Source organism: Podarcis raffonei, chromosome 9 (genome assembly GCF_027172205.1).
Source record: "Podarcis raffonei isolate rPodRaf1 chromosome 9, rPodRaf1.pri, whole genome shotgun sequence".
Taxonomy (NCBI): Eukaryota; Metazoa; Chordata; class Lepidosauria; order Squamata; family Lacertidae; genus Podarcis; species Podarcis raffonei.
The window spans coordinates 33309411-33431306 of record NC_070610.1 but is presented as its reverse complement, the minus strand read 5'-3'; the positions used below and the strand labels follow the sequence as shown (position 1 = coordinate 33431306).

Below are 121896 nucleotides of genomic sequence, written 5' to 3'. Positions count from 1 at the left end.
CTGTCATCTGATCACATGACCTCCACAATAAATAAATAAATCCTAGGTGCTATGTAGTGCAGATCAACCATCTGACAACTCTGCAAGAGGCATCAGTGGGCTGGACTGGCTATGTCCTGCTGCCTACTTGGCTGCAGTCCAGACCAGCCTGGTCAGGCAGCGGGGATGGAATTCCCAGCAAAGCTGTGTGTGGTCTCAAACAACAGCAGCCACCATACCATATGCAGCGATGACCGCTTGGCGACCGCATCTGGAGGAAAGAGAGAGGAGGAAAAGTAAAACAGAGTGAAGGGAAAGCACTAAAAAGGGAAACAGTTCTGCAGAGCCACTGATCATGGGATGAGCTTGTTTACACAAGGTTTCTTTCCTGAGGGAGGGAGAGATGTAGCAGTGGCATTACCTTGCTGCACAAGCTCATGGGCTAGAAAGGCAATCTTGTGGGGGAAAAGAGGAGGGAGGAATCCTGAAATAAGAATGGACGTGGAGGCACCATAAGGTGGTTTCACTTGGAAGAATGGGGGAAATAAGTGGGCTTGAATCTGGTGAAAATGCTCCCAACAAGGGAGGGTAGGCCATGCATGTGTAGCATTTTTGGCAAAGTTGCTGAGCTTCTTTTAGTTTTGTTGAACTTTTTTGGCAAAACTGCAAGGAAAAAATGCCATTTTTGAGCTATTTTTATGGGAAATAGGCAACAATGGCACTGCCAACATACGTCCGGATTTTCCCAGACATTTTTGCCAATTTCCACACAGACACTGCTGTCGACTACAGTATTCCGTGTATGTCCGGGAAATTCCAGACGTATGTCAACCCTAAATTAAATCAATATCTCCCTACCCAATCAAACTATGATCTGGAAGAATGGTAAATCCTTTTGTAAGCATCTGGTGTCTACTGCATTATTAAGTCCCACCAGCGGTCACTCAAATCATAGGTTTGAAATCATAATTCGGTATATTACTTTGATAACATTTTGCTCACATTGATTCATATTATCTTTCCTAATAATTCATATTGTGCCATCAGTTCAAACAGGTTTGAATCAGTGGGAATGGGAACTGTGTAGTTCAGCAGAAATTTGTACACTCACTGCATATATGGGGGCAAACTTCTGTGAAACACCCCCCTCCCCATTCTTTGAACTTGAAAACACGGGCCTTGCATTATGCCATATGTGAGATGCGAGTTCACTACACTGATATGTATATTTTCACTGCCTGATTGTGTGAAGCAGATTCTGTCCCTGATGTGCCAGTAGGGTTTTGAGAGGAGCCTTCTTTCTCTTTGCAGTTCTGCAGAGCTCACAGACCCAAGAGGAATAACTCATCGCAGATCCAATGCCACAAACAGAACATTTCATCTCACTTCTGAGCACAGTGTTTCCAATGGAATAAATTCGCACAGCACTGAGTCATCAAGAGGTGAAGAAAAACAAGTGGAATGATTATCATTTTATTACACTGGTATACAGTCTTTCATTTATCCGAAGATATCAGGGTGGCTCATGGTATAAAAACACAATATATAAAATACAAAAGCATGTAATAAAACAATAACAAAGACCACAGAACAAATAAACACCCCCCCCAAAAAAACACATTTAAAAAGGGGTATAAGATGTTAACCAAAGGCCTGGTTGAATGTTTTCGTCTGGCTCCTAAAGGTGTATAATGAAGGCACCAGATGAACCTCCTTGGGGGAGAGCATTCCACAAATCTGATAGCACCTTAAAGGCTATAAAAAATAGGGCACAACCTTTCATGGAATAGGGTCCATTTCCTCAGATGCGTGGTATATTTATTACTATTTCATTTATCCACGCATTTTTAAAAGTTCCCTTTCCTGACCATGGTTGCCTCCCCAATAAAACCTCGCACCAGAAGAAAGAGGTGGGGGTTACAAATAGAAAAAAATGAGGCATGCAAGAAAAAGTGAGCGTAGACGAAAGGGGGGGGGGAAGCAAAATCCACCTTCCAAGGCCAGGCCGCCCGTGATACTGTTTGTGGGCTAAGCCTTTCCCCTCTCACCCGGCCCGTTGCCTTGGCAACCCGCCCGCCCCTACCGCTGCCGCGACGTCCATCACAAGAACGCCACGCCCCTCCATCGAGCAGCCAGCAATCCGCGCGAAGCGAAGGGGGCGGGCCCACCCAGTTGCCAGGGCAACGAGGTTGGCCTCCCGCCTGCGGCGGCGGCTTCTTTTCCTCCGCGTCCTCGCCGCGCTGCGCCTCTCTCGGAGCTGTCAGCGCGCGCGGAGTGCGCGCGCGTTGTTGTGCGTGCGCGGGCAAGTCCAGTAGCGCCCGCCAGCGCCTCGCCACGGGCAGGTAGGCAGCAGGAGGAGGAGGAGGACGGACAAGCGAGCGGAGCCGAGAGCGGGTTGGTGTGGCGAGGAGGGCAACCTGTAGCCCTTCATGCAAGCAGGTTGTCTGTGTCCCAGGTGGGAAGCGGGCGGGAAAGGGGCCTCGCTGACCTTTCCTAGGTGGGGAAGGAAGCTGAGGCGTGACATGGCTCTTGTCGTGCAGCCTGGGAGCCCTTGCAGCCACGTTGCGGGAGTCCTGCCTGTGCTCTGCTGGCCTGGCCGCCTTTCCCTTTGGGCTCTATTTATCTCGCAATTCGTACTTGGCTTGTGGCCCTGATTCCAACCCTTCACGCTCTTCTCTCCTGCTCATGATATTCATCTGTAGCTCTTGTGCTTCCTTTCGTTTTTAAGTACGTTTTCTGGCAAGCGTTTCGGATTAAGATGCTTGCTCCCCCCCCCCCATCCAAAAGGACAGGGTGTGTTTAACTTTTTCTTTTTAAAGGGGGGGGATTAGAATACTTTATAGTTCCATGTTTTGTGATCCGTGTGCACATGGGAAGTGGCTATTGCAAACAAGCATTTTTTTCAGGCAGTAATAATAGAAGCGTTTTGAATTTTGTTTTGTGTTTGTACAAGCAGGGTTTCTGACAGCGTGCCATCACTTTAAAAAAACAACAACTTGTTGCATGTAGATTTGAAGGAAAAGTGTATACAGTTTTTGGTATAAAAGGGCAGGCATAGTGCTGCAATGCTTTCCCTACTTTGTACTTGTCTACAACATTCAGAGGTGTAGCTGTGTTAGGTGGTGGTAGGAAAAACAAATTGTCTTAAAGGGTTGACTGTGGCATGGGCTTCCTTGGACTAGAGCCATCAGATGTAGGCTCCCATCCAGGAGACTACATACTGCAATAAATCTGTTAGTCTTTAAGATGTCGTATCTACAACATTCAGTGGTTGAAATGAGAGAGATGCTGAACAATAAATAGCAACAATAGAGTAAGGCAAGCACTCAAATAGATCACAGAACATTCAAGCAAACTTAAAGAATGCGATGTTGTAAGCCAAGTACTGTATTGAAGAGCCAACAACTATCCCCGCCCCCATTCAGTTGCAGGATGAAATGTGAAGTCAGTGTGAAGTGATCTCTCCATGGAACTGGGTTGTTTTAAAGACAAAAACATGGCGACATTGAAATTTTGTGCTTTTGAAAAGCTGAAAATCCATTGCTTGCTTAATGATGGCATTGGGGGTTGGCAATGTACCGGATCCCTTTGAATAACCCATTTGTCTAAGAGTGATATCTGCCCAGAGTGTCTGCTTGATTTCTTGGAGAATTAAAATGCAAAATGTTTAAACATGTGGCTTACAATGAGATAAGAAAAATAAATTGGAAAGTGGAAGAAGTATGTGCAGTGTGAGTAATGATTGCTTGTGTACAGATATACACATCCACAGGAGCTCCTGCTCCCCCACAACTGGCCCGGATGGCTCTGCTCATTCTTACCTTTCCTCCTCTATCAAACTGAACACTGGTTTCTTCTCTCTTCATCTCCTCCACTCCACCTCACTCCAATATTTTGGGCAGCTTTTGGCTAAAAAAATGGGTTTTAGGCATATGAGATATTCCTCTACTTATATGTAGATTTGGTGCCTTTTCTAAAAAGTCAGTTTATTCTTCTTTTTAAACTTGAAAGTGCTTGTTGTTGTTGTGTTGTGTTGTGTGTGTGTTTTAATAATAATCACAAGAGCCAGCCAAAGAGCATGCTGCTCAGCCAGCTTCTTGAAGAAGGACTCGTAGCTAAGGTCTATGAAAAAAGTACATCTTGCCCAAAAGGGGTGATTGTGGATCCCCAGTGAGTTCCCCACTCAAGCTATGTACATTGTGCATCAAGTGCCTTTGCAAAGGACCATTAAAAAATAACTTGTGGAAGTGCTAACTAGGAAGAGAGTTTACTTGTAGCCTCATGGTGAACTGCATTCTGACACTGCTTATAATCTGTTTAAAAACTGCCTCAGAAGTACAGGTGACTACCAGTCCACATGCTAAACTTTCATGCAGCACACTATGTGGTAATCCACAGAGTTAGAACTGATGTACTGTACTGTGTATGTGCAGCAGAACTGAATAATTCAGTCCAGGAAAAATAGTGCTACATTGGACTGTAGCTGAGGAAACATGCTCCAGTGTTCCCTTCCTTTAAATAAAAAGAGAGAGAAACTTCTTGCAGACCAACCCCCCCCCCCAGCACACCAGAGGGATATTCCGTTGGAACCCACTAGCCAACCATTTTATAAGATTGACTTCGTAAGAGTTAAGAAGCCTTTTTTGTTACTCAGCAATTATCCAGTGAGCCTTCCTGCTGTGTTTGGATTCCAGTTATATTAATTTCCCCTTCAACTGTTTGTTTCTCAGTTTTACTAAATAAACTTGGGAGAGAAGCAACAACAGAACAGAATTTTTATAGGAAGCAATAATGCTTTCCAGTGGGATACTTGGGGTGTCCTTGGGTTGGTTCTTGATGTTATTGGTGGTATGGTATTTTAGTTATAGCATGAAAGACAATGACTAGACTGAATGCCTGTAAAAAACCTAAACAGGAACGGTTATATTTACGTATTTCTATCCTTGAAACATCAGAGCTTCTTTGAAAACATTTTCACAAAACTCTCCTTCCTTTCAGCTATTGTTTATAAACTAGCCTTCTCCAACCTAGTGCTCTCCTGGTGGTTTGAACTACAACTCGCATCAGCTTCAACTAGGACAGTTGTGCCTCATGTTGGATTTCATGGCTCTAGTAGCCTAATTTTTGAACTTATGGGGAGGGTTTTTTCCCCTTCCCCCTGCCTTGTGTAGCATCTTGCTTTATTAAGAGATCTGGAGAGTACGAAAGCTTTCTATAATTTTGTGACATTTTGGTCAGTACCATAAAGGTATTACTGAAATAAAGTTTCAGTTAGCTTCATATGGGCCTAGACTTCTTTTAACTCCTTGTATAAGGTGCTAAAAGGATTTCTGTGGCAGCAGCTTCACCTTCAGATTCTGAAGTTCTGCTTACTCTGTTAAACACTTTTTCAGTTCTATCCCCTGGGCCATCATCGTTTATATACTTGTGAGTTCTCGCACCCTAGTCCCAGTGGACTGCTGCCACATAACACTTAACTTGTTAAGCAGATTAAGCAAAACATTTCCATAAGTATGGTATATGGTTGCAGGGGTGCCCAAACTTTTTTCAAAGAAGGCCAGGTTTTTTACAATTTTACCCCACAGTTGTTGAGTTGTTGTTTTTTTGGATTTCCCCCCGGTCATATACTGCCACGGGGGCCAGATTAAATCGAACAGAGGGCCGGATTAGGCCCCCGGAACGGACTTTGGACTAGGGGAAGTTTATGCATGCATCTTATGAAACCTGGACTTTAAAAAGGAACTTGTTTGAATGTTTAAAACTTGTGTATACTGTAATAATGTTACAGTTTATATGCAGGCCTGGATACAGGGTTTGATTCTGCAGAGTGCGTTGTGTTCTTATTGCCTTTTGGTATTAATTGGAGGCTATGTGGTTAGTGCCATGTAGAACCATAGACTTTTAAGCAAGGGTTTCTGGGGTCTGGACTGGCTCGGTCACCATGGTGACACTAATCACAGAATTAAGTAGCAATGCATTGGATGGGATTTGTGTTTATATCTCCTTTGAAGACTCCTGGGATTACTTTCAAAAGCTGGTCTAAATTTAGATCAAATCAAGAATATCCCCATTTATCTTTGTTATAAGTTTAATATTGTTCGGTTACGTTTTGTTTTAAATAAACGGCAATTTAAATTTCATTTCATATGTTTCATATTTCATATGTTGGAAAAAATGACCAAGACTTTCTTGTTGGAAGGGAGAAGGAATTGAGAAGTACTTGTATATTAAGCAGAAAGCCTGTGGTAGATCAATAAATATTGAAAGCATTAATAGAAATTCACTTTGATTTACTACTTCAGAGGAGCCATATCATGTATGTGGTGCTGTGGTCTAAACCACTGAACCTCTTGGACTTGCTGATTGGAAGGTCGGCAGTTCAAATCCATGTGGTGGGTTGAGCTCCCGTTGCTCTGTCCCAGCTTTTTCCAACCTAGCAGTTTGAAAGCATACCAGTGCAAGTAGGTAAATAGGTACCACTGTGGCAGGAAGCTATACGGCATTTCTGTGTGCTGTCACGGTGTTCCATTGCACCAGAAGCAGTTTAGTCATGCTGGCCACATTACCCAGAAAGTTGTCTGTGAACAAACGCCAGCTCCCTCGACCTGAAGCGAGATGAGTGCTTCAGTGCATAGTTGCCTTTGACTAGGCTTAACTGTCCAGGGGTCATTTACCTTTGTACCTTTTCATGTATGCACCTTATAAGGTTGACTGAGATTGAATTTGGGGTGAGGGTGGAGTTGCTCTTTTACAGTGCAATACTATGCATGTCTATTTAAAAGTGAGCCTCATAGAAATCAGGAGTATAGGATTGCAGCATAAGTAAGTTGCCCATCTTGCCTTCTTGGGCAAGGTTCTGTAGACTATCCAGGCACTCTTGGTGGAAACTGATTTTCTAGATCCATTTCAATCCGGGTTTAGACCCAGTTTTGGCATAGAAACTGCTTTGGTTGCCCTGTCTAATGACTTGTGTCAGGAGAGAGACGGGAAATGTGACCCTTATAATTCTCCTTCAACTCACAGGAGCTTTCAGTACCATCAGCCATGGTATCCTCCTGGAGCACCTGTCCGAGTTTGGGGTGGGTGGCACTGCCTTGCTGTGGCTAGACTTTTACAGAGGGTGATGCTTGGGGACTGCTCTTCGGGCCTGTGGAGTCTTCAATGTGGGGTTCCTCAGGGTTCAGTTTTATCCCCTATGCTGTTTAACATCTACATGAAACCGCCAAGTGGGGTCATCTGGAGCTTTGGAGTACCTTGTCAGCAATATGCTGATGACACACAGTTCTGCTTCCAGTCTTGGAATTAGTCTATTTTTTTCCCCCACTTTTAGTTGAGTGGACATTTGAAGGGAAGATTAAGTTTCCTTCTCACACCTGTCTGCTCTTTAAAAAAAATAAAAAATGCCACATACTTTCAAGAAAATATGTGGTTGAAAACATCACAATGATGCAAATTTCAAACAACTTATAGTTGCCTGCATGTCACCATTCCAAAATACAAGAAAAGAAATGCAGTGTTGGACATCCATTAGATCTTAGCTTGATCACTGGCCCCGATGTTACAAAGGTCTGACTGGCATCAACTGGAAGTTGGACATTTAGCGTCACCTATCCCATGCTCTGGAACACTATTCCAGCAAAGATTTGGCAGGGATCCTTGCTTTTAACTTTCAGGCATCTCTTCAAGACATTCTTTTCCCCCACAAACCTATGCAGCTGTTTTGTGTGCACGTGGGGGTGTCTCTCATCAGTCACCTTAATGATTATATGCGTTTTAAATTTCATTTCATTTTTAAAAATGTGTTTTAGCAGTGTACACCAGCTTGATATTTTATGATATGGTAATATGGAAATACTTCTATAAATAAATACAGTGGACGCTCGGGTTGCGAACGTGATCCATGTGGGATACACGTTCGCAACCTGCAGCGGCGCGTCTGCGCACGCACAGTTTGTGACTTGGTGCTTATGCGCAAAGTGTGATTTAGCGCTTCTGAAACCTGGAAGTAACCTGTTCTGGTACTTCCGGGTTTTGGCGGTCCGTAACCCGAAAAAATGCAACCTGAAGCGTCTGTAAACCGAGGTATGACTGTATGGGCCACTGGATTGATTGCACACAGGGGCGTCTTGCCCATAGAGGCAAGTGGCGCGGGACGCCGGGGTGCCAAGTTCAGGAGGGCTCCAGGGAAGAGGCAGAGGCTGGAAATGTCACCTCCCGACATCAGCTCGCTGCCCTCGCCTGCCTCCGCCATGCTGATCCAAAGCAGCACCCCGCCCAGAGCCTCTACCTGCCGTGGCCACTGTGGCACAGGCGCCAGGGAATAGGCGGAGGCTGGGTGTGGCGCCTCCGGGCACCAGATTGCCACCCTCGCTCGCCTCACTGAAGCAGCGCCGCGCCCGGAGCCTCCGCCTCTTCCCCGCCAGAGGAGCCGCCTTCCAGCCGCTGCCTGCCTCCTCCAGCCCCGCAAAGCTGCCGGCAGCACCATAAAAAGCTCGGCAACTCTGGAAAATGCGGGGGGTGGGGGCGCCAGAGGGATCTTTGCACCACGGCACCGGATATACTTAAGATTGCCCTGATTGCACAGTGTTGATTGAGATTTAATTCCCAACACACCTTCACTGCATTAGTGCTTAGGCTGCAGTCTTATGCAAACTAACTTGGGACGGGAGTGAATCCCATTGAACTAAGAGAAACAGTCTATGTTGTCTTCTATAGCCCAAAATATTAATAAACTTCAATATATTAATATAGTGATGGTTTTGTGTGTCCCCCCCATCCTAAATTGTTCTCCTTTCCTTGTTTGGATCTCATACCATATATGGATCTTATTTGAGCTTGAATCTTTTAAAAATGTCTTCTATGAAATAGTCATAGTCATACTTGCTTTTATAGATGAGTTGATTTCACAGAGCATTGGGCTCATCTCTGTGTAGTCTCAGAAATTTCCACACAGAATCCATACTGCCTTAGCATTATTCAAGGGCTTAGTTACCATATCCTACATTTCAAATATACAATGGCTTGGATGAGTTGTATTTCATATTGGTTTGATGAAGACGATTGGTATGATGGACAGCAAAGAGTAAGATCCTTTCTTTTCTAGAAATAACTGCTTTGTATTGAATCTCACTGAATCTTTCTACAGCGTATTGCCTGTTGTTTATAGCATTTATACTTCATACTGCAGTGCAGTGATTTAATCAGAAATCTTTATTTGATAGGTGAAATTAAAATTAACCATGAAATACATTGTTTTATAATAACAATTTGATGTTTGGAGCTAAAGGTAACCTGTCAGTTTGCAAACAGTGGAATCTGTCTGGGGTTCCGTGCTTAAAATACAATATACTGAAAAATGTTTATTTTACTGAATTGGAAGAAATTGATGCAATAGCTATGAAGGTGGGAAATAATTAAGAAGCAATTAATAGATATTAAGCCAGTTTTACTAAATGCAGCATTGAATTTTACTCAGTGTTTTTTGAAGACTGGTGTAGGCATTAACAGTATTTTCCTGTAAGAAACAGGGTTGCTATGGTGATCTTTGTATGATGTTTGGGGGGGGGGAATTTAAAGATATCGAACAACTGCTTCAGGAAATTATAATTTTTTATGGGTTTAAGAGAGAGTAGAGGGAGTGGAAACGTCTGAATTTTGGTGCACTGGCTGTAAGTTGCATGAAATACATCACAGTGCACAAATGCAGCTGCATAGATCCTCTTTGTTGTTATGATCAACATCTTGCAGCAGTGCAGTTTTTAAAATGGTACAGCAGGATAAAAAGATCAGTTCAATATTGTATTTTTAAAAAGTCATAGCAAGTTATAACTATGTCTAAAAGAAATAATATGAACAGAATTTATTAATTAAATATCTTTCATATCCTGCTTTTTCTGGGTAGAGCTCAAGGCTGTGTGCATACGGTTTCCACGCCATCTTCCATTCAGATACTTCTGAGACCCAGATCTGATTACATTCTGCAAGGTTGTAGCATCATGTGGCTTCAAACCTAAGAAGCTGAATGAACACAGTTTAGCACAAGAGAACAAAACAAAGGAAGATGCACTGACAATACAAACATACAAATATGCATGCCATAATTTGTGATGAGTCAGACAGATGGATCTTTTGTGAATAGTATGTATGTACACATGTACATGCATGCTGCAGCTGCATGTATATGCACTATGCATTACTCACATAGGAGTGACAGGGACATGACAGAGGGATGGAGTCTCTTTTCTTGTAACTTCTTATGTGCGTGGTTGTATTAAGGGTTGTCACCTGATTAAAGAAATAAGTATTTATGAAAACTGCAGATGATATTTTAGAAGAGCTATTTTACCTTGTGTGTGAGAGCTGGGTGGGTGCCTCCTTGAAGATGGCTCCCCCCTACACACAGCAGATAATAACATTGCTTGGCTAAAATGAATGCCCTGCAGAAATTGGTAAATGGCATTATATACGACATTTCAGTGTTTTCTCATTTGTGCACACATGAATTGTTGGAAACAGAAAGACAGCATGCATTGGATGTGACTGGCAATAAGTTGATTAATTAATTTATTTATATCCCCTTTTCCTCTCCAAGGAGTTCAAGGTGGCGTACATGGTTGTCCCACCACTGGCAGTCCTTGGAATCTCAAATTTCAGCAGTGCCTTGTGGAATGCCCAAATTTGGTACCCCCTGCCTCTCGCCTTCCATTCTAGATCATAGTTGTGGAACCCCTGAGGCTCCATGCCCAGTGTGACCAAACTGGTCGTGCTCCCCTAAAACTGCCTCTGCTCCCACTCTTCAACTGATCCCCACAACAACCCTGTGAAGTAGGTTAGGCTGAGAGGCAGTGGCTTGCCCAAGGGTACCCCTTGAGCTTAATGCTGAGTGGGGATTCGAACACTGGTCCCCCAGGTCCTACACCACACTGGCTCTCTTAGTTATACACAATGATAAGGTATTATTACAAAGTTAGAGCCAATACTGAGAACACAAGAGCTAGAACAGGAAGACTTCAGGAAAATGCACACTTGCATATTAACATGGTACCTCTTCGAGAGCTGTAGTTGCCAGGCTACTGACATTGCTGTGTCGTGTGTGTAGTGCTCCACCATGCTTGGACTGCTCTCCAGCATCTTTTAGTAGCAGTATTATTTCATTAACAACATCAGGATTTAATTTCCTCAGGCGTCAAGTAAAGCGGTTTCACATTATAGACAGAAAGAGGCTGCATATTTGGAATCTGCAGGGCTTTGGAACGGACATGGAAATCCTTAAATGGCTTGCAGAAAATGACATCTCTGTTAAGGTAGGGGTAACCGAGGCATCCAGCTTTCTCAAGCCAGCCCATTTTATTAAAAACATACTCATGTTCAAAGAGATCTAGAACAAATAGTCCTTCAGTTTTATCACTTTTCTATATTTAGAAACGAGGAAGGGCTTAAAATATTGCTCTTGATGTAGCTGGCTGGGAGAAAGGTCTCTCTCCCTTCCCCTTTGTTGTAGCTTTGGTAACCACAGACTAGTATTTTGTTTATGATGTAAAATACGAGTGTAGCAAAATGCTTTTGTGTCACCTGTGTCTTGAATAGCTGAGACTTATTTGGCAAGGCTGATTTTATATATTCCTACTCTTGAAGAGGTTTAACTTTTCTTTTTCTTAGAGTTGCTTTCAGTTTGTGGTGAATGTGCTTCTCTGTGACTGATTTAAATTACTGAGGAAGTCAGCTAGTTCTGGTTTGGATGCATAATGTTGACTAATGGTTCAAGTCTTTGCACAATTGATTTTAGAATACAGTGGTACCTCGAGTTATGTACTTAATTCATTCCAGAGGTCTGTTCTTAACCTGAAACTGTTCTTAACCTGAAGCACCACTTTAACTAATGGGGCCTCTCGCTGCTGCTGCGCCGCCGGAGCACAATTTCTGTTCTCATCCTGAAGCAAAGTTCTTAACCTGAGGTACTATTTCTGGGTTAGCAGAGTCTGTAACCTGAAGCGTATGTAACCTGAAGCGTATGTAACCCGAGGTATCACTGTATTACTGAGGTAGGAAAAAAAATTAAAATCCACATTGCAAGAATTTTTGGAATATTATCAGGTTTCCCAAAATGTGAGTTTTCCATGCAGAGCCTTCTGGCTTCTGAGGGTCAGAAACTACATCAAAATGGTGACTAGACAACTGGAGGAAAACTGCAATTGCTTGGTCCTCTTTGAAGCAATGCGGGTATGTCTGAAATCAGCTGAATAAGGCTGGTAGTGACAGCAAAGAAGTGGAATGGTAGAGCATCCCATTAGGTTTTCTAAGGAAGAGCAGTTTGCATGTAGGATGTTAGTAATGAGTTTTCATGCTATAGATAGGGATTCTAAAAAAGTGGCCGAAAGAAGATGGGGATTTCCATAAAATGCAAATTCAGAAATAATTACTCTTATTTAAATAGAAATAAGATACATCTCTTCATTGTGGCAGAAAACTATGACCTTTGCCTGCTGAGTCTCCTGTGCATGTGCTAACTCATGGGTAGGCAAACTAAGGCCCGGGGGCCAGATCCAGCCCAATTGCCTTCTAAATCCGGCCTGCAGACGGTCCGGGAATCAGTGTGTTTTTACATGAGTAGAAGGTGTGCTTTTATTTAAAATGCATCTCTGGGTTATTTGTGGGGAATAGGAATTCGTTCATCCCCCCCACAAAAAATATAGTCTGGCCCCCCACAAGGTCTGAGGGACAGTGGATCGGCCTGCTGCTAAAAAAGTTTGCTGACCCCTGAATCATGGGCAGTTTCAAGGGTTTATCTTTAAACTGGAACTGAATGGGAAGGCCCTTCAAACAGAGGACTGTCCTCTGTAAAGTAGGACCATCCTATCTATAGGTGGAAGCTGGGCTTAGATGCATAGTCGGGCATTTACCGGACTGTGTATATAGGGATAAAATAATGAATGCGCTTCCTTGTGTGAATGTGTCATTTTCCTGTCCACCTGTTTATTCAGCATCATGCTCTAACCAACTGAGCTAACCAAAAGTCTCATTTTTCTAAAGAAAGATCAGATAGATACTATGATCAAATAAATGCAGTACAGTCCAAGTTTTTTTGCAGTTCTCCATAGTGAGGGGGACCTCACTGGCCTCGGATTCCCAACATGTATGTTTTTCAGAATCCACCCTATTTGTTTTTAATACTACATTTTAAATAGTTGTTACCCACCTGCTGGTAAAAGACGGGTAATAAATTTAATAATAATACCAAAGAATAACACCTGTGCAAGTCCTAGATGCGCCTTCCTGCAAAGTGGCATTTTGGAGTGATGAAACTTGACTAGCCAGGTTCTGACAGCCTGAAATGTTCCATTATCAAGAAAGAAGCTGCTTCACTGGCTCAGTGATTATTGATCTGCCCAAAGCCAGGATGCAGTGCCTCTCCATCTTGGCATCCCTGCTGGGTAACAGGCAAGTGAGCGGCTGCTGCTGTATACTCATCCATCCTGCACTTTAAGCATAATTTGTTCATATCATCTTGGGATTTCCTTCAGGCTTTTCATTAAAAAAAAATCTTTCCCCTAGTCAATCATTTCTTCTTCAGGTGGCCAGAGCAGAGGAGTTATTTCATGCATTTAAATCCAGTTTTCTAAACAATTTCTATTTGTCCAAATTGAATAAACACACTTCAGTAGACTCTTACCCCGTGTACATTTAGTTCAGGCAGATGGAAAATGTCAGTACAGAAGGAAAACCATCTCTCTCTCTCCATCTTCCTCCCACTACTTCATTTGAAGCAGCCCAGACTCAGCAGCTCGTTTTCAGCATTTAGTATCTAAGAACCCAGACCATCAGTTAATGGATGTGAACAGTGCTATTTTTCTAGAAAAAGAGGTACCAGAATTCACCACGAACGCGTCCCTTGCTCTCTTATAATGGCAGTGGTTCCTACCTGAGAGGTGCTGGAAAAGAGTTCCTGTGAGTTCCTCCTGGAAAAAAAGCCCTAGGTGTGAGGTGGGGAAAGAGCTGGGTACAAATATATACATAGTTATCACAATGTTAATTTTAATGATGTAATCAGAAAATTAGACCAAATGTGCAAGTTTCAACAGAACTGTAATATGTATCGGAATTAATGAGTGAAGTTTGTATGAGAGCTGGCCTTTGCAGATTGCACCTATGCAAAGTCTCCATTCACCTGTCCCAAAGACCAATTAAAGAATCTGAGCTTATTTAATCACAAGGATATTTGCGTGGTTTTATTCAAGATTCTGTCTTCTTGCTTTACAGCTATGTTTTTCCTAGTTCTTCAGACTGCTCTACATCAAAGTGCTGAATAAAACATCACTTAAATTATTCTGTTTCTCTGTTTTCCAGGCAAAAATGGCACAGGTTAAGCAAGTGGGCTTATTAGCTGCTGGCTGTCAGCCATGGAATAAAGACGTCTGTGCTGCAAGTGGGGATAGATTTGCCTATTGTGCAACTCTTGCTATTTATATATATCAGGTGAGATGGATTTTTAGATTTCTCTGTGAATATTTTGCTTTCCTGCTACACAGTAATGTTTCTTAGTAAGTGTTGCCGCAGGATTAAACAGATGTTCATTTATTTATTTTAAAACAAAATCTAACTACATATAATATTCCTTTTTAGGGAAATTTTAAATTTTTATTCTGTTAGCGGTTCATTAGTTCAGGACCAGAGTAACCAAGCTAGAGTGACTTGGGAGTCTGGGGTACAGATACTGCATACTGCTCTCTATCAGAACTGTTATATATTTCAAAAGCTGTAACTTAGGCCAAAAAGTCATGTGTCTCGATGTAGCAAAGGGGTTGCATGTAAAACAGTAGCCCCGGATATAGGTGTCCATTTATGTCTGCTTCAACAGATAAATCTGACAAGTTTCACCGAGAACCTATGTGAACATTGCAACTACGGTACTCGCAGGGGTGGATTTCCGTAATCTTTTTTAAAATGGTGCCCTGTACAATTTCAAAATTTGGCATCCCCAAGTGGATGGTTTCAGTTATGGATCTTTTAATTTTGTGCCCCCTCAGCTCAGTGCCATGTGCGGGGGAACTGAGTGCTAGGTACACATCTCCAATCAGATGTGCATCCACAACCGCTCCATGCATGATTCCCAATCCCATTTTGTCCTCTTGAATTTCATTAATTTCCCCAGCCTGCTGTAGGACTCCCAAATTGTTCTTTAAACTCTCATGTTGTGGTTTTTTTTAAAAAAAAAGGTAGGCGCAAGAGCTGTTTAAGGAAAACTGTTACCTCTATGCATCAGGTTTCCATCTTGGATTTCCCTTCAAGCTGTTGCCTTCTCTTGCTGTCAAAACTGCAAAACATTGCATATGCCCACCAGATGTGCGTACATGTGCCCCCTTCTTAATCCAGGCTCATAGCTTTAAGAGATTCATTCTTTTTTGGGAAACATTTCTTCAGGAACCTAATATTTCTGTAGACATACTAGTAGTTTTATAATATATCTTCATGTGTACAATTAAAATGTGTGCTGTTTAAGGGCAGAAACCTGGGGCTGTATCCAGTGCTAGTCCTGCTCAGCAGACCCATTGCTGTTAACGGACGTAACTAACTCATATCAATTAATTTCAGTGGATCTATTCTGAGTAGAACTTAGTTGGCTACAACTCTTGGAACTTAAGGTAAGCCAGCTTAAGGAAGTCAATGAAAGGAAAGTTTCCCATTCCCCTCTCTCCCATGCAGCTCCTGTGCCCCCTGAAACAACTGTCTTGAGGGTTTGTGGGCCCTTTTAGACTCTTCTGGGATGGCGCTGCTGGGGCAAGGGAATATTGACAAGACGGGTATATCTCTGCCTGATTTGTGGTGATTTCCCCCCCTCCACTAGCCACCTTTACTTCTCCTGTGGTGTTAAAGGTCTCTCTCTCTCTCTCTCCCAACCCTTCCTTACATCCTTCTGAATAAGATTGTGGGATGCAACCTAGTGGCTCTTAAGCTTCTGTCATACTTAAAATGCATCTGTAATTTGTTTTCAATGTTTCTCAAAGTAGCAAGATGCACATACTGTATTTTGAAGTATATTTACATTTAATTTTAAATCTGTGTAACCTTTCAGCTGGATCATCGGTACAATGAGTTCAAACTGTGGGCAATTATGTCTGAGCACAAGAAGACCATCACAGCCGTTTCCTGGTGTCCCCATAACCACGACCTGTTTGCAAGTGCAAGCGCAGATAATTTAGTAATAATTTGGAATGTGGCTGAACAAAAAGTTACGGCAAAACTTGATGGTACAAAAGGTAAGCGAGAAATTTGAGTCTAATGACATTTATTAATAGCAAAATGAAGCCACCAAAGGCTGAATCCAGAAGTGCTGTTCTCTCAATTGAAGACAGCCAAGGCTCCCACAAGCAGAAGAATGTGTGTGTGTGTGTGTGTGTGTGTGTGCTTTTTACTGATTTTCCACTTTAGTTCCCTACACATGCAATCTGTGAAGTTTGGGGGATGGGGTGCATCTGGAATAGAATGGGAGGTGGTGCGGGCAGGGGAGAAGGAATTGGTGAGCATCACCTTGCCCCTCTTGACATGCGCACCATTTCAGTTCACAGGAGCCTAAGCATGGTCATGATAGTTTTGCTCGGATGACACAAAAAACAAATACAGTCAGTTTGAAACTACAAACCTCTCTTCTGTTATCCTACTATAGAAAAGAGGGAGATTGCTGCGGTGAAAACAGTTGGCTCTGCTTGACCATTACTATGAATTAGAGTAGAAAAGGCGCCAGTTAAGGTATTTTAATTTGGATTATGTGTATGTATATTTAAGGGTAGACCCTTAGCCAATTCCGCCGTTAATGCTTTGCCAGCAGTCTGCTTCAGGATGTTTCCTATGGAGGGAACAGATTACATTTGAATGGAAATTCTCTATGTTTTGTTCAGGAAGGATCCATAACCAAATAGCAGCTCTTCCTTTAAAAGAAAAATAAAAGCCATGTGACCTTTCCATTCCAGTGTAATAACTTCCTTATGTATTTCTCCAGAGAAATTCTTCCTTTGAAGAGGAAAAAAGTACATTAGAACCAGCACACATTCTCTTTGTGTTTTTAATCTCAAGGCTGAAATGTGTTCATAGAGTGAATGTTCAGGCTGAGAGATGAATGTTATTTGAGTTGCCTGTTTGTTTAAATTCAGTATCACACTATTGGAGATGTGGCACCAATTTTTTTTTAGATTCTTAGATTATGTTTTTATTTTTCAGGAATTCCTGCATCTCTTAGTTGGTGTTGGAATGCAGGTGATGCAGTTGCTTTTGTCTCCCATAGAGGACCCTTGTATATTTGGACAATTTCAGGACCCGACAGTGGTGTAACAGTACATAAAGACGCTCACAGTTTTTTGTCAGACATTTGCCTGTTTAGATGGCATCCCAAGAAAAAGGGGAAAGTAGTATTTGGACACACTGATGGAAGTCTTTCTATTTTTCAGCCAGGTAAGGGTCTATTTTATAACATATGCATGTTTTGATGCATGGTGAAGAAAACCATTGTTTTGAGAAAACTGGACACTTGTTTTTCACGGATTCTCTCTCTCTCCCCCCCCCCATTGCATTGCTAATGGAAGGGAGTGGAAATCTGAGTCTTGGGCAGCACAAGGTTGATTTTAGATTAACAAGGCATCATAATTTATTACTACATAATAAGCACGTTCTTGGAATACAGCTGCCTTGTTTGCAAATCACAGTAAGCCAAACTGTGTCTTCCTGGGACCATGCAAAGTGGGGAGGAACTTGGACTCATTTTGCTGCTACCAGGTCCTTTTAGTCTTGGCTACAGATCATGGTTATGGAGGGGAGAACTTAACTGCAGCTTTGTGCTCAGATGATACACAATCCCTGTGCTAAAAGGACCAGGGAAGAGGGAAGTAGGTGTGAGCATCAGTTCATAAGCCAGCATGTTTGCCGGGTACCAATATGCCATAGTTTGGTTCACCATGCAAACAAGGTCTGTAAAGGTTTGTTAATAACAGGCTAATAAAATAAAAATATATAATCATACATAGATGGGAATGACTAAGAATTCTGACCATAGGCGCTAACCCCTAGGGGCTGAGGGGTCTTTGCCCCCCCAATAAAATATTTGAAGGGGCTGCCCCCCCAAACTTGATGGGCATTGCCATTCAAATGGTGTGCATGCACCACATCATGTGATTGATTATGCAGGGCGGGACTTACCTGGGCCCCCTAACATTTTATTTAAGTTGGTACCCCTGATTCTGACATCCACTTTATACCAGTTGCTTGATACATTAGTTTCCCATGTGGAAGAAAAGGTAGATATGGTGCATCATGAGGTCATAAACTGGCAGTCAGTAAGCATGGCATGATATAACTTCTCAAAACAGAGATGTTTCTGGAGAGCGGCAGTCAGAACAAAAAGACTGATTGTCACTGCTTTGGATATATCTTTATATAGCTACAAGTGTAGGCATGTGGCTTCTATAGGTTTGCTTAGATGAATGAAGCCAGTCTCTGCAAGACCATATTCATTTTCATATTGCTATAGCAACTGCTGCAGTTCTGTGTCAGTTCTCATTTTCAGAAGGAGGGATCCTTTTGATTTGTTTTTCATTCTGTTCAGTGTTGGCAGTTTAGAACCAAGCTTGTCAGAGTAGAAATTCAATCTGCACTTGGATGCGTCACAGTAAAGAGAGCTATCACCAGCCATTTTGTTCAGATTTCTTATTTTTAGCCATTTGCCCCACCTTAGACCAATTTAGAAAAAGACACATGATAACATGAATTCATTAATGAGTTAATTTTTGCAGAGAAGGTTCTGGATGCAACAATTTTATTTTCAATTGCAGGTTTAAAAATACAAACGCACAGTCACATCTCACCTCCATGTACTAGAATTGTTGAGGCTAAAATTGGATGAACCAATCAGTTCTGTTCAGTATAAATTTTGAACATTTGTATGTTAGAATGCCTCTGTGTAATCTGCATCTTACAGGGAAGCAGAAGCATGCAGTTTCCTTTTTCTTCTTTATGATGGAATCAAAGCCTGCTGGTGTATTTTTGATGCCAGAGATATGCATGGGCTCAACTTCTACACACGCTAGCTCTGAGGAAAAATGGATGCTTACTTATAACTAAAAGATTAAAAACATCATGTTGAAGAGATGACCCTTAGTTTCTAATTTGTTAGAATGCATCCAGGCAATATTCGTAATATGTGTATCATACCACATTTGGGGTTCTCTTCCTAAGATCCTTCAGTTACCCCCAATCCAGAGCTCTGGATGAATCTCAAGATGTACATGAAACACTTTAAGCAGACTGCCTTGTTCACTTTCTTGCTTCATGAACATGACAGGATAGACATGAAAGTTTCTGTTGCTTCCATTGAAATGAATGGGGCATTTAGAGGCTGGGGGATGCTATCTGTGCATTAAAGTTCGTACACTTGCTTTCTTTTGCAAGGATGCCTGTCTCTAATGAAAGCTTTGAGAAGTTCAGGCAAGTGCATGCCATTCACAAGAAGCTGCTGCAGAATTGCATCTCTTGATACTGAAGTTGAATTTGAACCCTCAGTCTTTAACAAAGACATTAGTAGGAAATTACAGTGAATGGTCTTCTTTCTTACAAAGTGCTGTTTTGCCCTCCAGAAAAGCACTGAACACCTTCTGTGCTGTAATTTAAGGCTGAGTCATTATTGAGTAACTAGCACGATGCAACAATGGCTTTTAATTGTTAGCATTTAGCGTTTTACCCAGTGCATTCACTTTATTTTCAACTAATTAGCTCTCTCTAGCTACTAGTAACACAGTGGAGGCACACTGCAAAAAGAGTGCAGATGGTTAAAGAAATATGTGAAACTTAAAGATTGGTGTTCATTCAAATGTAAAAATAAATCTGCAGAAGTCATTCTGGTTTCCTGATCCCGTGCATGTGTGCTTGCCAATAAGTCCCACTGCATCTAGTAGAGCCTACCCCATTCTGAGGATCTCTGCCAGCAGTAGCCAGTATAATCCCTCCAAATAGGGCGTTTCAGAAGTGGAACTCTGCTAAGCAAATATTCATTGGAGTCTAAGCTACCCCACCAAGCCTCAAGTTGCAGTGGGAGGTTTGAGCCTTCCCTGGAATTGGCATAGCAATAAAAAACCCCCCACTGCTTTCCCAACCAATATGTGCAACAGGGTTGTGGATTCTGGCAGCAACTCTGCAGCTCCTTTAGGTCCTATTGCTATCCAGCTGGGGTTATGGTTGTACCCTAAGCCTATAAGAAACAATTCTATTCAAAGCTGCACAAAGGCCAAAACCAGAAAAGGCTAGTTTAGGTAAACGCCGCGATGAAGAGTTCTAATCAGGGAGAAGTGCAGTCTCCCAAAAGATTAAGCAGAATTGTTACAAAAGGTATGTGGAAAATTCACGACAGAAAAAACCCAACCCCGTGTAAAATTAGTTGAAGCAGCAAAAATGAAATCTAAAAACAAAGTTTTGCTTTCTCTTGTGTTCCACAGAAGAGGTAAGTTACTACAGAAAATGGTATTGGGGTGAAGCTGCTTGCTAAGATGGAGAATAGTGAAGAAACATGGAATAACATGAAAAGCTTTTCAACTCCCTACCATTCCAACCCCCTTTACTACTTGCTGATTGGTTCTACTCTTCTCCATCTCATTTGTTTAGAACAGAATTTTATTTATGAACTGGTAAATGGTAGGTCATGAGTCATACCACTTGAGTGTCCATCATAAAGCTTTCCTTTTTCTTGGGGCACCTGATGTGATCCTCGGGCCTTATCAGATGCATTCTGGACCAGAGGCATAGGAAATATCCAAACTTTTGACCTGGTCACCTTGGCAAAAATGTGTCTGTCTTTCCCCTCCTTTATCTATCCTCTCTTAATTCAGAATCCAGAGGTTCAGGCTAAGAAAAATCTCTGCCACTAAGACCGACATTCAGGCTTAAGCCATGAGCTAGTTTATTGACCAAGGTTTGTTCCATGGAACAATTGTTCGCATCATGGATGCAGCTTTACCCTTATCCCACCCCCCAAATCAGCTTTATTGGTCGAAAATCAACTTCAGTTAACAAGAACAATAGAAGCTTCCTGAGAATTGCACTGGCTTTGCCTTTCGTCGAGTAACCTGAAAACTCGTATCTGCTGAGAAGAATGCAAAGAAGCTCTAGTGTCACAGATTCATTCTAGGGCTCATTGACTCTGTTGGGAGCAATCATCACAGGCAGTTGCTGCATCCAGTAGCTTAGATCTGCATTTACTGAAAGTTTTCTACTTTCTGGACTTTTGTTCAGTATCTGGAAAGCTAACTCTTAACCTGCTTTTAAAATTGATACATCTTTTACTTTTCAAGGTTCTAAGAGTCAGAAACATGTTCTAAGGCCAGAATCACTTGAAGGTACAGATGAGGAAGATCCCGTTACTGCCCTGGAATGGGACCCTCTCTCTACAGATTATCTTCTTGTTGCAAATCTGCACAATGGAATTCGTCTAGTTGATTCAGAGTCTCTGTCCTGCATTACGGTCTTTAGTTTCCCTAGTGCAGCAGCATCTGTGCAGTGCTTAGCATGGGTTCCTAGTGCTCCTGGAATGTTTATCACTGGAGGTAAATAAATATTTTCACACATTGTTTTATGAAATAGCAAGATATGTAACACACAGGCACAATCCAGAGCCATGAATGCCAGTTGGTTATTTCCAGTTTACTTCAGTAGAATATGATTTAAATTGTGAGTTAGCTCAAGGTTGGGACAGAACATTTGAAGAGTGATAGAAATGGCAGCCAGCAGCATCACTGCCCTGAAAACATATGTAACTATCTCTGTCTTGGAAGCAAATTATGGAAAGGGGAAAAGAAGGTTCTGTGGGGGTTTGATCTAGTTTGGGTTAAATTGGGTGATGAGGGGAGAAAAGCTGGCTTTGGTAAAAACTATTCATAACAATGCCAGCACCACGTTCCTCTCCTATTCTCATCCTTGTTCATGGAACAGTTTTGTATCTGGTTTAGGAAAGTTAATTCTAAAAAAAAAAAAAAAAGGTGAAGGATGTGTATATGTGCATGTACATATGTACACTTATGTGCAGTGTGTGTATATATACCTCTTGAAAACTAGATAACTCACATGATACACAAGAAGAGGGAACAGACTGAAGGCTAACACACTTTCTTGGCGTGAAAGCACGCTCTGCTTGCTGGTGTGCATGCTGTAACCCTAGTTGGGAAACCAGGCTCACACACTGTGTGAAAATAGGTGAAGACCAATTCTATTTTTCCAGGAAAAGAGGTGCTAGAACTCACTGTGAATGCCTCTCTTGTTCTCTTATAATGGCAATGGCGTCTACCTGAAAGGTGCTAGAACTGAGTTCCGACAAGATCTGGCTGAAAAGCCCTGGTGAAGACAGACAACACTCATGAAACAGGACATGGGCTCTGTTTGTCATATTCTGTTTATGCTCCGGAGATGACTCGTGTTATGTTTATCTTGTCTACCAAGAAATATGTATGCATAAATATGTACAAAATATATTGCAGTTGTTAAATTTTTGAGTCATTGGACTAGATGGATAGAACTTTTTGAACTGATAATCAGAAAAGAAATGGGATTTTTCTCTTAATACAGATTCTCAAGTTGGTGTGTTGCGTGTCTGGAATGTGTCACGTACAACACCAATAGATAATTTTAAACTGAAGAAAACAGGTTTCCATGGTTTACATGTTCTTAGTTCTCCCCCAAAGAAAAAATGTAAGTATCTTAAAAAAAAAAAAAAATCAAGAAAAAATGTGCCTTTTCCATTTCCTAATTTTCCCTTTTCTGTTTGCACTTGTAAACTCTTTGCTGTTCAACACAATATAACATAACTATAAGCCACAGTGAATGACTTGTCAGGATTGAGCAGCATCCTACTTTGTGCTGCCCTGTTGCTCCTGCTTCGCTCCTTCTCTGGTACCAGCAGGAACAATAGGCCGTGAAGTGTTGACTTTTGGTTACTTCTGAATACAGGGTTATTGGTTGTTTCTTCCAAATAATTCACTGTCATGGAGCAAGTACAGACTGCCTAATCTTGGTAAACCATAGTTTATTGTTATGTGTGAACTGGGTCAATATAGGCTGTATAGTCTTCCAAAACACCATTTAAAACACACACGCACAATAGGAATTCCTCTTTAAAGATTATTGGAATACTTTAGAGAGTCTCATTTTATAATTCAAAATGCATGTCAGTAAGAAGATTTGAAAGCATGCTAGTTAAGGTGCCTCACAATGTGTTGAAAGCTCACTGATCCCTGAGTGCTCCATTTTGTCCTCCTGTTTTTCTCCCTTTCGCCCCCTCACCAACCTGCAATCCATTCTGTTTACCACCTTTTCTTTGTCTTAATTGCTGTAACACCCTTCACCAAAGGCAGTAATGTGATGAGTCTTCTGGCTGTTTAAGGGAGGGCTGCCATTTGAGAGAATCATACCAGGAGTGCCTTTCCTACCTGGGTCTCCTTTACCTGTGCAAAAACAGCATTCCATTTTGTTTCTACCAGGCTAAAAAGGTTTGGGAGTGGCATTAACACTTCTATTTTTTTGAATTTGCAAGAAGAGTATTGGGTCAGCTGAGAGTGAAACTAAAGGTGACATTAATTATGTGAATACAACTACCGTACAGTAATTTTTTACTGTACATTTTTTGTACACAACGTTTTTACTGTACATTTTTGCAGCACATTTTTTGTTACATAAATAGCAGCTGAGGGGAAACCTGAGCAACTTTGGAACCAAGGGGAGTTTAACTTTTTATCTCCTGACAAAATCATCCCTCAGAAGCTGCTGTTTGCATTTCAAGAGGAGTCACTTTCATGTGCTCCAAAGTGGTATATTCCAAGGGAATATGTGGATTTGTATTGAATTCTATTTCTCTGTGTTGCTGACATCTTCAAACCTGCTAATGTGCCTTCCTCTCCTAATTATTCCCACTGGCGCGATCTTGCATCATTTCACATCTCCTCTGTATTGTCAGCATTGGAAACAAAAGCTGATTGCATAACAAAGTCATAGAATCTGAGTCAATGTATTAAATGTGTACTTCTTACCTGCTAATGTGTTTGATTAGTACTAAATTTTCTGTTTTTCTTATAATAGTCTAGTGGTGCATATAGGCATATATTCTGATTTTAAGATAATACAATAGCTTATTGTTTAAACTAACTGGATAGCTGGTGTAGAGTAGTGGGCTATGAGCAGAAACTATGACTGAAGTGCTTGCCGATCGGAAGGTTGGCAGTTCAAATCCACACAACGGGGTGAGCTCCCATTTCTCCGTCCCAGCACCTGACAAACTAGCAGTTCAAAAGCATACCAACACAAGTAGATAAGTAGGTACCGCTGTGGCGAGAATATAAACGGCACTTCCATGCACTCTTGCACTTGACATGGTGTCCGTTGCACCAGAAGCAGTTTAGTCATGCTGGCTACATAACCTGGAAAGCTGTCTGCAGACAAACACCAGCTCCCTTGGCCTGAAGCAAGATGAGTGCCACATCCCATAGTCAAGTTTGGCTGAACAGAACCATCCAGGGGGTCCTTTACCTTATATGGAAAATGTTCTGCCTACTTAGAGAAAATGCTATAATTACTGTAATTATTGTTATTAATTAAATTTCTATACCACCCTTCATCTGAGGATCACGGTGATTTTTATAAACAAAAATAAAAATACAAAACATAGTAACAAACGAAAACAATACCCCCCCAACGGTTTAAAAGGCCATAGATTGTTTAATTAGTCAGAGGCCTGGGAGAAGAGGATTGTTTTCGCATGGTGCTTAAAGATATGTAGCGAAGGTGGCGGCCGAGCCTCCCCAGGGAGAACATTCCACAAGTGGGGGAGCCACCACAGAAAAGGCCCACACTCATGTTGCCACCCTCTCGTCCTCAGATGATGATTGAAGGGTCCAGGTTGGTTCATGGGGAGAGGTGGTCCTTGAGGCACTGCAAGTCTTGCTATTAAAATATAATTAGTATTATGATGCTATGTGAATTATCAGTTCCGCTTTCTGTGACTGAAATTAATACTGTTAGTAAAAAAGAACTTCTCACCAGCTGATTTTATGATATATTGTACTAAATCTCTCTGTGTCATATACTTCAGTAAGATAACACTTGTTTCTGAAGGAGACAGCTGGACTGAGAAACTAAAACATTTAAGGAAAAGAAAGTTTCTGGCTTCAAAGTACTGGAGAGTAAATTAGGAAATTCTCATACATAAGAAATTCTCAGATGTAAGAAATAAATCAGATAGGGGTTAATTGCCGCAATTTCCCAAGAAATGTAGTTCCCAGTAGCAAGTGGACAATACTTTGTTTTAAATGTAGCAGAACATAAAACTTATGCTAATATGTTTTATCTTTTTAATTCAGCATTTTCTTCACAGTCTCCTACCAAAAACCACCACATGTCATCTACAAGTGAGGCTGTTCCACCTCCAACTCTAACACAAAACCAAGCATTTTCTCTCCCTCCCGGGCATGCCGTCTGCTGCTTTATGGATGGTGGAGTGGGACTTTATGACATGGGAGCCAAGAAATGGGATTTTCTTAGAGATCTGGTATGTTTGCTTGTCTTTCCAGTCTTTGAACTCGGGGTCACTTAAGGTGTTTAAAATCTTCTTCAAGTGATGTGCCCTAACTGTTCCTGGGGATGTTTTCACATGGAGAATATTATATGTCATTGGGGCTGTCTATGGATAAAGACGTTTCTCCCAGCTGCAATTTCCAAGCTCAAGGTTTTCTACCAGCAAAAATCATGAGTATCTGAAGCATTCCCAAGGGGATATTGCTATGTCCATGTGTTCGTTCCTCTATCTGCACTTACCCTAGTGATAGAGGAATACCTTGTGGAGAATACTTTTTGAACATGTAAAGTAGCCCAAATAGAAATAATTAGTTTGTGTGCTAATAAATAGGCTCTTTGCTTCCTTCTTCTTTGAAGGGACTTGGAAAACTACAGTAGAAGTGTTATCCGGAAGCGGCATGCCAGATTGGATGGAGCCACTTTGCTAGATTCCCAGGATAATGGGGGGAGGAGGCAGCAGGAAGGTCAGCATGATTTAAACGCTGTGGCAGGAGTGCTAGATTAGCTCTGATGGTGTGTTTGCACTGCACCAACCTTCCCACTGCTTTGCCCTTTTCCTTCCTAGTAAGCAGCAGCGACCAGCCTGCCAGAAAGCTAGTGTAGCTTCTGCACCCAACCTGGCAAGCCTCTTCTGGTATCAAGCCTCTTCTCTTGTAACGGGGCTTTCTTTTGTTGCTCTAGGGTCATGTCGAAACCATCTTCGATTGTAAATTCAAGCCTGACAACCCTGACCTCCTAGCTACCGCATCCTTTGACGGAACAATAAAGGTGTGGGATATAAATACTTTAACTGCTGTCTACACTTCTCCTGGTAATGAAGGAGTCATATACTCCCTTTCATGGGCTCCAGGTGAGAATATTTTAACTTAGAAATAACTAAAGTTTCATATAGAAAAGAGAATGCTTCTTAGCTAAGATTGGTGGGTATCCAGAGTTATGTATATTTGGTAACTTCATGCCAAAAAAAGAAAAGAAAAAAGCACAGCTCAGAGCAAAAGAACTGCAAGGGCACTTCCATTTACAGAATGGGGCTTTTCCACTACAGCCTCCTGTGAGGAGCCCCCTCAAATGCCCTCTGATGTAGTGTGAGTCTTGTAACTGGGTTGGGAGCAGGAATATAGTACCTGGCACAAACCTCAGCTTTGTTTTTATGGTTTGGGGAAGTTTTTAAAAAGCAGATTTACAGACTTTGTCATTTCAAAACTACTTTTAGAGGTGTGTCAGCAGCGCCTGGTGAAATCTAAGAAGCTCAGAGGGGTACTGAATAAGATTTTTTTATTAGGAAAGAAGGCTTTAATCTCCCACTACATTTCTTTTCTGTGTCTGATAGAGTCATATTGAAAATGCAGAATAGCAAATCATTTAGACAACAGTGTGATTTTGAAATAAGCAAAATTATGTAGATGTTCTTAATCTGCACATTTCGTTTTGGTTGGAGAATTCAGTTCAGGCTAGTGCAAAATTTTGGTTACCTTGTAGAACTTAGATTTTTCTTTTAAGTGCAAAGTGTACGTGGTGCTATATATGAGTGAAGAAAAAAAATCAAATTGCAGCACTATTTTGTGCAGAAAGAGAAAATTGGTCAGAAATGGGCTTAGTCGGGGCAGTTTGTAAAGGAAAGGATCAAAAGAGCAAGTCGTGCCAATTGTAAACACTGTGAACTGGTTAAGTCATGGCAAATAGGAAGCAGCATGCTATCTCATTCTAAATGTGGAAACATACTAGGCATGTTCCATGAAGGGTAAAGAAGCTAAGGAATCTTTAGATGCATGTGAGGAAAAAGAAAATCGGAAGGGGAAAAAACCTGACTGCTTGAGAAAATAACAGTGAATGAGCAAAATGATTTGTGATTCTTTGGTAACATCAGAGGTAGAGCTGAAACTGAGTATTAGGTAAACAGAACAAAGAGATGCCTGCAGTGAAAATAAGCAGAACTTCGAGGAAGTTTTTATGGAAGAATATGAAAACAGGTGTTTAGAAGAGTCAAAGAGAAGGGAAGTTCAGGGAAGTTCTTTTATTACTTCGCTTGTTCTGAGCCCTTAATAGGTAATAGGAAAGGTAGGATAAATAAGAATATAGTTAACCTTCTATCTATCCCATGGACTCTTTCCTAAAGGAGACTTGAACTGCATAGCTGGTGGAACTTCCAGAAATGGTGGCTTCATCTGGGACGTCCCACGGGGCAAAATGATAACCCGTTTTAATGAGGTAATGTGAGTTTGGTTTTAAGTTCTTATAACTGAGGTAATAGCAGGAAGATAAACGATGTTTCTGTGCGCTCTGGCACTCGTCACAGTGTTCTTTTGCTGCAGAAGCGGTTTAGTCATGCTGGCCACATGACCCGGAATGCTGTCTGTGGACAAATGCCAGCTCCCTCGGCCTGAAAGTGAGATGAGCGCCGCAACCCTATAGTCGCCTTTGATTGGACTTAACCATCCAGGGGTCCTTTACCTTATAGCTCCCACTAATGCTTGTTTAAGGAAATGTTCAGTTAGTATGTGTACCCATAACCTGATCCTAAGAGCTATTAAACTTTAGCTGCAAAACTATAACAAAATTCTAGGCCAAAAGTGAAACTTTTGTGACTTATTTAGTCAATGGTGAAAAATACCCCTCCTCCAGCAATTTGGTGGGGAACACTTTAGAATAAAAGTGTCCACTTACCATTTAAAAAAATAAATGGAGCCAAAAAATCTTGGGGAATGAACAGACAGTAGTAAAAGTCACCATGGGGAAGGTTTGCTGGGTTCCCATCATGCACACCTTTCCCTGGGGAAATTTCAATCATCCTAAAAACGCTACTTTTCAGATAAAAATATTGTGTTTTCTGTGTATCCTCAGTGTTGCAAATTCAAGCGGTGGTGGTCTTTTGGAGTCTTACTTAAACATTTCAATAAGGAGTGAGATCGATGCCTAAGGGCATATAGAAATAGTCTTGGGGCCAGACTAGATGTGACACTAATTGTATGAATACTGGTTTTTATGTAAGTAGCAGTCATGAAGTGGCTTGAGCAGCCTTGGATCATAGGGGTTGAAGCGCTTATAACTGTGTTCCTGCCCTGGTGCCAGCAAAAATAATCTCTCACAAGCTGTTTTTTGTGTTTCAAGAGTACCTTCAATTGGCAGAAAGAGAAGTAGTTCAACTTCCCATCTCCCAAGACCTTTAAAACTTCTTCCTGGCTATTGTTTGCATAATGAAAACATGTGTTAATTGTATCCACACAATTCAAGTTGCATCTAGTTCCCTCATCGTCTGGAATTCAGAAAAGCACTAGTATTATGATTGTGCATCTAAATGCTTACTCTTGAGTTACTATTTTAAAAGGTGGCATTTTAGAGTTTGCAAACTGTTGTTTAAAATCTTTGAAGTTCAAAGATACTCTTTAACATGCTGTTGGGGAACTGATTAAGGTTGTATCTATTCATCTTCATTTGGCTATAACTCTCCAGTCTTCGCCTCAGTTCTTAAGACAGAAATTACTAGAATCCATTAGCTTTCTGTTTCATCCTCTTTATTATCATGAAGCACGCAAAAATATTACCTAAAAGAGGCCACACCCTGTCATTACAAAATGCCTCATGGGAACAGGGGTTATGCTTGCTTAAAGGCTGGTAGAAAATATTGATTACTCCTACTTGGAAAAGCGGGGGTGGGGAGTCATAAGAAAAGTATATAAATAAGAAAAAAAGGGGTGAATTATTTCTTATTGATAGGCATTTTACATTTTTTGAAGCATGGAAAGAGTGGAATCTTCTGCATTGCATGGAGTCATAAAGATTCCAAAAGGATAGCAACCTGCAGTGGAGATGGATTCTGGTGAGTGCTATTTTGAAGACAACTCTATGAAATTTATGTGACAAATAGCAAAGCATTATTTGATTTGACTACTACCTGGCAAATGTGAATTTTATCCTATCTACTGATATGGAGGTGCATGCTCCCGAAATCTAGTAGTGTGATTTCAGTCACTTGTCATTATTTTTAAACAAAAATGCTGATTATTTACAATCTCAGCACTGTAGTTTACCAGTGCTAAGTTTGTTTTGATTGCAGCTATAAGATCAGCCTTTGAATGTGGTTCAGAAAGCAGCAGACAAGAGGCTTCTCTCCAGTCTTAGTGCTGTGGAATCACACCATTGTGGCAGCAGCAGAGGCTTAACTCTGATCTTGTCACTTAGTCCTTAGATGGGAGATATCATATCTCTGCGGATGATGTCATATGATGTAAGGTAACTGACAGGAGGGCTTTGCTTGCCCAACATGGCCTTGCAGGCCAAAATTCAGAGGCCTTACAGCCTAATTAGGCCTATAGGCTGTAAGTTCTCCACTGATATATCACCACTGATATACATTGTGATGGTTTTAATTGATTTGATTTTCTGGCAAAATGTAAATAGATAGCAGGCATTGTCATAAAGTTGCATGTCCCAACAAAGGACAAATATGTGTTTTTTTAAAAATGTGGTTATAATGTGGAACTTTTCATAAATTCATAGTTTCCTGATGAACAGCCATACAGACCTAAAACATGTTCGATCACTCTGGAGGATTATTAAATTTATATAATTTTAACTCAGCTTTTGGGCTAGCCCCATTTGTTCTGTGTAGTTGCTGCTGTGACTCCCTTTCTGTGCTTCCATTTTTCCCCAAAGTGCCATGACAAACAAATAAAACCATGTAAATGCAAAATTATAAATCTCTGATTTCCATATTCAATTCATTCAGCATTATTCGGACCATTGATGGCAAAATTCTCCACAAGTACAAACATCCAGCTTCAGTTTTTGGCTGTGACTGGAGTCAGAACAACAAGTGAGTACTTTCATATAATTAACTTCATAGTGAATTATAAATGTTAGAATAAGCTTGTTTCAGAATTAATGTAGCTAGAATAATGTAATGGTTTTAGTGTTATCTAGCTCAGTAGGATCAAGTAAAAGGCAATATGTTCTGGATCAGGTCGGTCTAGAGCTGAGAATTTATATCCTTGAAAGACTTGGCAGTGTCAAATTCCAGTTTGATTTCTGCCAGTTATTGTACTGTGCATGTGCTGTAAAGTAGTCATGCTGTCACTCACTTTTTATGGGGCATCTACATAAAACCAATAACAACATTCTCCTATCATGTTTCCCCTGTCTAGCTGTTTTGTGTCCTGTCCCATGCACCTGAGTTCCAAAAAAAGACTTTTTAAAAAGTCAGTGAAATTGTTGCACAATTTCCTTGGGTGTTGATGGTCTATTGTGATGCTGTTCTGGCCAGCTGCCACATATCTACAGGCTGTAGCTGTTCCCTTGACTACTCTGCATATTTCCTTCTGTGTCTTCTCTCTAGGAATCAGGTCCATCACTTCAACCTTCCCTTCCCAAATTGTGTTGTCTTTATATCCACTCCCAGTCCTGGGTGCAGTAAGGGGGCGGCACTTGATTTCTCTGGTGCTGATTGTTAAAAGAAAAGAGATGCAACTAATTTGAAAACAGGATGGCTGCTACCATTAGATGTTTAAGATGTAATAATGCAAATGTAGTGAAAATGTAATAATGCAGGGCAAGTTTTCAAAACGTCTTGTTACATTTATGTGTGAACAGTGAAATTCTTGTGCCTTTTGTAGCTGATGACTGTACTGTATTTTGCAGAGATATGATAGCCACTGGATGTGAAGATAAAAATGTCCGTGTTTATTACCTAGCAACTAGCTCTGATCAGCCACTGAAAGTATTCAGTGGGCATACTGCCAAAGTGTTTCATGTAAGATGGTCTCCTCTGAGGGAAGGGATCCTCTGCAGCGGTTCTGATGATGGGTGAGCATATTTGGCTGAAATTGCGGTGGTGGGATTAGCAATGCAAAAAAATGGTTTTTGTCCATAACACAACTTTTCCCACTTGCACTCTAGCTGCCGTCCAGCCTGTTTCATTGACCTTAGCTTACCAGTGTACCAAAGTACAGAATGCACTCCACAATGCTGAGAGAGGGCACTTGAGAGCAACCGTGTCAAGACCCTGAGACCTCTCTGTTCCACAGCATGACAATGACAATGATAGAGTCGCCTGCTCTATCTACTGGAAACTCCCCCAGGGCATTCAGTAATCCATTGGATTCCATTAGCCTCCAAGCACAGATCTTCTTAATCTGCCCACCAGCCTGCAGGGTAGGATTAGAGCTGTAAATCCAAACTTCACAAGGAAATGATCTGACCCTTACAAGAGGGTGACAGCCATCACCACTCATCTCCAGACCCCAACTCCCTCCATCTGGGGCAGAAACCCAGTTGAGAGTGTGGCCTGCCATTTGTGTCGGACAACTTGAGACATCCCCATGGTCATCATGGAAATGCATGGAATCTCGAGTTTGAATGCTAGGGGCAGCCTCAGCATGGATATTCAATGCATATCAGAGTTCTCCTGGACTCTGTCATGGCTGCAAAAAAGTTGGGGTGTACCTCTTAACTGTATGAAAATACAAGCTGGGGGAAAGCTGAGTATCATTGAGGTCATTGGAGTAATTAGGCAGCAGTCTAGATTATCTGTGAGCAACTAGAAGAAAAGTAGAGAAATTAAAGTGGCAAACTGCACTTGCTAGTTAAAATATATATCACTTTTTAAATGCATCACATGTTGCCCATAGTGCAGTCTGCATGAACAGTATTATAGTGGTAGCTTCTGATTGGTTGTGTTATGCATCCTTTGCTATAACAGTTCTGTATCTTAGTTCATCAGCCAAATTAGGCCTCTCCAGCAGTGCAATTCTTTGTGTTTTCTAAAGTAAACAGTGCCCCTATCCTCACTGGTTTGGTTTCCTTTAAAATTGTTTAGTGCTCTGAACATAATCGCCATCCTAAGGCAGGCTACAGAAGTCTTTGGCTCCAATTCCATACACTCTTTATAGTGTTTGAATCCTGTTAAGATAAGAGGGACTTACTTTTGAGTTGATGTGCATAAGCTTGCAGTGTACAAATGCTGGTACCCTGGTCAAAAAAAAAGAGAGGAAAAGACCTGAAGATGATGGGGAAGCTGAAAAAGGAAATACTGTGATATGGAAGCGTCATATGCAGTTGTGACAATGTTACATTTGTGTGTGGATGGCAGCAAGAGTAAAACATGACAGTCTGCTGCAATGCTCGTTCCACTGATGAGGATGGAGTAAATAAACTTCCTTCCCAGTAAATCAGGAATTATTCACTGTGGAGAATCACTGCATTAGGACAACTCTCTTTCACACAGGTCTCTTAAATTTTATATATGCCATTAGTAAGGGAAAGTATGTGTGAATGACTGTTATGGTGTGAGCAATTCTTGTAGATGTTCTTCTGGTGTTATCTGGATTTTTTTAAGAAAGAGTTTTGTCTAGAGATGGTCAAGTGCTGCAATGAAACTATTTCACTTCTTTCTTAACAGCACTGTTCGAATATGGGATTATACACAAGATGCTTGTATAAATGTTCTTAGTGGGCATACAGCACCAGTACGGGGATTGCTGTGGAATACAGAAATACCTTACTTACTGATATCGGGCAGCTGGGATTATACAATCAAAGTGTGGGATACAAGAGAGGGAACCTGTCTGGACACAGTGTATGATCACGGTGCAGATGTCTATGGTAATATATTTTAATGTTTGACATTAATACATTTTCAGTAGTTTTTGTATGCTAAAAAATTGTCGTACAGTATTTTAAAACAAATTTGTTACAATGTATTTTAGGATTAACATGCCATCCTAGTCGTCCCTTCACTATGGCCTCTTGTTCACGAGATTCTACTGTGAGGCTTTGGTCTTTAACACCTCTAATAAATCCTCTCCAGATAAATATATTGGCAGACAGATCATGGGATGAGATTATCGGAAACACTGGTGAGTAAATATACACATATATGTGAGCTATAGACAGACAGACAGACAGACAGATAGATAGATGCATGCTGACTAGGAATATACAAAGCTATCCCTTTATTTCCACATTTTCCACTCATCCTCTCGCATGTTCACAGAAGGTTTGTAGAGAGTCTTGGATATTCTTGCTTTTCAAGTCAATTTTTGCACATACAGGAGTCTTATGTACCTACACACCCCCAGCTGAAATAGCAGTAATGGCAATTCATGTGCTTTACACCACCGGTTTGTTGCATGTACTTCCCATGTGCAAGTACACCGTTTCTGTATTGGTCACAATTCTGGATGCAGCACGATTTCTATGCCTTTTCTTGATGTACAAAAGCATAAAACAATTTGAGAAGTTGGATCTACAAGTGCAACTACACAGACCACCCTGGAGACTGACAGCTACAGGCTCAAAATTACTGATTTGCTTGCTTACATTCGTGCACATTAAACATTACCCATATATAGCTCTAGTTGTGTGTAGTTTCACATGACTGTGCATTGAGGTGTGCATCTCATTGAGCATCGTTTACTGACAGGCATCCCACATTCAGGGACGAATGCTAATGTGCATTCAACTTGTTATTTTATCCCTTTCCACCTGGCTTGTGGAAGCATTTGCCCAATGGATATGCCAGTTAGTTTCTCATCACATTGGAAGGTAAATAAGAGATATGGAGCATTCAGGACCATTGCCCACACCAGCAGAACACCGTATTTGGTAGTAATCACACTTGCTGGGTTTAATGTGGAATCCCTAGCTGCAATTTGCAGTGTGCCGGAGGCCAACAACTAGAAGAATTTTGACGTGCAAACGTCCGCCTGTGAGTGGACCTCAGAGTATAGCCATATATCCTCCTCATTGTCTTCTCTGTTTCTAACAAATATTTGTTTTTAATAGATCGTGCTGTTGAAGTAGGCGCTTCTCCCTTGCTATGTGGCAAAGTATCTAGGGATATTAAACAAGAAGTAGACAAATTGGCTGGTAATCCCCGAGGGAGAAAACTGAGGTGGTTTTCCGAATGTTTATCAGTAAGTATTAAATAGTAAAAAATTGTGTGCATGTAAGATGTAGCTATAGAACTTTAGTCTCAATGGATTAGATGCAAGGCTGCACTGTAATTATAATAAACCTTTCACAAAATGGTATGTTTACTGTATTATATATTACCAAATGCAATTTTTCACCTGTCTCATTTGTTACAAAAATAAAATAAACTTGATTTGTCATTTGGCACATTGATCTCACGTCTATTTAGGTGCACAATATAACATAAATTATGACTACCTATGGGAGTTGTTGGTGGGACGCGGGTGGTGCTGTGGGTAAAACCTCAGCGCCTAGGACTTGCCGATCGCATGGTCGGCGGTTCGAATCCCCGTAGCGGGGTGAGCTCCCATCGTTCGGTCTCAGCTCCTGCCCACCTAGCAGTTCGAAAGCACCCTTAAGTGCAAGTAGATAAATAGGTACCGCTTTATAGCGGGAAGGTAAACGGCGTTTCCGTGTGCTGCTCTGGTGCCGATTCACCAGAGCAGCTTCGCCACGCTGGCCACGTGACCTGGAAGTGTCTGCGGACAGCGCTGGCTCCCAGCCTCTAGAGTGAGATGAGCGCACAACCCTAGAGTCTGTCAAGACTGGCCCGTACGGGCAGGGGTACCTTTACCTTTATGGGAGTTGTAACATAATCAGTGTTCTTAGCAGGGCTGGGTTGAACAGGGTATGTAAGATTAATAAACCTTATCACCATCAATGTTTATTGCTTATATATAGTATTTCTAAGATGGAAAGTACTTCACAGTCTTCTACTCCCCTTAAAATTACCCAGTGTTCCCATTGTACAATTTGGAAACTACCAAGGCAACTGTGTGCTCATGGCCAGGGAGGGCTTGGCCAAGTAGAGACAGAATCCCACACTGAAGCAAGATTGGTTGGATGAAACTAGCTACTGCAGCTGCTTCCACAATTTCCTTTAATATAAGAGTGAAGGATAAATACTTTTGAAGAAAACTGAGAGCCCCTGAGTTCAGCTGTCACATGCTTTTCTCCTATTATAACGGAAGTAATTCTGTGGATCCATTGTCATGAAATGACTAGTGGTCTTAAGTTTTTTTTTTTTATAATATTTTTTATTAAACAATTTTTATATTAACACAAACAAAACATACAAAAACAAACAACAAACATTAACAGAACAAAAAACAAATACCATTTCATGTCCTAATTTCTTAAACCTTACTTCCTCGACTTCCTCTTGCTTCCCGTTTCTGTATTCCAAGTTCTTACAATTATTCAGCGAATCTTCCCTTATTTTACTATAAATTTATGTTAATCATCCTTATTCTCTCTGTCTTAACCATTACTAATAGTAACCATTTATTTTAAGCCCAACATCATTCTAACTGTCATTAATTTTATAGTATTTCTTTAAGTAATCCTTAAACTTCTTCCATTCCTCTTCCGCCGCTTCTCTTCCCTGGTCTCGGATTCTGCTCGTCATTTCTGCCAAACCCATGTAGTCCATCACCTTCATCTGCCATTCTTCCAGTGTGGGTAGATCCTGTGTCTTCCAGTACTTTGCAATAAGTATTCTAGCTGCTGTTGTAGCATACATAAAAAAAATTGTATCTGTCTTTAACACCCCCTGGCCGACAATACCCAAGAGAAAGGCCTCTGGTTTCTTGGGGAAAGTATATTTAAATACCTTTTTCAGTTCATTATAAATCATTTCCCAGAATGCCTTAATCTTCGGGCACGTCCACCAGAGGTGAAAGAATGTACCTTCCTTTTCTTTACATTTCCAACATTTATTATCAGGCAAATGGTAGATCTTTGCAAGCTTGACTGGGGTTATGTACCACCTATAAATCATTTTCATTATATTTTCTCTTAAGGCGTTACACGCCGTAAACTTCAACCCGGTGGTCCACAACTTTTCCCAATCAGCAAACATGATGTTATGACCAATGTCCTGAGCCCATTTAATCATACTTGATTTTACCATTTCATCTTGTGTATTCCATTTCAGCAGCAGATCATACATTTTTGACAAATTCTTAGTACTGGATTCTAACAGTTCAGTCTCTAATTTTGATTTTTCCACCTGGAAGCCTATTTTACTGTCTAATTTAAACACTTCATTTATTTGATGGTAATGTAACCAATCTCTCACCTTCCCTTTTAGTTTTTCAAAACTCTGCAATCTCAATTTGTCCCCTTCCTTTTCCAAGATTTCCCAATATCTTGGCCATTTCGATTCCATATTTAGCTTTTTAACTGCCTTAGCTTCCATTGGTGATAGCCATCTTGGAGTCTTATTTTCCAGCAAGTCCTTATATCTGACCCAGACATTTAATAGTGCTTTTCTGACAATATGATTTTTGAAACTTTTATGCGCTTTAACCTTGTCATACCACAAATATGCATGCCACCCAAAAATATTGTTAAATCCTTCCAAATCCAAAATGTCTGTGTTTTCAAGAAGCAGCCATTCTTTTAGCCAGCAGAAAGCTGCCGCTTCATAGTACAATTTAAAGTCTGGCAGGGCAAACCCCCCTCTTTCCTTTGAATCCATTAATATCTTGAATTTTATTCTGGGCTTCTTGCCCTGCCAGACAAATTTAGATATATCTTTCTGCCACTTCTTGAAACAATCCATTTTGTCCATAATTTGTAATGCTTGAAACAGAAACAACATTCTTGGCAATACATTCATTTTTATAACTGCAATTCGACCTAACAAGGAAAGCTTCAGATTTGACCAAATCTCCAGATCTTTTTTCACTTCTGTCCAAGTTTTTTCATAATTATCTTTGAATAAGTTCACATTCTTAGCTGTCATGTTCACACCCAGATATTTCACTTTTTTAACCACAGTCAACCCCGTCTCATTCTGAAACCTTTCTTTTTCAATCTGTGTTAAATTTTTCTCCAATACCTTAGTCTTTAACTTATTCAATTTAAATCCTGCCAATTGACCAAACTCTTGAATTATTTCCAAAACTCTTTTCGTGCTAGCTTCTGGCTCTTGCAATGTAAGTACTAGGTCATCTGCAAATGCTCTCAGTTTGTATTGTTTAGCTCCGACCTGAATCCCTTTAACCAACTGGTCCCTCCTGATCATATTAAGCAAAACCTCCAGGACCGATATAAAAAGTAATGGGGAGATAGGGCACCCCTGTCGTGTCCCTTTTTCAATCTTAAACTCTTCTGTTACCACATTATTTACAATTAATTTTGCTTTCTGTTCAGAATATATTGCACCTATACCATTTTCAAACCCTTGGCCTACCCCCATCCCCCGGAGGTTCTTCAACATGAAGCTCCAAGAAATATTGTCAAAGGCTTTCTCGGCGTCCACAAATATCAAAACAGCCTTAGTGTTTATGTTCACTTCCAACTTCTCCAAAATGTCAATTATATTCCTTACATTGTCCGACAAATGCCTTTTCGGGAGAAAGCCCGCCTGGTCTCCATGAATCTCCTCCATCAAAACTCTTTTCAGTCTCTTTGCTAAAACATCAGCAAAGATTTTGTAATCCACATTTAGTAAGGAGATGGGTCGGTAGTTCTTAAGTTGGGTCTTTTCAGTCTCTGTCTTTGGTATAAGTGTAATGTAGGCCTCTCTCCACGTATCGGGTGCCCTTCTCCCCTCCATGATCTCGTTGCAGACTTCCTTCAAAGGTTGTATAAGCCCTTCCTTCAAAACTTTGTAGTATTTGGAAGTCAATCCATCCGGTCCAGGTGATTTGCCCAACGTCATGTTTTGAATGGCATCTTCTATTTCCTGTGCTGATATCTCCTGGTTCAAAATTGTCTTACTTTCCTGGGAAATCTTTTTCAGCCCATTTTTCTCGAGGAATTGTTGTATGTCTTTATCTTTCTGTGGCCCTTGTGTATACAATTGTCTAAAGTAGCTCTGGAAACAGTTCCTAATTTCCACTGGGTTGCATATGTTCTTTCCATCCACTTCTAAATTTGTTACCGTGTTGAGTTTTTGTCTCTTCTTTATTTGCCAAGCCAGTAACTTGCCACATTTATCTGCAGATTCAAAGGTCTTTTGCCTCATTTGTTTAATTTTCCATTCTATTTCTTGATTCATCAGTTCCATATATTGTGTTTGATACAATTTAATTTCTCTTAAAATCTCTTGTGATTTTGGCTTCAGTCTTAATTTCCTTTCCCCTTCTTTTATCTTTTCCAAGATTTTCTCTTTCCTCTCATTTTGCTTTCTTTTCTTTAATGAATTTTGTTGTATCAAAAACCCTCTCATCACGGCTTTACTTGCGTCCCATACTATTCTTTTTTCTACTTTAGTCCTTAAGTTGATTTCAAAATAATCTTTCAAAGTTTTTTGGGCCTTCTTACAAATCTCCTCGTCTCTAAATAAGGTGTCATTCATTCTCCATCTGAAGGAACCAGTTGTTGTTTGCTTCATCACCATCTTAACTGCGTTATGGTCGGAGAAGGTTTTTGGGCAGATTTCCACTTTCTTTATGTTCGACGCCATACTGCTAGTCACCCAAATTTGGTCAATCCGTGTCCATGTCATTTTGGCTTCAGAAAAGAAGGTTCCCTCTCTTTCTAATGGGTGTTTTGTTCTCCAAATGTCAATCAAGTCCATATTGTCAGTCATTTCAAAAAAAGTTTTTGGTAGTCTTCCGTCTTTTGTGACTACCTGCCTTTGTGCTTTGTCCATATTTGTTGAAACTACTCCATTCATGTCTCCCATCATAATCAGTTTATAATCCATATAGTCCATTAAAGTCTCATGCAACTTCTTAAAAAATTCTGCTTTCCCTTCATTTGGTGCATATATCCCCACTATCAAAAATTTTTCTCCTTGAGATTGAATTTCAATTGCCAGATATCTTCCTTGATCATCTTTAAAAATTTGTTTCGGCTGCAAATTTTCCTTTACGTAGATCACCACTCCTCTTTTTTTTACTTTGTCTGAAGATATAAATTCTTGTCCCAATCTCTTATTTATTAACAGTTTTCTATGTGCTCTTGTCACGTGGGTCTCTTGTAAACAAATCAAGTCCAATTGGTCTTTCTTTAAAGCATGAAATATATTTTTCCTTTTTCGGGGGTTGTTTAGACCATTACAATTCCAAGTTAGAAGTTGCAAAGCCATGATGGGGTTATTTAGTTCCTCCTACAGCTCCCAATTGTTGTTCGTCCTTTGTCGGTGGTTCTGTGTCCGTATCTAGTCTTGAAGGATGTCCTTCTCCTGGATAGGTCTCTTTCTGTAGGTCTTCTTCGTGTTCTCCCAGGAACTTGTCTTTATCACTCACTGTTTTTATTCTTCTTTTCTTCCCCTTGTATTTAAAAGACAGGCCTTGGGGAAACTCCCACCTGAATAGTATGTAGTTCCTCTTCAGTAGTGTCACCAGATCCTTGTAAGGACCTCTTGCATCCAAGATACTTTTAGGGATATCTTTAAAGATCTCAATATGAAAATCCTCAATTCGAAGGGTTGTTTGGTAGTGCAGGTTAAAATGACTAGTGGTCTTAAGTTTATACAATGATGCTATGCTGTAAGTTAGTATGTGGTATGTATTATACCGATTTAGTACATTTAAGAGATCTAACACCTGTGTGGTAACACCTCACTTTCACCTGGATTCAATATTGGCTTGTTTAATTTTGAATTGACCTGTTTTTACTTTTGCACTGACTGACAAACATAATCACTTTCATTGCAGGTTTAATTCTGATATGGCTTAAACAACATTGTGTTCCATTTTTTTATTGTTCCAGCCCCCAGGAGGCAGTAAAAACTTATGGGATCTTGTTGCTGTAATAAAAGGCCAAGATGATAGCTTGCTTCCACAGAATTATTGCAAAGGAATAATGCACATGAAACATCTGGTTAGATTTAGAATGGTAAGTTAAATATGCAGGTTGATGAAATAGCTTTAGCTTCCTTTATTACAAAAGAAATAAGCTTTTGCTTATTTCATTTTGCTTCACAAGGCAAAATGATATTGTGGAAAAAGAAAATACATTCATTTCTTACCGTCTGTGGAATATGCACTTAAGAATAACCCCCTTGGGAGCAAGGGTTGCCTACATTGTCGTGTGAGGCACTTAATTTTTTCCTAACACTTGTGTTTCCTTGAGCCAGAGGATTGCTTTAGCCCAAAGAGGTGCAGACTTGCCTGCTGGTTTCGTTTGTTTAGTCTATATTCCTTCTCATAAGAATGAGTAGTTATAAATGGCATGTGAACCCTCAGTTCAAACAGATTTACAACCAGAATTCAGAATATAACAATTCAGTTTCCTTGTCTGTTCTTCTCATTTGGTTGTAAAGAATATGTATGTAAAGGTTTTTGTTTTTTTTTACCAATAGGAATTTCGAAAAGGAATTTATTCTGACAGTTTCCATTGAGAAATTGTTATGGGTTTAACCAATACGAGATTAAGTGCAATAAAATATTTTACAACAGCGAATACTCTTTAACACAGAAGTCACTGACCTTGTTTGGGGAAAGAGGTTGCCCACTTTGACCAGGCACATCCTCCTACCCTTTCTGCCTTACAGGTCACCAGAGCTGAAATATCTGTGTTGGGGAGATAAAGTGCAGCAGCATTTCTGCTCTGCTTTAACATCTCTGGAGATTGAGGCTGTACGTTTGGGCAATTTGTCAAGGCTTAACTCATGTTATAGGAGAAAACTTGATGGGATTTTTTTTTTCCATTTTCATCTTTCAGTCCAAAGCCCAAGAACTTACTACTGTGAAGATGTCTAAGTTTGGAGGAGGAATTGGTGCACCTAGCAAGGAAGAAAGGCTAAAAGAAGCAGCAGAGATACATCTAAGACTTGGGCAAATTCAGAGATACTGTGAACTTATGGTGGAACTTGGACAGGTAAACACTACATTATGATATGATAAAAGAGTTCAGTGTACACTTGAGAGGGGAGGGGAGGTGGCATTTTCTCCCACTTCCCTGAGTTTCAGACCAGATGCTCCAGACGGTCTGGAGTATATATATCAGGCATAGGGAAACTCGGCCCTCCAGATGTTTTGGGACTACAACTCCCATCATCCCTAGCTAATAGGACCTGTGGTCAGGGGTGATGGGAATTGTAGTCTCAAAAACATCTGGAGGGCTGAGTTTGCCTATGCCTGATATATATTCCTGCCAACTCATTGGTTTATATATTTAATGACACATGTGGACAAATGAAAGCACCCTGTGCGCTAGATATGCATGACAAAGGTTCAAATGCCTTCTGAAAGGTTGGTTTTGTTTTGAGTTAACGTTGCTGTAGTTACTACTGTGTATTTAAAATACAACATTCATGTATTTAAGAAGCATTTGTTGTAGCTAGTATTGTTATTATTTGTACCTCATAATAACTATAACAATGCTATTGCCATAGGACTAATGGTGCTGGATTTTATTTTTATTTTGTCAACCTTGCTGACACTTTTAATATACTGGCAAGTGTGTGTGTGTGTGTGTGAGAGAGAGAGAGAGAGAGAGAGAGAGAGCGCTGGCACACACACCTCATTCCCACAACCAAGCATATTGTAAAGTACTATAATTGCTTACATTAAATAAGGTCTATCAGATTCATATTTAGTATGCTGTTGATGTCTTCCATATAAAAATAACACATTACAAGAGAAATGCAGGATACCCAACCCACCCTATGGGGGTAAAGGCCTTGGGAAGGGGTTGCAAGGGAGAATTGATGGGCAGCCAGGAAGGATTAAGAATCCTTTCCTATTTGATGATTATCTCCTGCAAATGTCCTCCCTTCTCTCTCCTGCATTACTGTTAACCAGAAAATGTATTTTGAGAAAGCTGTGTATGAAAAAGTTACAGTACTTTCACCCTTTATGATCTCTGGAAAAAGTTACTTCAAAACGACTGTATTTTAAAACATGACTCTGTGAAGTAAACATCCAATTCTTCAGTGATTCTGTCGTGAAGGGTAACAAATGACGTACTGGCTTCTTAAGTGACCTCATTTTTTTCAGATAGTACTCATTTTTAAATAGAAATAGAAAGGGCTAATTTGTTAATGATGTCCGTATAAAGGGGAAAGAATTTGAAATGGAAACTGTTTTTCAAAAACCGTTGAATAATGCATGTTTCTTGTGTTGAGATGAAAATAATGACATATTCTGTGTTTTAGTGGGACAAAGCTCTCTCAGTTGCACCAGGGGTATCTATGAAATACTGGAAGAAATTAATGCAAAGGTAAGATGGGAATTCTAATTTAAGTCACCCTTTTGCATTATGAGGCATAGTCCTGAATCCAGCACAGAGTTTGGCATGTTTAAGTCCACTGATTCTTGTAGGCTTAAGGAAACTTAATTCTGTGTTGGATTCAGGAGTGACTATAGCATCACATGCTGCCTCCCTTGCCTTCCTCCAGAAATCCCCCCCCCCATTCTTCTGGCATCTTTAACCACAATTAAGTTGATTACCAGTGCTTTTCAACTTTGTTATAAACCTGGTGTTAGGGCTGAGCAATCAAATAAGTGGCCATATTTACAGAAATGATTCATAGTGGTAGAAACAAACCTATCTCTTCAAAAGATCTCTTCAAACTCATGTCCTGCTTGCCATAGACATCTGTTTTTATTTGCAAACCCTGGTTAGGAAGGAATCTGCAACAGTCATGTAAAAGTTGTATCTGGTGGTGCATTTTTCAATTAGTTATTTGAAACTATCCGTATAAGTGCTTGAGAGTGTAAGTTTTTGGAAACAGTGCTTTTGGGAAGAGTTTTGTGTATCTCAGAAGGATATATATAAATCTTGATGCCACATTGATGTTCTTTGAATGGATCTGATACTAAACATAACTTAAATGAACTTAATAACGGCAGTGCTTTCAATTTTGATTAGGAGAGCTGACCAGTTAATTCAGGAAGAAAATGATGATGTTATTCCATACTGTATAGCAACTGGTGATGTGAAGAAACTTGTCACATTTTTTACTTCAAGAGGCCAGCTTAAAGAAGCTCTGCTTGTTGCACAGGTACCAATGTACACGATAGTAAATAACTCTCTTAAGATGTAATATAACTTTTGCTATACACTGATACCTGTTGTGTTGTTATCTAAATCAACAAGAAAAACAAACTGAGTAGAAGGATTATGTTAGAACCAGGAAATTATTAAATAAAAGGAAGGGATAGTAAAGCTCTAGATTTTCCTGCTTCTGCAAAGAATAAGAATTTCCATCCCATTCCACAATTTACTCATATGCTGGTGACATTAAAGCTGGTGTTTATGATGCCTGCAATCCTGAGTTTTAAAAGCCTAGTAATGATAGACCTGTTTAGCCTACACTAGTGTCAGAATCCTATACCTGTGGATTGGTACCAGTGCCAGGTATTTTGTGCAATGGTGGCACTAATAGAGCTAGGGAACAGTTTCAGTGTATTGGAATAAAAATCAAACAAACAGACCTATATTAGCTACGAAACAAAGCTTGGCAGCTTTTGCTAAGAATATCATTCTGTTGTGGATAATAGAAGCTTATACATCCTAGTCAAAGTACTTGGAATTTTACTCTCCCACATTTACAACATAACAGGATAGCTCCCTGACTTGTAATAAATTTTCTACCATCAGTTTGAGATGTACCAATATGGTTTTTCCAGATGGTAGTTGGGCTGTTTTCTCCTACTGTGATATGAGTGTTCACATTTCATTGTTAACCCCTTTCTGCAAATATTACCAAGATGACAATGGTTTATGTTGCTTTTGATTGACTCTTTTTTTTTTTAACCGATTTTAGTCAGCATGTGAAGGAAATATGCAAACATCCCAGTGTTTAGAATCAAATGGAACAGCAGATTTGGAAGGAAACAGCATGGAAGATTACACTGAGTGAGTCACTGAGTGGTTACTTTTCATATGTTATCTTGGTTTTTTTGCCTGTCACAAAATTAATGTGGCATTTTAAATTGAGATTTGACAAACTTTTTTACTGAATTTGGTAAGCTATTGATTTGCCATATCTTTGTTGTCCCTTCTGAGATGGGGGACACATTTACGATTAAATTATGACTTACATGGTATGTGAACCAGGGCACTATATTCCAATAACCAGTGCTTTTTTCCCTTAAAAAATGTTTAGGGGGTACTCTCATTTTCCTACTCATATTGAAATACTGCCCCTCCATGAGGCCAAACTTCAATTGACAAAATGTTTAGGGGTATGCATCCCCCTGCGTCCCCCCAGAAAAGCACTGCCAATAACCAAAACTAATTTATGATTGGGCTGCCTCATGCTGTGGTGGTGCTGACCAAATTTTCAGATAGTAAAGGAGAAGGATGCACTAACAACATCTGGTAGATTTATCTAGTTTTAATTATTTAATCAAAGTTATTTCTATTTTTGTTTTTTCTAGACTCCTGCACAAAGTCAGTAAAGAATTGTCTGAGTGGTATTTTCAGGATGGCTGTGCGGTGCTAGCTGCTTGCTGCCATTTAGCTGTTGAGAACATTGAGGTAAAAGTATTTTCTGTTTACTCTATACCAAAATAGAAATGTGCAGAATAATTACTCTTTGTTTTGTACATTTGCATACATTCTAATAATTTTTTAAAAAACAATCCTGTTATACATAAATAAACTTGTTTTTTTTACATCATGTTGATCCAGTGGGCAGTGTGGAATAAAGACACATAGGAAAGATGCATGGTCAGCAATAACAAAGGGAACAAATAATTGAAAGAATTTTTAAAAGCCATTTCTATTAGCCGGATTCTGTTGCCACATCACTTTAGGAGATTTTTATGCTGCTGAGAGTCTGCTTTGTGCCTTTGTCTTATCCAGCCCTGAGTGTTACCATTACGGTGGTACCTCAGGTTGCATACGCTTCAGGTTACATACGCTTCAGGTTACAGACTCCGCTAACTCAGAAATAGTGCTTCAGGTTAAGAACTTTGCTTCAGGATGAGAACAGAAATCATGCAGCAGCGGCGTGGCAGCAGCAGGAGGCCCCATTAGCTAAAGTGGTGCTTCAGGTTAAGAACAGTTTCAGGTTAAGTACGGACCTCCGGAACGAATTAAGTACTTAACCTGAGGTACCACTGTACTTTCTAGTTAGCTTTTTACCATGTTCATTCCTTACAACATGCAATGCTACAAAGCAGGTGATGAAAATTCCTGCAAGGAGCAGCTGATAAAGTTGTGGGAATAACAGGCCTCAACCACTACTACTGTGGTGGAGAAAGTCCCTTTTCGAGATATGTTATTATGTACCAGCTATCAAGATATTAAAGCTGGTCCCAAGATGCCGTGGATACTTGCTGACCATTTCAGGAAACAGTAATTCCCAAGGGAGTTCCTACAATTGTCCCTAAAATGTAGATAGTGTTGATAGTTAAGAAACATCAGCTCCTAGTGGATAGCAATTTCTCCCCTGCCCATCGCTCCTTAGTCCATATCTAAGAGCCAAGCCTGCATCAAAGCCAGATTTCCAGTTTGCTAGGCCCAAATTCATAAGTAACTCTAAGCTTTGCCTCTTTCCAAAGTATTGATTTTCAAAAAGTCTTTTCCAATTGTGCTCTTCCCCTTGGGAAATGACACCTGTGAGAGTGGAAAGGCAGCACACACAGGCTAAAGATCCTATTCCCATTCTCCTTAACAATCTCTTAAAGGGAAACCCTTCATTAGTGGACAAATAACTATTCTGGCGGCCATTACCTTCCACTGTGGATAAACCCTCTGCAGGGATGGGGAAACATTCTAAAATGGCGTGTCCGGGTGAGAGGAGGTGCTGTGTTGGGCCACAACCGCCACTCACTGGCAAGACGGTGGGTGGCCATTGTGAGATCTTTAGATGCTTTTCATATTGGGAAGGTTGGATGAGTTACAGAAATTCCTGTTTATTCTAAATTTTCTAGAAGTTGGCAATAGCTTGGGGTGACGTGTCTCTTCTATTTAAAACAGTAATTCACTTTTAGCTGGTTTGCTTATAGACAAAATATTGCTTACAGTGATATAAAGTAAAGCAGGTCAAACCATGAATCTTGTTCATTAATGCATGTTTTTGTCACTCTTTAATGTAGCATTGGAAAGTAAACATTTTACAATGCTGGTCTCAATGAATCCTAAGTGTTTGTGATGCTTAATGATATGATTTTCTTATTGAGCAAGCTTGCCATGGCAAACCTGATTCGTGGAAATGAACTGGAATTGGCAGTCAGTGTGGGTACTGTCTTAGGAGAATGTGCAGCGCAAGCAACACAATATGCGCTAGAGTTACTAGCAAGAAAATGTATGACTATAACAACATGGTAAGAACTTCTTACTCCAAAGAATGTTTCACTCTAACAAAACTTGGACACTTTTATAGAACACCAGAGTCTCATATTTTGAAAACAGCAACAACAACTTTGAGGAACCTTTGGTTTTTTTTATCCATAAGAAACTATTAAAAAGTAAAACTCAACTACAGTAGCATATTATGAACAAACACCAATGTTCTTAGAGCAGAAAAATGTCATATAAATTAGCAAGAACAAGTCAATAGGTTTTCATTTGGCTAGTACCAAGTGCTTCCATATTGCAGGAGTAATAACTACCATATCAGTAGGCAGGGTAAATTTTTGAGACAGTTCTAGGATTTGTGCTCTGCTTGAGTGACTAAAGTGCACCAGGAGCATGCTTGTGTGTGTCCACATTTGTCTTTACCACCTTTGCGATTCCACCTTAGTTAGAATCAGTTCTTCTGAGTACCTTTTGAGCTTATTTTTTCAATCCACAAACATTAAAACTACATCTCACAGATTGAATGTTCCATGCATAAAATGGTCATATGACTAAGTTGCAGCAAGTAGAGATTGCTAGTGCACACACAATAATCTGACCCATGTGACTGATTTGACAGATAATCCACGAGAGAATAAATCTGCACATGTTGAAATGAGCCAAAAGGGTGGGGTGGGAATCGTCCCCTATAATGTGAAGAAATCCAGCATAGTTTGTTTCAAATTTTGGGGTAATGTTTTGCTTTTCTCCATTCATTTTGCTTTGCGTATCCAAGCAAAGTGTTATGGGATAACTATTAGCCTCATAATTTTGATAAGGGTTGGAAGAAAATAGTTACTTTGGATTGTGGTTTATGTCAGGAGTGTAATTTTAACAGAGCTCGTTTTTTTCTGTGACCAAATGATAGTGTCCAAAATCTGTTCTTAATTTCAAGAACACTTGTCTTGCATGTAGCTGCTAGACATAAGTGGATGAGAGAAATGTATTGGCAGTTGCCACTTTAGGGTAGGGGATGTGAAAAGGGACACCCCACCCCCGTCATCTAAGTTTAGCAATTGTTTAGTCTTCTCCAGCCATAACAAAGTCTTGGAGATTGCCTTTCTGTGCTCATTTATGTTTCTCAGCTCCTTGGCAAACAAATAAAATGAAAGAGGAAGGTGCAGAAATGTAGAGGCCCACAGTTGTTTTAAGGTATGTACAGGAGAGGCCAAAGGGAAACAAAATATAAACAAAAATCAGGTGGTGTTGCCCATGACCCACACTGCCCAAAATTCACTGCCCAAAATTAACTTTGGTAGGGACAGCAGTATGTGTTGCACTTGCTGTGATGACATGCTGTCACCTTCCTGAGTATAGCTGCATACTGAGATGGCTGTGGAGCTTATAGCTAAGCCTTTCTACTCCTTACAAAATCATATGCTTGTGGAATTCAATCATACAAATCAGAGTTTGTATGATTGGATTCCACAAGCACAATGAATTCACAATCCAACTTCTTGCAAGCACTCGCAGCTTTGCTTCCCATTTATGAGAACGTAAAGCTTTCAGCATATTGCCTTCCGAGTCAATATATCTTTTTTCTTTTGCATCTTGGGTGATAACCACTACTAGCCATACTCTCAGTAAATCCAATAAAATCAGTTGATTTGAGTTATTCAAGTTATTCTCAGTATTATATTTCCCATAGATTGTAAAATCTGAAATAAAATCATGACCAAGAAAATGAATATTGGAATTCATTATTGCCTAAAGCCTTGCTATTTGGGTAATGTTTTGTTTTGTTAACGGTAGGATTGTTTTTACATAAAAAGTCAAAAGATAGTTAACATGGGATACATAAAATTGCAGTTTGCATGTTGGATGTAGTAGAAGCAGAATAAGAATTTGGAGCTGTCTGTTCCTTTCCCTGCTTTTTTTTAAAAAATCCCAGCCTCTCACCATTTGTCCTGTGTGTGTTTAGTATATAAATGCTGTTTTTGTCTGTTACATTTTGAATATCTTTGTTTTAGCTTTCCATCACCTGGATACAGGTACTTTCTTTTCTCTAGAAGGACATTCTAATCTATCCTCTGCAAAGCATGACATTTCGGGTTAGACTGAAAAGAAAATCCTTCATCCTCTGCTGGCTTTTCTAATAGAACAAAATACTTTGCATGATAAGTAGAATAGACTGGCTGAAAAGAAACATAATGGGTTATTGATGAGAATTCAATGTGTAAGAACAAAAAGTAAGGGCATATCCTTAAGACATCTCTCTCCTCTCATGGGATTGTTCCATGCCTTCACGAAGCGGAACATTTGCAGTTCTGACAGTTTGATCCTGATACTAAACTAGCACATAAGAACTGAGGTTAGTGATTCAACAGCTGTGGTGTTTGAATACTTAATATTATGCCAGCATTGCAGCCGTGTTAATGGCAACACTGGAGATTGGCTCCAATATTTAGGTTTTCCTAAAACCTTTCTTTGGGCAACCGTTTCTTGAAAGTTGATGGCTGCCTTGCCAGCCAAGCAATAGAAGGATCATAATCTATCCTAAGTGAACATTTATTTGGGCATATGCAGATGTACAAATTGGTATACGTACTTGCCAACTATTTCTTGGAGTGCAGATGGCAAATAGCTTTCTGTAAAAGCACTCCTCCAGTACTTAAAATATAATCCCATGGGGAGCATTACTCAATAAACAAAGCAATTGCTAGTCATACACCTGAGGTTCTTCGTACATGCAAGGCTCTGGTATATGAAGATGCAGGATTTCCCCCTTGATAGTGTCATGGATAACACAATGTGCACATTCCCATTTTGTGTATGGAGGTTCCCTGATACAGAATGGTGAATGATGGATTCCTTTGGATTTTCATCATTCCTGACTATTGGCCATTCTGGCTAGGAGCTGGAGTCCAACAGCATCTGGGAGGCCACATGTTGCCCATCCCTTCATCGTGGTAACAACTTGTTAGGCTCATATACCATTGACTATATAATGCACACCATCTACAGTGAACTAAGACAACTTGATAGCAGCAATATTTCTGGAGTTGCAAGATGTATTTTCTAAGAGGTCACAGACTGCCTATAATCAGGGGTGCCCAAACTTTTTTCAAAGAGGGCCAGATTTCATGAAGTGTACATGCGTGAGGGCCGACCAGAGTTGTTGAGCTTTTTTTAGGATTTTAGCCCAGGACATATACTGCCATGGGAGCCAGATTAAATCGACTTTGGACATGCCTGGCCTATATGGTTGCTGAAAATGGAATAAACCTAGTAACTGTTTAATTTTTTTTTTATGATACTGAAAGATGTAGTTTTGATCTTGAATTTTTGATTTTTGTTGTTGTTCATAGAATTGTATTTTATGACTTCACCAAAGCATGTCAAATTACCTGAAGTGTTCATACATAGCTGTTTGCTATCCTAGGGATCTGAAAATGGTAATTTGATAGTGGCCCAAGCATGAGAGAAGGAGAGTGGAAGCTTCTGCTTTCACTTTAGAACAAACCACAGTTCTCTGTAATGACCAAACAGAAGCAGCAGTTTGTTCTAGTGGTCATTTGTTATGTTAATTGACTTTCGTCAGAACACACCACAGTTCCTCAAGCTCAATGCATTGTGAAACTGTGGTTTGCTGGAAAGTAGGAAGCTTTTTCACTTCCCCATCTTGACGCTTGCTGCTGGTCACCCAAATCATGGTTTAGGTGATAATCTGAGGCAGGACTGTGTACATCCGTTTTACAACTGCATTAAAGGCTCTTGAGCTCATTGTTAGTATGCAGTATCTTCTACATTACCACACTCTCTTCCAGAGCTGTCCGCTGCATAAAAGTAGCTTCACCTCACCTACAGTTTCACAGCCACTTAAGAGAGGAACGGGAGCAGAACAAGTAATCTTAATTTTGGCATTGCTCATTGCCACCTTTTTACATTGCTAAATAACTGTGGCATGTTTGTCTTTTCACAGGGATTTAGCAGCAGATCTTCTTATGATGATCCCCAATAATGAGCTACAGTTAGTAAAGCTTTGTGCTTTCTATCCTGGATGCACAGCAGAGATAAATGACCTACATGAAAAGGTACACTTAAGAGGTCAACTGTCTCTTAACCATTTATGTGAGTAGCAGAAGAAGTTTTATGTTAATTTGTTAATACCTAGATACATTTATTTTAGGATTCTTCCTATTAGAGTGCACTATAATCATAATCCTCTATGTTATTTATTACCTTTACTTTTTAAAAAAAATATTTGCTATCCAAGTCCTGTATGCACAGGAAGAAGCAGTCATTTCCTGTTGGACATACCAATAATTTTTCTTGTGGATGGCAATAGAAAGTATCTCTACAGATGAAGCTTAGTGTGCATAACTGAGCTGTTGATCTGTGGCCTTATTATAGTATTAAGGTATCTACATCAGCTTGAAAAGTAGGTTTACACAGAATACTCTTTTCTGATGGAAAGGATAATATAGATTTAGCTGTGTGTACAATGAGTGAAGTCCGGTTTTGTTCAGGTGTGATGCTGCAATGCAGAGGTGTCCCGCAGGACTTAACAGAGCCCTGTTTTCCTATCCCAGTGTAAGGATGTATATATGTGCAAGGGCATTATGGTGAATGAGAAGTCTGGACATACATCCCCTATGTATGCCATACAGATTACTTGTACTCTGGAGCATAAATAATGTGCCTAGTGCAAAGACAAGGGCCTCAGGATACACAAATTGCACACAGACTTTCCACTCCCTGTAATGTTCCTTTGCATTGCCTGGGAAAGAAACTGGTTTTAAGTTGTGGGGAGCATTTCATGTTGGACACTGCACCCATTCTTGTGCAAAACCCCAGCTTCCCGTACAAATATTGTCATAAATGTTGTTTTGTAAATGTTTTGTTTTTCAGTGCAGCCTACCAGATGTAGAAGAATGTATGCAGTTAGCAGAGACAGCTCAGGAGGAAGGAAATATATTTGAATCAATAAAGTATTATTTGTTAACTATAGAACCAGAAAAAGCACTTCCGATAGGCATTCATTATGTGAAAGGTAGGCTTCTTAAAGATTCAGAAAATCTAAAAGATTAATATTTGCTTGGTTTTTCCGTTCTTCAACACTTTAAACTTTTCTTCTCCTTTTGTGTTTGACAGAACAAATCAGTAGTTCAGAGTGGACCTTGGACTCAGTCTGTCCATTTCTTGATCTTCTAAGCTATATCCGGACAGAAAAGTTGTTACTTCATAAATGTAGTGAGTAAGTATGTTTTGTGAAAGTGGTGAAATTGAATCTGAGCTATTTCTATGGTTAGACTTTATTTACCCCTGTGCCCTCCATTGCCAGTACGTCTTAAATAGCCCCAGCACAACTAAGCTGAAGAGAAATAAAGTAAAACCAGAGCTGACCATTTTAAACAGATGAACATAGGACAATTTTAGATGAGTTCATGTATAATAATAAACAGATTCTGTTTTTTGTAGAAGTGCAGTTGACTTCTGCAGTGTTTTATTCTAGAGCATGTTGAGGTCAGATCTTCACCTCATTATAAAGAATACTTATGGTAAAAAATGCATTTTTCTGCAAGTACCTGGCTGTACCACCAATTACTGCCCTCATCACTGGTAGGGGCAGACTTTGGTAATACTTCCTAATGGGCTGCCCTGGGTGAGCCCAAAATTTGGCACCCCAAAATGGATCTTCTCAATTATGAATCTTCTAAATTCTGTGCCCCTGGGCCCTGTGCAAGGAGAACCCACCCACACTGCCCTAAATCCAGTGCTGTCACCGGGCCGCCAGGCTGTCCTTTCAGTGATGAGTAGGTGAACAGTTGCCAAGATCTGTTCCCATCTGCAGTGGCCACCCACCACTTTAATTTGCCCAAAATGTAATACCCTGGTTCTCATTCATAAGTGACATCTTCACTTGCCCAGTGCTAAACTGTTGCCCAATGAGGAAACTGATTTAAGTGGCAGCACCACTGGAGAAAAGTGTGTGAGAGAAGTGGAGGAGAAACGGTATGTGGAGGTATGGGGAGCAAAAGCCCCCTTAAGTTTGGAGCTAGCATTGCTTTTGCTGTTTTGTTTTGTTATTGTTTTATTATGTTTTAAACAGATGTTAATTTACTGCTTTGAAAGAGAGTATGGGTTTTATCCAGAGTTGTCCATGTGGATGTGGAACAGACTTCCACTTAAGCGGTGGGACTTCAACATCATCTCCTCTCCACTGCAGTTCTCCTGTGACCTCAGAATCTGCTCCAAATGATTTGGGGTGGTGGTGGCAGCTCTGGAGTAGATTTTGGGGCCACCTGAGGAAGGAGAGAAGGTCCCATTGCTCAATAGTAAACAAGTTTTATGTCTATGATCTTCTTTCATAACGACTGGGCAGAATAATGGAAGCACTTATTAATGTTCTTCTATTTTCAGATTTAGAAATGAGTTGTTAATATTGTGTGGTTACATTGGTGCATTACTGGCTATTAGAAGACAGTACACTAGCATTGTGCCAGCACTTTATGAATATACAAGGTAATTCTTTATTACATAATAGTTGCATCCATTGGGATTATGATGGATTTGATTGTTTCCTTTCCTCCAATGCTGTCAATTATTACTTATGATGTTCCTTGGCACTTGAATAGTGATTAATCCCTTTGAAATTGGCTTAGTCTTTGTAAAATCTAATTTCTCAGCTGCCTTGATTTACTTGGCATATAACATGGGAACCACAAATACTGTTTCAAAGGGACATTGGGATTTTCTAGTGTAATGTTCCAAATGGGTTTTATTTTGCAAATCGATACAAGGTAAAGAAATAAGAAATACTAATGAGAGATAGCTTCTATTTTTTTATAGCAAAGATGAACTAAACATGGATGTGGTAGCCTTAACAATTATTATTAGGTTTTTTTGGCATAGGTTATATGTAATACTTTAGGGGTTAGAGCAGGGGTCTGCAACGTTTTTTCAGGCCAGGCCGGTCCACTCCCCGGCAGACTTCTCGGTGGGCTGGAGCGTGTGTGCCCATGCATGCCCGTGCGTGCACTCAAGCTATTTCTGGGTTGGAAGAGTGCTGGAAATAGCGTGTGCGCATGCGCATGGGCACTCCTCCGTCCCGGAAGTGCACTGGAAATAGTGTGTACGCACGCGTGTAGGCGCTCCTCCGGGTGAGGAACGCGCATGCGCACACACTATTTCGGGCACTCTTTTGACCCAGAAGCCAGTTCCTGTGGCGAGAAAAAAAATGGCGCCATGAAAAAAAGAGCACAGAATCCCCACGCCTATCCATGGAATGGCCTTGGGCCGGTTCCAGGAAGCTCATGGGCCGGAACCGGCCCATGGGCCTTAGGTTGCCAACCTTTGGGTTAGAGTGTTACATCTGATGGAATGGGCCAGGGCTTGACAACACTAGCCAGGGCTAGTGTTCTCCAGGTGTTTTGGACTACAATTCCCATCATCCCTAGCCTACAGTAACGCCAGATGTATCTAGAGCACTACTTAGTTGTATTTTATTGGATTTATTTCAAAAATTGTGAATCTAGTATGTGGATAAGGAGCTTCAAGGAATGTAGCCTGCTGCATGTTTCTTCAATCTTTCCCTTCCTGCCTCCATAGCAGCTATAAGCAGGAAAGAGTTGATCAACTTGGTTTAGGAGGTAATTGCGTGCCCAGTCGCAGAGAACCTAGCTGCCATTATTGCCTCCTTGCAAGCATGGTGGTCTTGACTGCCTTGAAGGAGGTGGTTGTGAGACTGCTTTGAAAATCTCAGATTGTGCTAAATATAGCACAGTTGGTAGAGCATGAGACTCTTAATCTCAGGGTCATGGGTTCGAGCCCCATGTTGGTTTGGACTACATGGCCCTCATGGTCCCTTCCAATTCTATGATTGGCAAGTTGCAAATATACTTTTCTTGTGCTAAGTGTGGTGGTTACCATACAACCCAGACAATCCACATTAATTTCAGTCTGGCTTCACACCTGGGTTTTGCCCCCAAACTATCTTCATCTCTGATGACTGAGGAATGCCAAGATGGCAGATGGAGACCTTTCTAATTCTCCTGGACCTCTCAATGACTTTTGATATGATTGATCATGGCATCTTTCTAGACTGGCAATTGGGGGATAGTGCAGTTCAGTACTTGTGTTCTGTTCTGGACTGTCATTTCCAGCAGGACTTATGCTATGGTGTGCCACAGGGCTCCATTTTGTCCCTGTGCTGTACATGAAAATGCTGAGGGAGAATATCTGGAGAAATGGAGTGAGGGGTCATCACTATGCAGATGACAGCCAATTCTACTTCTCCTTTTCATCAGATTTTGATGAGGCTGTTGAGATGCTGAAATGATGTGTGGAATCAGTAAAGGACTGGATAAGGACCAAGAAGTTGAAATTTAGACAAGAAAGAGATTCTGCTGGTGGATGGTTCATCTGGTTTGGGAGATGCTATTCAGTGTGATTTGGGTTGCATTCTCCCTAAAGGATTAGGTTTGCAGCTTTTGGGTGCTTCTAGAACTGGACTTTAGAGGTCCAAATAGTTTCACTTGCTAAGGGAGGTGTGTCAGCTATCACCCCTCTGGATAAAGAGCCTGGACACAATCCAGTATTATATCTCAGTTAGACATTGTATGTGAGACTGTATGAGTCATTGTATGTGAGACTGTCTTTGAAAACAACTTGGAAACTTCAGGTAGTCCAAAATGATGCACCAAAATTACCAGGACTGGTTGATTGGAAGACATCTAGCCAGTTTTAAAACTATTAAGGATAATGGTCTGTTTCTGAGCAGAATGCAAAGTGCTGGCTGGGACTTACCTTTAAAGTACGTGCATGGCTTGAGAGCCCCAGGTACCTGGAACAGCCCTTTCTTTTATATGAACTTCCCTGGGTATTAAAATTTCCAAGGGCCTTTCTCCATGTCTCCTTGCCTTACTTCTGGAGGCGAGCAGAGATAGGGCCTCCTCTGTGGTAGCTTTAAACCTTCTCCAAGATATACTCACCTGGCCCCAGTCTGATTTTTTTTCCATACCATTTTTTTTATCTTATTTGCTCAGGCCTTTCAGTTTTGTTAGTTTTATCCTTTAAAAGCTGCTAGCTTTTAAATAAATTTCATTGGTTTTATTATTTGTGTCTTAAATTCTTGTGAGCTGCTCTGGAACTCTGTACAAAGGAGAGGAATATTGTATTAAATACCTGGAAGATTGACTTCCATGGTGGTCCTGTTTACAATTCAACCAGGCCATCAACAGCAGGTATTTTTCATAAAAGTCTCTGAGACTGAACTGATTTCAAGGATTTATAGAGGATATGAAACAAAAGGGTAGGCAGGTGATTCTTCACTCGCACTAAGGCCTGCTGATTGTGACATAATGTGTTTTTCAAGACTGGTGAAAGTAGTTATATCTTCCAAGTGCTCTCAAATGGAACTGGGGAGAGGGGCTGATGAGGCTTGTTCATTTGTTGTAATTTTTTGTGTTATATATATATATATATATATATATATATATATATATATATATATTTATATGAATGTTTCATTGTTGCCTGCCAGAAACCTTCCATATGGGGTGAGAAAGCAGTCTGTATAATTTGTATGCAGTTTTTAAATGTTTGTTCAGATTGCCCAATTGTATAGAGCTAGAATTTGTCATATGCTTTCAAAACTTGTTACATTGCATTCTTTTCCAGCCAGCTTTTAAAAAGACGGGAGGTGTGTGTACCCCTGAAAATTGAACAACTCTCTGAGGAACTAGATGCTTGGAGAGCTTGTACTCAATCACTAAACAAGTAGGTGTACAATGACCATAATAGAATTTTAGATGATTTGAATTTGTGATCTTTTGTCTTTTAGTAGAGGACAAATGTATCAGAAATTCTGTTAACTTTTAGATGCTTTTTTAAAATAAATAAAAATCTTGTTTGTATGTTTCAAGTCAAGAAAAGTATTGCAAATAATGATATATATTTCTCACACAGATCTGCTGATGAATTGCCCCCTACACCCCCATCTGAATTGCAACAAGAGATATATGCGACACTGACGTCTCGAATAAAAGAGGAACCTCTGAAAGTAACAATTGGACCAGATTACGTTACAGGCTCTAACCTTCCTAGTCATTCAGATGTTCACATCTCTTGCTTGACAGGATTAAGGATACAGGTATTTCTTAGTGGAGCTGGATTACATTTAGGAGAAGTTTGAAAGTATTAACTTCTGCCACAATTGCTCTCTCTCAAGAGTACTGTATTTTTTTAATGTGTAATATTTTGCTTCCCTCCCCCCATACTTCTTACATCCAACAGGGTCCAGTGTTTTTCCTTGAAGATGGAAAATCCACAATTTCACTCAACGATGCGTTAATGTGGGCAAAAGTGAACCCTTTCTCTCCACTGGGTACAGGAATACGGCTCAACCCATTCTAACAAAAGAGCATAAGAACTCACTTTTACTAAAAACAGCTAATATGCTGGTTGCTATCATTTTATATTTATTAGCTGGAGGATTTGAAGTTGAATCCCACTTGAAGGATAGTTTTATGTAAATTAAATTTTATATTAAATTTGATAATCCAAAGAGTCATGTATATCATTGGTAGCCATGGACTTTTGAGAATAGATTAAAATGTTGTTTCTGTGGACAAACATGTGAAGCATGTAGAAAAGTATCTGCACTCTATTAAGTTGCAAGGATAGCACAAATTGAAGCTCATAATTTGAAATGCATTCACATGTTATTTATGACATTTTGGAGCAGTATGGCTGCTTTTAGAACTAGCAGCTTATGATGGGAAGTATATGCTTCCTATTTTAGGTAAAGTTTGTGTATTTGTATCCTTGTGGTGGAAGCTAAGCACACATCCTACTGAATGCAACATGTTTGCCGTGCAATATCCTCTGAAACGAATGGAGCTTATGCAGCTCTTATAGAGGATGGATTGTATTCTAATAATCTAATAATTTATTCATGCGTAAATTAAATGGTTGTATAGTAAACACAGATTATTGTTTAGCAAGTATTTTGGAATACTTAGTTTTACACTTCAACTGGCATGAGAATCTTTTTTCTCTTATATTTTGTCAACACTTCTCTTTATTTTAAACGAGTAAGCATATTTCTAAAATTTATTTTCAAAGAAAAATTTGTAAGTAAACTACTTATTGGAATGTACCAAAATACATGATGTAAATTTTAAAGTATTTAATTCCTTTCATTCTAGTGATTGTAAAAATACTGTATTCAGAGGTCCAGATGCCTAAATAAATTGGTATTGTTTCATAAAAAGGGTTTATGCTACTGTTTGTCCTCTTGTTAAAAAACACAGTTATGGCAAAAAAAGAGGTGAGAAGTTCTACACCACATGTAAATTAAGTATGCATGTTGGCCTCACTGAATAAACTTTGTGGAGGAACCACTGTGGCTGTTCCTTCATAATACTAGACACAAGTCCTATGTTTGCAACCACCATTGTTTTTCTACAAAAATATCTTGTTTATGGCCAAAATAAATGTTTACTTGATTTCCAGATTGTGTTTTACAATCCTGCTACAGAGAAGGATCAGGCCAGATTCCTGGTTCAGATATTGTGGACATAGTTAAGTGTGTCCTATGTGATTCTGGAGATGTCTGGAGGTTGTGGCACTGGGAAGGTAGAAAGACATTTGATGAGGACAGGAGTTTTACGAAAAAGGGGTGGATTGGGGATGGGAAAGATTTCATTTACCCTGGACCAAATTGACTAAGAATATGAATTCTTTTGTTAAGGAATCACAATGGCTCAGCAGTACAGCACATACTTTGCATGCAGAAGGTACCAGGCCCAATCTCCAGGTAGGGCAGGGAGAGATACTGTCTGAAATCCTGGAGAGCTGCAGCAGCCAGTCACTGTAAACAATATTGAGTCAGTGGTCTCTTAACTTTGTATAAGGCAGCTTCCTGTGTTAATAAAACAAGAGTTTTATCTGAAGGCAGGGAATGAACGAGAGTACTTGAAATTTTCACTTGTTCCTACCAGGGAAGGGTACACTTTTCTACTAGGACCCAGGTTGCAACTCCAGTATCGTGAGGTGAACAAAGTGATGAATAAAATGTTGGCCAAGCTTGAATAAATTTATGGAACTAGATTTCCCTCTGTAGCTATTCTCCAGATTTTATGAAATTTTCTGGAGCCAATCAGTAACAATGTTAGAGCAGAACAAGCAGTGAGATGCTGTCCCAAAGCCCTGCTCTGGAACAGGAAGTATGTATTTCTGCAGTTAAACTAGAACTTTAAGAGTGTAAGAAATAAAAACTTGTGCTTGCTTGTGTGGCAGTTTCAAAAACTATCAGTCCCAAAATTTGTCTAGGCAAGGAAGATGGACAAAGCATCATAAAGAACTCGAGGCCAATGGAAGCCCGTGTTGGTGGTAGGATTTATAGGTCTAGAATATATGATCGTGAATGTCCAGTGCACAGACAATAATTCCATGTCTGGCTATAAATACAGATCAAGCAGCCAGAACTGTAAGAAGGTTAAAAGAGAAGTTAAGCTAAATGAAAGAGCCAATCCTTCAGTTCAAAACAGACAAGAACTTTCTATAGCCTGGTTTGGGTAATATACCAACTAGGGAAGTAAATAAACACAACAAAGATGAAAATGATTTCAATATAGAGACCGGTCACTTCTAGATAATCTATTTATTGCATATTCATCCTTATTTGTTCACAAGGTTAGACATTGTGTCACACAAACATTATCGTACACTGTCTAGTGCATTTCCCCATCGCTAAAGTCTGATTCTGGGGGCAAAGTTGGTCTGTTGTACAAGACCTCCCAACCAGCTTTAATTGTGCAACCTAAATTTGTAACCTAAATTTATTGGTTTGTGATGGAACCCTGCCTTAAGCTAGTGACTACCTGATTAAGAAAAACTGTCAGATGCATATGGTCATGTTATTAACACTACTATATTCAGTATGTTGTTTACAAAAAAATAGCTATAGCAGAACTCCTATCTTTCATGTTTGTTGAAATGTCTGAGCTTGTAGACTAAAGATATAACAGGTAATTCATGATTTTGCAATCAAAGAGGCCAGAAAAACCAAAGCTGTAAAGTGTGTGGGCACACACAGCTAACTCAACTGCTTGTTACCCCTCACCATCCGGGCCAGCCAGCTCAGAATAAACTCCAGTTTGTCAATGTCCTAAAAATGTGGAACCAAAGACTAAAAAAAATATCATCTTATTCACGTCAAGCTATAAAAGAATAGGTAGTATTTTGTCAAAACAATAGTTAAATTTTACTTTTTTTTTACTTCTGTCCTGTCCCAGCACTGAAGTTAGGAGCACCAACAGGTAGCAAAATGCATTATTTTTTCTTAATAATACATGCATATGAGATACATTTAGTTATCACTGTGTTGGACTGAATGGCCCTTCTGCAAATAGAGGCTTTTGGCAGAAGGGTTTGAGATCCAACAGAAGTTCTTACTGAAAAATGCAGGGAGGCTATTTCAACCAGTTTCCCCTTTCTGCTATTGGTCCCCATGCAACCTCTCATATTATTCAACAGAGTCTCTCAAACTCCTTAAAGAACCTTTTCAGCGGGCTGTAAGGGTGAGACAAACTCAGCAAAAAAGCAGTCTCTATGCCCTCACAGAGGGGTATCCCATGAAAAGGGTTTCTGCTCACAGAAATTCAGTATCCATATCAATAAACAGAAAATGTTTTCATTACTGAAGTCAGAAAGACCACAGAAGGAAACTTTTACATTAGAACAAAGTATAGGTGGTCTAAGGGGACACACCAAAGTTAGAGTGCAAAAAAATATGTTAAGTACTTAAAATGCTATTGGGAGAAATTCCTTACAGTTAGCGAGGTTGGCTGATTTTAACATTTCATTATGTATGGCATTACTTTCTACCAAGCTTTGCTCAAAAGCTTGCTCAGGATTATAGATTTCACCAAAATAAAACATTTTAGATTGTTTTATTTTTAATGCTAGGAAAAATGTTTGAAAATATAAACCCAGCTTGCCCTAATAATCATGTTTTATTAAACTTGCACCATTACCTATGAATACAAGGGTAGATACACCAGCATTAGAAGAAGTCACTTTTGAGAATCCAATAAAGTGTAAAAAGCATTGATAACCTGCTTTTCATGTAGCTTATATCTGTGCACCTACCAGCTTCCAAGTTTGTATTTACCTCAGTACAAATGCTTTATTGAGCATAGTAGTAAGGCACATGTTCTCCAATATGGCAGCAAAGATTTCATAAGACTTCTGTTGTGTTCAAAAAGAGCTCTCTCAAACTTCTCTAGTTACAATTCTTTAAGATGGTTTAAGGTGCCAGAATTTAATTCACATCTAAAGGGCATCTCAGCTTGTTTCACTTGGACGGTTTTGAAATGAACACCCGTTTTGCCTCTGATTTCTGTGGATGCTACACCTAAGCAGAAAAAAAGGTCAGTACTTTTACATCCCAACAAATGCAGTTACAAAACAAAGCACTTTTTAAGTGGCATCTTTTAAGAATCCTTTATAAGGCAGGCTTTATCAATCTAAGCTATTCTAAATCTGCTACTGGATCATCTCTGAACTTCACAAAGCTGGCACGATCACAGTTTATTTTTAATTAAATTGACATTGTTTATTAAACTAAGTTATTTTGCACTTCTTTTATCTCATCACGGTATGAAGATTTTCAGTAATTAATAGACACATTTATCTAAATTTCAACAACAGATTAAGACAGCCAATTAAGTATTTTAATTGGTTGAAAACTTCAGATCAGGGAATCCAATCTGGTGCCCTCTAGATGTTGTTGGACTCCAACTCTCATCAGCTCCAGCCAAAAGGGCGAGAGGTAGGGATGACTGGAGCTATATTCCAGCAATATCTGGAGGGCACTATATTGTGATCACCTTCTTGGATTTATATTTAATAGAGTATATTTGCAGGAAATAGATTTAGAATAGATTTATAACATGAAGCTTAATTTAAAAGAAACCAATAGCCTTCTCCACAATGAAGTTACATTAAAGAGGGAGGGTTATACATTTGAGCAACATAGACATTTGTTTAAACATGCAACCTGGTGTTAAGTTACATTTACTCAAAAGTCCCAATGATTTATTCTCAATTAAATGTTCATAAGATTGCCTTCATGAAAAAATTAATGTACATTTAAATTTGATCAATGGTAATGACATTCAAGTAGTAAGTGTGAGACTTTCAAAAGAGAAAAATAATGCTTACTTGGCACAGGAATAGATTTCTCCTTCTGAATCTTCACTGTACTCACGGAAGGAACTATCATGGAAGGACGACGAATGGCACGCTCCCCCAGCGTTTTTTTAATACCAAACCGTTCTTAAAAACAAAGCAATTTGTTGTGCAAGTACTGCGATTTACACATCACATTTTCAAGATCATTGTCTTTTCAACACGACTCAATACTGATGAAAGGTAAAACCATCCTTCATTAAGGATAAAGAACTACCACTAGAAGATTAATCTGTGTGTGCCACATCAGAATGTGTGGAATAATTTGACGGGGGAAAAGCTTCTATCCCTCAGTGTGGCAAGAAGTGTAGCTACACACTGGCAATATTTCGTATCCTACCTTTCCACTGAACAGTGCTCAAGGCAGCTAACAGAAAACAATGAAAAAACAATCCATTGAAGCAATCTAATACAATGCAATAATTATAAAGTAATAAAAAGGAAAGAAAATTTGCAGAAAGCAACCCAAGGGATGCAAAGAAATAATCAGGTAGCCAAAATTAAATACTCCCTCAATAAAAAGATCATTACAAGGCAGAAAAAATAAATCATAGATGGATCTAGAGTTCCTTAGCCTTCCACAGAGGAAGCCCTCTCTTGATGTACCCTGAATAAAGGCAAAACTTGCAGTTCATTATTCTTGCATGTAATACAGAGAAGACATTCAAGAAACATTTTGTCCTCCCAAGCTACTCACCTGGAACTTGCTCCCTCTCAAGCTGCCGTCGCTGCATATGCATATTGATAATGGCATTTACTTTTTTTCTGTTTTTTTGAATATTGGGCTCCACCATTATTTCTGTTAGCTTAATGTTGGTCTTAATAGCCCTTGAAGCAGTTGATCTCGCAACCATTGGTAATTTATCCTGATAATTACTGTCTGTAAAGTCAATCTCTTCATCCTGAATATGTTTTATCCTAATGGGAGAAATTATAATTATTTAGGTATTTGTGCTTGGAATGAAAAAAAAGTTTTGTGACCTCTGTGACAGTTTGAGGCCCTGTGCTGTTACAAGGTTGCAAGCCTATGTAACAGTAGTTTTTGGTGACAAATTCTGATGCAAGAGAAAGAGACTATCACTTTAAGGTTTTGTTAGACAGGCCTGGATCATGTGCATTCAGTCTGATAGTTTTGTGGAATTTCAGGCTCTGATTGACAGGAGGTACCAGTTCAGTGGGGAGTTAACTGTCAGTGAGAGAGACAATTGGGATTTGGACAGTTGTTGGATTGGGAGAGATAAAGGGGTTTTTGAGGAAAGATGGGACGCGGGTGGCGCTGTGGGTTAAACCACAGAGCCTAGGACTTGCTGATCAGAAGGTTGGCGGTTCGAATCCCCGCAACCGGGTGAGCTTCCGTTGCTCGGTCCCTGCTCCTGCCAACCTAGCAGTTCGAAAGCACCTCAAAGTGCAAGTAGATAAATAGGTACCGCTGGGGCGGGAAGGTAAACGGCGTTTCCGTGCGCTGCTCTGGTTCGCCAGAAGCGGCTTAGTCATGCTGGCCACGACCCGGAAGTTGTACGCCGGCTCCCTCGGCCAATAAAGCGAGATGAGCGCTGCAACCCTAGAGTCGGCCACGACTGGACCTAATGGTCAGAGGTTTCTTTACCTTTACCTATGAAGAATAAGACCAGAGAATAGCAGAGGGGAAAATTGAAGCCTTTATATTAAAACCCAGTGTGTGTTGTTAATACTTCTTTGGTGGAGATCAGGGAAAGGAAGTGGTGCCTGAGTTCATCTAAGAGGCCACCCTGTGTAATATCTTGTAAAGATATACTACAGTATATTATACATATGGATTAATGAGCTCACCTCCCTCCATTAAGGAGCTCCTGAGGAGGAGAAAAGAAAAAAAGGCAAAAGTTCAAGAAGCCTGTAAAAGGCATTTATGTTACAAAATGATCACACTGATATACCAATTTATGTTTATGACATGGGTTATTTTTTCATCATAAGGTATCTAATGATATCAAAATAAGCTATATTCCATTGATCATTGCTGGTATTCCGTTATCTTATACAGAATCTGTTTATAGCTTTATTTTATTTATAGGCAGGTACCAGGGCTTTCATATATTTTTAGCCTTACTTTTAAAAACACAGCATGTGCACTTTGAGGAATAAGGTATTTTAAATGCATTTTATTATTACAATTATATTATGCATCAAACCACCAACTAGAATTGCATTATATGTAGTTGTAAATGCTATTGAGGGCAATTGCCCCTTTTAATTTCCCCCTTTAGTAAGGAGGAATAAAGATTTTTGGGGGGAATTTATGTTCCACTAATTCTGAAAAAAGTCTAAGACTAGGACTATTTAATAGCTGTTTGATAGAAATAATAAGTTTGTTGATACCAAACCAGGTAGTACAGGTATCATCAATCTTTAGGCATCAACTTGCAACATTCAAATATAATGTTGTTCCAAATATAACTCACCGCCTGTTTGTCAGCATTGTATAAATGTCTTGTAGAAATATTTCTGCAGCTCCTGGTTTACAATGAATTGTTCCATCAATTAGCTCTCGGATGGGATGCAGATTTCTTTTTGCAAAGAACTTTAATAAAGGAGGAAGAATTTGTTTCAGATACATTAATTCATTTGAAATCTGCTCTTCTTGAAGGACATGAAAACTGTTTTTTATTCTTATCTGAAATACAATGTAGACTCCAAAATTTTAGCCTCACAGTTTGTATAACATAGTCATGGCAGGTATAAATATGCAAAGTTTCACTGGGGCCATAGCAAATAAAGAAGCATACATCAAAAGTATTTTCTATTTTAAAACCAGCACAAGTAGTTGTGCATTTGAAATACCATTATCATTGCATCTTAATATACATGTATGTACATAAGCATCATGCATACCAAAATAATTACAGATTAGGTTGCAATCTATCAGTTTACCTGGGAGTAAACCCCACTGAACTGAATGAGACTTGCATCTTAGACATGTATAGCACTGGACTATAAAAATGGGTGAGACAGTAAAGAAGTTCCCATCCTTTTCTCTTTAACATATATCTGAAATTCACTACTACATTAAATACCTTTCCAAGCTGTGACCAGTTGCTGAGTTTCACAGGTAGGGACGTGCCATTTTCAAAGGAACGCATTTGAATGTCTTCTGGGTAATACCAAGAGAATATCTCAGCAATGAGATAGCCATTTGAAAAATCCCTGCTCAAAATGTATAAATAAATACAAGTTCACTATTAGTTACATGCCTTAATTAAGAAGTGGCATTCCCTGGATGGGAAGCCTCTGTTTCATTACCAAATCAATTTTGGAGCTTTCAACCATTACAGTACTTTCTTGTGGAAAGAAAAAATCCCTACCCACTCCCCTTCTCATATCCATAATCAACAAAACAGCTGTAAGTTCCTCTGCCAGCTGTACAGGTTACATAAATAAAGAAGAAGGGAGAGGGAAGTCTTCCTGGAAACCAGAGAGAGGTTCTGCTGTAAGGAGTAAACAGCATTAAACAGAAATCAAGAGAATATATTCCTAAACTATCAATAGGTGAAGATACTGAATAAACATGTATTTCTGCAACATAGGATTTTTTTTTAAAAAAAAAACTTCTGTTGCTTGTGGCCAATGGAATTCCCAATAATAACCAAAAGAATCATATGTGACTTCACAACACTGAAATGCAGGCACAAGAATGTATAATATTACATCAGTGTATACACATTGTTCGCTTGTTAGTCTACATGGGGCTCTACGCACCAATCCTTCCCCCCTTCCGCACATTAACCCCTAGAGCTTCCCTTTTCAACCCCACATATCTACTAAGCTAGCTTTTCACCTTCGCAACCCCATGTCTGAAGTCAACACTATTTGGTCTGTAGGCCCACTTTGTGCCTGTTTTCACTGTCACTTTTATGCCCATGCTCTCTCCTTTTCTACAACCCCTCTTGCGCACAAAACATCGCCCTCTCACCTTAGCAACCGCTTTTGTACCCCCATTTTCACTGTCACCTTTTTCCTACTCTTATCTTTAAGATGAATTTAATCTTAAGAGCAAGCCTGTCAATTAGCTCACTCAGAAAAGGCTTAGTTCAGCTGATGGATGGGCATTTATTAATAAAGCACCTTCCAAATTACTGCACTGAATCTGGAACTTATTGAAGACAACACATGGTATCAGGAATGAAATACATTGTGGGAAGGTACTATGGAATATTTGAAGGCTCTTCATCCTTTATCGTTCTTACGTGACACAGAAGATGAATGGAAAAGTGGAAAGTTTAGAACAGACACCCCCCCCTTTCAGTTTGTCTTCTTGCTGTACTAAAACAATAGCAGAAGTTTGTATAAAGAAGAGGTGTTGGGACACTGAGGTGTTTTTTAAAACAGTTTTAACAAGGAGAAATAGCAGATGGGTACAACACAGAAGTTAACACCCAAAATTAACAGAGCCCTTCCGAAGTCCTTGCTGTACTCAAACCTTATTTTAACTGCCATGCTCCTTTCACCCAGTGTAACCCCTGCTAACACTATTCCAGAGCTTTTTAGACATGCATCATTTTGCTACACAGTAATTCAGTTTTACTAGCAAATAGGCAGTTAAACTAACCCCTTTCCAGCGTTGGAAGGAATGCAGGGAACGTATGTGTGTGACACACCGATACACTGCAGCCGACACACTTGTGTCGTGACAACAGTTAGGAAAGCTCTGCTCAACTCAAATCTATCATTGTTTAAAATGGTCTCTTTCGCTTTTTTCTTCCACCTCTGCTTTATTTAAGCCTCTGTGTTGTTTAAGGCCAGTTTTCCCGTGTCAACCCACCCTTGCTTTACTCAAACTTCTGTAAGTTTAAAACTGCCACTCTCCCCCTTTCACATCTCCCTTCTCACTGTAACCAAACTACTCCCTCTTCCATTCCTCAGCTGCCTCATGAGAGCTCTCAAATATTCCACAGTACAGTACTTTACTCAAACCTCTTATCATTGTTTAAAACTCCCAGTTCCCCCCTCCCCTTCGTTCAGTGTTTCTCCCTTCTCACTGTCATGCCATGCTCACTACTCTTGTGCAACCTGACTTCACTTTTGCTTGCTGCCTTTATGCAAATCCAGGATTGTGAAGCAGCCACTACAAATCCTCCAGTGGGGGCTGCCACCATGAAAGCCTTTCTTCCTAGGGAAATAAAGGTATCTTGTGGACCATAATTCTGGACTAAACTTCGCAAGCCCACAGGTTTAATTTTTAAGGAAACCTATTCTCAACGGATAAAGGGGAGGCTGGTGCTATCTTACCAGGCGTTGCCAGCAGTGATGACAACAGAACACAGGTGCTTCCCCCCCTCCCTAAAAGGGCCTCTCTCTCTAGCCCACCGGTTCGCCCAGCCTTCGGTCTGAAAACATTTGATGTACACATAGCAAAAACCCCTCCTTCTCCAATGCCGGCCTTTGCCACCCGACCCCTCCCCTCCCCCAGAGCCTCCCGTGTTTTCTAGCAAGAGCCCTCACGGCCGGTCTGGCCTTAAGGGGGATTCGTGTGAACAACGGGCTTCAGTTCAAGCTCCCTCAGAGCTCAGTCGCTTCTCGCGGGAGGGGAGGCGCCCACACGGGCAAGAGAGACGCAGCCGAGGGAGCCAAAAGCAAACCAGGCCCCTCCTTCCCGCTGACCCCGAGGCGCGTCTTCAGCCTCCGAGGCGCCCAGGTACGGCGGGAAGTGTCATGGCGGCCAACGTGTGGGAAGGGGGGCGGCCTCACCTACGGAAATGCGTAGGCGAGAAGCTGAGGTCGAGGCTCTGCAGCCAGCGCAGCACCGTCCGAGGCAGTCCCGCGCGCCTCGGGCTGGTGGAGTAGGACATGAGGAGCGGCAGCTTCCCTTTGCGAGCGCCTTCGAGCACCATAACGGCAGTTGCCACGGCAACCGTCGCCGCCGCTCTGGCCGGTTGTTTTTAAAAAGGAGCACTGCCGCTGCGCATGCGTCGGAACGCCTGGGCGCCGTGCTGTTTGTTGCTAGGAAACGCGCGTTCTGCGTCAGAGAAGGGGGGGGGGTTGTTTTGAAATCAACCAAATACACATACACACAAAAACAAAACAAAACCGCAGCGCACAAACAACACGCACATACAACCCAACGTTGGTGGTGAAAGACTTGGGATTCTGCTTTTAGAGAAGCTGTTATTCTACCAGAAGCTGTTACTCCAGTTCCTATAAGCCCAGTAGCCAACATGGCCTGTGGAATCAGAGACTTTACATATACCAGCAAGTTTTGGGGAATTTTTTTTTTGTATGCAGCCCTTCATCTGAACAGTGTAGTTCACAACATAAACATACAAAATGCAAACACTAACACATTGCGCCACTGAGGGCTAGTCTGTAATTTTAATATATGTGTTTATGTAAATACAAATCTCCTTTGACTGGAGTTTGTGCTGATTTGGGGGGAGGGGGGGCAGGCCTCCACAAGTAACAGAAAAAAGACAAAACAAGCACCACCAACTAATAAACGTTTAAATTATGAGTGATAACCTATTCAGGATTTCCTGATAGACATAGTTGCCTTGGTCCCAGGAAAGGGAAATTTTCTGTGCCAGATTTGCTGGTAAATGATCCCAAAATTTCCATGAAACTTAGTTCCAAGTGAGTTAAACTCATGGATTGCTGACTATGAACACACCAGAAACCTAAGGATGCTTGTTTATTTGCTTTGGCATTTGGTTGGTTGAAAATCCTGGTAACTTCCTAGTCGGTGTGCATACTTTTAAGATTGTATTGTATGTCCTAGCACATGGTGTTTTTGAAACTTGACAACAGCTTACATGCAAATCCTCGTAAGTATAACATTTATTACTTTCATAATAATAAAACCTCTAAAGAATATGTTAGTTCCACATTCAGATTGCTAGCATCTGTCCCCAGTGGATGCTATTTGTCAAGATTTTATGTCAATTTTACCACCATTGAGTTCCCCTCCCTCCTGATTTCTGCCTTACTGCCCCTTGTGTCTGAGATAACTCCTGGTACGGTACCAGTTTACTATCTTCCCCTCAAAATATCTCCTCAAAACCAGCTTCTTCAACTCTGAATAAATGATTGTGGGGATCCCCCTTAATTCTGGCTGACGGAGGCTTTGTATCTTTGCCTGAGCATGTGAAAATGAGCTGTAGCAGCCAATTAGAGAAGGTATCTCTAGTAAAATGTACTCAATAGCAGTTTCTAAAATGTCATGTTAGTATTAAAAGCAAAATTTGTATATTTATTTATTTTTTTTTATTAATTAATAGGAAGGGGGGAAACAGGTTTCCATGGTCTGTGTCATCTGACTGACATTTAGGAAGGCATTCAGAGTTTGTTTTGGCTTTTCCCCAAGTCTTTGTTGCAGAGAAAGAGTCCTCTTATCTTGCAATGCCTGAATATTGAACTGTGGTGTTTGTATTGTTTCCAAATTACCTCACCAGCTTAATATATCTGACGGCAAGATTATTATGTAGAATTTTGTTTTTTTACACTGGATGATAAACAACAGAGGGAGTTTATCACCGTTACTCATTAAGAGTAGCATAAAAATTATAGTACCTGCACACCCATTTTTAAATGGTAAATATACAAGCAAAAAAAATATGAGTTCTACTTTCATCCCACACTCACGTTCTGATTGCTTAGCAACAGATTGGGCTTTAAAAATAAGTGCCTAGTCTCATGTTTGCAAAATAATATTATTATTTTTTACAGTTAAATAATGAATGCCATCATTAGGTATAAGTCCTTCACTGCCCCTCAACAACACCCTATGTGTCTGTGAGAGAGGGAGAATTTACACAAAATGAGTTTTAAATACCAGTCAATGTGATGAAACTTGTGCTGGAGTAGAAAGATTTGTATATTAAATAGTTCATGGTACAGTGCCTCATGTAACCAACAGAAAAGAAAGGGAACTTAATTCATAGTAGGTGTTCCTTATGAAGTGCTTAAGCAGGGACAGCAGAAAAAAAGACACCTGTTTTATTGTCTTTCAATATGTATATATATTTATAGAGTGCATCTAACACCCCATTGTTCTAGATACACACAGAACAAGACACCTTGAACCAGAATATAACAAAACCAAATAATAATTCATCTGTGCCAGTGAACAAAAGATCTTAAACACATGTACAGGTCTTGAGCATTGCACAACACTCACTTACACAACATTCTGTGAGTGTTTTTGGATTACAGTACACCTTCATTGCCACTCCAGCCTCCAGTCCACTTAAAAGGCTGTTGCTCCTGACAACTGCAGCTCCCATCTTCTTCTTTAGCTTCATCCCCCCTCCTCCAATGAATGAAGAGTACAGCAGATTCTGAGAGAGCAACAGCATTTAAATGGACAAACTCCCTTAGCAATAATACACAGGGGGCTGGGAAATACTGTAACTGACAAAATAGCTGGATGACCCTGGAATCCCTGCATATTCCTGCACATCCGCTGTGTGATGAACAGTCCCCACAAAAGCCCCTAAAGAAAGGTAGTATTAAATGAAGTGGCTGATCAGTGAACACTACATTAAAGTGTACAGCAAATTTCAAGAGTATTAGCAAATTCTATTTTATTTAATTATATTAGCCCCTCTCCATCAGGTTGCTCAAGGAATCCCAAATATCACTGGATTATAATGTAGCTTCAGTTGTGAGATATATATTAGTAAGTAAATGTTGGTTTATGCCCTCCCTTCCCCATCTCAACAGTTTTTCACATGAAACATATAGTAAAATACTTGGCTGCTTTTTTTTCAAGTTTTGAAAAATTAGTCACTACTTTATCTATACTGCAGGAACTCTTTCAACATGGTTGGCAACTGGAGCTGCGGTATAAGATGCAACCTGGCTTTTCCTATGTAGTTTCGGATACGTAGCCGACACAGTTGGCAAAGAGAACATGGAGTAGCTGTAAGTAGATAAAAAGAAAAAGAAATTGTGGCAATTCACTACTTCAATAATTTGCAATGTGTTAATTATATTACAACCTACAATGGAAGCCTTTGGGAACCTGGTACCCTCCAGATATTTTAACTTAAATTTCTCAACAGCCCCAGGCTGGGGATGATGGGAGCTGCAATCCAAAAATCTGGAGGTCACCAGGTTGACAAAAGTTGTTCTATGGTATGCCCAAACTCACAGTTGACTAGCAAAACATTAAAAAAGATAAATATTTAATGTGTTACTACAAACCACGAGGGCACTGTTACTTGCTAGTAGACTCTAAGATAACTTCCCCTCTAAAAGCTGAGCCATTTTGCTTCTCTCCCGACTTGTTGAGACAATATGTCTGTGCTCTCTCTCTCTGTCATCTCTACTTCCTGCATAAATAAAGCCTTTGAACTCCAGAAACGGTAAGTGATCTTTCCAATCTAATTCCCCAAGCTCCTAACATATCTTACTTACAGAGGAGGTATTGAGGGTCTTTTGTTAAAACTGTATAAAAGAAGCTATGGTCAGCAGCCAAGTGCACCTCTCTAACCCCCGCAGCAGTTCTCAGTATATCAGCAGCTACTTGACTCAGAATGGGAGAGAACTTCAATTTGGTTCACATTTAAAGGCAAACCTTTCACAGGTGCCATAGGAGGTACTGGTGGGCACCTCCCACTTGCGGGTGCTACATTGGGAATGCCTGTCTTACATATGTGAAGATGTTTTATTATGGATGCAATTATTCAGGAGGAGCTTATCACTTTCCTCCTCATCCTTGATTAGAATGGAAATGCCCCCCCCCCCAATGCAGGTATATCTTTTCAATGGCTGTGGGGGTGGGATTTCTGTTCTAATAATGTTTTCCAAAATGGGGGATATCACTGTCCCTTCAAATTTATGACAATTAGTTTTATTCGGTTGTTGCTGTCATTTGCTCTGGTACTCACTGTTTCCAGAAATTATACATAGCTCTCCCCTAAAAGTGCCAAATCCAAATTTTCAAGTCATGGTTACTACTCTGATATAAACATATCCCCTTTACCTTCTTGTAGAAGCAATACTGTTTCCACCAGACTCCGTGGAGTAGCTACATCTACAGGTCGTTCAAATTCTGTATTTTTGGCATTTATGTCTGCCCCAAACTCAAGAAGTACATTTGCTATTTCAGCACTAGACTGCTTTGCAGCTGCATGTAGTGGAGTTTCCAAAAACTTTCCTTTCTGTACATTAGCACCTATAGATTTAGAACAGAAAAAATAGGAATATATATTAATTAATGAGGAATTTATATTAATTAAATCAAAGCCAAATCACAAGGTCTAAATTCTTGTTCTCAAAAATTAGATTCTTATTCTAAACACTGGAACCAAATACTTTATATAAAAGTATTGCTAAGGCTGTCAACAATGTTCTTAATTTTGTTGTATATTCCCTATATCTGTTAAGGATAATGGATTGTAGTATATACTTAGCTAGGGATGAGTAAAACCCTCCAGAAATTATTTGGGAGTAATCATGAAGATTAATGACTGGCAAAAGGTGCTCCAAGTAAGTAGCATAGCAGATAAATTTTGTGCTAACTGTGGTTTTGGAATTGTCTTCAAGTTTAGATCCTTGTATAACACATCACAGTAATCCAATACTGGCACAAATAATTCTGGATTATTTTGGACAGGCCATAGCTGGTGCACCAGCTTTAGCTGTCTAAAGCAGTCATAGGCAACCTCGGCCCTCCAGATGTTTTGGGATTACAATTCCCATCATCCCTGACCACTGGTCCTGTTAGCTAGGGATCATGGGAGTTGTAGTCCCAAAACATCTGGGGGGGCCGAGGTTGCTTATGCCTTGTCTAAAGGTGCTTTGTGCCACCAAGGCTATTTACATTTGCATAGAAAGCACCAGATCTAATAGCATTCTCATATTTTGAAACTAATGCTTCAGAAGGGAGTATGAGCCTACCCAGAACAAGCCAAACACCCTCACCAAGTCTTTGTCCTATCAGGACTGAATTTCAGTTTATTGGCAGTCATCCAATCCATTACCATTCCCAGGCACCCTTTCACATGAAATCAGATTATACGAAGTTGGCAGGGATATCAACTGCTTGAGACAATAGGCTATGGAATTAAAATGCTATTTTATTTGTGTTAAGAGAAAATTGTTTCCAAGGTTCAGTAAACAATAACATTACTCTAAACAGTGCTTAGTCCTCATTTTTTATAGTCTCTTCCGGTTTTATGCCCCAAATTGAAGACAAGTTGGCAATGACCTGGGAGTGGGTTACAAGAATAATTAAGAGTCTGGAAGACAAGGTGAGAACAGGGATACCACAGGTTTACTTTCAGCTATGTGATGTGGATGCTGATGTTGTCATCCTCTCATTATAAAAGATCAGTGTGACTTCTGAGATTTGCTGAAGATGTAACTCAATCTTTAAATGAATGCAAAGCTGAATTGTCATCATTTGAAATATCCTATATAGTTCATATAATGCAGTCTAGTTATGGATATTGTCTATTCCTATTCCTAGAGAATTTTAAATTAATTGGCTCTAGATTAACATCTTCATCTTAAAACCAGGTTGGTTAAAAGAAATACAATGTAAGTACGGTAAGTGAGAAGAAGGAGTAAATGACACTTAATGTAATTATTGTGGGTGCTTCATGATTTTGGCTAAACAAATTTTTACTAATCGTCTTGGTTCAGTTGGAATTCTATACATGACCCAAAATTATATGTATAATTTGACTCTGCTCTAGACCATAAGCATATCCTTGTGATGGACAAGGAAAGGCCCTGTCTGTGTATGAGTCAACAATAATTCCAGCACATGCTAGTCATAAGCAAGAGGTTGCGCCATGACCCAATTAATTCCAGAATCCAGGATCTAATCTAATGCAACATACCCTTAATTCAGCAAAAAAACAAAAACAAAAACCCACTGAGAATAAATGATTATCAGCTGGAAAGCATAACATGTCCTAATTAAATTAGCTAATCCTTTTGCCCATCTGGAGAAATCCAAGTCCATTCTCTTTTTTGCAAGGTGGAGGCACATTGTTAACAAACTGAGATCATTGCAGCCAGAATATTCCATTTACATATCTTAGGAATGTCAACGCTCACCCCCCCCCCCTTTTGTCAACAGGAAATGTAGCCTTGAATGGATGTCCTAAGAATTGTTCACTCATGTATTTTGCTACTAAACGGTAGTCAACAAGTCCAGGCCCTATGTGAAAACCTCCTTTTGCATTCAGGGTTTGGCAGTAATAATATTTCTCCCGCCCCCCCCCCTATTAACTGGGCGCACATGGCATCCCCCAACTTGTTCATTTTATTGGGAGGCTGCTCCACATCAATATTTTCTAAAATGCACTATTCCTGTCCTGGTATGTGGAAGTGTGCTGTTTCTTTCATTCATTTAGGCTTTAACTAGGTTGTGTCCTTACCTCTACCTGCTCCATGCTTCCTTGTCTCCAATCCATGTTTGTTAGTTTGTTTTTGGAATTAGTCAGGACCCTTTACAGAGAGGTACCAGCCACTATCTTACTAAAGGGGAATGTTTTGCTATCTTTAACAGGGTTCCTTCTTGTCATAACAAGAATTCCAGAAGCTGGAGCATTACCATCTTATTCCTTTCTCACTGGGACAGGTAACAACAACAATCTCAACCTTAGCACTCTTCTCTGTGACTTGTATTTCCTCCAGTCTATCTCCAACCTGGCTCTCATGAGACAAAAAAACTGCTATTTTACATATGCAGTTGTACCTTGGTTTTCAAACAGCTTAGTTCTCGAACGTTTTGGCTCCCGAACGCCGCAAACCCGGAAGTGACTGTTCCTGTTTGCAAACTATTTTTGGAAGCTGAATGTCTGACGGGGCTACTGCGGCTTCTGATTGGCTGCAAGAGCTTTCTGCAGCCAATCAGAAGGCACAATTTAGTTTTCAAACATTTTGTAATTCAAACAGATTTCCAGAATGGATTCCGTTTGAGTTCCAAGGTATGATTGTAACCTTTTCTAATCCCTGGGACATTCTCTTTCCGCATAGCAAGGCTGTGTCTTTAAACACTGTTAGATGAATCTCTATTCCTTTCCTTCTGTCTCTGTAACATCAATTAAGTAAATGTTCCAGGCAACATATGGCTGGGCTCACATGTTTATGCATTATTAACCTATTATTTTCTGTACTTTTCTGTAGTGGCATTTCAAGTCACAAAGCTGCTTTTGCTGCTATTTATTTGTTTTACATTGGCATGTTGTCATCTTTAAACCTTTGTTGTTTAGTCGTTTAGTCATGTCCGACTCTTTGTGACCCCATGGACCAGAGCACGCCAGGCACTTCTGTCCTCCACTGCCTTTACTCATTTTAAAATAAACCGTGGTGTGCCTATTGTTGGCTCCTCAGAGCAAGCAGACTAGGATGGTCCATACTAAATCCCTCAAATTTTACAAGGTTATAAAAGTCAATGTAATTCTGTCTATGCACACACAGTCATCTCCAATAATATCTCAAGATAGATGACCTCAAGATTATCCTTTTAGGAAAATGCATGTGTTAGGATATGTGTACATTTGAATGTTTACACTTGCACCCTAGCAGATAAGTTAGCAAAACAAGGTGGTCAGATCAAATGTACTAGTTCATTCATAGCAATACAATACACTATGCATTACAATGAAACTCTGGTCCAGTTTAAGAAGCAAAGTAAAAATATATTAATTAACCTTATGTACCTGAATGCAGAAGCTTGTGTACACATTGTTTCTGCTGTGAAATGCAAGCCACGTATAGAGGTGTTCCCAGGTGAGGAATATCTTGGTCAACATCTATGCCCCGAGAGATCAGCAGTTCTAGACAGTCACTATGACCTAGTGAAAAGAGAGTGCAATTCATCTCTCAAACTAAGAATTGGATTTATAATGCCTGATGTAGTTTTTGATTCATTCAGCTAGTCTCTTTTCTTACCTCTGCTAGCTGCTTCGTGAGTTGGAGAAGGGAGGCATGTCTCCCACTGAGCTTTGGCACCATACTCCAGTAGAAGCTCTACACAAGATGCACTTCCTCTTGAACATGCATTGAATAAGGGTGTCACTCCATCAATTGTTGTAGCATTCACCTAAAGTATTGGATATTGCTATGAGTAGAACTAAAATACTTGTTTACATATTATATTTCGGCTTTGGGAATATAGGTTGTCTCCCCCCGTCCTCCCCCTCTCAATCGATGAAAAATCAGGAGAATGAAAGAGCTGGCAACATGCAGATGATAAGAAAGGAACAGAGGTAGGAAACTTGTATACCACCTTGTAACGATGTTTAGTAAAAATTGCCATTGAAAGCATTGAATGCCATCTGAGAGTCTTCCAGCCACAATTTATAGTACATTGATATCAGTGCAAGGTCTACAGCAGGCTATTCTTATGTTCTTACATACAGAAGAAAATTATTTTATTTAGAAAATAATACTTGCATTTGCTCCTGCTTCAAGAAGAATTCTTGCACATCCTACATGATCTCCTAGGCATGCTTCATGTAGTGGAGTCACTTGATCAATGGTCAGAGCATTTACATTGTATCCCTAAACAGGAAAAGAACTAACAGCTGTAAGCCAGTTTGTCCAAGTGACAGAATATTATATGCAAAATATACTTTACTTAGCCAGCATAAGGTCTAAAATCAAAGGGTGAAATCTAATTGGTGCCCCCTCGTGCTCACAGAAGGGTTTTTGACCCAGCAGACACTTCCATTAGTAATTTTTACCACCTCCCACCCAGCTCTGGGGTTCAACAGCTCCTAATTTTGGGTGGATTCTGGGGTCTGCAAATATTGCCTCCCCTCTCCTTCCATTCGTAAAGCCCACCCAAAATATTTTTAAAGTTTTTAAATTGTTAATCCAAACAAATGTTTTAGAGAAAACAGTGTTATAAACTGACTGGAGTAGTTACAGTAACTTTCCTGGCTTGGGATGACTTGGGAAGCTGCAAGCTAAGAAGTTTAAAAAGTTCCCTCACTACTTTATACAGAGAGAAGGAAAGGAGAGGAAAAGATACTGTTCACTTTTTCCATTTTCTAGAATGCCTCTCCCTGATATATAGCTATAAAATGCTACAGTTAGGGCTGGTACTAGCTCCAAACCTGATTCCTAGGGCCTCTCCACCTAGTTTTTCATATTAGAAGATGCAGTTGTAAATACGGGAAGTTTTGATTTCCCAGGTCCTAATTTATACATTAAGGCATGCCTTCTTAGCTCATACAAGCTATTGGCAAGCCTCTTTTTCTGGCATATACCCCTACATGCGTAATCATGAAGGTGATTGTGGAATACAACCTAAATCCCACACAGATTAATCATTCATTTCAGTGGATATATTCTGAGTAGGACTAGCGGTAAATACCACCTGATATAGTTGGCACTCCATGTGGATTGATGGCATTAGGATCTATGTATATAAAAAGGGAAGGATTATTTCCACCTGCAATCTCAGCAGCTGGGAGATGTGGTTTATGCCTTGTTATACTTTGACCCATATGCTCATGCTAAATTAATTCTACTGGTGGATGAAGTGGGTTGATAGTGGGATTTATACATTAGAGCAGTTAATAAGATTGGATGGAGATTTTTTGTCATTTACAATTTTGCTGTTTAGCTATCTCTTACCTGCTAGTGCTGAATGTCAGTAATTTTCATATTAAAACACTGGATTGTAACAAAGAATGGGGGAGGGGAAACGTACTGTGATTGAAATACTTTAACGTTTTTACCTGTGCAATTAAAGTTTTCAGAGAAAGGAGGCGTCCCTGACTTGCTGCATCATGCAGTGGTGAGCGATCTGCCCAAGAACCTGTGAATAATAAATACCACCGTATAGTTTAAATTACAAAAATGGATATGTTTTAATTCATATAAAATAATAAACTGATGATCAATTTTACGTTTAGACTACCCCAACCCTACATAATTCCTATTTAAATATAAACCCCATACTTCAGTTTAAATATTAAATTAATTATTTTGTAAATGTAGAAAAAGATGATAAAGTAAAAAAAAAAATGACACAATCCCACCTGAAAATAGGGAACAGGATCTGGCCACTTCCTTCACCACCAACCCACAGGCCACTTTGACCATGATGCTGGGTGACCCAGCTTCAAAAGGAAAGAAATGGGAGTGCACTCCCAGAATGCAAAAGAAGATCCCTTCCAAAAGGCGCTTGCAATCAGCGCAACTCCTGTTGGGATCAGCTGCACTTGGGAGTTCTGGGGTTTGCAAACCCATTTTTGGCAGAGTTCTCAAGTGAGATATCCTGAGTGGAAGCAATCCTAGGGGTTTGCAATTGGTGCCAAATGTAAAAGGCACCAGATGCAAGCTTCACTTGCAAAGGAAGCTAAATCTAATTTCCCCCATCCCTAGCACACAGTTAATTGAGAACAAGTCTTATTGAGATCAATGGGACTTTATTGAGTGTTATCACATTAGAATGGAAATGCAAGTTGACTAGTCAGAAGGTGGCTTGAAATATCTATAATCCAGTGTTGCTTCCAGATGGAGAACTCTTTGCTCTGCCTTGCAGAAATAGTGCTTTGTTTTGCACTACTAGGATGCTGCAGAAAGTAAGCAATTTCAACAGCAAAATGTAGGGTCCACCTTAATATAGGACCCAAATATGGTATTCATATAATGATAACAAAAAAGTTGCCAAAAGTTAACATGAGAACTCTGGTGAGCCCCCATTGCATTGAACAGGTCTCTTCTGAGGTACATGGGTGTCCTGGTACAATTTATGAAAGTTATCCTAAATCCACCTTTAGTTTATGCTAGAAAAGCAATCAGCACTTTAAAAATCCTAATCAATATGTATATCCGACAATCACAAAGCAAGAAGAAAATGTTGCACTTCTTGCAACAAATTATTAGCGGCTGCTGTTTACAACCACACTGACGCATCCTCACTGCAGAGAATTCCTCTCTCTCTTGTGCCAATTTGTTTTACTGCCAAACTGAGCTGCCGCCCTAAGACTTTGTTGAGAGCTGCTGCACTGGGAAATGGTAGCAAGCATATAAAGTACCTTATTAACATCTCTCTAGCATTTTGAACTTTGGATAAGGAAAAGATCCCAGATGCTAACTTCACAGATTTTTTAAAAAAATCTGAATCCAGCATTGCAGTTCCAGTTCTACAAATCATATTTATCCTTATCTATGCTGCATCTACAGTACTATCTAATCCTGTGCCTCTTTTTACATGTGCTCACTTGTGCTATGCAGAAAAATGCCTGCACATTTCATTGCCGCAGTGACACGATTTTATTTTTCCCATGGTGCTGGAAAATAACCCAAGTCCTGCTTTGCACCAAGCATTCAGGGTATCTCTGCCCACTACTGTTCACATCAGGGTGTACATTACAACATTCCATGGGTGAAAATGGAAACACACTTCTGTACATGTTAACTTCACTATTTCTGTTTAAGAGGGTGTTTTGTCTTAAACTGGATCTAGTTCTTAAAGAACAGTGGAAGGAAATCAGTGGCCCCCCAAAGGTTATTGGAGTGCCTACTTCCAAAATTTCCAGACAGCATGATCAGTGATTAGGGCTGACGTCCTGCAACATGTTGAGAGCCACTGGTTCCCCACCCCTGTTATTATCTGTTCAGGTGGTTTGAAAGGAAGTAGTCCACTGGAGTTTTGCATCTCTGTGTATACATATGTATAAATGCACTAGTCAAGAAGCATCTCCCTCCCTCCAAGACAGCTAACTTCTAAAGATTATTATGGAAATGATAATGAAACCTGAAGTGCTCTTGAGCACACTAATAACATTTTTAAAAGCCACTCTCAAAGGGAAAAATAGGGTCATTGGGTTTCCTTCCTGGCTAAGTTGGAGTGTATGAAACTCAGCAACTTGTCTTGGCTGTTAGTGACTTTTTGTGATTGGTTCTACTGCAGACAGACTTGTAGATTGTAATAAGACTACTGGTATACACTATGTATATTTATTTTAGAGAATTGTTGCATGTTTTTTCAGTGACCTTCTGCTCTCATAGCTTTCCCATTTTTTGTAATGGAGATGGGATTGGGTACCCAGCTGTCTCAAATAAAAAATATACCTTTTAGAAAGGCAGTTGCAAAAATACTCTTTATTCAAAAACAATCTCCCTATGATTCTTTTCTCTCTGACTGAAGTGCAAACTACTTCAAGTTATATTTAGACTCTGCATTCCAAGCCAGCTGGTATCTAATTTACTGGAGTATACAGTTCTGTAATACTGCAGAGATAAGGCTAAGAATTATAACGAACAGTCAAGTACAAAGAATGATTTAGAAATGTATACAGTACCTAAATCTCCATCTCCCCATGGCATTTCCAGCCAATCGCAATTATAAATCCGGCTCATGTTAAACAAGGAAATAAAACTCTTCCTTTTGCTGCTGCCTATTAATACACTTCAGCCATTTTAGAAGGAGCTCTGCACTCATTATAATATGAACTTTCACCTGTAAAGCCTCTGCAGTAAACAGATATCCAAAGCCCTGAGTTTAGGAATAAGCCAGCTTTCGTTGCTCCATAGAAACACAGTACATGAAATAATTCATAGTTTAAATATAATAATGCATAGTTTAAATAAAGTATAATTGTTGTTTCATTTTATAATAGATAACGTGATGTAGAATTGGGTCTGGATTCAAATCAAAACATCCACTATAAATTGGTCAGGTGGTTTTCAGGAAGACCATTTCTTAGCTTCAGCTCAATAGGAAGAATTGTATTCTGCCTCACAGGATTGTTGTGGGAGCAAATGTCATAAAAGCTGCAAGTCATTTTACAAGTTAAACGTGTAATAAAAAAATATCATTTTCATTATGAATATGGATTGTTTCCAGTGGGTCTGAATCAAAAATCAAATGAAGCTTTGTCTAATAAAATTATGCCAAACATAGTCTATATGAGCTGTTTCCTGTCATATACATATATATTTATATATAATAAAAAGTTTATCTACATGACTCCTATATTTAAAGTTATAAGACAATTAGTTTTATGCACACATTTGGCAAAAGCAGGTATTGTAGAAGACCTAATACTATAGGGTTATATGGTTCTCTTTCATTAGCCATGCTAGAAGGGAAGCCCAACATGTAAGATCAGCTTTTATTTATTTTATTTATTTCATATTTATATGAAATTTATATAGTTTGATTGTAAAAAAATCTCAAAGTGGTTTACAAAAAAAACAATGAAAAAAATCAATAAGAAGAATTAACAACAATAAATCAATACTTTAGAAAGGTTAAAGTAACAATAAACTAAAAACAGATTAAAACCTGCAACAACTTTCTAAATAACTCGGTTGGCTCAACCAAACAAAAATATTTTTAGAGTGCCCTTCTCAAAGGTGCCTGCCTGATTTCAATAGGCATGGAGTTCCAAAGTGTAGGTGCTGCCACACTAAAAGATTGAGTTCTTACAAATGTGAAAATCGGCATTATGTGGCACTTGTAACAGTGCCAGTTCTGCTGATCGAAGCAGTCGAGTAGGTGTATATGGGATCTTGTCGGCAGAGACATTCCATCTCCAATTACACTGATACAAGATGGGATTTTGTAGGCATGGCCTGTTTACCCCCATGCTGCAGTTGTCCTCAGAAATGTGGGTGAATGATTGGCGGCCCAGCAGGAACTGTGTGAGGATGTTGATGCTTCCTTAAGGAAAAGGTGAGAGGGCTGCTAAGCTTAATGGACCCAGAAGTGATGGGTAAGGAATTTGTAAGGGAAGGCTATGGGGACAACAATACCTAAGATTTGAGAGAAACAGAAATAATTTTTCCTCGTTAGCAAGCATTTGCCCATATGCAGCAGGGAGAGCAGGGGCTGTATTAATTCAGTGGTAGAGTCCTTGCTTTGTGGACAGAAAGTCTCAAATTCAGTCCCTGGCATTTTCAGGCAGGACTGGGAAGGACTCCAGTCTGATACCCTGGAGAGCTACTGCCTTTGAGTGTATGTAGTAGACTATCTAGAACTAGATGGAAGACTGCAAGGCTGTTTCCTGTTCCCATACACCTTTCTCCCATTCAGGAGCCATGTTAAAGTTATTGCACAATGCTCATTATAATCTCAGCATGTGAAATTCTAATCAAAATGTCCAAAATTAAAGATATACCACATGTTTATGAATATCTCCTCTCAATTTCCTTTTCACCATGACAACAGACATGATCTAGCAAAGAGAAGTACTTTTAAAACCAATTTATTTCTGTTGGAGAGAGACAAGCACATGCTTGCCTTTTCCAACAAAATCAGTAGGAATTGGCGTCGTATATATCTTATACAGAGCTTTAAAAAGTACCCTTATTAGTTTGAAGGCGAAAGGAGCTTGAGAGATCTAGAAAATGTAAAATATATTGTACAAGATAATATAGTGCATAAAAGTGTACAGGTCTATTCAGAAGCCAGGCCTAATGGGACTTATTTCTAGAAACTGCAGCATTAATGTGCATTGCAAGTAATCAGATAAATAGCACCATTACTATTTTAATATTTATTATGTATGATTATAATAGATAATTGGTTCTATGAATATCCTAATGCTCACATACCAATCTTTCCACTGACACATGCCAATCCATTTAGGTTTTTTGGATCTGCCACCTTAACCATGAGCAATAAAGCCAAGCTCCACAGGATGTGACAGATCTGTAGTCATATCTCCCATTGTTTCTATTCTTAACTTAAATTACTGGCTGAAGGCTCGAATTTGAATTTGAGCAATGGTACTGAAGGAGTGATGCTTAAACTTTCTGCACAGTTTTCTCAACCTAAATTGCACCCCATTGAGTGGCTATTAGTTTTGTTGCAAAAGAAAAATGCAGGCACCTCTATCTGCCACCCTGTGAAGTTTTGGGAGATGTTTTTGATCAGGAAATCCAGACTAGGAGGATGATTGAGTCCTGTTTTCTCAACGCTGCTGCTCCAGGACATCAGCTAGTGTTTAAAGATTTGTTGGGAGATATGATGGCCATGAATCTCTGTCTCATGTATTTTGACCCACTGAAGTGGGCTGGTTAATGGATTTATACAGAAACAAACTTGTAATCTGTCTCCAATCAAATTCAAAGCTATAATAATGTTTTCTAAAGATTCAAATTCTACCCTTTAACAAAATGGCAGTTATATTAATAGCAAATGATATCTGCAACGCTCCTTGTTTAAACTGACAAGTTTTAAGTGACATACCTGTATCATTCCTCTTCCTCTGACTAGAAGTATTAGCTTGATCTACTCCGTGAAGCACTGAAAAGCTAAGTATGTTCAATTGAGATTTATTTACATTGGAGGGATTAAAGCATGTGTTTAAGTGAACAGTTTAAGTCGATGGTGCTTAAAAGTAATTTGTGTCATATAACCATATAAATGCTGTATGTTAGTACAGTCCCATGGACTGCAAGAAAATCAAACCTCTCCATTCTGAAGGAAATCAGCCCTGAGTGCTCACTGGAAGGACAGATCCTGAAGCTGGGGCTCCAATACTTTGGCCACCTCATGAGAAGAGAAGACTCCCTGGAAAAGACCCTGAGGTTGGGAAAGATGGAGGGCACAAGGAGAAGGGGACAACAGAGGACAAGATGGTTGGACAGTGTTCCCGAAGCTACCAACATGAGTTTGACTAAACTGCGGGAGGCAGTGGAAGGCAGAAGTGCCTGGCGTGCTCTGGTCCATGGGGTCACGAAGAGTCGGACACGACTAAATGACTAAACAACAACAACGTTAGTACAAACAGGTATAGAGGTTGGATCGACTTAAAAGGGCGTGGACTACTGAAAAGAGACCAAATTTTCAGCAAGAACGATGTTCATCTGTGCCTGCTGATACAACAGACTCACGGGGAAAGTGAATGGCATGGGAGGGTTAGGGGGAGGGGGAAAATATCACGAGAGAAAGGGTTAAATTGCCCCTTCTACAGTACTGCAGGGACGCGGGTGGCGCTGTGGTCTAAACCACTGAGCACTGGTGGAGGAAGAGGAGTGCGGGGGGGCACCCTGCCCCTGGCAGCGTGATCCCGGCAGGGTGCCATCGTGGCTGCCCCCCCACCCGTGCTGGGCGCCACGCCCCCGCAGGCAGTGCACCCAGCCCCCAGGACATGTGCCACGCCCCTACAGGCAGTGTGCCCCGCCCCCAGGATGCGCTCCAGCCCCGCCCCCGCCTGCTCTCCGACCCCCCGGTGCTGGAGCATGAAGCTCCACCACTTCCACTGAGCCTCTTGGGCTTGCCGATCAGAAGGTCGGCGGTTTGAATCCCCGGGACAGGGTGAGCTCCTGTTGCTCGGTCCCAGCTCCCGCCAACCTAGCAGTTCGAAAGCATGCCAAAAAAGAGGGGTGCAAGTAGATAAATAGGTACCGCTCCGGCGGGAAGGTAAATGGCATTTCCGTGCACTGCTCTGGTTTCAGTGTTCCATTGCGTCAGAAGCGGCTTAGTAATGCTGGCCACATGACCCAGAAAAACTATCTGCGGACAAACGCTGGCTCCCTCGGCCTGCGACTGGACTTAACTGTCAGGGGTCCTTTACCTTTTTCTTACAGTACTGCTGTTTAGGTCTATTTCCTACTCCTCCTACATAATTTCTTTCAAAAGGAGTCTAACACCAAGGTATTCCGACCGCATTCATATGTCACATGCTCTGATCCCACAGTCTATGTGGTTTGGATCAGGATTTTCTCCTGTGCACACAACTCCCTCCTCCTCTAACACATCCAGCCTAATGTAGCACATTCTAGCTTGTGAAAACAAGCTAGAATGTGCTACATTATTGATGTCTGAACCAGCAAACTAGAGGTGATTCCTCCAAACGAAGATTGTCAATTGTATTTTGCAAACTTGGCTTGGTGAGGAAATGGGAATGAAGCAGGCATGTTCTTCTTCCCAGTGCTCCAGACAACAACTGGAGGGTTGAAGTATGTGGTATCTGAAAGCAGCCACAGTGCATTACATACCAAAGGGTCTGCTCTGAGTGTGACTAACATTGGATTTTGCCTGGTGCCTTAAAATGATCATCTTAATATGAGTTTCAGATTATTAAACTCCAGAATGCAAAATGTTATTGAATCTGACCTTTTGAATCTGGTAATGCATAAACTACAAGAATTAGGCTTGTTTGTTTATTTTAAGCCTATATTATCTTACATAGATATCCTCTTATAGATAATATATCCCATCTGTTGGAAAAGGCTTGGCACTCACTGGATGTTTGTAGAGCACTAAAGGTGTATATTGCTAGGATAAAATACATAAACACCCTGTTTATATCTACGCAAGGGGAAAGTCTCATCCACTTTGCCTAGATGGATCAGAGTGTGTATCAATATGATACTTAAATTACCCCATCCAGTTAATTTAACATCCCATTCTACCACGTCTGCAGCAACCACAGCCGCCTTTTCTACAAATTGCTCCATTGTTAGAAAAATGTAGGGCAGCTACCTGGGCTTCTCCTAACACGTTCACGAGGCATTGCAAAATGGACTTATTTGCCTCTGTGGAGGCTGCCTTTGGCAGTTTTCCAACAGGCGTTTATGCCTTAATTTGCTGCAGTTGAGACCCGCTCCAATTGGGAAAGCTGCGGTATGTCCCAGCCTAGTGGCCTCATGATAAATAGTATGACTGGGACTTTCCTTTACCTGTGGATAGTAGTGCCACAAGTCGTGGGGGCATTGCAATGTTAGAGGATGGAAAGCTACCACTGGTGGTAAAAAGCAGAATGCACCCACTGGATCCAAAGACCCATAGATCCCTGATGTGCCTGATCCTAGGCTGGTGAATGGGGAAATTGTGAAGTTACCTGCTCCCCACATTCCACCATGGTTTGCACAATCTGATGGGGCTTCGGATGTGGTGATAGATCTGTCACAACATTCCTCCCTTCCCCTCAGACTCCAGGTAGGATTGTTCTGCCCAAGACTAGTAACACCTGGGGGCAGGGAAAATGGCATGGAGGAAATGGGTAAAAACCTTCTCCTGTGTGCCACAATCCAAATCTGAATCAGAGCCTCCATGACAGCTGTTTTTTTTAAAGGGGGGGATTCCAAGCCCAGAATTCTGGGTTGTGGTTAGTTAGCATCACATCTAGTTTGACCCTAAGCTGGAACCAAGTCTCGAATAAATGAATCTATATGTTTCAATAATGATTCCAAAGTGGAACCCAATCCAGAAATAAACTGATACTCAGGTGGAGGGGACCCAGGTTTATTGATTTTTGGTAGCATATAAATGACAGGAACTTATAACAAATTTCACAGCTCCTTTCATAGTTATTGTAAACTTATTTTGTATGCATCACAGTGCTTCTGAATGCAGGCACACACAGACAGATTATATAATATTAACTAATATCTGCAGTATTTGCATGTCACATGTAGTTCTTACAAGGTATCCTGCCTTGTTTACCTCCCCATGTATATTTACAATTTACATATAAGGTCGCTCCAGCCCTTCAGCTCTGTAAACAGTCCCTGGTACTTAGCAACACTGGCATTTGGTTTGCTGTATATTGAATGTGACTTCAACATCTGCAAAAGCATACCTCAGACAAAACATGCTGTAGCTAATTTCACACTAAAAGAAAACTAGATTAAAGCTGTGTCTATCTTTCTATTATCATACAATAACATTGAAATATTTAATTTAGGAAAACAGTCACGATATAAAATTGATGTTGCAAAAATGGTTCACATTAGAAAATTCTGGAGCCTCCATCGGCTTGTTGAAATGATTGCTGTACTGACCTTGACTGGTGAGAATACCCCAGCTAGCTTTTCGTTTCGCAGAACACTCCCCTATGCATTCTAGGCTTCTCTTTGAGAGATTCTGTTTAGTGCAGCTCCTCTGAACCGCAGTGTTTGTGGACATGATTTTAACGTTCTCTTCCCTCCTGCCAAAGCCTGCGTGTCATTAATGCAGATGCTCTTCCCTCTGGAATGTCCACAAAGTGCTAACTGCTCTCGGCCCTCCTTGTCATTTTCTCACAAGATGTCTGGTTGTACTTGCAGTAAAATAGCTGCTACACCATCCTGCAATATTTACTAGCAGGACGGGCAGCTAGAGTGAGGGAAGGAAAGGATTGCATTGGCATGTTCTATTTATAAAACAAGAAAGAATCAGCTTAGCTGCAGCCTGGGTCTGTTTACACGAGTTAAAATGGAAGAGGGTGTTTGATTCCTCCCCCTCGCTTACACTTGTCCTAGAAAGACAGACTTCCCTGGTTATGTTGGTTCTCCATTTGTAAAGGGGGGGGGGGAGGGCACAGTAGGGATCTGTCACCCAGAAATGTTTTGAAAGCAAGCATAATAACAATTGTAAAGCATTTTGCAAATTAATTTATAAAGCAATTTTTGGCCATTTTGCAATGGGCAGAGTATTTTCAAGTTTCTACTGCAAAACTGAAATATTAATATTGTAATGGGCAAGGTTCTTGAGCAGGTGATTGTAACAAGATCTAGGTGCTTTTGGAGGGAACAGATTTTCTAGATCCTTCAATCGGGGTTTCAGCCTGGTTTCGGCACAGAAACTGCTTTGGTCACCCTATATGGATAATCACTGCTGGGAGAGAGACATGGGAAATGTGTCCCTATTAATTTTTCTCGACCTCTCAGTGGCTTTTCATACCATTGACCATGTTATCCTTGTGGAGTTGCTGTCTGAGTTAGGGGTGAGTACCATCGCTTTGCGGTGGTTCTGGTCCTACTTGGATGGTTGTTTCCAGAGAGTGATGCTTGGGGAGTGCTCCTCAGCTCTGTGGAGCCTTCAATGTGGGGTTCCTCGGGGTTCAGTTTTATCCCCTATGCTCTTCAACATCTACATGAAACCGCTAAGTAAGCTTATCTCATGTGTTGGAGTATGTTGTCAGCAATATGCTGACACGTAGTTCTATTTCTCCTTTCCATCTGCAGGTGTAGCAGTGGATGTGCTAGACCTTTTCTTGCCTTGGTAATGGACTGGATGAAAGCCAACAAACTGAAGCTCAATTCACATAACACTGAGGCACTGTTAGTGGGCAGTTCCCTAGACTGGATGGAAAGGAGGTTGCATGCTCTAGAGGGGGTTACACTCCCTCTGAAGGAGTGAAGCTTAGGGGTACTCCTGGATCCTTTGCTGTCTTTCAAGGTTCAGGTGGCCTCAGTGGCACAGAGCTTAAGAAGGTGGCCCAGTTGTGACCCTATCTGAACTGGGGCAGCCTAATTTCTGTCATCTATGCTCTGGTAACCTCTAAGTTATAACGCATATACGTGGAGCTACCTCTGAAGATTCTTCAGAAACTTCAGCTGGTGCAGAATTTGGTGGTCAGGTTGCTGATTACTATTTTGGCCTTTTAAACGTGTTGGGGAGCGTTATTGGTTTGCTTTTATTTTTGTTTTATTATGTATTTCGTGTTCTTTTTTTGGGTTGTGAGCCACCCTGTGATCTTCAGATGAAGGGCAGTATACACATTTAATAAATAATATTAATAACAACATTGTGAGATATAATAATGTTGATGATTTTATTATTTATACTCTGCCCATCTGGCTGGGTTTCCCCAGCCACAATTTATGGGGGAAAGGACTAAGCATTAGTAACAGTTGTAAAGAGCTATTAAACTACCTTCTCGTGCGTTGACCCAAACAGGAGCATAAACTGTAAATGTTAGTAAACCAGAGCAAATACTCTTTTGGCATGGCACTAAATAACCCCCTTGTAGTGCTAGAAGAAAATCTTCATGAACAAGCAAACAGAAGAGACTAATCTGGGATAAAGTTACAACACAGATTAACCAGAGTAATGATCTTATTACAGTAGTGGTATCCCCAGTAAAAGAAGCTTACTTATCTTGTGGTCCTGTTTAACTAACTTAAGCTTTTCTAGGTGCCAATGCATTTATGATTCCGGCCATAAATGTTAGCAAATCTAGTGTTGTCTAAAGGATGGATTAATGTGGGGAGTGGGACACTTGCACCTGGGGGCCAAATCACATATCTTGAACCTTTACATCAGGCATAGGCAAACTTGCCCTCCAGATGTTTTGGGGACTACAACACCCATCATCCCTGACCACTGGTCCTTTTCGCTAGGGATGATGGGAGTTGTAGTCCCAAAACATCTGGCGGACCAAGTTTGCCTATGCCTGCTTTACATCTTCTCCCCTTTCTAGCCCCTCTCACAGCCCCCCTTTTCTCTGGCCTCATTCTCCTTGCTGCTTTTTTCAACCAGATTTTTTTTAATGGCGTATTTTTTTCATTCATTTTAAATTCTGCATACGTGTGCAGGAACATCCTTATTCTGGGAGACAGAAAAGCTGGAAGTATTTGATGCGAAAGGCATTCAAAAGGCCACTTACCTTTTCTGGTGGGTGGCATTTCAGCCAGGCATCGGGCTCCGCAGTGATCCGGCTGGGGGCAGAGATCGGCCCCCTCATTGTCACTGCCCAGCTATGTCGCCAGCGCTGGGTGGGGCTCTGCCCGGGGCAGCCCTGCTGACGAATCAGTGCTAGCTGTAGGCGTGACCACAGGAAATTTAAACCGCGGCACAGCCAGGGCCCATTCAAGTCATAGGACTCCCCCTATTGGTGCTTTACCTTTAGCTGGTCTCCCGGCAGATGGGCAGGAGTCAATATATAGTCTGGCTTCACCCATTGCCTAAGGCCAAACCGCTCACATCTATAACTGATAAAGTTGTGGCCTATTCAAACCCATAAACCAAAATCCACTTGTCTGTGTGTTTATTTATCCACTAGGGAACTGCGGGTCATGGGGCCTTGGCACGCAATCACTGATATGGCTCATGCCATACTTTTTAGACCACTCTCCTTCCCTGTTGTGAATGGTGGTGAGTGTCAGGTTGATTGTTTTACTACTCATTCGCTCTGGATTTTATTGGGGAGGGGGAGGATAAAAATGATGGACAGTAAAGGCCAGAAGGAACAACTGGGCTAGCCCATTCAGCTTCACTGAACCAGTCAACCTCTTGCCACATGCCTGCTCTCTGTCTTAGTTGGATGGTTTAGCAGATCCAGCCCCTATCTTAGCACACAGATCCTCAGACCTCCTACATGAATGAAAGGAGCCATCTCACATAACTACTGCTGAACAAAGCAGCAACAGTTACCAGATACAGACTATGGGGAAGGGTGTGTGTGTGTGTGTGTGTACATGTACATGTACATGTGAAAGAGAGATTATGGTCTGTCTGTGAGACAGAATGGATGAATGAGCATATATGAAAGGGAGGATGCAAACCTGCATGGGAAAAAGAAGGAAAGAGATCTGCTTTGCATAGATTTTGAGTTCTTTGCCATAATCTGAAAAAAGACCAGAAAGTATCTCAGCTTCTGTGTTTTCTAGAAGGCAATTAAATAATTTTTAATAATTTGTTGCATGCAAGTGCATTGTGGGTGAGGTTTAATGTGAACATTAGATTCATCTGCTTGAGTTATAAATGGAATTTTAGTTTTTCCTTTGTGACACCGTTGGAATCTGGATTGTGTAAGAATGATATGTGATGATGGCTTGATATCATGGATGAATGTAATGCTTGGTGGCAGGGAACAAGTAAACACATGGAACAGGTCTATACCTAGATTACACAGTGTTTTCACTTGTCTTCTGCCCATGAGTACAGGGCTCTACCCCAGCTACTGTCCTTTGAGACTGCCAGCAGGAATGTGACTTGCATATTGCCAAAAAGAGGAAATATATCACCTGAAAAAGGACAATAGTAAATATTTGCTTGTGTTTTTCATATGCTAATTTGTATTTAAAGATGCATATTCATAATTACTTAATATAATTTAAAAAGAAATACAATTCATTTCACTATAATGAGAAAGACTGACTAGGTGGCCTATCTGTTCAGTCTGCTGTCCAGGTGCTAATTGTTGATTGGGAACTTCAGGGTTCCTGCTTTCCCTTATGGTTATTTACTGTTAAACTGGTCTTGGACCAGAAAACCCTTCAAAGAGAGGACTGCCCTCTGTAAAGTATGGCGCATAGCTGCTTTACCTGTCAGGCTTTGCCCCTAGGACCCTCCCAGGTACTAAAACGTTGTCTTTCAGGAATTGGTGGCCCTAGACACTACACAGTGAGAAGGCCTTGACCCTCTATGCAGCATATGCAATAGAATCCATGCCTACAAAAATGCCCAGTGAGTCAGAGTAAGGAAGGGAGAAACCAGCCCTGTATGAATACTATATTAGGGATGCACATATTAAGAAAGAGATTTTATGGCTTTATCCATGAGTTCAAGATCTTGACAAGGGAAAGTCCACTTCAAATGGGGAAAGTGATAACCCCAACCATCTATATGAATGCAACTAACTCATTATACCTGAACAAATCTCTTTTTTAAAAGATATTTTTATTGAAATATTCAGTTATACATTTTTCACCATTAAATACCCACCATTATAATAATACATTCATTGACTTCTCTTCTTCTCCATGGTTCTTTTCTTTTCATGGTTAATTTTCCCATTATTACGCATATTCTATTACAACCATTACAACCATTTAATCCCATCCCCCTTTTCATATTACCTCATCTTTTTATACTGTTGAATTTACCTTAATCCTGCTAGCGTTTTCACTTGTTTACAATTATTTCCCAAATATTCTACCAAGATTTTCCATTGCTCTTTGTAGACTCGATCTTCTTGTTCTCTTATTCTGCTGGTTAGGTATGCTAACCCTGCTTATTCCATCATTTTAAGTTGCCATTCCTCCTTCTTAGGGACCTCTCCCACCCTCCATTTTTGGGCTAACAAAATCTGAGCTGCTGTAGTTGCATACATAATTTTTTTCCTCCTGACTTCTGGGAACCTCCATCTGCACCATTCCTAAAAGGAATGCTTCTGGGTTTGGGGGGATGTTATTTTAAACCATTTTTTCATCTCATTATACTATCTCAACAAATCTCTGCATATTAATCATTTGGTGGACATGTTTTTTAAGAAAAAAGCTCATGTAAAACCACAGTGCTCAACTGTTGACTACACAGCTTAAGAAAAATAAAATGCTAAATCCTGCTGTTTTTATGTGTTGGGTACCGTGTGCCATATTCCTTTCATGACCACTAGAGCTCTATTATACCTAGAAAGCTAGGATGTTCCTATATAGTTTTTATTAATAGAACTATGATCTATCTGGAATGTGAGCTGAGAAAACATCTTGTACTATTTTTCCTCGCCCAACAACTGTTGTTGAGTGACATTATCAGTTGCAATTGTTAAACAGGGTAGTAGGAAAACATTACTTATCATTCCTGACTGTATGAATGCCATCAACCTCTTCAGATAACACATCAAGAAATATGAGCTTCTATGGAATTTCCAGAGCTTATGGGGACAATTCATAGGTATGACTAATAAAGGAGATGAGTGATGTAGGTTGCAACCCTGTGTACCTGGGTATAAGTCTTATTGAACTCAATGAGGTTTACCTTACTTCTGAGGAAATCAACCTTGGCTTAGGAAGGGGGGGGGTCCCTGCCATTAACCCACAATTTCTAGTGTGGGTTTATGTCACAGTAATTATACGTTACTCAGAAGTAACCCCTGCTAAATTCCATGGGGATGGCTCCTTTGATACATTCACATAATGTTGTGGAGAGTCATCAGCCACTGTATTATGGGAGTTCTATCTCCACTCTGCACAAAAGGTATATATTTTGACATGCAGTAGTACATGGCCATTTTGAGCACGTTCAAAGCACATATGACCATGCACATGCGCACCGCTGCGAACTCGGAAGTGGCAGGAAAAGTGTGCGTAATAGGGTAGGCTTAAACACGCTCTGCCACCACGCATGATGATCTGGAATACAACCCCTGTGCAAATCAGGGATTGCCTATATATGCAGACACCCAACTTCCAGCCTAGGGAGTCATTCCAGGAAAATGCCCAGTGCAGAGGTTCCCCATGCATGTACTAGAAAGAGGAAAATAACATAAAACATTTCTCCCTACCACGCAAATCATAATATCTATAATCTTAATTGCAGCTGGAATGTTGTTTGGAAGAACTGCACTTAGATCCTTGCAACAATTCAATCAACTTAACCTCTTTTGTGTCCAAAGCAATATTGTAAGTATTGCCTAAAATAAGGATGATTCATTCTGTTGAGGGTGTATTTTGAACCACAAAGGAGACAGAAACCTTCAGAATAACCTGGGGGAAAATTCCTTCCTGATTTGATAATGCTGTTGGGAATGTATCTAACTTCTAGCCATTCATTTCTATCAAAGGAAATACTCTTAGCACTTTAACACATACCCATCCCATCTAATTTCCTAATGCTAGTTGTTGCTATATTTTATGTCTAGAATCTCTTCCAGTCGCTCCAAGCGAGTGTTTTTGGAATGATTCCCATGAAGACATGCATTAGAATTAGCCATTGTGTCAGCCATTCCCATAGGGTGGCACTGGAAAACGCTTTTCCATAAAACTAAACTTGGATGACCAGCTTCCATACAATATGTACTCTTAATAGGATGCATTTCAGAAGCACTCCATTGGAAGCAAACATGTGGCAATGTCACCTCAGAGAAAGAGAAAATACTCAATAACAGAGAAATGAAGTATAATATATCTCATTAAATAGTATCCCATCTGCATTCAGCTCAGTTTTAAAACAGTATGAGGCTTATGTTCTGGGTTGTTGTTTTTCTGATATCTTACTTATTTGATAATTACACTGTTTTATGATATACGACACCTTAAAATCTGTTATGATGAAGGGTGGTATAAAAATATTTTAAATAAATAAATGGGAAACTTTCTTCAAATCTCTAGCTGTCATTTCCTGTTAAGAGCATTTTTAAACATTTGATATTTAAATTGACTTATATTTACCTTAGTTTATATTGCAAACCTATTTTTAGTAGAACTACATTGCATTTAAATACATTGCATTAACAATATTTACACATGGAACAAATACAAGAGAGGCTCATGGATGTATTAGTGTCATGGATGGAGACATTCTGACCCCTGCATATAGTCATGAGGAAATACACCACATTGAAAATTAACTTCTTTCTTTAAACATAGTATTTGGGATCATGATAGCTGGGACAACAACCGGTGAGTTGGCATTAAACCATTCCCAATTGATAATTAAACATCACAAGCAGTTTGTAGGGAGGAGGCAGTTGCAGGCACTGGCAGAGGAAGAGGAGTGTGGGGGGAGCGCACCGCCCCCGGCAGCGTGATCCCGGTGGGGTGCCATAGTGGCTGCACCCCCCTCCTGCGCTGGGCGCCATGCCCCCAAAGGCGGTGTGCCACACCCCCAGGACGCATGCCATGCCCCTGGGATGCGCACCAGCCCCGCCCCACCTGCTCTCCGCCCCCTGGTGCCGGAGCATGAAGCTCCGCCACTGGTTGCAGGATTGTGTTAATAATTTGCTGGGTCAAGGGATGCCAAATGATTACTTCAGGCCTTGCCGCCAGATAAGAATCCTTCCTGGACTTGGACAATCCTTGGCACCAGCAACACCTCTGGCTCCTGCAATATCATGGGCAGAACTCGAAATCTTTAAACCTGGCTGCACCAAAGAATCAAGTGATCATAAATCTCATAATGTAAAATCCCGTACCCATTTGTTTAGAACTGATGGCCTCCTTTGACACACATACTTCTGGGATTTTGAGTATAAAGAACTCAAAGCTGACTAACAACACACAAAAGCTGCAGTGCAGCCTCCGCTTACTCATATAGACCACAATTGCATATTGCTTAGGAGTGAATTGCTGAATGCTGAGGCCTAAGAAAAGCGAGCTCTTTATATGCTTAGCTTGTGACATATATATACTTTTTTGAACACATTTACAAAAAATATCGCATCTTCATAATATAAATGCTTGAAATTTTATAAACCAGATGAAAAATGGATTCTACTACTATCTTCAAAAATATTAAGAATCAGGTTCCACTCTATGTTATAGTTTTGCATTAAAAGTTGGATAGTGTTATGGCACAAATAAGCTTGGTAAACAAGGAGCTGTAGTTACCCTATGCAAGCATTATGAATGTCAGCCAATACTTTATAGGCATTTTCCTTCCTCCATTTGATAAAAAGAGAACCATAGCAAACGAAGATTAATTTCACAATTTTAATTTACTAATTTACCATTTTACTCATGTTAGATTGAATCTGCTTTAAAAGTAATCATAAGACAACCTATAGCTCAGTTGGTAGAACATGAAACTTTTAATCTCAGGGTAATGGGTTTCAAGCCCCATGTTGAGCGACAGATTCCTGCATTGCAGGGGGCTGGACTAGATGACTCTCATGGCCCCTTCCAACTTTACAATTCTGATTCTATGAAATACTATTCAATGTGAAAATAAAGTGGGAAAATCTGGTCAGTAACAGGTTGCCTAAAGATTATGGAAAATTACAATTAGTTGGCTTAAAAGAAAATACTTTTTATAAGTTAGCAGTTCAATAACAAGAAATGACAAAGGTGATAAAGGAAACAAAAGCGTACCTTGTTCTTGAGGAAGTCCATAAAACTCAGCAGCTATTCTTGCTGCCTCTTTACGGTTCCCTTTTACAATATAGAAATGGCTGAGTATTGCGAGGCTGATTTTCACAAAAAGCTTAAAGCAGAAAAGTGAAAGTATCGTAAAGTAGACATTGGATAGTTGTTGGGCAAAAGGACGATTTTCCTCTACGACAGTCATTGCTGCACAAGAGGCTTTGTCAGTGTTTAGATACAGCTCCGAAATATGTCAGTAAGATAGTATGGCTCCAGCCAGACACTCCTAGGGAACAGCTGGTGCTGAGGAAAGAAAATATCAGCTGGTCATGATGCTTGCAGCTCAAAATATGGGGATTATTTATACTGTACATAGCACTGAGTTCACTTGAGCTCCTGCTAGTGTGATGGTATTTCAGCTGGAGAAGAACACATATAAACAGTTTCAAACACTTTGAATATGACACTCCATACTAAAACAGTAGCTTCGTTCCACAGCTCACATATCTATTGTGCATAATCACATCAGTTTTGCATCTGAAGAATAGTTGTCAAACAGTATGATTTACAACTTGTTCCTTGTTTTACTCCACAGTTTTAATCACCTGCTGTCAATCTAAAAGAAGATTGTCACCCTCCCTCAAAACGTGATAAACACACATACACAGTTTTGTTGGATCTTTTATTATAGCAATGTTCTTACATTTTCTCAACATATTTATTTTAAAAGGATGAGTTCTGTTTAATTAGAATGAAATCGAAAGGCAAGCCAGGAAAAAGGGCTTGGTGTGTTAACTAGGCTATGCCTAGGACAGATCCCTGAAAGGGAAGGAAGCTGATGCAATTTTGGAGACATTTGTCTATGCCTGTTATAATGAATGTTGTTTAACAATTTGGATGTATGTTTAAACACCAGTGGCTTTGCTTGAAATACCATTTAATATGAGCTTGTGCAGCTAAGGCTGTGTTTCAGATTTCTACTAATGGACACATTCTCAAATACTAATATGGTCTTGAAAGCAGAGGTGTCACCAAGTTCTTTGACACAAACGTATGATACAAATTTGTATATGCAGATGTGTGTGTATGTGTGTATATATGTGTGTGTGCGTGTGTGTGTGTGTGTGTGTGTGTGTGTGTGTGTGTATGTGTGTGTGTGTGCAAATTTAAGCAGACTTTCAAAGAGAAAGCTGCCCTGCAGGGAAATTGATTGTGTGTTTGTTTTTTGTTTTTTAAAGGGGATTGAGAAACTAAGGCGTGATGCAAAAGACTAGACTCTCTCCTCCACCAGGTCACCCCTGCTTAAAAGAAACATAGTCTTGTTTGCCTGATAGCTATTCCAACTTTCTAGGGTTTGAAGCTTTGGGGTTTAGACAGGATGGCCCTGGCAAGTATCTCCTTTGTTAGGGATATTACAGATAAATGGCCTAGGAAGTAACTGGAGAATCATTTGGATTCTGTGCAAGAAATAGCCAGCTTGTGAAGACAAACTATGGTTTGGGGGGAAACAGAGATACTGTACCCAATTTCTTGGACTCTGAATTAACAGCATTTTGTGGTGCTGGGTGTATCCTTAAAGATCTGATGTGGAAACAGTGAATTCTGATTGTCTGTTGGAATGTTTAAGCTGTACCTCCACCTACCTTCAACCTGTATATTTGTGTAAAAAAACACAAAAAATCCCACCCTCAAACATAAAATGCCAATAACCCTGCAGTGGCCTTCTAAATCTTGGTAAGTGCTGTGCTCCTACATCTCAGTGCTTGGAAAAGTGGAGTGTGCAACACTAATGTGAGCCTGTCCTCTTCAGTAGTGTGCGCAGAAGTAGTGTTGCTTGTTTAAAAGCTTTAGGAAATATAAATAATATTCCGTGTTTGAGTAATCTACAACCATTGACCCCTTTCATATCTCTTTCTCCAGGAATTGCAGCTAGGGTGAGCCACTTCAGAGCCGCAGAGGTGGGTGGCAACTTCAGTGCCTTTGTGATATCGCCAGCCAGTACACCAATCCATCTCTTATCTGACAGCTGTTTGCAGAATTCCATCCCAAAGCAGTAGCTGTGACAGGCATGCCGCTGCTGCCAGATCAAAAGGGGAAGTAACCAACACAGCTTACCTACATATGGTGAAGCAAAAGGCACTCTGAGATATGCAAGGTCACAGGGAGAACAAACGCAGGCTAATTATGCTACCCATTCTCAAAACATCCCACCTGGCCTGTTTACAACACTTGAGATTAACAGTGAGAAGTCAGGGAGAACGAAAGGGGGAAACAATCGTGCATGGAAAGGCTCTAGGCAGAAGGAAAAAACTGCCACATGAACTAGTCACGAGGCTAGAAATGTCTGGCAGCACAAAACAAACACAAAGCCCAGCACAGCTGCTGCTTGGTAACATGATTGGCAGTGCATGAGCAGGAAAAGGAGTGCATGAGCGGGAAAACGTTCTCCGAGACAGGGTCAGGGAAGAGCCAGCCTCCAGTGAAAGAGTCGCTACAGACTAAACAGCAGGTAAAAAGACCAGGGGGCTGTTGGAGATCCAACTTTTGGAGAGAGATCCAACTTTTGAGCTTATGAGGAAAGGCCACTAAATAATGTAGGAGAGGAGGCCTAATTTGTCTTGGCTTCTGATGGCCCTAGGGAGGAGACAGGCAGCATGATGACCTCAGGGGCAGTGGGCTCTCTACTTTTGCTCACTCAGGTAGGCCTCTCAAGGTGCACAGGTGGGTGGATGGTGCCATCAGGGTCTATGAGACAGTTGGCTAAGAATAAGGGGAGCATCAATGAAGCTTACGAAGATGTTTCCTAGCAGAGCTGGCCTATCAGAAAAGTGGGAGGAGTTATGTGGGATGCAAGATAGTAGACCAAAAGCTGGTTGGGCCATGCAGGAGCCAGGTGAATGGCTTCAGTGCCATTCAAAACCCTATACTTTTTCCTAGGGTATCCTGGATTCAAACTAGGGATGTCTTGTATGTGAAACATAAAAAAAAGCCCTGTTGCAACAAGCCATGCTCCTCCTACAGACCCTGTGTTTCTCCCTGATGCTTGTCTGATGCTGCTGGAGCTGAATGGCAAAGAAACTGATCTGTGATGTTTCAGCATGGGTTTGAGTCTTGGGTCCTTCCTCTCTTTTGCCCCTGACTTTCCTTTTTTGTTACCTTAGCAAAAGAAATGTTAAAAATGAAGACCAATTCTAACAGTTCATAATAAATCATGGCAAGTTAATAAATAAAATATTACTACAAAAAGAACACAAATAGTCCTAATTAAGAAACCAAGCCCACATAAATAAAATAGTAATAATAGGTGGTAAATAATCATTAAAGTTGTCAAGAAAAAAACACCAAATCCATAAACAATTACTTAAGGAAGTAAAACACATATTATTAAAAAAATTATACACAGCTCAGGATCATCGTAATTTGTGGAAGCTCTATGATCACATATTCTCTTAAACAGAAAGGTGAACATCTCATCTTCCACTATTTACTATTTCAAAAATTATTGCATACTACCTATTCAGATCTCTGCCTCTTTTGCCTGCCATGTTGTACCCATAAAATCCAGGGGATTTTGCTATCCTTGATGTAACTTCTCTTAAATGGGAGCTATTTCCCCTGCCTCTGCTTTTTGCATAAATAATCCTTACTGGTTGCTAATATGATATAGATGAGCCATTTCCCTGTATCTTTAGGAACCACATATTGCAGATTAGTTAGTAAAAATATTCTAGGATCTACAGTAATTGAATTCAGTGGAAATTTTAACTTCACCTCTTTGAAAAGTTCCTCCTCCAAACCAAATTACTTTGAAACTCTTAATTAAAACAAAACCCAAACCCGCTTGATTTGCAGCATGGGGAGTTGGTGTTTATAGCAAACAGATTTTGCACGGGCTTATTAAACTAGTTCCTGCTTTTCTTAGATCCTAGCCAGGATGTCAAAATATACTGAATTAAAACACACACTCCCCACGTGAGAGCTTTCAGGCACCCATAAGCCTTGTCACTTGAACAGCTTGTTAAGGGGCAAGGCACTGCATTGCATTTCCGTGTGTAGAAGCTTGACTTCCCTCCATACAGATCGGTTCATAGGTGGATTCGAAACAGGAGACAACCATAAGGGAGTTTAGACTGTTCCTTTGCCTGCAGACCGGATTTCCTGGCTATTTTTGACGCCTTGACTATTTACCTTCAGAGTGGTAGCAAGGCGGTTGCTCATAAGGCAGCAACAAGGGAGATGTTCCGGTTTTTTTCGGTGCAGTGATTTGGGAACAACGCGCGGCCTCCTCTAGAAGGAAGGACTAAGTTTAAGTTTCTCCAACGTCAAGTCTTCTTTGGGTTATTTTATTTTAAAGGGTTTTTTAAATGCCCTACAAAGTCCATTGCTCATTGCCCCCCTCCCTGAAGATGGGGTAGCTGAGAGCTATAGTGAGAGTTTACTATAGTCCATTCTCACGGTGCTGATTTGGACTCTCTTTATCACCTTGCCACAATTCATTCAACTTCGGAGTAGCTGCAAGTGAGTGGATTGTACCTGAAAGTGATTATATCATAATCCTGAGCAAACCTCACGATCTCCACAGTGCTTGCGGTGACTGAAGTTAATAATGACTTAAAATAACTCTCTAACAAAGGTTTGTTTAAAAAACCGATCCAGTCTTTTTTTAAACAAAAACAAAACAAAACACAGTCTTTATTAGCGAAATGAAACCTCACCAGCAAAGGTTTCCATCGCGGTACTACACAGAGGAGGCATGTCATCAAGATGCAGGCAGAACGATTACACTACAAACCAGGATATGTAGATAAGCTTATGTCGCTAATATGCATATAACTAGGACTTGCGATCTCTAAACGCACAAGCCCTATTGAGCTGACTTCTGGGTAGACATTCACCTTGCATGGCAAATGCCACGAAAGAGGCGCCCCAATACCACCCCCCACTCGGGCTCATAGCTGTCAACTTTTCCCTTTTCTTGCGAGGAATCCTATTTGGAATAAGGGAATTTCCCTTTAAAAAAAGGTAAACGTTGACAGCCATGCTCGGGCTGCAGCGGAGGCGAAGGTAGCCGCTTTCCTGCCCTCCCGCCCCCAAATGCCGCTGCTGCTGCCGCCGCCGCTATTCTCCGTTCACTCTCCCACGGACACGCCGTGAAGCTCCGACTATTCTATAGCCAGAAGCCATTCCATGCCAGAAGGTGGTTCCCTTACTATCACTCTAACCTTTTTTATCTCTCTTTTTTTCTTGCGGCGGGCGGGCGGAAGCGACTCTTCGAGGCCGATGAGACTTCCGGGCAGGCCGAGCTAAGGCGGAGGGAAGGAGGGAGGCGGGCAGGGAGGCAGGGACGCTGGCTGGGCTCCTCCTCGCGCGGGCGACTGGGCGGGCTCGGCTTTTCGGCGGCCGTTTCGGGCCTCCTTTCCCTTTCAGCCACGCAGCGCGGTGGTAGCGGCAGCGGCAGCAGCTCCCCCCCTCCTCCCGCGTCCGCTTCCCCGCCACCCGAGGCTCGCTCGCTGGTCCTGCCTGCGCGCTTGAGACGGCGGAGGCGGGTGGCGCGACCGGCCGGCAGGCAGGCGGGCAGGCGAAGAGGGCCGGAGCGAGCGTGCGTGTTTGTGTGTGTGTGGTGAAGGCCGGAGCGGCCGGCGGGGGAGATGAACACCGTCCTGACCCGCGCCAACTCTCTCTTCGCCTTCTCGCTGAGCGTGATGGCGGCGCTGACCTTCGGCTGCTTCATCACCACCGCCTTCAAAGAGCGCACGGTGCCCGTCAGCATCGCCGTCTCGCGGGTCATGCTGTGAGTGAGGGACGAGGGGAGGGTTGGGGGTCCTCTCTTCTTCTTCCTCCTCCTCCTCCTCCTCTTCCTTCTGGGGGCTGAGCCTCTTCGAAGTCTTTCGAGTAGTGGGCGGAAAAGGTTCTCCTCACCCCTTTCTCAGCAAGGATGTGGGGCGAGGAGATTGGGGTGCAGAAGGAGGCGAAGCCTGACTTGCTTCAAAGTATTCTCCCTTAACCCCCCCCCCCCAAAATCCTCCACCCCCCTTGTGGAGCATCTCTCATGTGCAAAACGTTAGTTTTGCAACGAGCCATCTCCCTTCGCTCCATTAATATTCACCTGTGGTCCTCGAAGTGATTTGGGGCGGGGGCATAACTTATCAGGATGTCTTTGTGTGCGCCCATGGCAGTGGCTGATGTGTTACCCCACCTCCCTGCAATTATTATTATTTCCCCACCACATCAGTCCCATGCCTGCTGCAAATAAGTCGCACAATGGAATGTTCGTGTTAAATGGGGTTGTCTTTGAAGACGGATAAAAGTGTTGTGTGTTATTGATCCTGCAATAATCGCCCGTTGTTCTCTGTGTTATCACCTAAGTTTGGATTCCCTTCTCTCTTTGTCGATTATGGGTCTCAGAACAGTAGACCTTTCCTTCCTGTTCTCTCATTTCCCCTTTGTGCGAGCCAATGAGCGAGCACCACGAACTCGCTGGTGCTGTAGTGTCCGCCCTCTGGCAGGCTCCCTCCAGGGTGTACATAGAAAGGCAACTCGGCTATTGGGTTTAGCACACGTCAGTGGCTGTTGCCCTGGCAGCATATTGCCAAGCATATGTCTGTTTCCATGCAGTTGGAGGTGGGGGGGGCAGTGTTGTTTTACAGCAAATTCCCGTGCTGTTCTGACAAACACAAGTCCTGCTCTCAGCATTGCTGACTGGTGTTGCTCTGAATGGTTTCATAGATTGCCGTGCATCATTTGTGGTGCTTGCATACTGATTTTATGTTCCTTAGTGCATTTGGAGCTAAGTAGGAACATCTCAGCTGAATGTGTTAAATTATGGGCTTCAAACATCATCCTCTATGCTGTTAAAATGTGCTAAATGTGACTGCTCTTGATGAATAAAAGCATGGCAGTGCATGGAGAATTAGATTTGTTCTGGTGTTCTCTCGTATTGTGCCTCTTGGCAGGAACATTAACATTAGTTGCCAAATGTCATCATCACATAATGGCTATGATAACTATAACTTGTAAGGTAAAGGAAATTAAATTATGTAGCCTATACATTATTGAAATCACAGGTGACATTCACTTGGCTCACTTTTGCCTAAATTTCTTGCCCAACTCCTAAGTTTCCTTCTGCTGCCCTGCATAATGTTGCACGCCACCCCAATGTCCGAGCAGTGTGAGTGTTCCAGGCTCTTACCTAGGGTTTGGTTTCCTCATTCCTAGGGACAGTAGAGAGTGACTGATGTCTTTAGGATGTATGGTTTATCTACACACACACACACACACCCTATGATGGAGGGACTCACAGCATTAACATCCCAGAAGGTCTTGCTTCTCCCATAGTCACAGCCTTGGATTCCAACAGAAATCAGGCTTGACTCTCACTCTCTGACTTCTGCTTGCTTCTAGCACAGCTCTCGCTCTCTCACTGTGGCTTTTGTCTTCTCACTACCAACCAGGTGAGGGAGGGGGTCCTCCCATTTGCCCTCTGGCACAAAGTAACTTCCTTATAACAAATAAGCTGGCCTTGCTACTTCAACAGTGGAATCCTCCAAACACAACCCTGTAAACATTTGTGTAGCCATAATACTTTATTTATGACTTACAGAACATTTGCACTCTCTAATGAAATATTTGTTTAAAACTTTTAATTTTTCCAAATTTTGGAGAATGTTTAGATATGCATGTTTAAAATATCCAAGTTAAGTTATTGGCTTGGATTCTAAGATAAGTCAACTTCAGGAAGTATATTTAAACTGTAATTATTGTTCATTCTACATTCTGTTACAAGGGACCAGCCTCAGCACTGCCTGTGTTTCCCATTTTTTCCCCACTGAATAAGAGTATCCTTTCTCTGAAGAAACTAATATTATCTTGTGCCAGCTGCAAAGAAGTTTGAATAATGTGTTTTTTGTGTGTGTTTTTAGGAAAAATGTAGAAGACTTCACTGGACCTGGAGAAAGAAGTGACCTTGGAATCATTACTTTTGACATTACTGCAGATATCCTTCATAAAAATTTGTAGAGCTTCAGAATAAATCCTGTTTTTAAGTACTGGTTACTAGAGGGTGAGAAAACAAAAAATCTATACATCTTTGAAGCTACTTCTAACAAAAGCTGGGAATGGAGAATACATTATACAAATATTAAAGGCTAGAATTTCTGGTTTATATTTGAGTGTTTTCTCAACTACAGCATTGTTATTAATGTCATAATGATACCTGATTCTTTAGCGTGGTGCTGATGTAACACACCTGATTACTTAACCATGGTTGAGTGGGCTACCAGCTTGCGCACTTCTCTTATCTCAGTGGTAAATTCCCCTTCCTTCCCTTTTAGCGCTATGGTGTTGCATTACTGAAGGTTGCCCAGTATTTGCAAACCAATTTATAAATCTGGTGTTAAATGATGGTTAAAGCTAACCATGGATACTCTGAACACAAATGTTTACATTAAAAAACAAAACAAAAACAGAAGGGGACCATGCCACAAAGTTATTCATGGAAAACAATACCACATTTTGTTAACCCTTATTTTCTTGCCCGTTATTTTTGCTTTGCTTTCTCTCTGTCACAACTCTCCCTGTTCTCTCTCCTCACCAAATTGTGTGTCCCCCCTCTTCCTCTCTTTTCACCCATATCCTTTCCCTCCAGTCTTGCTTTTTGCTCTGCTGCTGGTCCTACCCCCTCTCATTGCCTGGTTGAAACAGGACAGGCAAACTGGCACAAACTCAGCCATGCAGCCCTGAGTCCAGGAAGCAGCTGAGTGCCCACCCTTGCTATTTTCAGGCACCTGCAATCTGCAGGTGTTTCCATAAAGAGTGAAAACAGTGGACAAGTGTTTCAGTTAGAAGTTTCCCCAGGGAACTGCAATTTGCACACAGACCCTACGTTATGCAGGCCTGCCCTAAGTGTTTTCATTATCCCAGTGGGATTTCTTGTCTTGAAACTGCATACTCAGTGTCGTATCAGAAACTCCCTTCAGCTTCATCTGTAGTTTGCTATGTAGAATAAGAAACTGCTGTTTGGGTTATACAAGTCTGAAAACTGAACTAGTTGTACTAGTCATTGGATACTGGCCTAGAACTCTAGTAAATAAGAGACTTCGGCTTTGCTTCTTCAAAATCCCAAATTCCTCAGTCCTATAACTGGAATAAACAGGACTGGCATGCATATACAGTATTCTATTACCTGTTTAATACCAATATCTGATAGTATTGCTTTTATTGATTGTAAGCAGCATCTGAGGTAATGTGGAATAAAAATGTTTTAAAATAAGCAAAAATGGTTTATTTGAAACAATATGAATAATCCATTTCCTTTTGAAGATTTTTTTTTAAAATAAAATAAGAATTGGGACACATGGCAGAATGCAGGGGAGTTAAATAGATTTGGACATGTTGAGTGATCACCCCTTCCTTTCTGCCTCTTATTCCCCCAACAACCCTTCAACACAAAGATAAGAACCTGTAGCAGTTTTCTTTTTTTACAAAAGTAAAGCTGCTGGTCTTGATCTACAAAAATTAAAATGTCATGAATCCTCAGTTAATATGTTGTTTCTCACAGAGAAAAGCCTTAAGTTGAGAAATGCCTTCTGAAGAGAACATTTCTGCTTTAAAATGCTTGGATAGTTGATCTGCACTGAATGAGTGTTTTTGAAAATATTCAAAATTTGAAACAGTATATGTTCCTTAACGTTCACACATCTGCACAGTATATTTGACTGGAATGTGAAACAATTATTTCTGTATTTATCAGCAGAATATTCAACAAAGAACAATGTAAGTATACATTTTAAAGTGGTTAAATGAAAATGCATACTAATTATATAGTTATTTCTGTCGACTCACGAAGGGGGAGCAGGAAAAAACTTAAACATGTAGCAGAGTCCCCCCGCCCCCCCAAAAATAGACCAGAGGCAATTGTACTTCATTCAGCAGATCTTTTACTGCTACTGAGGCAAGTGAACATAATGATCACAAATCCAATACATTCAGGATTGGCACAGTTCATAAAAATCCAGTAGCAGCACTTAGAATAAAACTTGCAATACTTATAATAAGACTAAACCTTAACACTACAGTGGTACCTCGATTTTCGAACATCTCGGAAATTGAACGTTTCAGTTTTTGAACGCCGAAAACCCGGAAGTAACTGCTTCGGTTTTCAAACACGCCTTGGAAATTGAACAGGAAACGCGGCTTCCATTTTGAGTTTTCTGTAAGTAAATGCTTCCAGAAGTAAATGCTTCAGGTTTCAGAAGTCAAATGGTCTTCCAGAATGGATTAAGTTTGAAAACCGAGGTACCACTGTGTAGCATACAGAAACAAAACACTAGAACAAAGAGAGATAGAAAGCAAAAGTGAGTGAGAGCTAGGCTCCTTCTGGCCTGACTATCATAGTCAGCTTGACCTTGACAGAAAGGACAACAAAACCAGTTTAAACCAGCTGTACTCAGCTTCCCAGCAGAAATAACCCAAACAAATCTAATGTTTGGCAAAAGTTGGAAAGTTTTTCTATATTCTGAAAGTTTGCAGGTAATTGATATCTCCAGCTTAGATGCAGATCTGAAATCTGTTTCGCAAAGTTGTCTTTGTAGAAAGGGGAACACTTTGGTTTTCAAATGTTTAGTGTTGTAAAGTTCCCAGCACCTTCTAATGTCTGCTTCTACGAATGTACTCATGGCTGTTTTATCCTGATACAACAACTGTGCCACTGATGTTTGTAGAATATTTAAGTGGGCGCTACATTGAAATTGATATGTTACCACTCTTTAATTCCTCAGTCCTTGCCTAAAAAACTTCGAAAACATGCCTGTGTATTCATGATAGTGCTAGTTAAACATGGATGGAATAGTGATGCTCTGGCTTCTTGGATCATTGCACAATCTATAATTATCTGCTGCTTGTTATATTCGTCTGATTGTTTCATCAGTCTCTGGCCTGGTTCACGCATCATGCAAAACCATAGAAAACCAGCTACGGTCTAATGTGAATGAGGAGCTTGCTAGTGCACTCTACTGAAAAATTCTCACTTTGCTTCTCCCCTGTTATTGCTGCTGCAATGCCTCTAGGAAACAAGTCAGATTTTGACTTGTCATGATGGGCAAATCTGTGTTTGCAGTTTCTCTCAAAACAAACCATGAGCAGTACTCAAGCTCCTTGGCTTATTGCTTGTGGTGGAAGGGTGATCCATGAGCCCAGATTCATGTTATAACAAGGTGAATTGTCTTGTTTCCCAGCAGCGCAGCATGAGTGGTAGAAGAGGAGCAGAGCAAAACTTTTCAGCACACAAGTGCAAATGTATATTTACATTAAAGCATAGTTTGTTTCCATCTGTGGTTTAATGTGGTGTGATAACAGGGTCTCTGTAAACTGAAAGAAGGCAAACAGTGAAACATTGCCACAAATATTTTGTGATTCTTGCTAGAGAGATCCACCAAGTCCTCTGCAGAAAACATGTAAATAGGCTGGAAATACTGGTTTATTCCAATTTCCATTTATTTTAGTAACACCTTATGTGAGATTGGCATTTTGGGGAAGTGGGCTGCAGTTCTCAATCTCTCTGGTGCACAGTCATAGCTCTGAATTACTAGTCAGCTATGCACACATACAAATCTTGATAACAGTAACAAAGTCTGTTTTATTACATGTTAATTTTTCCAAAAGCAGTTCATTAACTGTTTACTTCTTTTTATCGTAATGCTACAATGTTTTTTCAGGAAGGATTTTTTTTGCCGATGCTTTACTATGTAGTTTACTTTTGAGCCTATAACGCTTACAATATCACTGAAAGAAAGCCCTCAAGCTCTGGGTGAATGGCTATCTCCATATTCAGCTTCCTTGATGAGAAATTTTTGCCATTTTCTATTCCTTTTAGTGATTAATGGCAACTTTAATTGCAGGCTTTGAACCAGGTTGTCCTCTGGGACAAAATTATTTTAAGAGGGGATAACCCAAAGCTGCTGTTGAAAGACATGAAATCAAAATACTTCTTCTTTGATGATGGAAATGGTCTCAAGTGAGTAAATTCCCTTCCTGTATTCATTTTGATTATGTATTTGTGATATGTATGCAGTGATACAGCTGAGAGAACTCGTCAGCAGAGAGAATGTTTACTTTCAGGAATGCGCTCACATTGTCATCTACGTTCTTTTAGTGGAATAACATAAACATTTTCTTATCACAGGCTTTCTATCAATATAACACATTTGCAAACAGCCATAGTTCACATAACTTACTGTATGCAAAATCCGAGTTCCCCTTGTGTCTTTTGCAGCCACATTTAATGTTGTGGTTGTGCCAGCTGGAAGCTGTCAAAACTTTGGAGTAGTCGCCTCATTACCTGCAAGCACAATCTAACCTACAGCAGCTAAACAGATGAAACGAATTAGCACGATGGGTGAGACAATGAGCAGGGTGGGGATGGGGAGCAAGATGCACAGGGAACAGTTATATTAGGAGAGGGTTTATATATAAGAAATGTTAGAAATGATGGAAGTAAAGCAGCAACCAGAAAGAGGGTTTACAAGGGCTCACAGAGTTTCTACTTTTTATAGTGCTTCTGTTTCTGGATTTAGGGTTCAATACATTAGTTTTCTCAAGTCCTATTGAGATCTGCAGCACTTCCAATGCTTAACAGTAATCTCTTTGAGGACACTTTCTGCAGATTAGCACATCTAGAGTTTGGTATGTTTTTAAGATGCAAAGTGTCATAAATATGATTGTCATAGTTTCTTGGTGAGAAAAATTGGTCCCTTGCATGTGGCCAATGGATTGTATGATAAATAAGATTAACGAATTCTTAATGCTGGCATACGTGGTCCTGCATGCTGCAGCATTTATTGCAATGTACACTGCTTGTAGTATTCAAATGATTCTACTAATACTGTGTTCAAATTGCAGGGGCAACAGAAACATCACATTGACTCTTTCATGGAATGTCGTACCAAATGCTGGCATCCTACCTCTTGTGACAGGAGCAGGACACATATCTGTTCCATTCCCAGATACTTATAAAACGGCAAAAAGCTATTAAATTATTATGCTGAACCTTGAGTAACATATTTTTATACTTGTACATTATAAATTTTATCGCTTTTTCGTCTCCCGCCCACCTCAATTCAAAGGTACTGTACTGAGTTTCTTTAGGTTTAGCTGAGATGGAAGGAAAATAATTTGTCTGGTTTGTTTTCAACTTTCAATTCAAAAAAATGAACTTGAAATCTCAAGGAAAGGTGAATAGTTGTTTTAAATTTTGGGCAAAAAGTTATTGTTCTGGTTATCAGGACAGGTAATACCTTTCTTACAAATAAAACTTTTTGAAACCAGAAACAGTTCATTTGGTTTGAATGTATTGAGAGTTCATATTTCCCCCCAGTCTTTCACATTTCCCTATAGGTAGGAGATGTTTGTCTTGAGATTTCAGATCCAAAGCTATGACGAAATTAAAAGACCTTAATAAAAGGTTCTCAGACAATATGTTCATTGCAAAATGTAAGCATATAATACAAAGTCCGTGAAACAATAGAATAAACCAGATATCAAAATAGAAGCATTTAAACACACAAAAGTCAAGAAATTGCAAACTCTTCAGTAGCAAGTACCTCTCAATCATTCAGCTGATGTATAAGAAGTAATTTCAGTATTCCAGCACTAGTTTTCAAGTAAAGAAAGATGATTATGAGAACTCAAAAGGAACTTAAGGAAAATATCTGAGGTTACCAGCTGCTGCTTACCGTATTTTTCGCCCTATAGGACGCACTTTTCCCCCTCCAAAAATGAAGGGGAAATGTGTGTGCGTCCTATGGGGCGAATGCAGGCTTTTGCTGAAGCCTGGAGAGCGAGAGGGGTCGGTGCGCACCGACCCCTCTCGCTCTCCAGGCTTCAGGAAGCTATCCCGCCGGGCTCCCTAGGCTTGCGGATAGCAGCCTGTTCTGGGGTCGGGGAAGCTCGGGCTTCCCCCGCCCCAACCCTGCGCCTGGGGGGGGGTTCCTTTATTTCCCCCCTCCAAAAAAAACTAGATGCGCCCTATGGGCCAGTGCGCCCTATGGGGCGAAAAATACGGTATATTGGCTTGTTGATAAAAAATTAATGTGACATTTCAGAAAACACTTCACGGTGTCTAGAAATAAAATGTTGAAGTATGTTATTTGGTTTATCTGGAATTATAGCAAACAGCTTACTGGTTTCAAATGAACACAACTTTCCTTTACCCATGGAGTCTTCTCGTGGAAGTAAACAAGCTTTTGGTACTTTTACCATCCTTATTGATAAATACCACATACTAGAATGTTAAGGTTTAACTTTAAGATGGATCATGCATTACTGTGCATGAGAGTACCTAGAAAGGTAAAAAGGCCTGACATTAGCACCACTATAGATTTTAACTATATGGTTTCATATATGGTGTTATTTCCTCATCAGTGAGACCATTCCATCTGCGGTACGTGAGCTTACGTGGAATGGCAATGAAGCTTGGGTTGGTATGGTTTTAGCAACCACATGGTAGTTCCTTAAGCTTGAATTGTTTTATTATCTCTGGGCCGCATCTGTAATCCTTCTAAGCAAAGGATTGTGAGAACCATCTTCTACACCCCCCAAAATGCCAGAACAAAACTACTAGAATCAATAGTTAGGACAGAAGTTTCTCAATGATTGATCGAGGTAGAAGACAAGACATCAGAGTTCCATAAAAATATTCTTCTAGCCTGTTCCTCTGTGTTTCTCTTCACTTTTTTGGACTTTCTAATTTTCTTCTTTAGCATAGTAAAATGAGGAGACCCTTTTATTAATATTAAATAGTGATTGTAGTGATTTGGTTGATAATCTGCTCACGGTAATACTGAGTGTACCATCTTAGAACAGTGCTAGTGGGTCATGGTAGTTCTTCATTGATATCAATTATAGATGCATGTACTTTCATTCTGATCTTACCGCTTTGGGGAATTATCCTGTAGTGCTGAAAATAGTAATTGTTCTCTGACCCTCTTGCCCACAACATGTGCTCTTTGCATAACGATAGAATTGCCATTACACTACTTACCCCAGCAACCTATTTTGTAGGAAACGTAAGTCTGGCTCTCAAGTTTTCAATGGCACAGGTACACTAATCTGTAGGCAGCATATCTTTACAAAAAAACAGTTGAGAGTATCAGCGTTTGGGACTTCTGTATTTTTGTGTCTCTAGTGGGTGTGTAGCCTGTGGCCCTTGGGCTCTTTGTCTGGGAGGGGGCGCCTTGGGGGGAGAAAAGGATGGTGAGATGAGCTGAAACAGATGGAGCAATGGGAGGAGGAAGAAGAAAATTCTGCAAGCAATCAGTTCAAACTTCTGGCAAGAGTGACCTATCCCCTGCTCTGGAGCCCAAGCTGTCTCCACACTATCCTGAGTTCAGGTAAGTGTTTTGAGAAAAAAAATGAGCCCCTGGCAAGAAACTGTTTTATAAAGCAGTTATTCATACAAGTCAATCTGATAAATCAGGAATGGCAGCTTTTGCAAAAAAACAAACAAACAAAAAAAAAACCTGCCCAGTAGTAGCCCATAATGATTCTGGAATGGATCATTAATGGCACAAGAGTAGCTGAAGTGAAAAAAGAACAAGTAGAGCATTATTCAGTGGAAAGCCCAAATGTCATGGTTATTTCTGCAGGGATCCTTTTTCTAGTATTCTAAAAACTGCAAAAAAAAAACCCAACAACAACAACTATTTGACAAGCGAAACTGCAAAGAAAAATTGGTTGCTCCACCAAGTATATCTATACAAATTGTATATTGTCATATAAAATGAAAGAATGATCTTGGTCACCCTTAACTTACATACGAAGCTGTCTTGTATCAAGTCGGGTCAATGTTCTCTTTAGATCAGTATTGTCTGCACCACATTAGAGCTGGTGCTCTTCAGATTTTTGGATGCTCTCCAGCCAAATGATGGTAGGAACTATAGTTTAAAGCACCTGGAGGACACTCGGTAAGAGAAGGCTAGCCTACATTTACTGGCAGTGGTTCTCCATCATTTTAGGCCAGGTGACTTCCTAGGCTTATCTGGAGATACTGGGAATTGAATGTGGGGCTCTTTGTACAGTGGTACCTCAGGTTACAGGCGCTTCAGGTTACAGACTCCGCTAACCCAGAAATAGTACCTTGGGTTAAGAACTTTGCTTCAGGATGAGAACAGAAATCACGCTGTGGTGGCACAGTGGCAGCGGGGGGCCCCATTAGTTAAAGTGATACCTCAGGTTAAGAACAGTTTCAGGTTATGAACAGACATCCAGAACGAATTAAGTTCTTAACCCGAGGTACCACTGTATATGTAAAGTATGCCATTTTGTTAGCAACTTAACGCAAATGTTTCAGTCATTTGTAAATTCCATGACAGATCTGGATCACTTCCGGAAGCAGAGTCACATCACCAGGAATTGTGGAGAGTATGCTTTAACATAAGGGGGTGTCTAGTATACCTATATAATTTCAAAATCTTTCTCTGCTACTTTAATTTTTCATTTCACTTTTAGTTTGTATACCACCTTTCTGTATTAGTTTACAAGCTGAAGAAAAGCACGAATGCACACCTTATAACAATCAGGTCCAATGCAAAAAACTTACAATAAAAACAACTTTAAAATAAACAACATATCAAATAAAGTAATATTCAATAATCCATTAGAATATAATAAAGGTAAAGGGACCCCTGACCATTAGGTCCAGTCGTGGCCGACTCTGGGGTTGCGACGCTCATCTCGCTTTACTGGCCGAGGGAGCCGGTGTACAGCTTCCAGGTCATGTGGCCAGCATGACTAAGCCGCTTCTGGCGAACCAGAGCAGCGCACGGAAATGCCGTTTACCTTCCCACCGGAGCGGTACCTATTTATCTACTTGCACTTTGACGAGCTTTCGAACTGCTAGGTGGGCAGGACCAGGGACCGAGCAACAGGAGCTCACCCCGTCGCGGGGATTCGAACCGCCGACCTTCTGATCGGCAAGTCCTAGGCTCTGTGGTTTAACCCACAGCACCACCTGCGTCCAGAATATAATAGAATATAGTAGTACACAATAAAATTAAATATTAGCAAATAACAAGCAGAAATTCATTCTTAACCATTTTAATAAATAGTTTCTAAGCTATAACCAATAAAAATAACAGTAAGTCACAGTGCATAAAATAACACAATACAAACTGAGAAGCAAAGACACACAACTGATATATATATATTTTTAAAGTATCCCTGAACTCCCTTTCTTCCCAGCTGTTTCTGCTGTTCCTAACGGCCTGGTCTGGGAAAGACTCCTAGGGCTGGAGGGAGGGGCAAGGCAGGTGAAAAAAGCCATTGCCTGATGGCCAGCACAAAGTCTCCCCTCAGACATCTTTTATGAAGACTTCTACGGCTAGAGGAAATATGGAAGAAATAAAAAATGCAGGTTGGTCCATTACATTAACTTGGGAGGGGGGGGGTGGGACAACAGTAGTGTAATATTAAGATCACCTTAAAAAATTGCAAAGTAGTGAAGAAGCTTTTGAGTTCACCAGAATTTTCTTGAAGCTAAATATGAAGCAATATGAAGGGGGTACGGTCAGGTTGAGAAGATTTTGTTGCATGCGGTGAGAAATCCCTGTTACAATTTATAATGGCATAAAAATTGAGCAGAGATGTTATATAGACATAGGAGCCTTTTGTCAATAGTGATGGTGTCCTAGAACTTGAGAAAGAAAACCAACAACCTAATACTGAACTTTGCCTACGGGAGAAAAAGTAAGCAATACCCAGTTGGCTGCCTATTGGGGCTTTGCCTTGTACACTACCTAATAATAATCTTCAACTTTGCAAATGTTAGATCTACCCTCTTATTCTTTTTCTTTGCTCTCTGGCTTAGAAAGGATCAGTGTGTTCTGACAACTGTTAGAAAAACATCCCAATAAGCCATGGTGTTACATTTTTGAAAGAAGTGCAGTAGTGGCTCATTTCTCCCCATTAGTCTTTGTAGCAACTGAAGACCATCTTTGCACTTACGACAGACCTACCTGACCCCTACTCTAATGCTATTATAAACTGCAAATTGGCTCTTTTATGAGGCCAAGCAATCTCCCCATCACCACTACCACCTGCCTGTTTGTGCTTAATATCCACTGTGCTTAAGGAAGCGCCATGTTTGTGGCGCTCAACTCCTTCCTTTAGACATCTGGTGGTAGTCTAGGATTCTAGACTAGGTGGGCTATTGGCCTGACCCTGCATGGCTCTCCTTATGTTACCATCCTGCCTGAAGAGGAGTGAAAGCTTGCTCACTACTCTGACATTTTACTTGTTCCAAATATAGGAGTTAAGTTTAAAACAAATGCATGTACATATACTGCTATTCAGCTTTAGGTGGCACTATTGCCTTATATTAAATGAGGCAAGTTGGCGGTGGTTGACTTATTTGGATTGTAAACCTCACCTGGCACATTCCCTTTCATCATGATTACAATGCATACATTTCAAAGGCTAAAGTGAAATGGTGTAAATCTGTGAGTATAGTTAAAAGCGTTTTATAGTCACACGGGCACCGAGTTTGTTCACAGATGTGTTTGTTTTATGCTCACCTCTTTCCAGTGAGTTTATGGCCTGTACTTGAACGAGCATTTATTTTCTTTACATGTGTATTCTAATTTGCACAGTTCTGGATGCTCACATATATCAGATCCACGAGATAGAATCCTTCACTAAAAAAAGACATTATAATGAAATGGTGTAGAACTTGGTTCGGATTTATGGCTGTCAGACTCTTTCTTTTTGAAAAGCAGCTTGATCCACTAGCTCATTGTCCTGCTAGCCGCACTCTGCAGTCCATAAACTGGCTTAGATTTTAACCCCAACTGTACAATCACTTGGAGTTAATGATAATTTTGCATGGGGCAATACAGCAGTCAACAAAAACTGCACCTGCCCCTCCCACCATTAATGCCTATCTACCAGATCCCACACCCATGGTCACACAGCTATCCTGGGAAATGAAATGAAATGAAACACAGGTCTCTCTAGATCAGTATAGTCTGCACTACACAACACCTGGTGCTCCTCAGGTTTTGGGCTGCTCTTATGTTGAGTCAGGCGATTGGACCATTTAGGTTTGTTTGTCTGCAGTGGCAGCAGTAGTCCAGAGTTTCAGACTGGAAAGTGGGTTCTGGGACATTTTGCCTGCTACATCCCTCATGGCAAATAAGGACTATGGAGGTTGCATATTGTCTCCCACCATCTCTTTCTTATATGTTGCAACTTGAAAAACCAGCTGGTGAATAAGTGTCCCACTAGGGCAGGGGAGGATGTTGTGAGCAGACAAAGGTGAATTTGGAACCTGGCACAGATGATCAGTTCCTGGTCTGAGCAGAAACCGTCCATACATTTATCTCAATGATAAAAGCATAGGAATCAACATTTCAGAGTCTGGGGACAAATCAATAAGGGCTGTACTAATTCATTTTCAACACTTTTGCATTTTTGTTGCATAGCGCTGTTTAAGTCAGTTGTAAAATTATATTAAAACAAATTATTTGTATAACTCTCACTTCTTTATCCGTGGGCACTGCTGTTTCCATCTCCCATCATTGGCAGGAAAGATCACATGGATCAACTGTCCACATAACTGGGGAGAGATTTTTTTTTAAGAATTCCATCTTAATTTCTGATATAGGTGAATGGAGAATCCTCAAACACTTCAAATCAACTAAAAGTGTGAAGAAAATTAAGTATTGCATTAAAAAATTGTTTGCTTAGTTTCCATAGCAGATTCCACTAGGTGTCAGCCCACGCCTCTTCAAAAGCTGTGTTACGTAGGTGCCCATTTTTATATTTGATTCCAGAAGACTTCATTTTAAGACCAAAGTGTAAAAATGCATTTACTTAAAAGTCCTACTGCGTTCAGTGGGATGTACTACTTAGTAAGAATCCAGTCTATCCTTTAATGTTTATAATCTCTAGTGCCTTGGAGGAGATATAAAATTACTCAGATAGCCACATATATGTATTTAGTGGGAAACGTGCCACAGTTCACTGTGCCCTTCCAACCATCTAATTAATGGCACTTTCACCCTCTGTAAATAACCACTCCCAGTATCCACCTTTGGTACTCACATGCTTTAGGAAGCATCAGCAACTACATGCATGTCAGAGTTCTGACTGGGATCAGAGACAGAAGTTCAGGATATGCAATAGGAATAACCCTGAAGACTTAGGGATCATTTGAATTTTACTGGAATTTACTGGCGGTTGCACAGTTATTAACTCATTTTTATTGATGACTTTTTTGGGGTACATTTCTAGCTTTGAGGATAATTTGATTAAAATTATACCTGTATTGCTAAATACATTGTTTAGATTTATAGTTCTCATCTTTCGGCAAGACAGACCAATGGTTTGATTTAGTGAAGGTAGCTTAGTATTTTAGGGAGGAGCCATAAGCTCAATGGCAGAGCTCATCTTCTACATTATAATTCCTGAAAATTTTATTAGCCCAATTTAAACAGGCTGCAAAGGATCCCTGCTTAACCTCTAGGTAGCTACTGCTATTTGGAGTGGACAGGACTGCACTAGATGGCTCAGTGGTCTTCCTTTGCATAAGCCATCTCCATGTGTTTCTATAAACTAAAGTGAAAACCAACACCTAACCTATTTTAATTTTTAAAAAAGTGCACTGCAGTGTGAGATAATTGCAATCCATTACTCAGTATATACAACCAACATCTTTTTAAGCCCTGATCTTTCCATCAGTGTGTTTCATTCATGTGAGCAAGGGAAACGGTGCAGGATAGGAAGCTGAGGAAAAACCAGAGGAAACAATAGCAGTGAGTCATATTTCAAGCTTATTTTGTAGATTCCCATTACAGCAGACCTTTTAATGTAAAGCAAAATCTGCCAGAATATTGAAGGGAAGCCAGAATTATTTTTAATTAGGTCTGTATCGCCCAGAACAAATTCTTCCTTTAGAAAGGGGCAAACCAGAGTTCCTGCCTTTATGCTGTACACTTGAGTTATTATAGTGATAAAACTTATTTCCCTGTACACTGGAGTCATTGAATGGCTCCTTTTTTCCTGAAGAGTCGTGATGTACTTCTTGCAGCCTTGCCATATAGTTTCCTAGGATCCTCTGTTCTCTCCAACTTCAGCGGAAGCTTAGATTTGTCAAGAGGCTCTTAGTCCCACACAGTACAGTTTTCTGATGTACCCCGCCCTCTGAGGACTAGTTTTTTCCAGGACCTAACCATTATAATGCAGAGGTCTTCAACTGAGAGCCACTACATCCACACCATGCATTTAAGCTTTTCCCATAGTATCCTGGGAACTGTAGCTTGTTACAGTAAGTGCACTGAGAGTTCTTAGACCTTTAATAAACCACAGTTTTCAGGATTCTTTGGGGGAAGCCATGACTTACAAAGTGGTATGAATGTTTTAAATGTATGGTGTGGTTTCTGATGCTGGATATCTACCAAGGTTTCTACTACAGTACAAACCACTGTTGGAAATCACAGCCAGTGATGCTTGAGGAATTCAGTCTTTGCACATTTCTAGTTTGAATTGACTTGATCTGCACCTACCAGATGAATGAAAGGATAGAACATGCATATCTTGAAAGTGAGCAGGTTTTAAATTATGTATTTTAATGCAAATTTATATGATTTTTTAAAAATCACATTTAATATGAAAGCCCGATAGATTGTGGGTGAATGTATGCAAAAGTGGCTTAGACTTAACACATCCCTATTACTTCCATAGGGAAGAACATTAATGAGTTTAATGTACCCTCCGAACTGTAGAATCACCAGGTCAAATCTGTTTCAGTTAGGCACCTTGTCCCAAATTTTATCAAACTGCTTGTCCAGTGCTCAGATTGGCTTTGGCTTTAGATTTTCTGTATTTATTCCTGATAAAGCAACAGTATGCCATAACAATGGCATGTTACACTGGCAGATTGTATTCTCTAGCTGGTTTGTATATAATCAGACCAACACAGATTCTTATTTGCTAAAACGTTTTCTTCAGAATATAAAATAATTCTGAAGTTGAGTCTTTATTTTTACCATTAGAATGAAAATGATGAGGAAACTAATTTGGCTCTGTACTGAAAAAGGAAAACGTATGTTCTGAAGAATTCACGTCTAATAAAAGTAATCTTATTTCGCTCTGCCTTCTCCCTTCATGTGGCTGTTGTTAAGATGGCTTCACAAAAGGCTTTTATCCTCCCTCAGTTTAAATTGCTGTGGATAAAGGAGGGTCCCTGTTGCTCAGTTATGTCCGCTATCGATCAACCTGGTTTCTTCAGCAATGGGGACACTCCCCTCTTATGCAAACATTTGTGTGCCGCTTTGAAGCTCTCCCAATAGTTGCCAAAAGGGAGTGCTTCTCAGAGTTGTGAATTTTAGCAAAATACTTGCTCTTTCAGATATGGCAAGTGCATTGCTTTTTTGTGGAAAATACAATAGATTGCAATATTAGATGTATTAATATTTCAGTGAAATGCTACTCAGAATCTTTTTGGACTTCTTTGGCCTTTGCAGTGGTACATTTGATTGATTGCTTAAATTTAAAACTGTGTACAGTTCATTTTGGAATATACAGCATATTTGTGCTCAGAAACAATTTGGTGATATACAGTATAGTCATGGCTAATATCAAAACATGATGATGTGTCATTATAACTTTCCCCCCATTTTTTGTCTTTTATTGGAATGTAACATGAAAATGTGTACTATTAGCTTTGTATTCCTAGCTATAGCAGATGCCCTATTAACCACCATAATCTACATATATTGTTCTGTTTTTTAAAATCTAGTAATGATACACAAATGCTATGGATTAATGGAACTATGTGAAGTGGGTTCAGTGATTCCCTAAGGGTAATATCTCCATAAATGATGCTTTAGCCTGATAGAGTAATGGCTGCTTGTTCTCTCAAACCACAGTTGGATTCTTGAAATATTTGTTCAGTTTAGGGATCCTAGTAACTTTGAGTTATGAGTTCCTGGGTCTCCAAAGGTTTAGTTTTCATCATCATAATTCATGTGATGGTTTTCACACGGAAAAGAATTAAGCATAAATTCTTATATGAGTGTTTGCTTGCATGTGCATATATCATAAATCTTTTCATGTCATCACTTACAAGGTGAAGGACTTTGGCAGCACTTAGACCACAGAAAGCCTCCATTCAAAATGGTTCCTTGTCCTTTCCAATATTTGCTCAGCATTGTGTAACCAGTCGTTTCCCACATTTTTCATACTCAAGGACTTTGCTTCTTCTACGTATACCTACACTGAGAATGCTCCAAAGGTACTGCATAAAGAACCAAGCCTTTTCAAAAACACACACCATGCTCCTCTGTACTGCCAAGTGAGACCTGTCTGCTTGCCCCTCTTTACCCAGGGACAATACATTGTTATGACATGGGGTGTGTGGCTTGAGTATCAATGGTTACAAGGGAGCAGGTTGTATGGCAGCCACTTCAGGTCAGGGCCAACATCCCTGGCTTTTTAGGCCAAAGGAAAGTGTGGGCATAGGAAGGCTAAATTGTATGTGAGCATGATGTATGAGATTATAGAACATGCATGCTGCTTACATGACACAGAAGGATTTTACATTTTCATGCTTTACAGTGCATGAGTGAATTGCAAGTGGCTCAACTCTTAAACTGAAGGTTCCTTGATATATGTGTGTGAGTGTATGTTTATAATGGGTGAAATCTGGATACCAGCATCTGGTTTTAACTGGTCTAGTAATCTCATTGGTATTAGTGTATATGATTTAGTAACATAAATCCCCCCCACCAATGCCTGAGATGCTGATAACTGCCAACATGCAATAAATATGATAATGCTCAGAAGTCTTTAGGGACATAAATGTCAAAGATATTTGGAGGCGGGAAGACTATGTGAGACTTTGTGTCCATGTGGCTTCCCCCCTCCTTTTTTTTGAATAAGTCTTCTGACTATAAATGGAACAAAAATGTTTAGTCTCTTAATCTAGAGATTTGTCTCCTTGTGAAAATGTCAGCAATGCCAGAACATCTGATAATACTTACTTAAAATCTGATTTAGAATTATAGTTATTAATACATTTAAGTAAGCGTTGGAAAATATTCAGAGTTCTGAGGGGCTTTTTATATAGGGTATAAGATCATCTGTGTAAAATAAGTATATATAGATCTGTCTCACAACATATTCATACTGTGGTGTCGAAGCCGAAGCCAGTAACTGAAAGAAGTCGGAATAATAATAATAAAAAGGCAAAATTCTATTAACTGATAATGTAATATGCTGTAAGATGGAGGGCACAAGGAGAAGGGGACGACAGAGGACAAGATGGTTGGACAGTGTTCTTGAAGCGACAAAGATGAGTCTGACCAAGCTGCGGGAGGCAGTGGAAGACAGGGGTGCCTGGCGTGCTCTGGTCCATGGGGTCATGAAGAGTCGGACACGACTAAACGACTAAACAACAATACGCTGTAATGGGTGATTTCTGAAACTATATTATTTAGTTGATGGAAACATGTGGAAAACCTCTTAGAAATTTGTACAAAAAGTGTCTAATTATCAGATTATGTACTGTTCAAAGCAGTCTGTGAACTCATGCAGACTTGAGGGTTCTTAAGACCGAAGTCACTTAGTTCCTCAGTACTTGCCAGCAGAGACCACTTCATCTCTTCATGTATACTCCTAAAACAAATGTTCTGTTATTCATCTGTAATCTTTAACCTGGTCAGTCTCTAGACAATGTGACCTAAGGACTGGCTTCCCTGCTCTTTTAGTAGAATGTGTTGATTTGTATTTTCATGTTCCAAATTTAAGTAGTTGAACTAGGCATTAATATTAGCTTTGTCACTTTGGGGCATCTTAATCACCCACATGATGTGTCACGATTAAACTAGCCCATCTACTTTACATGTTCCTCTTTCCAAAGTGTAGAAAATTAGACTTGCATGAAATACCACAAGTACCGAACGCACTCATAGGAACTTACCTATGTCCAGAGATTTCCCCGAGATTTTGCTTTGGAGGATGAGAGATGCTTGTGATTGTGCCTTTTCACCATGAGCACTGAGATAATGCAATTTCCTCTCAGAGAAGGGAGGGTTTCTTTTTTGGCAATTTGACATTGATGGTTCTTTTTTTGGAGGGTCTTTGAGAACCTCTAGTAATGTCTCTCTTTCTGCTTCTCTTTTGCTTTCCCTGCCAGATTATTTAACTAATTATTCTCATGGTTATTGTGGGGTGGTGGTGTTGTTGTTCTTTTTATGTGTACTATTATCATTTCCAAGCTGCCTCATAGAGTCAACGATATAGATTATTTCAGAGCAAAAGGTGGGATGTGTATTTTGTGCTATACAAAGAAACAAATATATACATATTCTTACCTTTGCATGCTGTAGAAACCTGAGTTTGATTTAAATATTAAATATAAATATTAAGTGGACCCCCATACTCTGTGATTTGCTCTTGTTGCAACACCACAAGTAGTAACTTGCACTGCTGCAAGTAACTGAATGCCTTGGGAGTGTGTCCCAGGAAAAATGGACCCCTTCCTTTATGAAAGCTAATTGCTGGGACATGCTTGTGCAGGACTGCTGTACCATAGAACTGAAGGGAAAGTAACCCCTTCTTGCACAGTGTGAGGGAGGCATAAAAGCAGATGAACTTATGCTTGGTGCTAGTACCAGAGCAGGGTATAACTTGTGGTGGTAGGGCCATTTCTCAAGAAGCAGGTTCCTAAAATAAGATAGGTAATCAAACTAATAATTTAAGGCTGCAACCCTATACCTGCTTTCCTGCGGTGTTACAGCATGAATGTTTGGAGCCACTCCTGTGCTTGCTATCAGCAGCCTCTTACGCTTGGGGAAAGCTCCGTTTTCCTTCCCTGATGCCCCAGCCTGCTTGGTCCCTCCCCAGGATTGCCAGCCAGCAACTCTTTGAGCTCCTTGCACCCCTCATCCTGATCTGACCAGCCCCTCCACGTCATCTCCTCAGGGCTCATGACAGAGAGCTTCACAACCTTTGCAATCCAACACCTAGTTAGGCTCGGGCATAAGAAGGACACCTCCTCTAGAGTAAATTTAAATTGTTTTATTAAGGGAATTTTTATATACCTAAGTGGAAATGGAAACCTATACTGGGCATCTAAGTGCTAGGCAGTAATTTCCACAGATTTAAGAGCCACAGATTTAAGAGCTTCAAGCTTAATTTTCTACCCCCACCAATTTACTTCCACTCCTCCTCTCTTCAACCAATTCCCAACTATCTCTCTCTCTCTTTTTGATGATTGACCCCCAACTGAATGTTGCCCCTCCAACTGACTGGAGCCTCCAGCTAATCAGACTGAAATCTGCCAGATCCAAGCTACTAAATCTTAAAGCAACCCGCTCTGCCACAAGTGGTCACTTAGCAACCACTTCTAAAACAGGCTTGTAACATCCGGCCAATATAAGGCCTCCTGACACTCAGGGAGGTCACAGAATATATCTTGCTTCACAGCAATGAACCTAAGCAGACACCTATACAACTTTCTCCACAACCTGAATTAACTTTTTGCCTATAATGATGTTAATGGCAAAGAATCTC

At 40.4% G+C, this 121896-nt stretch overlaps 4 protein-coding genes and 1 long non-coding RNA gene across 15 annotated transcripts; 3 read left to right on the top strand and 2 right to left on the bottom strand.

The window, feature by feature from the left end:
* Positions 1 to 2302: 2302 nt before the first annotated feature.
* WDR17 (WD repeat domain 17) lies at positions 2303 to 57210 on the top strand. Of its 7 annotated transcripts, none has more exons than XM_053402612.1 (30): positions 2303 to 2373; positions 14323 to 14451; positions 16049 to 16232; positions 17191 to 17421; positions 21303 to 21554; positions 22570 to 22692; positions 25353 to 25540; positions 26248 to 26416; positions 27683 to 27774; positions 29301 to 29383; positions 30293 to 30379; positions 31201 to 31365; positions 32960 to 33162; positions 33267 to 33416; positions 34345 to 34475; positions 40204 to 40329; positions 41158 to 41313; positions 42593 to 42657; positions 43309 to 43441; positions 44207 to 44298; positions 44823 to 44922; positions 46576 to 46715; positions 48699 to 48719; positions 50651 to 50762; positions 51580 to 51721; positions 51823 to 51925; positions 53092 to 53193; positions 56350 to 56448; positions 56638 to 56821; positions 56965 to 57210. In XM_053402612.1, exons 2-30 carry the CDS (start codon positions 14329 to 14331, stop codon positions 57082 to 57084), a joined length of 3876 nt encoding a protein of 1291 aa, XP_053258587.1. In that variant the 5' UTR covers positions 2303 to 2373; positions 14323 to 14328; the 3' UTR covers positions 57085 to 57210. The 7 variants fall into 7 exon arrangements, with proteins under 7 accessions (XP_053258587.1, XP_053258585.1, XP_053258584.1 ...); XM_053402610.1 differs by having other exon boundaries at positions 2315 to 2418; XM_053402609.1 differs by having other exon boundaries at positions 2316 to 2434.
* Positions 57211 to 59295: 2085 nt separating this feature from the next.
* SPATA4 (spermatogenesis associated 4) lies at positions 59296 to 67848 on the bottom strand. 2 transcript variants are annotated; one of them, XM_053402622.1, is made up of 6 exons: positions 67648 to 67848; positions 64977 to 65106; positions 64365 to 64483; positions 62624 to 62844; positions 61900 to 62013; positions 59296 to 61090 (listed from the first exon to the last, which is right to left on the bottom strand). In XM_053402622.1, the coding sequence occupies exons 1-6, from the start codon at positions 67788 to 67790 to the stop codon at positions 60963 to 60965; spliced, it is 855 nt and encodes a 284-aa protein (XP_053258597.1). In that variant the 5' UTR covers positions 67791 to 67848; the 3' UTR covers positions 59296 to 60962. The 2 variants fall into 2 exon arrangements, with proteins under 2 accessions (XP_053258597.1, XP_053258598.1); XM_053402623.1 differs by having other exon boundaries at positions 64977 to 65053; positions 67652 to 67848.
* Positions 67849 to 67872: 24 nt separating this feature from the next.
* Positions 67873 to 96294, top strand: LOC128420753 (uncharacterized). Of its 2 annotated transcripts, none has more exons than XR_008332111.1 (4): positions 67873 to 68717; positions 70701 to 70815; positions 92855 to 92937; positions 95930 to 96294. It is a non-coding gene; the product is annotated as an uncharacterized LOC128420753 (long non-coding RNA). The 2 variants fall into 2 exon arrangements; XR_008332112.1 differs by lacking the exons at positions 92855 to 92937; positions 95930 to 96294 and adding exons at positions 74417 to 74488; positions 76031 to 76079 and having other exon boundaries at positions 67877 to 68717.
* Positions 69887 to 95678, bottom strand: ASB5 (ankyrin repeat and SOCS box containing 5). 3 transcript variants are annotated; one of them, XM_053402614.1, is made up of 7 exons: positions 95344 to 95678; positions 77601 to 77680; positions 76309 to 76416; positions 75805 to 75955; positions 75573 to 75707; positions 71879 to 72070; positions 69887 to 70813 (listed from the first exon to the last, which is right to left on the bottom strand). In XM_053402614.1, the coding sequence occupies exons 1-7, from the start codon at positions 95537 to 95539 to the stop codon at positions 70686 to 70688; spliced, it is 990 nt and encodes a 329-aa protein (XP_053258589.1). In that variant the 5' UTR covers positions 95540 to 95678; the 3' UTR covers positions 69887 to 70685. The 3 variants fall into 3 exon arrangements, with proteins under 3 accessions (XP_053258589.1, XP_053258590.1, XP_053258591.1); XM_053402615.1 differs by lacking the exon at positions 95344 to 95678 and adding an exon at positions 86611 to 87050; XM_053402616.1 differs by lacking the exon at positions 95344 to 95678 and adding an exon at positions 80175 to 80408.
* A 4369-nt stretch (positions 96295 to 100663) lies between the features above and the next one.
* On the top strand, positions 100664 to 108657 carry SPCS3 (signal peptidase complex subunit 3). The gene is made up of 5 exons (XM_053402757.1): positions 100664 to 101125; positions 103254 to 103329; positions 105031 to 105105; positions 107229 to 107344; positions 108229 to 108657. Exons 1-5 carry the CDS (start codon positions 100983 to 100985, stop codon positions 108359 to 108361), a joined length of 543 nt encoding a protein of 180 aa, XP_053258732.1. The 5' UTR covers positions 100664 to 100982; the 3' UTR covers positions 108362 to 108657.
* Positions 108658 to 121896: the final 13239 nt, after the last annotated feature.

What these genes read in the sequence shown, in the direction of transcription:
- SPATA4 (XM_053402622.1), bottom strand. Translation starts at nt 67,790, where the DNA reads ATGGTGCTCGAAGGCGCTCGCAAAGGGAAGCTGCCGCTCCTCATGTCC. An exon ending in ACTGGTCACAGCTTGGAAAG is followed by an intron (nt 64,484 to 64,976) that starts GTATTTAATGTA and finishes CCTTTATTAAAG; the next exon opens with TTCTTTGCAAAAAGAAATCT. An exon ending in ACAATGCTGACAAACAGGCG is followed by an intron (nt 62,845 to 64,364) that starts GTGAGTTATATT and finishes TTCTCCCATTAG; the next exon opens with GATAAAACATATTCAGGATG.
- SPCS3 (XM_053402757.1), top strand. Translation starts at nt 100,983, where the DNA reads ATGAACACCGTCCTGACCCGCGCCAACTCTCTCTTCGCCTTCTCGCTG. An exon ending in GCCGTCTCGCGGGTCATGCT is followed by an intron (nt 101,126 to 103,253) that starts GTGAGTGAGGGA and finishes GTGTGTTTTTAG; the next exon opens with GAAAAATGTAGAAGACTTCA. An exon ending in GATGATGGAAATGGTCTCAA is followed by an intron (nt 107,345 to 108,228) that starts GTGAGTAAATTC and finishes TTCAAATTGCAG; the next exon opens with GGGCAACAGAAACATCACAT.
- ASB5 (XM_053402614.1), bottom strand. Translation starts at nt 95,539, where the DNA reads ATGACTGTCGTAGAGGAAAATCGTCCTTTTGCCCAACAACTATCCAAT. An exon ending in TTCTTGAAGCAGGAGCAAAT is followed by an intron (nt 75,956 to 76,308) that starts GCAAGTATTATT and finishes CCAATACTTTAG; the next exon opens with GTGAATGCTACAACAATTGA. An exon ending in AGTATTGCTTCTACAAGAAG is followed by an intron (nt 70,814 to 71,878) that starts GTAAAGGGGATA and finishes ATCTACTTACAG; the next exon opens with CTACTCCATGTTCTCTTTGC.
- WDR17 (XM_053402606.1), top strand. Translation starts at nt 8,996, where the DNA reads ATGGCTTGGATGAGTTGTATTTCATATTGGTTTGATGAAGACGATTGG. An exon ending in TGAGATTATCGGAAACACTG is followed by an intron (nt 33,417 to 34,344) that starts GTGAGTAAATAT and finishes TGTTTTTAATAG; the next exon opens with ATCGTGCTGTTGAAGTAGGC. An exon ending in TTTCCATCACCTGGATACAG is followed by an intron (nt 48,720 to 50,650) that starts GTACTTTCTTTT and finishes GTCTTTTCACAG; the next exon opens with GGATTTAGCAGCAGATCTTC.